Below are 144,179 nucleotides of genomic sequence, written 5' to 3' on the forward strand. Positions count from 1 at the left end.
AGGAGGAGGAACAACGAGGTAAAAGAATACGAACAAACTGCAGAGAGAAAGCAAAGCAGGCATCGGGCATGCCCTGGCAAGCAGACATCGATTCGGAAGGAAACACGCCCACTGCAAGAACACGAAGCTCTGGACTGACTCAGTCCCGCTGCTGAAATACTTCCGTCCAACTGCTGAAATACTTCGTCCAAAAGAAACCACCATGGGTGAAAGGAACGCCGGAGGGTACACGTAGACTACTGCACAGGATAACGACCCCCCTTTTCCCTCTCGGAGTCTTGAAAAAAGAAAGGGAGGCCAGGACCGCGCTGCAACCGGAGCATGGGGACCTCTTGTCTTTATGGGGCCATGTGTTTCTAATTAGAAACACATGGCCTCATAAAGATAAGAAAGTGCTTTGCGACAGACGCAAAGCAGGCAAGCCAGTCCGGGTGGGCCGGTACAAAAAGTGAAAGGGAGGCAACCCAAACACCTAATTTCCAATGGCAGGCCACCGTTTAACATAAACGGTGATGCCAGCCGATGGAAATAAGGAGCGGGGTTTCAAGCCCTTTTCTCAAACTCCTCATTTACAATAAATCTCGCCAAGCCAGCTTCCATGTGCGCAGCAACGCTAGGCGAGACGTAAAAAAAGCACACTGTAAGTGTATTTAAAAACTGTAAGTTCAATAATGCAGGTCTAACTTGGGTAAAATTCATGGGCTTTAAAAGTGGTTGTAAAAACTTGTGTTGTAAGTTATTAAATTTTGCACAAATCATGACAATCTGTAATGTGTCATTAACCGAAACATTGTCGCAGTCACACAGGAGCAATTTCGAGTCCTTAAAACATGGTGACCAAAAGGAACTAGCCGTGTAAATAGGTTTAACCTAAAATAGATCAATAAACATCTCTGGTGGCGGGACAAGTTCCAGGTCAGGTAGGGTTCCAGATTGCTCACGGTTTTCACTAATATTGCATGTTGCACCGAATGTTTCAACAGCAGCAAACTAATATAACGAGGAGTCAGGTTTTGCTAAAATAGAAGCGCCTGTTTTCATAATGTTAAAAACAATAAACCTTTTAGAAAAGCAGTGTGAAGGAAGATTAAGGGACCACTTCCTCCCTTGGAATTAAAGAAAGCATCCTACTTTGACCTTACAGTTCACCATCAATGATTGTAAATGGTATATTTTAATTATGATGAATGATATTCAGCAACCTCCAGCTCCATGCAGCTGTAAAATCCAAGCTGTCAGCATCCCAGGAAATATAGTAGGGCTCTCCTCTGATGCCGTGCTCTAAAGTTGCAGCCCATGTATTACAGCCATTATAACCAGGGGCACTGGACTTATGCAGTTGTGCGGTGATGTTCGTATAATTATAGATTTGCCTCATCTGCCGCATAATCTGCTGATTTTAACAAAAAAAATGTTTAGAGCTCAAACAGTTCAAAAGTTACTAAAAAGCAGCAACACGTGTTGCCACGCAGTAGAAGGCCCCTTGCAGAGCTAGACTGGTCACCTTTTTGTTGCTTATTGCTATATTTGGGTTTTAAACTGGTACAAATGTGATGCAGCCACAGATCGAACGTCTCTCTGGAGAAAAACAGGCACACTCATCACATTAGTTCAGAAAGGCGTTATCATCAAAATATGTTTTGTCAAATTGTGATTTGTTTGTGGAAAAAAAAGTGCCATTGTGCATTTTTGTGTAATTCTTTTGGAGACGTTTTGTTTGAATTGTGTGGTATTCCTCAGACACCATACCACAGTCACCCACACGCCTTTGGTTTCCTAAGCACTGTTCAATATTACTTCCCCACCATAAAAATGATTTGCTTTGGAAACTTGGGCGTTTATAATTGCCGATGATTAGGAGTACCAGGTTCTAGACATTTTTGTCAGGAGGGGGTCCTTACGCAAAATTTGTTTGACAGGTTGATCTATATAGGCATTGTACTCGTCCTGTGATATATATTCTCAACAATTCTCTGCATTCTTCAGTGTAATCAACTACAAAGTGCAAATGACGCAGTGCTCAAGTGAATGTGATAATACATAAAATCTAAACATAAGACACTGTACAGCCCGGCTCATCGGTTCGTTTTTGAGAGAAAAGTTGGCAATTATTGGCCATTTCTAATCATCATTATCGAGTGTGAGCCTTTTCCTTGGCTCACACTTGATAAAGATCATTAGAAATGTGTAGGTTTTATGTATTGTCACATTCACTTGAGCACTGCGTCGTTTGCACTGATTACTCCGAAGACTGCAGAGAATTGTTGAGAATATATATCAACAAAGTAAACCCTTGTTCAGACCTCTTATTTATTACTATTATAGTTTTGTTATAATTGAGAGATCCTCTCTATAATGTATGAATAACTGCATCAAGTGCGGGGATCACCTACTGAGAGTGTGATTCCCACTCTATAAATGATGCCCACGGTACTTCATACTTCTATATAACACTTACCCCTGTCCCGTTGGGCACATAGGGTGGTCCTTGTTTTTGAGTAAGACATCCAATGGCTGGCATCCCTCAGGTGTCTGGAATTCCAGTCTTCTGTCGGCTACAACTCTACGTTGTCCTGGAATGTATTCCACCATCACCGAAATTTGATGTTGGAGGCAAAAATGCCAGGAGTTCTTGGCTAACTCTGCCAACATTTTTGCCTTCTTACCCCCTAGCTTGTTAATGTAACAAACTGCAGATATGCTGTTCATCTACAGAAGTATGCAACAATTCGCCATTTGTGGCAATAAGGTCTTGATAGCAAACAGGCCCAATAGAAGTTCCAAGCAATTTATGTAGTGTCAGATCCACCTCTGACCATCTGCCACCCGTGGAGACCGAGTCACATCTTGAATTGACGAGTCGCCTACTGGAGTCTGATTCGATAATGATCTCTGGCTGGGATCCGAATATGGTTCAGCTGTTCCAGCCTTCCATATGCTCCAGCCACCGGGACAGTTCTGTGTGGCTTTTATCATCAACTGTACTTGATACACATATGATCGACTCTTGCGAAGACGCTGAATCTTCAACCTCAGGCACAAAACTCAGTGCACTGGGCTGGGATCAACACTGATTTTATTCTGTTGATTACAAACCTCAACTCCTGCAATAGATGGATCGCCCAAGACAGATGAAGAGTCACTTGGGTTGACTCCTGAGCCACAATAAATAAATCATCCAGAGAGACTATTAACCGAACTCCCATGGCGCTTACATTCTCAACTAGCAGTTTCATCATCCTGGTGAAAGACCAAGGAGCTAATGAAAGGCTGATCAGGAAACTTGTGGGCTTGGACCATTGGAACGGAAAAACATCTATATGGTGCACAAATCTAAATTGGTTAAATAAGTGTCCTTACAATCTAACTCGAACATTGAGTCTTTCTCCTTGAGCAGGTCTCTTAACAGATGGATGCCCGTCATCTTGAAATGCTTGTACACAATCCATCTATTGAGTTCTTGTAGGTTTACTACTAGGCTGTAATCTTTGCCTTTCTTCATTATCTGTGTTTTTAGTTACATTTGATCCTTTTGAGATAGAAACAAAATCTTCTTTCGATACATTCTGCAGATTCTGCAGCAGGTGATGGATTATTTATGTGGCAAGTGCGCCAACCCCATAATTCTGTAGATTTTTTTTCCAAAAATTCATACATTCTTTCCTTTCAAGTATTGGGCACCGGCTTCTTTAATAATCCTTTCACGTGCACAGCTCTGGGGCTGCACTTGTGCAACGCCTTTCACATGCATGTCGCTGGGCCAGCATGTTTCTTAATAATGCTTTCAAATGCATGGCTCTGACGGAGCTGTTTCCTAATTGTTTCCAGTGGCTCGGGAACTACACTTTTACGAATTATTTTACATGCATTGCCCTGGAGTGGCATGTATGGGAATCCGTGCCCCTGCATAAACCTGAAGCTACATTTGTATAATCGGTTCACGTGTATTGCTGTGAATTGCATGTGTGTGATTCAGACCACAGACGCATGGCTTTTGACTCGCATGTATACAATTCATTCTTACGCGCATGGCTTTGAATGTGCACTTGTGCAAATGCTTTCAGGGTCACAGCTTTCAGCTACTCCGGTGAATCCATGCAACACATGGCTCGAGCGCTACACCCGATTCCCGACACACATGGGCACTGGTGTTGCACTTGTACGAATCCTGCGCACGCATGAATCTGGTGCGGCTCCGATATAATCCGCATGTATGAATTGAACGTGTGTTCATGATTTCGTGCACTTTGAGCCTGGAGAGGCACATTTATGATGCAATGATTCCACAAGTGTGCGTTAACCACTCCATTATGACTAGGTTGATGCACACGTATGGCTCCGGCACGCAGCAAGCATTAATGCCCCAGTTCACATGCAATAATACCCCGGAGCTGTACGTGCACCGATGCATTGGTGCACGCGGGACAGCAGAGTTGCATTGTCTGAATAAACACATCTACCAAATGTCCCCGCAGAGGATTAGAGATAAAGCTATCTGCAAATACCAACTTCTGGGGCACTATTTGTACGTTTACACGTATGTTTGCACACGCACGCATGTTAACAGGAATGCACGTACAACGTTTTTACATGTACGTACGTGTAAGATACCTGCTTACATACATGCATGAGTATTTTTGTATTAAAGGGTATGCTTTTGTAGGTGTTGTAGTGATCGTCCGATCAGCATTCTAGTGTTCAGCATGTTGTAACACCCACTGAACACCCACCCACCACAGGCGTCACCAGTCAGGTGACCCTGGCAATAAAAGAGGCCGAGCGCACGTGCTCTAGGTCAGTTATCTACCCCATACTACCTGTGTCTGCGTCCCTCATTTAGCAGCATGTGGGCCTAAGGCCCAAAAACTACAGGTGTGACTTCATTTGCCTCTGTGGGCCTGGCTTTCTTTCCCGAGTTACTGTCTGAACTTTAACCGTGAAGTTGAAAACATCTCCGTATCAGCTCCAAGGCGGGGTTTATGGGTGAATTTTATTGTGTGAATCATAGCGTTTTTCGTGAGACTCAAAGCTCGGTTCTGGTGCTCATGATGAACGCTCTTTTGGAATGATAATACGCACTGCTGACCCTTAGGCTCTACCTCCCCGAAGGAACTGAAGCCTGCAGCCCACCTTTACCCCGCCCCCCTCAGCGCATTAATCATCATAAACTCCCAGCACCCCCCACCGTCCCATAATGCACTGCATGTTGCTCACCACAGCCTTTCACCTGCCCCTGTCCAGCTAGACGTGGGCTCGGGTGTCGAGTGACACGTGGGCCTGCCTGAGTCACCGTGTCAAGAGTAGCACTGATTCTTGGCACTCATCAGAGAAAAGTATTTATTTCATTTGGTGGTGCTCATGCTCCAGCGGAAAAGGGCAAATTTACATATCCTCACTGCGTCACAGACCCGTCATCACACTAACTCATTCATACACGCAATCATTGGTGGGGCCCATAACACCAACACTCATACGTCTCACTCCGAATCGGCACACAGGAGGAAAGAAGCGCTGGACATGTGGGGCTACCTTATTACCTATAGGGGAACAATTCCTTTACATTATATACATTATATACATCTGCACCTATAGAATCCTAACTTTAGCATCAAGGCACTCCACCACTCGGTCGATGAACCAATTAGTTGGACTGGCTGATGGTGATTTAGAACCAGCTAAAACACATTAAAGCTTCGGAACTTTTAATCAATACCTTATTAAAAGAATCACAAACTCATTTTCTGTTAATAAATGTTTAGTTTATCTAATTAATTCACTTTCATTGGCATAGTCACCATTTAATCAAATCAGAGTTTCGATGAATATCTTGGCACAAATTTGCATAACAATTATATTTACCTAAATTTTGATACCGGTGACCATTTCCCGAAACCTGTCAGCCCTGCATAAATCAAAATCCCTTCGGGTGCAATCGTCCAATCAAGTGCAGGCTAAGACCCAAATAAGTCCCGGAAAAGTTATTTCGCACGGCACGACACAGTTCCAAAGGTATCCAAAGGACCAGGCAATCGTGCAAGCAAATCAACCCTCCTCACCAGCAGTCACCAACGGAAATTCGGAACGCACTTCTACCCACCCTCTTCTAAAGTTCCCCTTATATAGTAAATTTTAGGATAATATGCAACATTTTCTAGGGGTAGAAGAGTCCTGATTGGCTAAACTCCTAAATTTTGAAATATTGAACTCTGTTCCCAGGTATTCTGGGTTCTCAGGGAATTGAACATGTCATCCTTTTGTTTGTATAGTTCTCAGGCGAAAAGTTCCAAAGTAACAACATGTAGACCTCTGGATACAGGTCGCGATTGTATTTTTCAGTCATTCACACTAGCTGGGTCCTGGCAATCCTCCACGTTCCTATCCTTGACAAGGAACACGTAGTCTTGTAGTTAGAGGTCGCCTGGAGATCTTCAGAGCCATCCGAGTCTGCGCAGTAGACATCGCGCTCACACGACGGTGGCCACTTCTGAACTCCATTTTGAATACCGCGGCCAAGTAGGCCCGAATGTCAACTTAAGCAAAACAAACATAAAAATAATTAATATACGGAAATGAAGATTCTAATGTTTAAACCCACACTAATCCCAATATATATTAGTATTGGCCTAGCTTATAGCAACATTTAAAGCAATAATACTCACCATTCCGCAATACCAGGAGCACAAACCATTTCAAAAGCAACATTAATATTGCAATTTTCTATAACAACACATCCTACGGTTAATATGCGTACCACAGTTAATCATTAGAATTATTTGCCATGCAATTAGCATTTTAGTCCCACGTGTAATTCGTGTTTATTAAGGTGGATATATGGATTAATAATAGCACTCCAAACAGTTAATACATGTTAATATTCAGAATAGTTACGTAATTAGTATTTTATCATTCAAATAGAGAAGGTATACACATGTTTGCTTTACCTGCTCCACCACTTACCTGCCACTTCAAGCAATTGCAGTGAAATCCGAAACAAGAGTGGGAGAGGTGTGGTGCCGGCCGGGGCAGCTGACACTGGAGCGTGGGGCTCACGGTTCGATCCCCAGCGCTGGAGGCAGCTCAGCTCAGCATCATGTGATTCTAGGCAATAGCTCACTTTACCTTCCCGACGACCCTCAGCGCCTTGAGACCCTTACAGGTGATTAGTTCGCACTTTACAAATACCAGGTTATATATGTGGTCTACTGGCTCAGGAAACCAACTAACCTAACTCCTGCTCCAATTAACAGACCTCCCTCCTGCTCCAGACAACTAACTGACCTACCTCCTTCTCCAGACAATAAGCAGTCCTCCCTACTGCTCCAAACAACCAAGGGGCCTACCTCCTGCTCCAATCAATTAACATGCTGCCTACCCTCATGCTCCAGGAACCAACCGACTCCCCTTACTTTGCCAGACAAAGAGACCTACCTCTTTCTCTAGACAATCAACATGCTACTTCTTGCTCCAAACAACCAACCGTCTTCCCTCCTGGGCCAGAAAATCAAGAGACCTTCCACTTGCTCTGGACATCCAACTGACTTACCTGTTGCTCCAGACAACTGACTTACCTCCTGTTCCAGACAACTTACTGACCTACATCTTCACCAGGAAAATCAACAAACTTCCCTAGTGCTCCAGACAACCAACTGACCTACCTCCTGATCCAGACAATCAACATGCTACCCTCTTACGCCAGACAACCAACTGACCTCCCTCCTGCTCCCCACAACCAACTGACCTTCCTGCTGCTCCAGACAACCAACTGACCTACCTCCTGATCCAGACAATCAACATGCTACCCTCTTACTCCAGACAACCAACTGACCTCCCTCCTGCTCCCCACAACCAACTGACCTTCCTGCTGCACCAGATAACTCAACTACCTCCTTCTCCAGACAATCAACATACCTCCCTACTACTCCAGATAACCAATAGAAGTACTTCCTGCTCCAGACAATCAACATGCTACTCTCTTACTCCAGGCAACCAACTGACTTCCCTTCTGTGCCTGACAATCAACAGACCTCTCTGCTGCTCCCGACAACCAACTGACTTCCCTGCTGCTACAGACAACCAACTGGCCTTCCTTTTGCTCCGAACAGTCAACAGAATGCCCTCTTGCTTCATAGAACCTCCTTCTCCATACAAGCAACAAACCTCCCTCCTGCTCCAGACAACCAACTGACCTCCCTCCTGCTCCAGACAAACAACTGACCTTCCTGCTGCTCCAGACAACCAACAGACTGTCCTCCTGTTCCAGACAACTGAACTACCTCCTTCTCCAGACAACCAACAGAAGTACTTCCTGCTCCAGACAATCAACATGCTGCCCTCTTACTCCAGGCAACCAACTGACTTCCCTTCTGTGTTTGACAATCAACAGACTTCTCTGCTGCTCCCGACAATCAACTGACCTCCCTGCTGCTACAGACAACCAACTGGCCTTCCTTTTGCTCCGAACAGTCAACAGAATGCCCTCTTGCTTCATAGAACCTCCTTCTCCATACAAGCAACAAACCTCCCTCCTGCTCCAGAAAAGCTGACCTACCTCCTTCTCCATACAAGCAACAAACCTCCTTCCTGCTCTAGACAAACAACTGACCTACCTCCTTCTCCATACAACCAAAAAATCTCCCTCCTGCCCCAGACAAACAACTGACCTACCTCCTTCTCCATACAAGCAACAAACCTCCCTCCTGCTCCAGACAAACTGACCTACCTCCTTCACCATACAAGCAACACACCTCCCTCCTGCCCCAGACAAACAACTGACCTACCTCCTTCACCATACAATCAACAAAAGTAACTCCTGCTCCAGACAAACAACTGACCTACCTCCTTCGCCATACAAGCAACAAACCTCCCTCCTGCTCCAGACAAGCTGACCTACCTCCTTCGCCATACAAGCAACAAACCTTTGTCCTGCTCCAGACAAACAACTGACCTACCTCCTTCGCCATACAAGCAACAAACCTCACTCCTGCTCCAGACAAATAACTGACCTACCTCCTTCGCCATACAAGCAACAAACCTCCCTCCTGCTCCAGATAAACAACTGACCTACCTCCTTCTCCATACAAGCAACAAACCTCCCTCCTGCCCCAGACAAACAACTGACCTACCTCCTTCTCCATACAAGCAACAAACCTCCCTCCTGCTCCAGAAAAACAACTGACCTACCTCCTTCTCCATACAACCAACAAACCTCCCTCCTGCTCCAGACAAGCTGACCTACCTCCTTCGCCGTACAAGCAACAAACCTTTGTCCTGCTCCAGACAAACAACTGACCTACCTCCTTCGCCATACAAGCAACAAACCTCACTCCTGCTCCAGACAAATAACTGACCTACCTCCTTCGCCATACAAGGAAAAAACCTCCCTCCTGCTCCAGACAAACAACTGACCTACCTCCTTCTCCATACAAGCAACAAACCTCCCTCCTGCTCCAGAAAATCAACATGCTACCTTCTTGCTCCAGACATTCAACAGAACTCCCTCCTCCCTCAGACAACCAACTGACCTACCTCCTCTGCCAATTAACAGACTTCCACCTGCTGCAGACAATTAACAGACTTCCGTGCTGCTCCACACAACCGACTGAGTTACCTCATACTACAGACAAGCAACGAACCTCAGTAACAAGCAGGCTCTGCTTTCAAATGAGGAAACGCATTAGAGGACGTGTCAGCAGAAGGCTCGGCCATTCTCGGTCGGACCTAAATCTCCTTGAAATTAGACAGATTCAACCAGGGCTCCTCAAGTGGGCACTGGGTGCATTAATTACCATTTTAATTATACAAAAAAAATCGGTCTCTTGGGGCGTGCATATTGTAATTAAAGAAAAAAAAAGCATATATTTACTCGATGGGAGATGACATTACCTTGGAGGAAGTGTGTTGTACAAAGCTGTGACGCCCCAGTCAGTCGCCCCACACCGCTATAGGTTTGCAAGACCTGGGGCCCCTTCATAAATGACGCTGATTGTCATTCGGTCATTTCCTTTTGATATTCATGTGTTTATCCTAGGGATTTGTCTTGAACGCATACATCGCTTTGTTTCTTTATTCTTTTGTCTGAATACACATTTTTATCTTTTGTTGATCTATTCACTTTTTGCCGATGTTTGAAGCTGTGATCATCACATCGGATCTTCATGTTGTGATTCGTGTCTTTTTTACTCTTCTTTCTTTTCTCCATCTTTTATTTCATTCTCTTCCTTTTCTTCGAATTCCTATTCTTTCTGTCTGACAACACGCCTCTCTGTTTTTGGACTGACGTATGGTAGTTATTCACTGTTTTTGCACTTTGGAGAACACATTTTTAAGAAAGAAATGTGAGCAACAAGCATTTGCAATGCAATAGGTCTCGCATTTGCGAGACTTTGAGCTACTGGCATTGTAAATGAAAAACCTGTTATCTATGTGTTGGTTTTGAAAACATCTAAATAAAAGGCATTGTCATTTACAGTGCCAATAGCTTAAAGTTTCGCAAATGCGAGACCTATTGCATTGCCAATGCTTGTTGTTGTTTTCTTCTGCATGAGCCATGGCTTACTTTTGACCTCTCTACCTTTTCTGCTTGCTTTCTGCTCTTTAAATGGTTATGTTCTCGAGGGCTTTTGGGTTGGCACAAGGGTTCTAACCCTCAAACTAATCCCATTATCGAATGCTGTGTCATTATGTTGAGATGAGAGGTCCGGTTCTAGCGCCACGATGTCTGCCCTAAGGGAGTCATCTACGTCCTCTAAGGCTTTGCTGGGGATTCTAGGAGGGAAACGTATTAGAGGCTTGCCGTCCCTGGGATTAAGGAAAATTAACAAGAGTATTGATTGCATTCCGGTAAGGCTGAGTAAAGCAATTCTAGGATGAGGTACCTGAGCCCAACATCCCAGGGTGTTTGGCGTCTGGAGATGCTGCAGTACCTTCTCGTGGGAATGTTTCTGCCGGGATATTGCATATGTTTTATTTTTGGTAAGTGTAAGAGCGTTTGAGGGAGCCTTGTCTCTGGGGCTACCACATCTCTTGACCGTGTTTGATTTCTAGAATGTGGAGAGTGAGGGGTTGGGCAGTTGTACCTGGGGCTTTGAGGGTGGAGAGTGTATTCCATATTTGTTGCGGGCGGAAATAAACGAGAATGCTTATCGATAAATGAAAACAACAAGGGAGGGAGGGTTAAGTCACACTCTTATTCCCCCTGAGCTAATACATTAAACAACAAAAGAGTGCGCATTAAATACCAGTGGTAGAACTAAGTATGTCTGTACAGGTAAGCTTACAATGATATACACAAAAGTATATGCATATGAAAATGAAAGAGTGCTGCTGAAAGAATCAATCAGATATTTGTACAGAACCCTCACTCACCGACCTAGTCAGTGACATGCTTCATCATAGGGTTCCACCAGGGGTGCCTACTGCACCTCTGGTGTGCTTCAACGCTTGGGTTATAGCGGAGCTCAAATATCAGACAATCGGAATACTCGAGTGTGATAGAAAAAGTGAGGTTTAAAAATGCCCAAGGAAATCGCCCTAAAATTTTTTAATAATGACGAGTCAGGCACTAAGTTTAAAAACAGATGTAGGATGACTGGTACTGATAATTATTGGTCAGATACATCCTAATAGGTTATCTAAACAACTGGTCGACATGTTTCAGCTTGTTATTGTTAGTCACAAAGCTTTCTTCAGGACCTAGTAGATAATACCAAAAAATCACCTTGGCGGTATAAGCACTCTAAGGCTTACCCTGACCTAAGGTTCAAAAGGACCGGATACACTCACGGTTTTGTAAATGGCCTCGAAAAATCCACGAGGGCCTCAGGATATCTGGAAGAAAACAGAGTACAAACTGGAGTACTTCTTATTATGTGTACCATTTAAGCGCAACATCTTCTAAACGCTGTAGTACATTTCTAATTGGAAAAGACAACAACACATAGACACATAGTGTGCTAACATTGGGGAGTCACTGTTGTACAATGTCAGTATCTCTCATTAGTCAGTTTAAACAGGATCGTAAAAGTATTCCAAATCTTATTTTAAGAGAAGACATTTCGATCCATTTCTGCATAAAACGAGTGATTTCCTCAATTATGCTCGTTAATAGACACATAAACAATAATTATCAGTACCAGTCATCCTACATCTGTTTTTAAACTTAGTGCCTGACTCGTCATTATTAAAAAATTTTAGGGCGATTTCCTTGGGCATTTTTAAACCTCACTTTTTCTATCACACTCGAATATTCCGATTGTCTGATATTTGAGCTCCGCTATAACCCAAGCGTTGAAGCACACCAGAGGTGCAGTAGGCACCCCTGGTGGAACCCTATGATGAAGCATGTCACTGACTAGGTCGGTGAGTGAGCGTTCTGTACAAATATCTGATTGATTCTTTCAGCAGCACTCTTTCATTTTCATATGCATATACTGTTGTATATATCATTGTAAGCTTACCTGTACAGACATACTTAGTTCTACCACTGGTATTTAATGCTTATCGATAGACAGAGACGAAGATCATTGTGTTTTAAGTGTGGAGATTTTGAATAACGAGGGCTCAAAAAGGAAGAAACCTGTCTGTGGTTGAAATATATGTGGCGTTAAGGTCATTATTGTAGCTGCTTTAGGGACACCAACCAATTTTGTCAATAATGATGTATGGGAAAAAGAATTTGTTCAAGTTTTAGGTGAAAATTTGGAATAGTCAGACATCAAGCCAGAAGTTTTTTTTATTTTTTTTTAAATAAATCGTTTTATTCACATTTTAATAAAGAACAAATACAAGACACTGTGCACTGACATTCTCATGAACTTCATTACTATCTCAACACCGACTTCTCCTTCCTCCCTTTCTCCCCTCCCCCGACACTGTTGACATTAATGTTGGATACAGAGTGTCCAGTTGACGTCCCCTTGAGATCGGTGGGGGCGAGGTAATTACAATATTGCCCTGATAGCCTTTCCATTGTCCCCAAATGTTCACCCACTTTTGGGGGCAGCCACGGCCTTCATATACCACTCTCTCAGCCAACGTACACCAGTCCATGTCTCGCTTCCAGTTCCCTAGCTGCGGCGCCTGTTCCGTCCCCCATAATCTTGCAACGTTTTGTTTTGGCCTATCCTAAGGTTATCCATGTACGCTCCATGCGGCTCAGCTCTGTCTCGCCCCAGATATTTATTAGGCACAATTTGGTCGAGGCGGTCATAGTGCCTCCGCACACTTCGCTCATGCATGCCACGACTGCCTCCCAAAACCTTTGTACCCACGGGCATTCCCACACAATATGATAGAATGTGCCACTTTGTCCACACCCTCGCTGACAACACTCCTTCGTCACCCTACCCATTTTGACCATTGTAGTCTGAGCTTAATAAGATTGGTGAAGTATTTTTACCTGAGCTAAAATGAAACCCGTCCATATGGCCACCTCTCTCAGGGACACCAGGGCATCTGTCCACTCATTGTCCTCTAGGCTTTCTAAATCCCAAACTCACTGCTCCTTCAGATGCAGCAGGGCATCATGTATGTTATTGAGCAGTGTTTTTTATAGATCAGAGATGTGGCTTTGCGGGACATATATTCGTCCAGCAGTCTGTCCTCTAGGGGCAAAGGGCCCGATTCACAGAACTAACTTAAGACAAAATCCTAAACTTACTACCATTTTGGTATTCACAGAAGGCTCTTACTCATTTTGGTATTCACAGAAGGCACTTACTCATTTCGGTATTCACAGAAGGGGGGAGTCACATTCAGGGGTCGCCCCCCGATTTCACCCAAATCGAATAAGGCCCTATGTGTTATGTGATTGGCTGCTGGCAGGTTTATAGGGACCCTGGGTAAAGTTGCACATGCTCTGCCATCAGCGGCATCCCTGCTGGCGTTGCTGGGTTTCTCAGCAATATCCTTTTAACAAAATAAAAAGCAGAAGGGCTTCAGTCCACTCGTCAACCTTAAGCTGGTGCTTTTTTCTGGGTGGTGTACCAACATTTAAAGGTGGAGTTTACGTATCTCCTTTGTGAGATGTTGGTTCAGGACAATTTTTCCGTGTTTACCTGGAATCTTCCTTACCGGGCCAGAGATATATCTTTCAAAAAGAAGAAAACAAACCTGTGACGTTCTGCCATTATTCTTAGAAATACCCCTGGCATGAGCCAGAGTCCAGATGTGGGCACATTTTTATTTTAGTGAGCCCTTTGGGGAGGCGGTATACATGGGGCCCTTTCCATGTTCTGATTTCTTCTCCCTGGGCCCCATCTTCCGAGGTGCTGGCATATCAGTAATGGGTCTGGAACCCCATGTCCGGGACCACAATGGACCAACTTAGGCTGGGTGCTTTTTTTGCCTGTGTCGGTAGGGGAGTGTGCCACTCTTCTGCTTCTATGCCAGCCAGGCTGGAAAAATGGTGCAGTTCCTGCTGTAGGTGAGGGCGGCCAGAGAGAACAGCTGCTCCTGCCCGGCAGGAGCACCAAGAAATGTTGCCAGCTCCTGCGTGGCCCCACAGGGTAGGACATGCATGTGTAGAGCCGGCTGGGTCATATGGGCTCTGGGGCTTAACCCGCTGCTCCCAATGACTATTGGAGTCTGTAGGACTCAGGCACCCCAAACAACAAGCATTGGCATAGCCAATAGGTCTCGCTTTTGGGACCTTATGAGTGTTTAGCCATGCAACAGTTTCTGTTTATTACTGCTCTGTAGTAATGGCGGCGAACGGGTGCCACCATTACTACATAGAAGTAATAAACAGGAGAAAAAAAAACTGGCTCACGGAGAACATCAAAGCAGCCGTGCGGCCGCGAAAGTGAGGCGCGCGCGCCCGTGCACATGCACTGTAGCTCTAGGCTACAGTGGTAGCACTTTTTTGAGCCCTCACAAAAAGTCTCGCCAGACCAGCGCGTGCGCTGGGTCAGGCGAGACCTAAAAATAAATACCGGGCGCGAGGCCTAAATGAGCCACCCGCTCATTCCCTCTTCATGACTGGGTCAGGCGCACCCCATAATGCCCCGCGTGGGCTTATGTACATCCTCTTTTGTGCTTGTGTTACTTCCAGAATGGCAGGGGCACCACCAAGATTTGTTGAAGCGTTTTGGGCGACTGTAGGAGGCATTATGTAACAAAGCTAAGCCTGTCATCTCCAGAGAGAGGACGCATGGTCCAAGATGCCTCTCCCTAGGATAGGTGCACGTGACCTTAGGAGAGCACCATCACTGTTTAAAGCACTCCCAGAGCGGGAGCTTCTGCTCTCGGACTCTGAAGTGCGCGGAGCCTTTGTGGTTGGTTCTACGGCTGCATTTTGTGGCCTGTGGATTGTGAAGAAAGACTCGGACACACATGTTGTTTTTAATTCAAATCCTTTATTTACAAACTGCAGATTAAACAATGCATGTTTACCATTGTAATGATTGGCTATGACTTTTATAGTGCCTCCATTGATCTAAATGGTGATGCAAGGTTGAGTCATGACATGGCCGATTCTTTTAATGTGCTGACCCTCTGACAAAGCTAGTAGGCTTGCCTTACATGTACTGACACACCCTTACATTGTGATGTTGCATGTGGTATAGGTGGGGGCTATTGGGATTATGGGGTTGAGAACAAACTAGCTGTTTAATGTAAAGGTATTTCATCTAGCTTAGTACCATATTTGTAAATGAATGTCTAGTATTTAGTAGTGTGTGTAATAAAAGTACTAACTAGAAAAATAATTAAGTTGTGTTGTTGTGTGCCAGTGAATTGAGACTGCCGGCCTCCACCCCCTCCACTGAGGGGTCTTTGAACGCTCTGTTTCACTCCTCTGAGAGCGACAAGTGCTACAATGGGGAACTTGGCTCCCAGTATGGAGACAGCTGTGGATCTATCACTTATGAAGACTTCACAACCTTCGCAACTAATAACACAATTTATTGCAATGATCCTCTAGTCTTGACATAAAATGACAATTCCCCTCGCGTTCGTGACCACAAAATCTAGATTTTGTTAAAGACGGAGGCTCATATTACTCGTTAACTTGAAAGCAAATGAATGTGTTTAGCCCTTAGCTTGGCTTCCTCTAAACACCTTTCGTTTCAACTCTGTTTATTGGTGTCGGGGTTTATGACGCTGTATCAATGACGTCACTTCTGGTGTCTGTCCTACCACTAGGTCCCCATGGTTAGTTTAATATTACTAGTTATACCTTTACATCTTTACCTAACCCCATTACCTGTTGTGTTTGTCCTCTATCCACCCCTTGTGTGCCTTGTGATGCAGGGCCGCGGCTGCAGCATAGTTGTCTTGTGGTACAGTGTATGCAACAGAGTGAGGGTGCAACAAGGCACGGCGCGAATGATACAAACAGACCGATGTTTGTTTATTGTGCAACAAATGCCCAGACATTTGTACTAGAAATGACCCCCACGGGGTCACCGGCTGTGATTGCTAAGTCGGAAGGATGGAGTGCATACACCAGAATGCCAGTCTTTGGATGTAAAGCCCCCAAAATAGCCCCGATAATCGGATTATACGGACTATAGTGACGCGGGACACCTGTTCAGTGTCACTAAGAGCTCTTTTGTTTCAGTGCACGATAGGACCTTTCACGATAGTTCTGAACTTGCTGAGGGACTGGGGGGCGGGGGAGGGGGGGGGTTCACTCATGACAAGATATACTCACCCAAGTATTTGTATGCGAGTAAATCTACTCCCGGGGGTGGGGAGAGGGCATGGCAGAGATGGGATGTCCCCGGAGTAGGTGCACTGCACACCCACAGACGGACACGTTTCTGCGCATCCACACATCTCTATCTGACCCATTTGCACCCTGGTAAAGGACATACATTCATTTATTCCTCATAAAAAGAGAAGTAAATGCCTTTCCTGTGTGGAAGGCAGATGGACACACACCAAGCATTGGTGAGGCACAGAGGTGTAGGTCTCTGCATGCAAATAAGCATTTTCCGTGTGGATGAAAGAGGAAACAGAAAATTAGGAAGTGGCTCACACTTGCTGAGCACATTTTCGCAGACAGAGATGTCACGACCATATCTGCCTAGCCATAAATATGATTTACAATCGTTTTGCGTGAGTCACCGTGGAAGCCTCTGACTGTGGCCTCTGAGTGGAAACAGTTTATCTCACAATTCTGTGGGTGCCCAATGACGGCCATCTTGTAATAAAACGAATGTGTCAAGAAGTGCCCTGTCCTCCCTAGGGAGGAGTCCTGGATTGCAGACCGGGAAGAGAGTGACTGTCAAGTTCTCGATGCTGGACTCTGCAAACTGTAGGAAATGTCCTATTGCCAAACAAAAGGTTTCTTCTGCCCAGAAAACGGCGCTTTTCCTGCAGTGTAAATCAATGTAATACCAGGGATCTACCGCTAGTCAGGACCTGGCTGGGTGCTGTAGAACACTTCCTGAAACTCTGCTCCCATTCCTGTGGTTTTCCTTCCCTAGGGTGGGTGGAATGCTATCCTTGGGTGGGAAGACCATGGGGTTCTACAGGCGGACCTCAGGCTTGCCGGGAGTGAGACCCTGCGGAACACTGCCGTGGCCAGAAGAGTCTACTGAACACAGGCTGGATGGATTCAAGACTCCATAAAACACTGAGTCTGGATGGATTTAAGACTCCATGAAACACTGAGTCTGGATGGATTTAAGGCTCCATGAAACACTGAGTCTGGATGGATTTAAGACTCCATGAAACACTGAGTCTGGATGGATTTAAGACTCCATGAAACACTGAGTCTGGATGGATTCAAGGCTCCATGAAACACTGAGTCTGGATGGATTCAAGGCTCCATGAAACACTGAGTCTGGATGGATTCAAGGCTCCATGAAACACTGAGTCTGGATGGATTTAAGACTCCATGAAACACTGAGTCTGGATGGATTTAAGGCTCCATGAAACACTGAGTCTGGATGGATTTAAGGCTCCATGAAACACTGAGTCTGGATGGATTTAAGACTCCATGAAACACTGAGCCTGGATGGATTTAAGGCTCCATGAAACACTGAGTCTGGATGGATTTAAGACTCCATGAAACACTGAGTCTGGATGGATTTAAGACTCCATGAAACACTGAGTCTGGATGGATTTAAGGCTCCTTGAAACACTGATGAAACACTGAGTCTGGATGGATTTAAGGCTCCATGAAACACTGAGTCTGGATGGATTTAAGACTCCATGAAACACTGAGTCTGGATGGATTTAAGGCTCCATGAAACACTGAGTCTGGACGGATTTAAGGCTCCATGAAACACTGAGTCTGGATGGATTTAAGACTCCATGAAACACTGAGCCTGGATGGATTTAAGGCTCCATGAAACACTGAGTCTGGATGGATTTAAGACTCCATGAAACACTGAGTCTGGATGGATTTAAGACTCCATGAAACACTGAGTCTGGATGGATTTAAGACTCCATGAAACACTGAGTCTGGATGGATTTAAGGCTCCATGAAACACTGATGAAACACTGAGTCTGGATGGATTTAAGGCTCCATGAAACACTGAGTCTGGATGGATTTAAGGCTCCATGAAACACTGAGTCTGGATGGATTTTAGGCTCCATGAAACACTGAGTCTGGATGGATTTAAGACTCCATGAAACAACGAGCCTGGCCAGAAGCGACATCCTTCCAGGGTGATACACGTACCAGTGGGTGAGATGACGCGTCTGATGCTGTGCCCTCGCAGAGTCATGCCAAGGAACCTCATTCTACTGGCACCAGCCAGTTCAGGAACTTCAAGGAGACTTCAAACCCACAGAAGCAGGCCTGGAAGAAAGAAAAGGATGTCACAGAAGGAAACAGCTGAGAGCCTCGCTCCTGCCCCACCTACAAGCAGAGCTACGCCCTACTGACCAGCGAAGAGGTCTTGGCATGAGTGTGGTTTAATGAGTCGAGTGGATCAGACATTCAAGCACAGTATGAGGGGCCTATCTGTCCTGGAACAAAAACACTATATAGTCTTGTCTCTAATTCCCTCTCCACATCCTATTCCTAACCCCTTCATCTCAGAGTGCTGCTGATGTCCAGGCGCTACCCCTATAAACACTCCTGACCCTCTCTGCCCCTTCAGTCTGGGGGAGCAGTGCTGCACGGCCGCTCTATAAACCGCTGCCTTTAATGCTCCAATCCTGACCCTTTCTTCGCTCTCCTTCGCGGGGTGCATCAGCATTCATATACCATCTCCCTAAACACCCTTGACTTTTTCTCCCCTTACCCCATATTTTTCTTTGTCTGGGTCTGACAGCTGCACTGTGGTACCGCCTTACACTCTCCTGTCTTTAATGTTCTCCTCTCCCCTGCCTCTTTCTCACACACTCTCTCTCTCTCTCTCTCTGAGTGTGGCAGATGCCCTGTGCTATCTCCTTACACTCTCCTGCCTTTGATGCTCTCCCCTGCCTCTTTCTCACACACTCTCTCTCTCTCTCTCTGAGTGTGGCAGATGCCCTGTGCTATCTCCTTACACTCTCCTGCCTTTAATGCTCTCCTCTGCCTCTTCCTCACTCTCTCTCTCTCTGGGTGTGACAGCTGCCCTGTGCTGTCTCCCTACACACTGTCCTATCTACAATGCTTTCCCTTGTGTCTCCTTTCTCGCGTGCTCTCGGATTGTGACAGCTGCTCTGTGCTACCGCCTTACACTCTACTGTCTTTAATGCTCTCCCCTGCCTCTTTCTCAAGCTCTCTCTCTGGATGTGACAGCTGCCTGTGCTATCTCCTTACACTCTCCTGCCTTTGATGCTCTCCCCTGCCTCTTTCTCACACTCTCTCTCTCTCTCTCTCTCTGAGTGTGGCAGGTGCCCTGTGCTATCTCCTTACACTCTCCTGCCTTTAATGCTCTCCTCTGCCTCTTCCTCACTCTCTCTCTCTCTGGGTGTGACAGCTGCCCTGTGCTGTCTCCTTACACTGTCCTATCTAAAATGCTTTCCCTTGTGTCTCCTTTCTCGCGTGCTCTCGGATTGTGACAGCTGCTCTGTGCTACCGCCTTACACTCTACTGTCTATAATGCTCTCCCTTGTCTCTTCTTTCTCGCTTACTCTCGGATTGTGACAGCTGCCCTGTGCTACTGCCTTACACTCTCCTGTCTTTAATGCTCTCCCCTGTCTCTTTCTCAAGCTCTCTCTCTGGATGTGACAGCTGCCCTGTGCTATCTCCTTACACTCTCCTGCCTTTAATGCTCTCCCCTGCCTCTTTCTCACTCTCTCTCTCTCTCTCTCTCTCTCTCTCTCTCTCTCTCTCTGAGTGTGGCAGGTACCCTGTGCTATCTCCTTACACTCTCCTGCCTTTAATGCTCTCACCTGCCTCTTTCTCAAGATCTCTCTCTGGACATGACAGCTGCCCTGTGCTATCTCCTTACACTCTCATGCCTTTGCTGCTCTCCCCTGCCTCTTCCTCACTCTCTCTCTCTCTGGGTGTGACCGCTGCCCTGTGCTATCTCCTTACACTGTCCTATCTAAAATGTCTTTAATGCTCTCCCTTGCCTCTTTCTCAAGCTCTCTCTGAGTGTGACAGCTGCCCTGTGCTATCTCCTTACACTGTCCTATCTAAAATGTCTTTAATGCTATCCCCTGTCTCTTTCTCAAGCTCTCTCTCTGGATGTGACAGCTGCCCTGTGCTATCTCCTTACACTCTCCTGCCTTTAATGCTCTCCCCTGCCTCTTTCTCACTTTCTCTCTCTCTCTCTCTCTCTCTCTCTCTGAGTGTGGCAGGTGCCCTGTGCTATCTCCTTACACTCTCCTGCCTTTAATGCTCTCACCTGCCTCTTTCTCAAGATCTCTCTCTGGATGTGACAGCTGCCCTTTGCTATCTCCTTACACTCTCCTGCCTTTGATGCTCTCCCCTGCCGCTTCCCCACTCTCTCTCTCTCTGGGTGTGACAGCTGCCCTGTGCTACCTCCTTACACTGTCCTGTCTAAAATGTCTTTAATGCTCTCTCTTGTCTCTTCTTTCACGTGCTCTCTCCGAGTGTGACAGCTGCCCTGTGCTGTCTCCTTACACTCTCCTATCTTTAATGCTCTCCCTTGCCTCTTTCTTGTGCTCTCGCCGAGTGTGACAGCTGCCTTGTGCTACCTCCTTACGTTCTCCTGCCTTTTCCTCTCTGTCTTGCCTCTTGTTCCCCCTCTCTCTTTCTGAGTGTGTTTTATTTTTTTGTATCTGTGTAGTCTAGGGTGTGACCTTCTTTTCTTCTGATACAGTTCTCAGGTATCTTTGAAATGTGTTGTACTTGGCTGACATTTTAGAATAAATAAAACCGACAGGGGAAAGCTAAAAAACAGTTTTCCTGTTAATCTCTCTGACACCTGTGAGATGCTCTCTGCAGTCCCTTTCCTAGGTGCCACCAACCATTCCAGGGTTTGTGGTAAAGAATTTCATCACACCACTTGAGTTCCTGCAGCATTCCATTTCAATTAGCCATAACACAAAGAGAGTGTGGTAATATATTTTACCACACCCTGCTGCTGGGTCACCACTAATGGCATTTTGAAATAAATGTAAATATTGGGTCAGGAGTCTTACCGCATTAGCGGGGAATGCTCGCAGCATGGCCGCCGTGAAGCCCTTGTACAGTCCGCGTGGGCCTTCTTCGCGTAGAACCTCTCGCAGCACATCCGCGAATCCCTTGTACCTCCCCTCAGGGGCTGTGGAAGAGGAGAAGGGGGGGTTTATCAAACTACATGTCCCAGTAGATACTCAATATCAGGATAATAACTTATGATGGTCCTTCTGTTACCACTGGTTAGGTGTGTGGACATAGGGGAGGGCAGCTCAACTGTGTAATTGTACTCATCAGACAATGGTGGTTCACAGCACTAGATGAAACAGCTTACGTATGCAATAGTGCAGAAGGGAGAGTAGAGTTACACATTTAGTTTGAATTATTCCTTTGGAATCACACGGTGATATTAGGGGCGGTAAACTCACGTGGGGGACACGCCCTCCTTTAAAAGTTATATGTAGTACAAATCCAAACCACAGATGTTGGTGCCCTCCCTCAGTGTCCCCACCAGACTCACAGGTGGGACACGCGCCCTCCTTTTAAAGTTATATGTAGTACAAATCTAAACCACAGATTTTGGGGCCATTCATTAGTGTCCTCACCAGATGCTCGCACAACACCTTCCAGGATTCCAGGATAGGGTTGCTGTGGTGAATATACAGTTGTAGGTTTCTTTTGCATCAACCTAGCTCCCAAATCATGTTTATGCAGCACTCACACTAGTTACTGTTTGGGTGTATTTTGCTCCTTTTTAGGGCTTGCGCCTGCGTTGTAGTGCATAGCACTGCTCGCGCAGCGAGAGCCCTTTTGTATGGGGTTTTGAAAGCTGCCCACACGCTTGTGCGTGTTATCAGCTGTCGCTGATAACACGCTTTCAGGCATTGGCTTTCAGGTGTTTTTTTTTTACAAAAAAAAGCACGCAATTGGGCAAAGGCAGACGCATGTCCCGTCTTTGCTATGCCCATTCCCGACAGTGGCTAGCATGCGCAGCAGCACGCGTTCGCCTTGCTGTCGCTGCCGCGCTCCCTCCCCCCGCACCTCTGTGGTGCACGCGCACCACTAGTTGTTGACAATAGTGATCGCAATGCGATCGCTTTCAGTGCCGCTTGTTTTCTTTACTTTTGGTATAATCGCGGCACCCGCGCTTTACTTTTGATGTTTTAAGTAAAGCACGGGTGTTGCGATTATACCAAAAGTAAAGAAATAGAAACAAAAATCTATTTCTTTACTTTTGGTATAATCGCGGCACCCGCGCTTTACTTTTCACATTAAAAGTAAAGCGTCGGTGACGCGAGCCTGGTTTTGGCTTCTTGTTAGCAGACTTCTTGGTCTATTTCTTGCCCTCCAGTTGCTTCTTGTTCAGCTTGTAGGATCCAGGGACCTCAGTGCCCTTCAGTTGGACTGGGGTGCCTTTGCTGGCCAGGCTTTCGATGGCCGCCTTAACTTGGCTGTTGTTCTGTCCACATTGTAGCTGCCATCCCTCAGAGCCTTCTTGAGAGCTGCCGGAGACACTCATTTTCTCTTGGCTGAAGCTGTCACAGCTTTGACGATAGCGTGGGCATTCTGGATCACAAGGGCTTCTTGGCTTTGGAAGCTTTGGTCACCTTTTTCTGCTTCCTCTTGATGGCTGCTTCAGCAGGGAGAGTTGCGGCAGCCTGTGCGCTTTCATCCGGTGTACAGCAAGAAATTGACATTTAACATTACAGAAAGTACTGGCGTTTCTGTCAGGTTACTCCAAAGGCCTGCGGCCAACAGGACCCGTTCCAGTAAACATCTGTCACTACCTTCACGTAACAGTGTGTTTCAGTGATGCACCCATTAACACAAGGCAGTAGGACCGATTCACTAAAGCATTTGCGATTACGTTATGTAGTACTACACAAGTACTCTTTTACATACTCTTACATGCCTTTGTGAAAACGTAAAAAAAACTGCACACTCCCTGTAAGTAAAAGAGCAAAGAGGGCACAGTACTCACTACTTGAACTATAAGGATTCGACAGCGCCAGTAAGTCTTATTTGTAATCGTATGCTCATAAAAATGGTTAACACAACTAATTTTATATTAATATTCCTCAAAGATTCCCATTTTTAGATATTATGGGGCCAATTCATAAAGCCATGTGACAGTCTACAGAAGAGCACTAAACGAGGAACAACTTTCCCTACTCCAAAATGCCTTTCTGACTAGGCCACAATGAATTTGAACATAATGTTCTAAGTTGGCCACAAGGCTGTAACGGATTTGGTGCTTTAGAAAAGACGAACAAATCAATAAATGAAATTATATTTAAATGCAATGTACATTACACTTCACTCACAGCTTCAGCAGTAAATAAAACTGCTTACTTCAGTTCACAATTTCCACGTCATTGAATCGAAAGAAGAAAAAGAAAGGGTAAAAGAGAGTCCATGGAGGCATTTTCCACTTTTGAAAGATTTATCTGTTATGGTTTCTAGATGAATTCATCACTAGAAGTTCACTATTTCAAACTGTAGACCAGTGGCTAATTCCTTGCTTTACAATCATTTCACACTTGATTTTCAGCGCTGAGGCTCCTCGCGGGAGTGCTGAGTAGACTAGAATCTTCTTCTTTTTGAAGATTTTTTCTGTTCATTCTCGCTCTCATATCTACCATTTACTCTTAGCTTGTTTCTCGTGGTGTTCGGAAATGCTACTCCCTGTTTCTATTTTTCTTAGTTGTGGCTCACATCACTGTTCGCCGGTACTCTTTCACATCTTGGACTTTGGACCAGATGTACATAGCTTTGTGTTCATGACTACCTAATAGCAAATTTTTGCGATTTGCTATTAGGTAATCTCAAACAGCGATGTACAAAGTGTGCTTCACACTGTTTGCCACTCCCAGTGGGCCGCAAATAGACCTACCTCATTACTGCTCACGAGGTAGGTCACAATTTGCGACCCATTGGGAAGCACTAAAATTATAGGGACGTTGGCCTGCTGGAGTCAGCGGACCACTATGTCTGTGATTGTTTTTAAATAAAGCATTTTTTTTTAATGCAGCCCATTTTCCTTAAAGTAAAACGGAATGCATTTCAAAAACAACAAGCATTTGCAATGCAACAGGTCTCGCATTTACATTAGTTTGAGCTATTGACATTGTAAATGAAAATGCATTCTCATTTACAATGCCAATAGCTTAAACTTGTTGTTTCTTACCCATTGTACCAGCTCTGCATTTTATTTCAGTTAGTTAGTTGGGAGGTATCAAAGACTAGCCTGACGCAGTGTGGAATCTTTCTTTACCAAACATCAATACTTGCAGGGGATCTGTAGTGGCCACCTCTGCCCTCCAGGCCCCTCTCTGAGGCTGTGGTGTGGGATTGATGTGTGTTTGCTGGGCTGTGTGATGGCTCCAGTGCTGCTGCTGCAGGTCAGGAGTGACCACCTCTGTCACCCAGGCCCCTATCTGAGGCTGTGGTGGGGTATTGATGTGTGTTTGCTGGGCTGTGTGATGGCTCCAGTGCTGCTGCTGCAGGTCAGGAGTGGACACCTCTGTCACCTGGTCCCTCTCCGAGGCTGTCGTGAGGGATTGATGTGTGTTTGCTGAGCTGTGTGATGGCTCCAGTGCTCCTGCTGTAGGTCAGTAGTGGCCACCTCTGTTATTCAGGCCCCTCTATGAGGCTGTGGTGGGGGATTGATGTGTGTTTGCTGGGCTGTGTGATGGCTCCAGTGCTGCTGCTGCAGGTCAGTAGTGACCACCTCTGTCCTCCAGGCCCCTCTCTGAGGCTGTGGTGGGGTATTGATGTGTGTTTGCTGGGTTGTGTGATGGCTCCGGTGATGCTGCTGCAGGTCAGGAGTGGACACCTCTGTCCTCCAGGCCCCTCTCTGAGGCTGTGCTGTGGGATTGATGTGTGTTTGCTGGGCTGTGTGATGGCTCCAGTGCTGCTGCTGCAGGTCAGTAGTGACCACCTCTATCACCCAGGCCCCTCTCCGAGGCTGTGGTGGGGTATTGATGTGTGTTTGCTGGGCTGTGTGATGGCTCCAGTGCTGCTGCTGCAGGTCAGGAGTGACCACCTCTGTCACCAGGCCCCTCTCTGAGGCTGTGGAGTGGGATTGATGTGTGTTTGCTGGGCTGTGTGATGGCTCCAGTGCTGCTGCTGCAGGTCAGGAGTGACCACCTCTATCACCCAGGCCCCTCTCCGAGGCTGTGGTGGGGTATTGATGTGTGTTTGCTGGGCTGTGTGATGGCTCCAATGCTGCTGTAGGTCAGTAGTGACCACCTCTGTCCTCCAGGCCCCTCTCTGAGGCTGTGGTGGGGGATTGATATGTGTTTGCTGGGCTGTGTGATGGCTCCAGTTCTGCTGGTGCCAGTCAGGAGTGGACACATCTGTCCTCCAGGCCCCTCTCTGAGGCTGTGGTGGGGGATTGATGTGTGTTTGCTGGGCTGTGTGATGGCTCCAGTGCCGCTGCTGCAGGTCAGGAGTGGCCACCTCTGTCCTCCAGGCCCCTCTCTGAGGCTGTGGTGGGGGATTGATGTGTGTTTGCTGGGCTGTGTGATGGCTCCAGTGCTGCTGCTGCAGGTCAGGAGTGGACACCTCTGTCACCAGGCCCCTCTCTGAGGCTGTCGTGAGGGATTGATGTGTGTTTGCTGAGCTGTGTGATGGCTCCAGTGCTCCTGCTGTAGGTCAGTAGTGGCCACCTCTGTTCTTCAGGCCCCTCTATGAGGCTGTGGTGGGGGATTGATGTGTGTTTGCTGGGCTGTGTGATGGCTCCGGTGATGCTGCTGCAGGTCAGGAGTGGACACCTCTGTCCTCCAGGCCCCTCTCTGAGGCTGTGGTGTGGGATTGATGTGTGTTTGCTGAGCTGTGTGATGGCTCCTTTGCTGCTGCTGCAGGTCAGGAGTGACCACCTCTGTCACCAGGCCCCTCTCTGAGGCTGTGGTGGGTGATTGATGTGTGTTTGGTGGGCTGTGTGATGGCTCCAATGCTGCTGCTGCAGGTCAGTAGTGACCACCTCTGTCACCAGGCTCCTCTCTGAGGCTGTGGTGGGGGATTGATGTGTGTTTGGTGGGCTGCGTGATGGCTCCAGTGCTGCTGATGCAGGTCAGGAGTGACCACCTCTGTCACCAGGCCCCTCTCTGAGGCTGTGGTGTGGGACTGATGTGTGTTTGCTGAGCTGTGTGATGGCTCCTGTGCTGCTGCTGCAGGTCAGGAGTGACCACCTCTGTCACCAGGCCCCTCTCCGAGGCTGTGGTGGGTGATTGATGTGTGTTTGGTGGGCTGTGTGATGGCACCAATGCTGCAGATCAGTAGTGACCACCTCTGTCACCAGGCTCCTCTCTGAGGCTGTGGTGGGGTATTGCTGTGTGTTTGCTGGGCTGTGTGATGGCTCCAGTGCTGCTGTAGGTCAGTAGTGACCACCTCTGCCCTCCAGGCCCCTCTCTGAGGCTGTGGTGGGGTATTGATGTGTGTTTGCTGGGTTGTGTGATGGCTCCGGTGATGCTGCTGCAGGTCAGGAGTGGACACCTCTGTCCTCCAGGCCCCTCTCTGAGGCTGTGCTGTGGGATTGATGTGTGTTTGCTGGGCTGTGTGATGGCTCCAGTGCTGCTGCTGCAGGTCAGGAGTGACCACTTCTGTCTCCCAGGCCCCTCTCTGAGGCTGTAGTGGGGTATTGATGTGTGTTTGCTGGGCTGTGTGATGGCTCCAGTGCTGCTGTAGGTCAGTAGTGACCACTTCTGTCCTCCAGGCCCCTCTCCGAGGCTGTGGTGGGGGATTGATGTGTGTTTGGTGGGCTGTGTGATGGCTCCAATGCTGCTGCTGCAGGTCAGGAGTGGCCACCTCTGTCCTCCAGGCCCCTCTCTGAGGCTGTGGTGTGGGGTTGATGAGCATTTGCTGAGCTGTGTGATGGCCCCAGTTCTGGAATATGAAGATGCTGCTGCAGGTCAGAGTTTAGGGGCAGTGGTAGGGGCTCTGAAAGTCAGGGTCACTTAGCACTGGCACTGCTGTATGAGGGACTCAGTGCTGGAATAGTAGTGCATGGTGAAAGTCAGGCTTGAGGTGCACTTCCAGAGGCGTGGTCTCAGTACTTACAAAGCAGGGTGTGCTACAAGTCAGTTTGGCTTGTACTGGCACAGCTGTTTATGCATCTCAATATTGGAATGGCATAAGATGTAGCTGGTCAGGGTTGAGCTGTGGTTTGGCTGCAGACTTTAAAGGGGTGCCCTCAGGTCAGACTGCAGCGCTCTGGCAAAGTTATGTGAGGGTCTCAGTAATGAAATGGCAGGAGGTGTCTCACGGTTGAGGTGCACTGTCCAAGCAGTGGATCGCGTGCGGTGCTTAAAGCATTTAGCGCAGGTCAGGCTAGAATTGCACAAGCAAAGGTATGGTTAGGTCTCAGTACAGCATTGGGGGGCACTGCAGATCTGGATTGAGGGGCATTGGCAGTGTTATTGACAGGTCTCAATATTGTGATATCCGGGGGTGTCACCCAATGGAGGGGCACAACCACTCCTCACCCACCTATCTGAAAGCGAGACTTCAGCACGTCCATGGGTATGGCTACCACCCAGTTACAGACCCCAGCGAAGCCTCCTGCCAGCAGGATCCGAAAGGTGCTGAGCTGACTCACACTGCGAAGATGAGAGAGAGAAGGTGCTGTTAGCGGATGCTTCTCTAGGGGTTTCTTACAGAGAAAAGGAGGACTCAGAACTCTGGGGAAGGGGTCAGTGTGCTGTACAGCCTGATCAATGTACAAAAACAGGCACATAATCATCGTTTTACAGCCACGTCATTGCACCTTTACATCATCGTCTTCACATGATAACACCATTGTCTTTGCACATTTACATCATCAACTTCATACGACCACATCATTGTATTGTCAATATACATCACCATCTTTGTATAACCAACATAGTCTTTGTACATTTACACCATTGCCTTTGTACAGCTATATCACTGTATGTGAACAGGCACTTCATCCTCTGTCTACAGCCACATCATTGTCTATGTACATTTTCAGCATCTTCTTCTTACAACCACATCATTCTCTTTCTACAGTTACATCATCTGTGTACAAACACATCATTCTCTTTGTACATTTGTACATTTATATCGTCATCTTCGGACAGCTATATCATTGTATGTTAAGAGCCACAACATCCTCTTTCCACAACCACATCATTGTACATTGACATCATCTTCTTCGTACAACCACATCATTGTCTCTGTACATTGACATCATCTTCTTCGTACGACCACATCATTGCCTTTGTACATTTACATCATCGTCATTGTACAGCTACATCATCATCTTTGTAAAAACATATCATAGTATTTGTACATTTACATAATCGTTTTTCTACATCATAGTCTTTGTACTTTTGCATTATTGTCTTTGAAAACCCACATCATTTTCTTTCTACATTTACATCATTTTTGTACAGCCACGTCATTTTTTTCTACAGACATATGATCTTTCTATAGCTGCATCATTGTCTTTATACATTTACATCATCTTTTTTGAGCGACCTCTGACCCTGCTCGCAGGCAGGTCTCTCTCCACGCTGCTGCACGGCTCTGTCTGCCTTGGCGGTCTCGCCGCCTGGACCCGCATTGGTCCGTGACACTGGTACTCCTGTGCTATTATTGCTCTCTGTGCCTTAACTGCCTCTGACTTTGCACCATCTTGTTTTTCCGTTTTTGCTTCCACTCTGTGCCCCATTGCTTCTGTGCATAACTTGTTTTCTTGTTTTCTTCCTCTGTGCCCATACTGTTGATTTTTGTGCCTCTTGCCGCTCCCCGCCCAATTTCCCGCCGCTGCGTCCCTGCGGCCCCGCCCCCCACACTCCCATTTGCCACCCCGCTCCCACCTCCCAGCTGCTCCTCCCTCCCACAGCTCCTCATACGGAGGCCGCACAGCGGCCGCGCCGTAGGTGCGCCTAAGGCAAGCCCGTCTGCGCCCGTCCGCTCCTGGACCGCACCCAGCACCAGGACCCCTGGCCCATGCAAGCACCACGACACCCGCCTCCGCTACAACTCCAGCACCCTCCACGCACTCAACACCGGACGATCACACACCTGCTGCCTGGCCGCCACGAAGCACACCCAAGGACCCTTCTCCTGCCGAAACTGCAGATTCACCAGCATCCGGCCCTCCAACTCACCAACCGAAGAACCCAACTTCCTCAGATGCTCAACACCCGCTCCGCCCGCAAACACGCCGTCGAACTCTGGCACCTAGTCGACACCAACGCCCTTGACGTCGCCTTCCTGATGGAGACCTGGCTGAACCCCTCTTCGGCACCTGACATCGCCATAGCCATCTCGGAAGGCTACAAGATCACCTGCAAGGACCGCACCAACGGAGTAGAAGGAGGAATCGCCACCGTCCACAGAAACACTCTCAAAATCTTGACAGACACCAACGACACCCTCAGCACCGCCGAACACCTGCACTTCCAGATCCACACCGACCGCAACATCACCCTCAGAGGTACCCTCGTCTACAGACCCCCCGGACCAGGATCACAGTTCAGCGACTCCATCGCCAACTTCATCAGCACACACGCCCTTGCCTCGACGGACTACATCCTCCTCGGGGACCTGAACTTCCACCTCGAGAACAACAATGACTCCAACTCTACCACCCTGATCGACAACCTCGCCAACCTCGGACTCAGACAACTCGTCGCAACACCCACCTACTCTGCCGGCCACATGCTTGACCCCATCTTCTCAGCAAGCTCCCACGTCTTCTTCAACCACACCACCGAACTCCACTGGACCGACCACCGCTGCATCCACTTCACCTTCTGGAAACCCACCACACACCACCGCACCCAGCAGATGCCTTGCCGCCGCTGGAGCAAGGTCACCGAGGACCAGCTAACCACCGCCCTCGCCCAGAGCCCACCCGCAGACCCAACCGACCCCGACGCCGCAGCCCGCGGCCTCAGACAATGGATCGATGACTGCACCAACACCCTCGCCCCGCTCAAGAAGCCCTCCAACACCCACACCAGCAAGAGAGCCAGCTGATTCACCAAAGACCTCCAGGCTTCCAAGCGAACCTGCCGAAAACTCCTCAAAAACTGGATCCGCGAACGAACACCGGAAAGCTACAGAGCCAACAAGAATGCCACCCGCAGACACCACCACCTCATCAGACCAGCCAAAAGGACCTCCTTCAAAGACCGCCCAGACAACAACGCACACAACAGCAAAGAGCTCTTCAGCATCGTGAAGGAACTCTCCAACCCCCGCTCCAACACCAACAACATCCCACCGTCACAAGACCTGTGCGACTCGCTGGCCACCTTCTTCCACTGCAAGATCGCTTCGACGCCGTCACCACTCTGGCAACCGCTGAGACCCCCGCTCCCACCACCACCACCCGCACCAACCGCCTGCTCACCTGGACCAACATCAATGAAGACGACACCATCAAGATCATGAACAACATCCACTCAGGATCCCCGGAAGACCCCTGCTCACACTACATCTTCAACAAAGCCAGCAGCACCATCGCACCCCATCTCCGGAAAACCATCAACATCTCCTTCAAGACAGCGACCTTCCCGGAGAGCTGGAAGCAAGCAGAGATCAACGCCTTACTCAAGAAACCCAAGGCGGACCCCAAGGACCTCAAGAACTTTCGACACATGTCCCTGCTCCCGTTCCCGGCGAAGGTCATCGAAAAGGCCGTCAACAAACAACTGACCAGCTTCCTCGAGAAGAACAGCATCCTGGACCCGTCTCAGTCCGGGTTCCGCAGCAACCACAGCACCGAAACTGCCCTCATCGCCGCCACCGACGACATCAGGACCCTGCTTAAAAACAGAGAAACTGTGGCCCTCATCCTCCTGGACCTGTCAGCCACCTTCTGCCACCGCACACTATGAACACACCTCCATGACGCCGGAATCCAAGAGAAGGCCCTGGACTGGACCACCTCCTTCCTCTCCGGCAGAACTCAGAGCGTCCGTCTCCCCCCCCTTCCACTCCGGAGCCACTGAGATCATCTGCGGCGTACCCCAAGGCTCATTCCTCAGCCCTACGTTGTTCAACGTCTACATGACACCACTCGCCCATGTTGCATGACGGCATGACCTCAACATCATCTCCTACGCCGACAACACCCAGCTGATCCTCTCCCTCACCAAAGACCCCCACACCACCAAAACCAACCTCCACGAAGGAATGAAGGCCGTTGCCGACTGGATGAGAAACAGCCGACTGAAGCTGAACTCAGACAAGACGGAGGTCCTCATCCTCGGATCCTTCCCCTCGGCCTGGGACGACTCCTGGTGACCGACTGCACTAGGAACAGCTCCTACACCCACCGACCACGCACGCAACCTAGGGGTCATCCTCGACTCCACCCTCTCCATGACGAAGCAGGTCAACGCCGTCTCCTCCTCCTGCTTCAACACCCTCCGCATGCTTCGCAGGATCTTCAAGTGGATCCCCACCGAAACTAGAAGGACGGTCGCCCAGGCCCTCGTCAGCAGTAGACTGGACTACGGCAACGCACTCTACGCAGGAGCCCCGGCCAAACTCCTGAAACGGCTCCCACGCATCGAGAACGCCTCTGCACGCCTGATCCTCAACATCCCTCGCTACAGCCACATCACACCCCACCTGACAGACCTGCACTGGCTCCCCATCAACAAGAGGATAACCTTCAAGCTCCTCACCCACGCACATAAGGCACTCCACGACACCGGACCAGCGTACCTCAACAGACGACTCAGCCTCTACACCCCCACCCGCCAGCTCCGCTCCGCAGACCGCACCCTCGCCACCGTCCCCCGCATCCGAAGAGTGACCGTCGGCGGCAGATCATTCTCCCACCTCGCCACCAAGACATGGAACACCCTCCCCATCCGCCTACGGCAGACCCAAGACCTTCTGACCTTCAGAAGACTCCTCGAAATCTGGTTCTACGAACAGTAGCAGCGTCCCCCCTCCCCTAGTGCCTTGAGACCCTCATGGGTGTGTAGTGCGATTTATAAATGCTATGATTGATTGATTGATTTATGGTTACATCATTGTCTTTGTACGGCTAAATATCGTCTTTGTACAGCCTCATCAGTGTCTTTCTGAAGCCATATCATAATCATTGTACAGCTACATCATCGTCTTTGTAATGCCGCATCCTCTTTGGAATACTACATTATTGTGTTTCTACAGTTACATCATCGTCTCTCCATGGCCGCCTCATCGTCTTTGTACAGCCACCTCATCATCTTTGAACAACCACATCCTAGTTTTGATACAGCCTCATCGTCTTTCTACAGCCACTTCGTCATTGTACAGCAACATCCTCGTCTTTGTAAAGTCACATTGTCTTCGGACTGCTACATCATTGTCTTTCTACAGGTACAACATCTTCTTTGTACAGGCATGTCAGCATCTCTGTACAGCTATATCATTATCTTTGTACAACCACTTCATCTCATTTGAACAACCACGTCTTAGTCTTGTAAAGCCACATCATCGTCTTTGTGAAGTTACATCATTCTTTATTCAGACACATCATCATTGTCTCATTGCAGCTCCACACCAATGTTATTGCTCCCAGTAATCTCTCACACAGTTCACTGCACTATTGTGGAAGTACTTTAACATCAGACACTGACCTTTTCCCTTCCGGGGTTAGGAACTCCTTTAGACACTCGTACGTCATGAAATACATCCCAGTGGCTGGAACATCTAGAATGGTAAAGATGCAATTAGTGGTTGAATTAAACGGCTGTACGTCTGTCATCACTGCATGGCTGATACTTGATAAGTACTATTTAACCACCAAGCAAGTGGCCATCCGCATACTTGAGTGATGTGGCCATTACTGCGCCGTATCACATACTAACCCATATTGCTCTATGGGGCGGAGTGATATCTTATTCTGCACTTTCTTTTTGGGCACCAGGCTACTACTAGCAACTAGGACACCATAAAATGTTCTGTTCTTTCCATGTTCTTTCCACAATATAATATTGTTGTTATATGTGCACTGACAGCACAGCTAACACTAGATCTTAAATGATCGACAATGAAAGATTTTTAAGTTAGTTGATTTGGGAGGCCGACAAGACGTAGAAGGGGAACTGCGGAATATCTGTATCAAATATAGTGTTGATGCGAGAGAGCCCTTCTTGCCAATAACTATGCAGTTTTAGCCAATGCCACAATAAGTTTGTTAGTGTGCCTACTTCCCCACATTTCCTCCAGGGTTCTGGTGATCTTGCAGAATGCCATTTATGGACTCGCGCCGGCCTGTAATGCCCGTATGTTACTGGTTTTAGCGGTGCTTGTTTACCTGTGCTACTTCTTGCAGACATGCGTAACCCGGTGTTAATATCCTCCCACTCTTTATCAGAAAGGGGGCGTTCTAATTGTACTTCCCCTCTCTTCTGAGCTGACGACTTCGATGAGGGGTCTGACTTCTGTCGGACTCTGTAGATATCTGAAATTAAATTCTTATTGTCCTGTTTCATAATGATCCACTTTTTCAATTGCTTTAGCGATCTTTTGGCATAATTGTGGGGCGTGTGGACCCAATGACGAATTTGGAGCTATTGCATATGTTCTTTCTCCGTTGGGCCATAGTCGTGTTTCAAGTTGTTTGAAGGATTGGATGGCTTTCTTATTGTAGAAGTCACCCACCCGTTTACAATTAGCGGTCTGCCAAGCTATACAAGTGGTCCCTTCCATGGCTGGTCACAATGGAGCTGCATAATATAGGGGTAATCGGGAAGGAGCTCGTCATCAGGCCCTTGGATATAAATACTCTGTCTCATGCCTCCGGAGTAGCTCTTAGTACAGGGATAAGTATAAACCCCATGGTTTGTACTTCTTAGCCAGCCAGGGGTCCTTCTAAATATGAATACCTGCAACCGTATGGTCCTCAAAGCACCAATACCTCTCTGAGGACAGATGATGCTGTTGCGTAAACGGAGTCTCTGGCTCAGCTCTACTAAGTTTGTTTTCACACCCACGGGTGACACGAGTGAACTTAGTCCAATGCACCCGCACTGAATGTGATAGACAGGTTATTGTAGCCCCGCAGAACCCCACCCAATGTACAAAAGAGCTGGCGTCAATGCTTTTGGGTTACTAACAGGGAGCAGTGGTAATCCAAACTATTGTTCATTAGTCTATATCTAGTGCATATACCACTGCTTACATCACAGAAGATAATAAAAAGCAGCTAAGCTTTTAAATAACAGTGAAAATAGGAAAAATCGTAATATCTCAATGTATAGCCCTTACACCCTCATTGTGCTATCTCAAAGCGCTATGCTAGTTCTCGGAGATGACTAAGTAATACACCTGAATATCAGAGATGGTGCTTATACCTTCACAACAAAGTGTGTTTGCAATAGCTTGTAAGTGATTTGAAACACAAGGCCAAGAGCTAGGAGATATGTCTCCGAGAGAACACAATCCTGGCACCAGTTCGTGAAGTCAGAATGGAATGCTTTACAAGGGAATCTTGCTTGAGGCTTCTTCAGTCGAGATGGAATCTGGTGCCGTGCTCCTCTGGGATCTGCGTCTGTGACGTAGGTGAAGTTGTACTCCTCACTAAGTGGTCAACTGACAGTCCTTATGTACTAAATGTTATCAGAGATTGGAATTTCTTACATGAGTTGAGGAATGTCTGACATAGATTATGTGTGTCAAGGTGTGTGCCCCGGACTTTTTATTATGGACATATAAAGTGAGAGGACAACAATTCAGACCACACTATTTTGGGTGTGGATGATATGACCTTGAAAAAGGCACCTGTCCCAGACTAATGTCATACTGTGGGCTTTGTTGACGTCTATATCTGAATGACTTGACATTTTTACAGTTCATGGAAAGACAGGCACCAATGACATCTGTGTCAAAGGCAAACATGTTGATGATTCTGCATAATTTGAGGAAAAATGGCAGCCTCCATTGTCAAAGATGGCAGCCTCCATTGTCTAAGATGGTGACCTCCATGGTCTAAGATGGCAGCCTCCATGGTCTAAGATGGTGACCTTTATTACTTAGGATGGATTTGGGGCTAAAGGTAAACAAACTGGACAGGCTAACTAAAATGGAGCCTATACGTAAAATTGAACCTGTACAGTATGTGTTTAAAAACATAAAACTAAAAGAAGGAAGCCTAAAAGCAAGCGATTAAAATAGATACAATAATAGAATTATGGAGGGAAACATTCATAAGATTTCTAACATTCCTGGAATAATTTCTAAGATAAAGTGTCATTAAATTATCACTGAATGTCCTTTTGATTGATCGTGCTTATCAGACATATTCTTCATACATTTACAGAATTAAAGCACATGCCAGAAACGTGCATTTGATGAGATTGCAATTCATCACTGGTCACATGTTCAATAACACGTCTTCAAACTAAGGTGAAAAGGGTGTCTCTATGCTAGCAGACATGATCCTTTTAACAATGACATTCTACCATATAGCTGATCTGTGTGTCTCTGTATTTTATCTATTATGCCTGTCTGGGCTGAGGCTGGAGGGTCCCCGTTCTCATCATATTCAGGACTTTTGGTGGCGCGGTCATCTTGACCGTTTCATTACGGCGCAACCATAAAAGTCCCCCCTCATTTGCCAGCTCTCTAATTCTCTATGTGTGTTTCTCGGCAGCCAATTTATAGTAGTATTAGCCATAGTGAATTATTATATTACTGTTATAAGATGGCTGCTTCATTTAGAAGCATTGTAGCAGCCTATCCTGATGTTTATTGAGTGTCCATCTTGTAATGGTATTGCACATAGTTTATCATTATTTTGCAGATCCAAGATGGCTAACATGTTGCTTCTAAACAAGATGGCAATATTAGAACTTTAAAGCAATGATACACTGTGTACACATGAAAAACTGCTGTCCATCCTATGATTAATTTTTAATTTTTATTTCAAGCATATCGCCGCCACATTTAGACATCAGAATATTTTCTTTTTTCTGTTCTTGTCTTTTAATTTATCTTGCATATGTTTGTTGAGTTTGGGTGTGTTTTATTGTGGATGGGTAAGCAGGTGAATCAATGGATACATGAGTGCAAGGGTAAGTGACAGAGTGCATTAATGTTTACTTAGTAAATGACTAAATTCACAACTACCTAAAAGGGCACTTCAATGTATAAGGCAGGCCTACTGGCATTGCCATTGCTTGTTTTGCAGAGGATGTGGGTTAATGTCCAATGTGTGTCAGAGCTGCTGTGTTTTAGTTTGATTTGTGCAACAAACACCTACCTCGCATCAGTGTGAGTAGCGTGCCCTTGTACAGCCCACGCACACCACGCTCCATGTACAACTGGAGGGCGCAGTCTACAGATCCAGCGTACTTCACCACAGAATTGTGCACCTGTACCTGGGAGACAAGGAGGAAAAACAGAAATGGCGGCTGCAGCAAGGAGATGATACATCATTTGAAATGCTGCAAGGTGTTGTGGAGCAAGAAGCTTTGGCCAACTTTAGTGTATGACAGAATTACATTTTAATAAGTGTTTTTTTAATGAGTCACTGAGTATATAGGAATGAAGGGAAAGATAAAGGCGTATCGCCGCTTACTCAAGCTTGCAGAAGCTTCAGACTCCGCTATTTGGAATCAATGGACTGCCAAAGAATCCCTTAGGTATAAATACCTCTTATTACATAAGACCGCTCATAGGGTGTCTAAACAGAAGTTCAGAAAGACTCCTCTCTATTTAACACTTTCTTGTACCTGGGCATGTGTTTCTTAACCATCTGAAGTGGAATCAACATCTTATTACCTCCACAGGAGAAGGAGAACTCTCCACATAGAATCTGTAGGTCTTCAGATATCCTTGATGTGGGTGCATACACATACATCCATTCTCACCTTTGGACCAAAGTCGAGCCAATGTGCTTCATAGGGCAGAAATCTGGGCATCTGCCCCCTTCCTCCAGCCCCCCAAAGCATGTAGGCGTCCTCCAGATTTATAAAAGAAAATGAGAGGGACCCCTTAAAACCAAAGGAATAGGATTCAATACAACTGTATCACAGGACGGATTTCCTTTGGATTAGACTTCAGGAATTGTTTCTCCCTTCCATCAACATATTCTCATGCTCACCCTCATTTCACAAAGCTCTATCATTCTTCTTCCTCCATGCACAGGAGGGAAATATAACCGTATACCCAAGGTCAACAGTACAAGACAGTATTAAAAAATATAGATCTATTTATTGATATCAATATCATACAATGCATGAATCATTTCATAAGTTAAAATTCATTTATGACGTAACTAACACAAAATCTAAAAATATATTCTAAACATTTATGTACATTATGAGAAGAATATCACTAAAAAGAGAGTACCCAAAAAAGACAGCAAAATTTGTTATAGAAACACACAAATCCGTGATATCACAATAATCACAACTGGAACACTGAACTGTATATGAAAAGGAATTTTAATTTCCAATCACTGGATTCTCTCGGTCACCTTTATTGTGCCAAATCTCAGGAGTGGGACCTTCCGAATGAATCTCGACACTGCCCTTCACAAATTGGGTCAGTCGGCTCTCACTGACGTCTCGTCACTTCTGCGGTTCCTCTAGTTAGCAAACTATAGGAACCAATTTGTGCACGAGAGAATCCGGAGATTGGAAATTAAAATTCCTTTTAATATACTGCATCGCACTATATAACGTTGAGTACCAGAGACGCCCTGCGATCGAAGTCAGGACGTACCAAGAAAGAACGGAGGTATTAACCCCGTACTTACACGCAATTCAACTGAAATAGAACATCCTTTTCCAACATCCTCCCACAATCATCATGAGGTCTTTTTAGACGTTGCAGTCAAAAGCAGTTATTTCTAGAGAGTCATATACATAGTCTTGAGAAACATGGTGTTATAAGTTTCTCCATCGAAACGTGTCAACGCTTCTTTAACATAATCCGTGAACAGGCTGGAACCATAGATAACTTATCAACGTTGCAGTATCGGGTTCCAGTTGTGATTATTGTGATATCACGGATTTGTGTGTTTGTATAACAAATTTTGCTGTCTTTTTTGGGTACTCTCTTTTTAGTGATATTCTTCTCATAATGTACATAAATGTTTAGAATATATTTTTAGATTTTGTGTTAGTTATGTCATAAATGAATTTTAACTTATGAAATGATTCATGCATTGTATGATATTGATATCAATAAATAGATCTGTATTTTTTAATACTGTCTTGTACTGTTGACCTTGGGTATACGGTTATATTTCCCTCCTGTGCATGGAGGAAGAAGAATGATAGAGCTTTGTGAAATGAGGGTGAGCATGAGAATATGTTGATGGAAGGGAGAAACAATTCCTGAAGTCTAATCCAAAGGAAATCTGTCCTGTGATACAGGCGTCCTCCAGAGACAAATTTGAAAGAAGGTGCTCTATTTGCCACAGACATTCTCTTCAACCCTGTTGGACACAGTAAATGCCTACCAAAGCCTTAAAGATGGACGGGGCCTGCCAGCCAGTACTGAAATCAGCTGCAAAGAGAAGCACACAGGAACAGATGTCACAGAAGATGGAACCTAAAAGGAAATTGTTTTTTTAATTGAATGAATACTAATTATAAAATATTAATCTGGACAGAAGCTGTGGAGAGGAATCTCTTTAAGTCATCAATCATGGGGCACAAGAATGGCTTCTTAATCCATAGTATCAAAACCACGACAATAAAGGCTAGGGTGTGCCAGCCGGCTGGTCACAAAAAGGGGGAATATCAAGCGGAAATGCGTCCAAAGGTGCGAAAACGTCGACCTCCAGCACTCTGCGCAGCTGCTCCGAACACCTGGGCTTAGGGCGCTCATTCGCTCTAACAGGGACCAATCTCCTACTAGCCAACTCTACAGAGAGTGAAAGAGCCAATCCAATACAGACCAACACTGATGCCCAAGGGGTTAGATGGAAGATCTCCTGGCATTGAAGGTACCACTCCGAAGGTAAGAATCCGCTGACCGGAGCTGTGCGAGCGCCTCATGTCAGCAGACTGGGCCAGCTGGCAAGATTCTTTTTAGGACTGAACGAGGACACCACATGGAAAGTGGGAACTCCCCAATGAAAATCTGGAAATAAAATGTGCAACGTATCTCCTTTCGGACACTACCTAGAGAGAGGCAGACCCTAGTCTACAAGTGCATGGATCTGGACTTTTGGGTGACTAGGCTTTCAGCGTACATCCTGTTGGTCACTTTACATGGAGATGTCGAACAGGAATTCAGAAAGAGCATCTTCTTGGAGACAGATGTCTGTAATAAATTGCTGATGTCTAAATGTTAGATTCAAAGCCACAAGCAGTTGTCAAGACCCGCTCGTTGAGTATTTGTACTTTAACCAATATCTTAGACTCGTCCCCCAGCATTCTCACAGAAGGTCTCTCATGACAACTCTGCCATTCCTACTGGGCCATCCGCAATCTAGAAACTAAGATTAGGTAATTACCCCCAGAGGGCATCTCTCTGCACCTTTCTTCTCATGCCACAGTTCTAGCTGGAGTGAACATCTCCTGAGTCTCTGGTAAATACGAGGTCTATCTCCATGGGAGGTGACGGGATCTCCTCTATTCCCTTTGCTCTTTCCATCACTTATAGGCTTTTCTGGAAACCAGGCTTGGAGAACCCATGTGGCATCTTTCTAAACATGTTTGAGTCTGGTGGCAGAATGTAATGGGCATTAGAAGGCCTGAGGTTGGGAGTGTAACGGATGAGGAGTCACCAAGGAGTAGCCAGAACACCGACCTGTTGTATTTTGTGCTGGTGGAAAAAGTAAAACTTCAGGAGTGAGCAGGTTCCTCAAGTATAGATTTGTAAATAAAGATATCTCATCTGACCCAAAAACACGCGGTCCACTATGGGCTCCCCTATACGTTATGTAGAGCAGGAATAAGAGCACAAGTTGGTCTCCTCTGCCATGTCCTTGCATCTACGAGTAGCTTTCCCTAATGGTGACATTCAGTGATGCTGGAGCTCCTTTGATGGCACAAACTGGGATGGAGAACAGCCCTCAAACCACAGCTTTACATTGCTAAATCTACTGGGTAGTTATAGTTAGGATCGTGTTTCCAGCAGAAATGCATTTTTGTGCTGCTAATAATTTTGGCACCATTTGATGAATCTCAACAAAACTTTTTTTAAAAAGTGCTTTTTCTCCCCCTACTTTGCACGTGCAAAGTTTCAGCGTGATCAGTCAAGTAGGGGGGGGGGTGAGGAAATAAAAGGGGGGGGGTCCCAAAAAGCGTTTTCCCATTTATTTTTCTATAGGAGCCTTAGGCCCAGCTACAGTTTAAACCGCTGAACGGATTTACACAAAATTTGGCAGAAAGTTAGATCTATGTCAAGAAAGAGAGCTGTTTGCGTTTGTTGTAAATCCATTCAGTAGTTTTTGAGCAATTAATGATCAAAAACTTTGTATATCTAGAGACGCGCTGCTAGGCTTGTGAGCATTCCTCCGCCTGCCATCCACATCACCCATGTTTGTTCTACTCCCTATCTTGGAAGCCAGCCACTCCGCTGTGTCACAATCTGTATGATGTTGGGCTCTAGCTGCAAAGTGACTCTGGATCTAACAGGATCGAAGGACGGTGGATCTAACAGCTCTCAAAATGAGATCTGATTGGCTGACACCACCTCAACCAGGAAGTGCTGGCCGTCATCTTAGGACTTAGGGACTAGATCCCAAGTACGAACAATAAACAAAAAAAAAGACACAAGGGGACAGGAGATAGGAACGCTCTGACCCCTAGGTCTGGTGGTGGGGTCCAAGAGAGACTTCACCTGGGGCAAAAACGTTTTTCTTTTCCTGCGAATTCATGCAAAATCTGCGACAAAATAAAAAACAAAGCAAAAAAACACGCGTGGTCTACAGCGCTTGTGTTTTTTTTAAGCCCCCCCAGGGTGGACTAGATCTCAGGGGGAAGAGATTTTATCTTTGGGGGGGCATGAAGCCCCCCTCCACTGGCTGCTATCAGCCTTGCAGACCCCATTCCTCAGGCTCAGTCAAAGTTCTAAAGGGGGAGAGGGGCAGCCAGGCCGATTTTGGCCTTGAAGTCTGCCGCATTTCTAAAGGGGGATGGGGGCCCGAGGCCCCCTTACCCGGGCTGATTTCAGGCCCCAGGGACCCCGATCGCCTGGTCCCTGGCACTTAATTTAAGGAGAGTGAGGCCACACAGCCCCCCTTCCCTAACCTCTAGAGAACCCAGGGACCCCATCCCCTGGGGTCGCAAACTGAAAAAAAGGGAGAGGGGCCACGCAACCCCCCTTCCTCAGCCATTAATGGACCTGGGGACCCCATCCCCTAGGGTTGGCTCAGAAGCTATGTTTCAGAGAGGCCACCCCCGGGGCATAGCTGTTTCCCTGCCCGCACCGGCATGGGCAGGACAATCTGCATTTGCTCTCACTTGGCGGGAGCACACACCAAGGCTGCTCCCGTTAGGGGGGGCTTCAAAAATGCTCCCGCCTGCTGTTGGTGGACTTTAGATCTGCTCACTGCGGGCACGGAAACTGATCTAAATATTGCTCCCATCCGCAGGAAGCAGCATTATTACCTGCTCCTTGTGAACGGGTGCAATGCCAGCTCCCGCTAGATGCAGGGAACCAGCAGGTGCCTTGGGGCTCCCCCCGCGGCCCCCAACGAGGAAAAGGTGGGTGCCCTGGGTGGGCACCAAGGCACCCACCTTTTACTCTTCATGGCCCAGAGGGAAGGAGTCCCCTGTGGCCGAAATCGGCTCATGGAGGCGGGACCGCATGCCCCCTCCCCCTAAAATGAATGCCGAACCCCGGGGGATGGGGTTCCCATGGGCAAGATTGGCCGAGGACGAGGGCTGCTAGCCCCTCTCCCCATAATATTAACATCGGGCCTCTGGGGATGGGGTCCTCGGGCTTGAAATCGGCCCAGGGAGCGGGGCTGTATGCCCCCACTCCCTAATAATAATGCTGGGCTCCAGGGATGGGGTTCCCTGATCCAATGTCGTCCCACGGAGGTTGACTGCAGGCCCCCCTCCCTCTAATGATAACGCTGAGGCGGTACAGGGAGGAGGGCCACGTGCCCCCCTCAACCCTCACAATAATGCTGGCCCCGGGTGATGGGGTTCCCGTGGCCAAAATCGGCCTGAGGAAGGGTGCCGCGTGCCCCATTCCCTCAACAATAACGCCAGGCCCTGGGGGATGGGGTCCTGAGGGCCGAAATCAACCAGGGGAGTAGGTCAGTGTGCCTCCCTTCCCCCTGAAAATATCACTGGGCCCCAGGGGCCGAAATTGGCCTGGAGAGGAGTGCCACATGCCTCCATCTCCCTAAATATCACACCGGGGGATGGGGCCCCAAAAACAAGGCCCTGTGGCCTACCGCCCACAGTGCACGGACGAAGGGCATGTGCAGTGTGGGGTTGGCTGCCTTTGGGGAGGTTGGCCACAGGACCTGGCCACAAGCCAGAGGCTGTGGCCAAACCCCCATTGCTCACGGCCAAAGGTCGTGTGTAGCATGGGGTTGGCTGCAGGGCCTGGCATGGCGGGGGTTGGGTTTACATATTGCAATTAAATATTACTTTATGTTAAAGAAAAACAAACTAGAAATTCACTGAAAAAAACAAAGTTAAAGTAACGTTATAGTTAGGTGATATGTTTAGTAACAACGTAACATTTTAAACCACAGAAATTCTGCAGTTATAGTTATCTCAAGTAACTATGACTCGTGCCCTAAGGTAACTATGACTCGTGCCCTAAGGTAATTATGACTTGTGCCTTAACGTGCCCTAAGGTAACTATGACTCGTGCTCTAAGGTAACTATGACTCGTGCTCTAAGGTAACTATGACTCGTGCCCTAAGGTAACTATGACTCGTGCCCTAAGGTAACTATGACTCGTGCCCTAAGGTACTATGACTCGTGCCCTAAGGTAACTATAACTTGCACCCTTTGTTTTTTTCAGTGATATATACCCACATACATATATATTTAGAAGTAGATATGTACACACAAACATTTAAATTCAGATTTAATACGTGTGGCAAGCTGCAGTGTGTTTGCTTTTTTTGCCTCATGCAGCATTCAAGAGTTGTGGTATTAGGGCACGGGTGGGGGCGTGTAGGAGAAATACAGATTGTGTAAAGGCCCCATCTGGCCTACTCTAGAGGTGCCACTTTCCCTATGTGTGTAGTCTTTGTAAAAACTGGAATGTGTGTGTTGACTCGTGTGAATGTATGTCTCACATGAGTAGATGTGGGTTTATATATGTGTCTTCACATGTGTTTGTATGTGTGTGGTATGTGTTCATGTTTGCATGTGTTCATACTTGTGTTTGAGCTCTCGCATGTGTTTGTATGTGCGCCTTATGTGTGTGATGTGTGTGTGCATGTGTTCACATGCTTGCTTTTAATTGTGTGTTCCTGTGCGTGAATGCGAGATCCTAGCAGATAGACTCCTCTCACAAGCGCCGATTCTCACCTGTAACAGGCACTTGACTCTCTCCACAGGAGCCATGATGGCGGTACTGCAGACTCCAGCCAGCATCCCAGCAGCAAACACCTGTGAGGGCCTGACACACAGCACAAGAACATCACCTGGTTGCACATGCATTTGAAGCACCAACACAACCCCAGGACAACATACAAGATGCTATTGCAAATGCTGCTTTCAGGTACCACACATCAGTGGTGTGTGGAAATACACATCCCTGGGCACCACCTGGCTACAGAGAGGTTTTAGGGGACCGGGACATACGGAGCCAGAGCAGCCCACAGGTGGGACATAGCCATAGAGTGGACAACGAGGGAGGCCGAGACGTTCTCAGCTCCATATTGTGAGGTGAATTAGCAGGTGGGCTACTCTTCACCTTATAAGCTGCCACCACTATGGTCTAAAGCGCGTGGTGACCAAGGAGAGAAGCTCTTAACTTCCTGCGATGATCTGCTCTGCTTCAGGTGCGGTGTCGGTGCTTTCTCATCTCAACTCCTAAGGAACAGGTTTATGTGTATGCGTTGTATGCTTAGGCATTTCCCAGAAAGAGTTAAGTGCTGCTGCTAAGGTAGGATGTAGCAGCCTGTATCAAGTTTAAATCCCAGCATCACCGACTTGGCGTTTCATCCTACAAAGGTCACTAAACTCTGAATCATTAAATTTGGCATGTGTTCTATTAGTGTTTGTAGAGCGCTCTCCATACCCCTTGCAAGGTCTAACGCACCTTTCATGGGTGGTCCAGTTGCATTATTTATACAGAACTTCATACACAGGTGAAGGCGTGAAGCGTTGTAATTTGTAATAACATCTATATATAGTGTGTTTACACAGAGTAATTGACAAAATATAAAGTGCAAGAACATATAAATAGAGAGTCTTCTTTCTTCTTTCTTGTTCTTTTTATTTTTTGAAATCTTCCAGTAGTTCACTACAGCCAACACGTGTTTCGTCGCAAAATGGGGGAGTAGTCCCGTGACTTTTTCAAGGCTATATTCCGTGTATCTGTTGATTTTGTTGATGCGGTGATAATTCCATGAGGGACCATATTTAGGCTTGCAAGCATGGTATTTATTCAATGCGCGTAAACAATTGACATAAAGGCACATTTTTGTCGTGAACGGTTCGTACTTATTAAACGCTTTTGTAGCGACAACATTGGAGGGCCACAATTACAATGAGGTTTGTAACCAAGTACGGTGGTTTCAGAAGTTATGCAAGCTTGTAACAATGAGAAGAATTGGAATATGGTCTTAAAATATCTAGGGATACAATTTTATATTCTGACAAAATGTAATGAACCTTATACAAAGTATTATCTTATTACAGGCACAGTAGCCAATCAATAGGAGAGAGTCGCAAAACCCAAGGGACAACATAAGCCTTGGTTCTTAATAGGTAAGGCAAAAGAGCTTTGACCTTCAAACTATAATTATGAACTGGGGCTGGAATCGTGATACAAGTAAGTCTATTGTACTAGTAATAATGTTTCTCTGGCAGGCGGAACAGATGCAAATGACCATTGGAGTTTCTTGTACATATGAGGAAACACCAGGAAAGCTTGAAATGTAATCACTTGGTAACAAGTATTCATCTATTAACAAACAATTGCCACTAGAAATATCGGTAGGTACATTGTATCTTTAAGTAGAAATTTATGATAACATGGCGAGAATGTAATCGACTATAACCGGCACTCAGAATGTTTTGGGGGCTTAATTGTTTGATATTGTCTTAGATTCCTTGGGTTTGTTATGAACCTCTTGGTTGTCTCTAAATTGTGGGATAAACTAAGGGATGGTCAGCTTAATAGCATCTTAAAAGTTTGAGATAATATAAACAGACTAAGAGATAAGCTCGATGAATAGTATGGGTTTATACCATAATTTGTTCAGCCAAAGTGCATCATGTTACTTCCATTTTTTCTTTTTCTTTATTTTGTTTCTCCTTCATGCTGTTTCCTGAGAGTAAGGGATACAGGTTTATGTCTCTAAACAGCAGTATACACCTCTGGGCCCTCTATCACACACAATTTATTCTATGGGATTAAGGTTTTCTGTGCAATTGGAACTCAATATGTACATTATAGGTTGGATTCAGTTTGACTTGCCTTTCGTGTTTACATTGCAATCATCAAAATAATTATATTACTAATTAAACATCAATAATAAGGGTTAGCTGCCCAGGTGTTTGAACTCTATATGAATTAGAAATGTCCAAAGTAAAATATGAAATTTGGAGGCATTTTTATCATCTTCTGTCTTGTTGGATTATGTGTTTTTATATTATTGTGTGTCAACTTGTTGTAACAATTGTATTATATACATATTTTTTAAATGTTTTTTACAGCCCTGATGAAGTTATTTTTAAAAGAACGAAACGCGTTGGCTGCCCGATGATTTGTCAAAAATGAAAGAAGAATAAAGAAAATCTGAACAATACAAACTATTGGATGGACATTTATAAAATTATTGTTTTTGTTGATTGTGCAAAGTGGTGCAACCCACAGTGGGTATAACCTCTGTTTTTTGCATGAATTTCAGTTTTGTTTTTTTAAGTATGGGCGTATCATATTACCGGTGTGTTCTCTGCAGGGGATAAGGCTGCAGGGGTCTTTGAATTTTAAGTTGAGGTCTATGCGTACTTGCTGGCCTATCCTGGGCTGGCCGCAATCCCCACCTCTCTGCTGTGCCTTTTCACCACCACATAGGGTCACAGCTATCAATAGTGCAGCAGGTGCTGTGACCTCTGAGCCCATAAAATCTCCATCATGGTTCTATTTTATTAACAATTTGGAGGGAGAAGAATAGTTTCTTCCACCACGTCCATGCGAAGGTGAGAAAAAAGGCGCTATTTTTCATACTCACGTGAGGCGCTGCTCATCGTCGGGACCCTTCAACTGCAGCCTCTTGCCCAGGCCGTAGCCAAAGAAAGTGACGGCCATGATGGGGGTTACTCCGGCCAGCGGCGCCCCCAGGCCCTTGTAGAGGCCACGGAGACCCTAGTGGAGACAAAATGGCAGGGTGAGGAAGAGACATTAGGCCTTGAGGAGGCAGAGAGACATGGTGAGGAATAGACGGGAGCCCTTAAGGTAGTAGAGAGACAGGGTGAGGAAGGGACCTGCCGCAGGAAGAGACAAGAGTGTAGTATCCTGCATGTTATATTGTAAGGTGTTTTGCTAGACCTGTGCTGCCAGTGCCTGTGCTCTGACTCATTAGAATGTTGGAGTCTGATGATGCCTCGGAATGTTGGGACTGGGAGAGGCAGAGCGACAGTTGGTCATGGGCTGAGCAGCTGACAGGCAGCTCCTGGTGGGGCTCTGATCTACAACATAACTACATGATGTCCTGTACCTTACTACATGCTATCTTCTTGGAATAAAGTATCTTCAAATACTACCTTCCTGAGTGGACCTTCATCACTACATTTTATGGCGACGAGGTGACGAAGAACCTACAGCTTCAAGCAAACCACAGGTACCTGACTTACAAGCTAACTTGGATATGGCGCAAATAAAAGAAACTACAGTGGCAACAACCACAATTTTCAGAAGAGGAGGCATCCACAAGATGGTAATTTCTACTTACAAGAAACAGACGTGTTGTACACAAAACTACAAAGATGACTACAAGGAAGATACAACTACTACAAAGAAAAGTAGAAAAGACATCAAGAAACAAGGAAAGATGAAGCACTTCGCCTTTCAGCCCCACCAGTGGCCTCACCATCGGCCAGCCCTAGCCCAGGCATGCTGTGCTTATCATCTCAAGTCATCTTGGACTTTGGCTTTACCATCTCAGTCTGCTACACTACCACGCGCCTTACTTCATTTTGTAGACACCTGTATGTTTCATTTTGATTTTCAACTGTGGTAAGATGCTAATAAGCTTTATGCCTTTTTAATCCATTACGTTGTGGGATCCTCTGCACCTGATTCCAGCATTGTGTTATCTTGTGCACATCGGAGCGTAAAGGTGGCAGAATCTACAATTCAAATATTGTTTTCACCTCATGCATTGCGCTGCCCTCTACCCTCACCTATAATGTTCTTGTACCTGGAAATGCATTTCTGCTGAAAACTCTGAGGGAAAACATTTGGTGATTTCTTCTCTTTGGACACTGTTCATGTCGTTCGCTGTAATGGATAGGCAACAACTTCATGTGAGGACTAAAAGAAAAAGAGGTATGTGAGGTGCTAATTTTCGCTACAATCTCACTAAAGAAAATGTTGATGGTGTCTTCACTTCCATATCATTAAGGAGTTCCATCATTCACCTTTCTGGTGAGACAGACTTTTCCTTATTTGTTTTCTTTTTCACCTCTGTCACGGAGTCTCTATTAGTTTTAAGCATAGCACTGTGCTAGTCTACTCACGCGCTTAATTTACCTCAAATAGAAGCGCGAAGTCGAACGCCACGTTAACCGCCTTCCAGCGCATCTCGAGCTCCAACTGTGACGCATTTCTCTCAGTGAATATTTGGCGAATTTGTGTGCCAGTAGCCATCCGGCATGACGTGCCGTGCGTGCCGCCATTTCCAGGAGATCTTCAGGACTTCAAACAACTCTGCTAATGGAAATGTAAACAGTCGGCGCTATACTGCGAAATTCTTTCATCTACAAGTATTGCCACCATCGGGTCTTGTCTGCTTTATGGCAGAAAAGGAGAGTTTATTACTCAGCGGTGCTTGGGAAGCGTACGACGCTACCGACCTAAGTGGTAGGCGAAATGCCATTGGCATATTTTTTCTACATGTATCGAACTATTGTGGGTGTCACAGTACTACGGTGACACGCACACCTGGAACTTTAATTCTGTCACAGGTCAATGAAGACCTTTGCACATTTATTTGGGACATTTTGAAAAAGTTATTGAATGTTTTTTCACATATGTTCTTCCTACAATTTGCGACTTTTGCTCTTTGTACCTCATTGCTTCAGTTTGCATTCAGGTACTGTGGGTACGTACATGACTTATGGCATTCGTGGTCCCAGCTACATGTTTTACGTGAGTCAATAGATATTTCCCTACATAGGGGTGGGAATGGGTTTCGCCTCATTTGCCCACATACATTTGGGATGGTTCGATTTGCATGTTCACATTATTTTTACCCTACATAGGGATGGGAATGGGTACTAGCCCCATTTGCCCATATACTCTTACCTGGGAATGGGTACAAGCCCCATTTCTCTACATAATTTTGCCTTCATAGGTAAATTACGGTTTTCACCCTTACACAGGGCACGTGTTATGGGTTACAGTCCCATCTTACATTTACATAGTACCCTTATACAGGGCACAATTTTATGGGTCTTTTACCCATTTACATTTACTTAGTCTCCCTACATAGGGCGTCTTATGGGTCACAGTCCCATCTTACATTTACGTAGTACCCTTACACAGGGCACAATTTTATGGGTCTTTTACCCATTTACATTTACACAGTCTCCCTTCATAGGGCGTCATATGGGTTACAGTCCCATTTACAGTGCTCCTCACATTCCTGCACAGGAGTAGAGGGCGGTCATGGGTTTTAGTCCCAGTGACTGAAATTGTCTTTTTACAGAATGATGTTTTGTATAACGCAAAATTTACATTCACATTGTATTGTTATGGTTTATTGGAAATGGGGGGGAAGTAATAGTTATACTGTATGTATCTACTTTGCCTCCTCTCCGCTTTCATATTCGTCCAGTTTTCCTCGTGGTGTCATTCTTATTGCCATCCTTGGTTTCTGGATCTATACTCATTGTTGTCGTCTTTTGTCTCCAGTCTTCCCTTGTTCGCACTTTCATTCTTTTCCTTCCCTGTTTAGGAGGAAATCTGTAACTCCCTCTTTCCTGTGTCTGTGTGGAGGCTGGTGTCCGTTTTCTGTCGTGCCTTGTTCTTTCTTCCCTTCTTGCCTGCCTGGCCAGTGGGTGCGTTCGGGGGTTAGCCTTTGGTGCGTCTGTGTCCTTCTTCCCCTTGTGGTTTCCATCTTCTGGTTAATTGTGTTTTCTACCACCTGTTTATTCGCGCTGCTTTGCTTACTACTTTCCTTGATGTTGTTTCTGTTCCTCCGCTGTTCTTCCTTGTTATCTCTTCCTTGGTTCTCTCTCGCTATTTGTTATTCACTTATTGGTTTAATGCTTCTGTTAGAACGAAAGGGGATATGTAGTATCCTGCATGTTATATTGTAAGGTGTTTTGCTAGACCTGTGCTGCCAGTGCCTGTGCTCTGACTCATTAGAATGTTGGAGTCTGATGATGCCTCGGAATGTTGGGACTGGGAGAGGCAGAGCGACAGTTGGTCATGGGCTGAGCAGCTGACAGGCAGCTCCTGGTGGGGCTCTGATCTACAACATAACTACATGATGTCCTGTACCTTACTACATGCTATCTTCTTGGAATAAAGTATCTTCAAATACTACCTTCCTGAGTGGACCTTCATCACTACAAAGAGGCCTTGAGGATGCAGAGCGATGAGGTGAGAAAGAGACATGAAGCCTTGAGGAGGCAGAGAGAGACAGTGAGTAATAGACGGGAGCCCTTAAGGTAGAGGAGAGACAGGGTGAGGAAGGGACCTGCCGCAGGAAGAGACAAGAGGCCTTGAGGATGCAGAGCGACGAGGTGAGAAAGAGACATGAAGCCTTGAGGAGTCAGGGTGGGTGAGAAGAAATGCAAGATCTTGAGGCGGCAGAGAGACCGGCTGAGGGAGAGGCATGAGGCTTAGAGAAGGGGGAGGCAGGGTGACGAAGAGACTTGCTGCTGGGATTGACATAAGGCTTCGAGGAGAAAGAGTGAGGAAGAGACAGGAGGCCTCCAAGAGGCAAAGAGGTAAGGTGAGGAAGAGACACGAGGCCTCCAAGAGGCAAAGAGGCAAGGTGAGGAAGAGACACGAGGCCTCCAAGAGGCAAAGAGGCAAGGTGAGGGAGAGACAGGAGGCCTCCAAGAGGCAAACAGGTAAGGTGAGGAAGAGACACGAGGCCTCCAAGAGGCAAAGAGGCAAGGTGAGGAAGAGACAGGAGGCCTCCAAGAGGCAAAGAGGCAAGGTGAGGAAGAGACAGGGGGCCTCCAAGAGGAAAAGAGGCAAGGTGAGGAAGAGACAGGAGGCCTCCAAGCGGCAAAGAGGCAAGGTGAGGAAGAGACATGAGGCCTCCAAGAGGCAAAGAGGCAAGATGAGGAAGAGACAGGAGTCCTCCAAGAGGTAAAGAGGCAAGGTGAGGAAAAGACATGAGGCCTCCAAGAGGCAAAGAGGCAAGGTGAGGAAGAGACACGAGGCCTCCAAGAGGCAAAGAGGCAAGGTGAAGAAGAGACACGAGGCCTCCAAGAGGCTAAGAGGCAAGGTGAGGAAGAGACACGAGGCCTCCAAGAGGCAAAGAGGCAAGGTGAGGAACAGACACGAGGCCTCCAAGAGGCAAAGAGGCAAGGTGAGGAAGAGACACGAGGCCTCCAAGAGGCAAAGAGGCAAGGTGAGGAAGAGAGACGAGGCCTCCAAGAGGCAAAGAGGCAAGGTGAGGAAGAGAGACGAGGCCTCCAAGAGGCAAAGAGGCAAGGTGAGGAAGAGACATGAGGCCTTCAAGAGGCAAAGAGGCAAGGTGAGGAAGAGACACGAGGCCTCCAAGAGGCAAAGAGGCAAGGTGAGGAAGAGACATGAGGCCTCCAAGAGGCAAGGTGAGGAAGAGACATGAGGCCTCCAAGAGGCAAAGAGGCAAGGTGAGGAAGAGACATGATGCCTCCAAGAGGCAAACAGACATGGTGAGGAAGAGACATGAGGTCTCCAAGAGGCAAAGAGGCAAGGTGAGGAAGAGACATAAGGCCTCCAAGAGGCAAAGAGGCAAGGTGAGGAAGAGACACGAGGCCTCCAAGAGGCAAGGTGAGGAAGAGACATGAGGCCTCCAAGAGGCAAAGAGGCAAGGTGAGGAAGAGCCACGAGGCCTCCAAGAGGCAAAGAGGCAAGGTGAGGAAGAGACAGGAGGTCTCCAAGAGGCAAAGAGGCAAGGTGAGGAAGAGACATGAGGCCTCCAAGAGGCAAAGAGGCAAGGTGAGGAAGAGACAGGAGGCCTCCAAGAGGCAAAGAGGCAAGGTGAGGAAGAGACATGAGGCCTCCAAGAGGCAAAGAGGCAAGGTGAGGAAGAGACAGGAGGCCTCCAAGAGGCAAAGAGGCAAGGTGAGGAAGAGACATGAGGCCTCCAAGAGGCAAAGAGGCAAGGTGAGGAAGAGACATGAGGCCTCCAAGAGGCAAAGAGGCAAGGTGAGGAAGAGACATGAGGCCTCCAAGAGGCAAAGAGGCAAGGTGAGGAAGAGACATGAGGCCTCCAAGAGGCAAAGAGGCAAGGTGAGGAAGAGACATGAGACCTCCAAGAGGCAAAGAGGCAAGGTGAGGAAGAGACATGAGGCCTCCAAGAGGCAAAGAGGCAAGGTGAGGAAGAGACAGGAGGACTACAAGAGGCAAAGAGGCAAGGTGAGGAAGAGACATGAGGTCTCCAAGAGGCAAAGAGGCAAGGTGAGGAAGAGACATGAGGCCTCCAAGAGGCAAAGAGGCAAGGTGAGGAAGAGACAGGAGGCCTCCAAGAGGCAAAGAGGCAAGGTGAGGAAGAGACATGAGGTCTCCAAGAGGCAAAGAGGCAAGGTGAGGAAGAGACCTGAGGCCTCCAAGAGGCAAAGAGGCAAGGTGAGGAAGAGACCTGAGGCCTCCAAGAGGCAAAGAGGCAAGGTGAGGAAGAGACATGAGGCCTCCAAGAGGCAAAGAGGCAAGGTGAGGAAGAGACATGAGGCCTCCAGGAGCCAAAGAGGCAAGGTGAGGAAGAGACATGAGGCCTCCAAGAGGCAAAGAGGCAAGGTGAGGAAGAGACACGAGGCCTCCAAGCGGTAAAGAGGCAAGGTGAGGAAGAGACATGAGGTCTCCAAGAGGCAAAGAGGCAAGGTGAGGAAGAGACAGGATGCCTCCAAGAGGCAAAGAGGCAAGGTGAGGAAGAGACATGAGGCCTCCAAGAGGCAAAGAGGCATGGTGAGGAAGAGACACGAGGCCTCCAAGAGGCAAAGAGGCAAGGTGAGGAAGAGACACGAGGCCTCCAAGAGGCAAAGAGGCAAGGTGAGGAAGAGACATGAGGCCTCTAAGAGGCAAAGAGGCAAGGTGAGGAAGGGACACGAGGCCTCCAAGAGGCAAAGAGGCAAGGTGAGGAAGAGACATGAGGCCTCCAAGAGGCAAAGAGGCAAGGTGAGGAAGAGAGACGAGGCCTCCAAGAGGCAAAGAGGCAAGGTGAGGAAGAGAGACAGGGCCTCCAAGAGGCAAAGAGGCAAGGTGAGGAAGAGACATGAGGCCTTCAAGAGGCAAAGAGGCAAGGTGAGGAAGAGACACGAGGCCTCCAAGAGGCAAAGAGGCAAGGTGAGGAAGAGACATGAGGCCTCCAAGAGGCAAGGTGAGGAAGAGACATGAGGCCTCCAAGAGGCAAAGAGGCAAGGTGAGGAAGAGACATGATGCCTCCAAGAGGCAAACAGACATGGTGAGGAAGAGACATGAGGTCTGCAAGAGGCAAAGAGGCAAGGTGAGGAAGAGACATGAGGCCTCCAAGAGGCAAAGAGGCAAGGTGAGGAAGAGACACGAGGCCTCCAAGAGGCAAGGTGAGGAAGAGACATGAGGCCTCCAAGAGGCAAAGAGGCAAGGTGAGGAAGAGCCACGAGGCCTCCAAGAGGCAAAGAGGCAAGGTGAGGAAGAGACACGAGGCCTCCAAGAGGCAAAGAGGCAAGGTGAGGAAGAGACATGAGGTCTCCAAGAGGCAAAGAGGCAAGGTGAGGAAGAGACATGAGGCCTCCAAGAGGCAAAGAGGCAAGGTGAGGAAGAGACAGGAGGCCTCCAAGAGGCAAAGAGGCAAGGTGAGGAAGAGACATGAGGCCTCCAAGAGGCAAAGAGGCAAGGTGAGGAAGAGACCTGAAGCCACAAAGAGACAGGGTGGTGAAGAGACATGCCTTATTGCTGGAGGATGAAAGCACAGCCCTTGCTCAAATGAAGGTTTGTCGATTCTTAGGTCTCACCATAGTTTCGCTTCATCAAATAGACAACCAGAGCAAACCTCGAGTTGTTTATGATGTTACTCAGAACCCCGAGTTGAACAACGTCCCCTTAATTCAATTTTTACCCATTTATAATGTTATGTTATGTATTCACCCCCAAAATCACCCGCCTCTACATTCGACTGCTGCACAGGGGAGAGGAGTGATGTGGAAGCCATACATAACGGCCTCTTTCCTGATCCAAATGTAAAAAACAAAACGAATATGCCATCCTTGACCAACCCCCACCACCTTCCCTGCTTTCTCCCCCTCCCCCCCACACACATTTGTGCTTTCTGCTTTCACAAGCAGCGTTGCACTGCCAGGGTCTCAGAGCCCTGTCAGCCTGGAAGGACTTTATGACACGACAGTGGGTAACGAGTTTTGTCATCAATTATTGCTACGTGGTGGCAGCGAGTCACCAGATTTAGAATCATGCATAACACATAGAATTACAGATGATAGCAGTGAATCACAGGGGTGTTTTTCACCAAGGGGTTCTCACTGACATGAAAAAGACAGTGAAAGCAAAGCTGGAGTTTTCTAGCTTGTCACTCAGAACCCTGAGGTGAAAAACATCCTGTAATTCACTTTTCACCCATCTATAATTTTACGTCCTGTATACCACTCCCTCCCACAAATCATCTATCGCAGCTTTCATCTGCTTAATGGAGACAGAGGGGTAATGGGACAACCATACATAGCACAGCCTCTCCTCCCTGTCCGAAAGATTAAAAACACCTGGCCGCCTGTCGCCCCCTGCCCAGTCTCTGTGCCTTCCCTTCTGTGTCCCTGCATTGCACCGATGCTCAGAGAGGCTCTCACGGAGCCCACCAGAGCAGCCTGGGATTCCCTGATGATGTAGCAACAGTGAGTTACGAGGTCTGTAACCCACTGCGGCTACGTCACAGCAGTGATACAGTACATTTAGAATGTGACATTCACACTAATGGCTCTCAGTGAGAGCCGCTGATGATATTAGGGAAATAAACAGTCAATACAACCAGCCCAACAGACCATGAAACAGGCCACAAACAGCCAATAACAGCCCGCACACTGACCTGCAGATCAGCTCTTCAGGCGCAGCCTGATTGCCCAGTATGTCAGTCTGACTGATTGCCCAGTATGTCAGTCTGACCCAGCTGATGAGCCCAAGCTGTAGTGAACAGTGTAAATCTGCCTACTTCAGCCCGACCATGGGAGAGTAGTGTACCCCTGCACTTACTCCGTCCTGCCCAGAGGAGAGTGGTGTAAAACCTCTCAGCTTTACCTTTCCCAGGAAAGAGTAGTATAATCCTGCCTGTTCTACCACGCTCTGGAGATAGTAGTGTACGCCAGTGTTACTTCACCCTGCCCAGAAGAGAGTTGTGCAGATCCCGCCTGTTCCATGTAGCCCAGGAGAGAATAGTGTAACCCTGCATACTCTACCCTGGCCAGATGAGGGCGCTGTCACCCTGTCTAGTCCGCTTGTCCAGAAGAAAATAGTGTAACCCTGCCTACTCTACACCACCCGGGAGAGAGGAGTGTAACCCTGCCTACTCCATCCTGTCCAGAATATAGGGCCGGATGAAGGAAGCGAAATACCGATCGAAAACGCAGAAATTCGCAGAATTTCAGTGTTTGCGACCGCAAAAGAGCACTGTGAAATGTAGAGATGGGAAAAGCCAAGTGCAAATTAAGGAAGGGCTAAAGAAAATGGAACTCAGTTAGCGATTCCTTAATTTGCAAATTAGACCTACCGACTCCCAAAAGGCGACTCGCAATTTGCGATATTGCAAAAACAATTTAAGAAAAATCGCAAATAGCAATTTCCCGCAAAATCGCTATTTGCGAGTCGCAAATTACCACCAACTCAAAGCAGGTGGTAACCAGGTGCACTGAATATAAACAGCCCCAGAATGCTCAGTTTCAACACAATGGCGGCCTTCTATGTCATTGCAAGGCTGATGCGGATGCAAGCAGCAGCACAGAGGATGAGCAGGCGACAGGAACGCATATACAGAGCGCGCATCACCCTTTTCCAACTCACAGAAGAAGAAATACATGAGAGGAACAGGCTTGACTCCACTACCATCCTATACCTGATACGTGACCTGCATCCAATCCTGGAGCAACAGACACGCAGGGCGCACGCAATCCCACCACATGTGCAGGTCCTGTGTTCCCTGCACCTACTTGCATCAGGTAGCTACCAGGGGGTGATGGCTGTGGCTGGAGGTGTCTCACAAAGTTGCCTGTCACGCTTCTTCAACAACTTCCTGGATGCCATGCTTCAGAGAATGCACCATTACATCTGGTTTCCCACCATGCAAATGGATTTGCATAAGACCAAGATGGATTTGTATCAGATGGCCCAGTTCCCACATGTCATTGGGTTCACTGATGGGACACATATTGCAATCTGCCCCCCCTCTGCTACTGAGGACATATATCGGAACCAGAAATCATATAATTCAATCAACGTTCAGGTCATTTGTGATGCGACTCACATCATAACTGATATGATGTTCGAAATTCCCAGGGAGCACGCATGACTCCTACATCTTCAAGCATAGTGGAATCTATACACGTCTGGCTGGGGGTGAATTTGGAGAAGGATACCTGCTAGGTAAATGCATGTGACACACCCCGATGTACACCTTGGATGTATCTGTTGTTGCCTGTGATTAATGTTTCATCCTTTCCCACTTAGGTGACAGCGCATATGCAGTGCGTGCATTCATACTCACCCCATTCCTCAACCAATCTACCCCAAGTGAGAGGAGATACAATGCTGCCCATAAGTCTACACGGAATGTGGTGGAATGTGGTGGAGCGGACATTTGGACTCCTGAAGAGCAGGTTCCGCTGCCTCCACAAAAGTGGAGGTGCACGGCAGTACCGCCCCGAAATATGCTGCAAAATCATTGCTACCTATGCCATGCGACACAACCTGGCCACAAAGAAGGCAACCGCAGTTGAAATCACCGATTCAGACTCAGAGGATGAGGAATGCAACGGCCACTGCGCAGCGCAGCAGGTGTTGTAGGAGCCGCAGATGAGAGACACAGACGTGCTGAGATCACACGCAACTATTTCTAAGTAAGTAATGACACAAAGCGGTGAATGACAATTGTTTAACAGTGTTTTATTGTCCTTACATCAGGCAATATGTATGCACACCGCCTCACCATATTGGCCTCTGTGTGCCTTGAGTTGCCCAGCGTGGCATGACCACACTGCATGCACATTGTCCTCCTCTCCCACTGGGTCACATGGGTTGCCTCACCCATCAGCGAATGTCAGCAGCAGCATGGAGTTATTTCTTGCGGCCACGCACAGCAGTGCCTCGCTCAGTGTGCACGCTTCCTTTGAGGACTGTTCTGCGGTCCTCATGTAAAGTAACTGGTGCTATGTAAAGTGCTCTGATGCCCGATTCGGGTCAAGTTGGCTCTATAAAAAACTCTGCACAACAAAAAAAGGTGACCTTGGGCCTACTCCACCGGTCTCAGAAATCAGCAGTGTGACCTGCCTACTCCTCCCTGCCCAGAGGAGAGGAGTTACAGAGGCCTCAGTGTCAGTACTTGTGCAGCTGTGAAGACCTCATGTTGAGTATTGTGTTCAAGATCATCAGCCATAAAAAACATCATAATGAACTTTACAGCCTGTAGGAAACTGGGATATTTACTGACAGGCTCCTACTATAAGCCTAATGTCCTTTCAGAGACTGCCAGCTGCAAGCCTGCCATGTGAGTGACTTCCTTAGCCCTGTCCCAAGGCGATGCTACATTAAGATCATTGCTGGCAGCTTATTTATATCGCCACAAGCGATCACCCAGTTGCATCAAGTGACCTAACAAAGTAGCGTTGTTGACAGGAGAAAGTGACATGTGTGCCTAAATGGCAAAATATCATTTTGCCAGAAGTTCCAAAAATCCTCCCTCCTGAGCTGCCCTTATCTGCCCCTCCTCATTCAGTATGAAATGTGAATGACTCACCCTCGTCTCTGCTAGCCTGGGATTGACATGAAGGAGACTCTTCCCCTGCTGTAGCAGCCTGCGCCCTACATGTGATTGACTCTGCTCCTGCCCTTCCGACGCAGAGGTTTTGTTGCAGCACAAAGCCTCGTTCCCCATTGGAGTTTACCTCCACAGCCTCAGTGACTCCCCCTGCATCAGATTATCTCGGTGGCATGCGCCCTTACCTTCTGAGCTGAGATCTTGCGGAAGCAGTCCAGGGTGTTCTTGTACAGTGGGGCCTGCCCCAGAAGTGGTCTCGCCTGTGTCTGCATATTCACCTGGTGGAACACAGACAACAAAAAGCATGAATAAATCAGACACATGTGTAAATGAGTTTGAAAGTCAGGAGCAAGTCAAAGCAATGACCTTACTCGCCACTCGGAGACGCTGTTGCCACCAAAAGCCTGCGCCTGATAACCCATATGCGATGTTTTCGACAGGCAGGGGAATGCTAAGGGGGTCTTGGTGATGTGGAATGTGGGGAGGTTGGGATGTTGGAGATGACAGTCGGGGGGGCAGCCGAGTTGACATGACTTGTCTGGTGGCTCCTGTTAATTAACTTACCTCTTCATCTATTCGAATTGCTGTTCGCAGTCTCTGATTCTTCTCCTTCTGTTGGCGACCAGGATGGGATTGATTTGGTAGCCCCGTTCAACGGGTTACCAGCCATCTGAATTACGCATTGATAGCAGTGGATCTCTATTCTAAGTGGCCCGAAGTAGAAATTCATATCTGAACCTAGTACTAAAGCAGTTATTGAATTTTTAAATGAAATCTTCATCAGAGAAGGTTACCCCAGGTTCTTGATACCAGACAAGTGGTGAGTGGGGAGATGGAAAAGTTACTTAAAGCAGGTGAATCCACGTTCCATCACACAGGTGTCCCCTTTGGAACTATTGAGGAGAAGGAAGTCAGCCACAAAGATTTGTCCCAGTTGGTTGAGCAGATGTCTAAAATTTGGTGTATATTTGAATGAGTCTAATGCTAGAGTTAAACAAGCATTTGCAATGCAATAGGTCTCGCATTTACGCAAGTTTGAGCTATTGGCACTGTAAATGGCAACGCCTTTTATTTATGTTTTGGTTTTCAAAACATAAATAAAAGGCATTGTCATTTACAATGTCAGTAGCTTAAACTTCGTAAATGCGAGACCTATTGCATTGCAAATGCTTATTAATGTATGTTGTACTTTTTTGGTGCCTTTGAATGACAGACTAAAGATTTTATGAGGACTGTAAATTTTGCCAAAACATGGGCTGGTAAGACCTCTCCTGCTGTGTGCTACAGCACGGCGTGGTACAGTGCGTTCTCTGATGTTTGGTAAACAGATAATTCTATGTACAGAGGCCTCGGTTTCTTCTAACCTCCCACTCTGTAAAAAACAAACAGCAAGTACAGGTAGTATCCGATTACTCCTGGTAAGTGTATGGCCACTGCATGCCCATGCTTTCATACTCTGAGAGAAACTGCAAGGCTCAGTGTCTTTTGCGATCAGTTAAAGTTTTTGTGAAGCTAATATGTCCCACAGGATGCTACTGGGATATGGCACATAGATGGGTCAGTCACTGTGCACAGCCATTAGCTTGGGTTCTATACTGGCAGGGAAGGAGTAGAACGTATTCAATTTGTAAGCTAAGCCAATGAGCAATGTGCTGTAGAGCCAAAAGGGATCAAACACGATAGTGATAGATCAGTCAGACCTCCAAACCTTACCAACTAGAGGTACTGATAAAGAAATCTGAGACAGGAAACTGGAAACAGTGTGCCAGCTGGGCTTGTAACTTCATATCATCAATCTAGAAACAGCCTATCTATTTAACAGGAAATAGAAGTGTCAAGTAAATTACTGGATTATTAGCTGGATTTATTTGCATGCAGCAGACAAGAAGTCAGCACCGAACAACACAGTAAACAAGCTTTTCAAATTTCCGATCATCAGTAATTTGTACTATTATGCAAATATAGGATTCTGGCGACGTGAAGCACGGGTCAGAAAAACTTTACAAACTGAACAGAGCTCCATACATTCAACAGAGACAAAAATGTTTGTCATTGAGCAATGTGTTTTTAAATACCTCTGTGGTGCAGGGTAGCAAACATTCCCATTCGTAATTTATTTTAAATACAATTTTCTAGTGTCCATTGCTCGTGTGTTTACGAGGTATGGGGTCCTTCCCTCGTGTATTTCCATATGTGAATCAGAACTCATCCTTGTAGTCACCGAGACAGGACCCAAGCAAACAAACAACTAAATAATGCAGCAAATGCTTTTTGAAAGGTAAGGCGTAGAATGTTAGAAAAGAGGAACAGAGTGGGTGATCGAATTTGCTCGAGACCATCAAGTGACCGAATTATGTAAGAGAGTCTTCCATTCTCATAACCATCTTTCACTTTCAAAAAACCCTTTCCCAGGCAGATTGGGGTGCCGCTATAAATGCAGAGCCCCAGCATACAAGATGAAGCTCCTGTGCATTCGTTCACTGGATACAGCTGGCAGCAAACGAGTCAATGAAGGGTGAGAGGACAATTCACCAGTCTTCCCCTCAGTCCGATCTATAACCGGGCACACCTGACCTCTCCGTAACTAAACTAACTGTATCGAGCACCTATGTGTGCCTTCATTGTAGGATGAACAGAATACCTCCCAACACGAAAAAAAAACAAAAAATGTTTTTTTAAAGTCTTCATCATCACTAAGCCCCAGCTGGATGCCTTCCTTTGACGCTGATTCCCCGACCCAGCCTCCTCCTGGGGGTTACCCAGATATTAGTTTTAACTCCTTCAATCCCCGCTCCTTTAGACAACCGCTTTGTATTTTTCAGTAGTCGTCTGAGCTGCCAAAGTGCATGGTTTCTGCCTTGAAAGTATTGACAGTGCCAAAATTAACCTCTCAAGAGTTAGGGCAGATTCGAATTGAGGTATTTAACTGAGATACGAGGCCATTCGCGACCATTAGGAGTTGACTCTCAATTGTAAATAAGCCCCCAGAGACAATAACGTGCAAACTCGCCCGTTGAAGTTTGACAGATCCTGTAACAAAGTTGAGTTGCTAAATGTAAAACGCGTTATTTGCAACAGCCATGCCATATTTTGGGGAGTCTGGCAGTCAGGATGCATGGAATAAGACAAAGATCAAGAAGAACCCGCATCCTGAAAACGTGAGTTATTTGAAAACTCACTGCAAGCCACTGACACCATGCGCGCAGCTGTGATAAAAAGCATGCAGCGGTTACCTAAGCATACTGGAGAAAGTGGGAACACTGTGCGCTTTGCGCCACAGACACTCACCCACTTCTCAGACAAGGAGGGGAAAAAACGAACTTGATGGACCTTAAACATTTTACGTAAACCCTATTTACCCCACGAGCAGAGCTCCAAAATATTACATTTAAAAATACGGCGGGCCCCTTCGCCTGTGGGCACGGCACATGGGTGACTGCCCTGTGAAAAAGTCCGGGGATGGGGCACGGTCAGACGCGTGGCTGAGACACCCGATTCTACCTCAGTTCTCCCCTCCTTCTCACAGCCAAACGCCTCTCCGGCTATCTCTCCTAGTTCCCGTCCACGCCAGGCCAGCTTCCCGCTGGCGATCTGCACATATACCTGGCTGAGTGGCTGGCAGCCGTACAGTGCTAGATTTTTTCGGAATAGCATTTAAAACGGCTTCCATACAGCGCTACACACAACACATAATTGCGCGAATCCCATTGACATCTGCTTCATTACAGTTCGGCTCAGCAGCTTATTTGTATTAACAAACACCACAAGACGCGCGTTGCACTGCCACCCTCGAGCGCGGAGAGATCACCTGTTGCACGGGTCCTGTCGCTGGCGCGAGCTTGGCCGGAGCCTGCAAAAAAGCACTTCCTATCCTTCCCTTTAACGTTCGCCCATGCGTGCGTAAACAGATAAAACGTGGCAGTCGCCGGGGCCTCTTCACTGCCAAAAAAAACAAGCAAAACAGAAAGCAGCTCCGGGCTGGGGAGGAGACCTGGGAGGCGAGGGCTGCCCGCGCATGCGCAGTACCTGTTACTTTCGCGTGCAGCCGGTGTGGGAGCTGAAGTCCCGGGTCCCAGGAGGGGGCCGGGTGAAGAGCGGCAGATAGCAGTGCGGGGCTCCCATGCATAAGGAGAGAGCCCCGCGTCGTGCTGGCAGTAGTGGAGCTGGAGTGCTCCGGAAGCCGCCGTTCAGAAGGATTCCCCCCGCAGACCGGGTGAGTGGGATTCTCCATATGTAGAAAGTGAAACTAAATGCTGGCTTGCGAGGGAAGAGGGACAGGAGATGTGCACGCCGCGTGGCTGTAGGCGCGTACACCAACTCAAATCCGCCAAAAGCCTGCGCGTGCACATCTCCTGTCCCCCTTCCGAGGCAAGTCAGCAACAATAGATCTCGCCGAAAGCAGCGCTCCGCGCTGCATTCGCAGGCGAGACCTAAAAATAATGTAGCTTATGCCAAATTAAAACAAAAAGAAACATTTGATAGGAATAATCGAGTACATGAAAAGAAAATTGAGTTTGGAGATAAAGTCTGTATCAGGAATGGGGACTATGTTACAAAAGAAGATAAGAAATTCAGTGAACCTTGTGTGATGGACAAAGTATGTCAAAGGGCCACTTGGGTTAATGGTACTGATAGGTGGGATGTGGGGAGAGTCTTTAAAAGTGTGAAAGTGTGACAGCAATGATGATGGCGACAAGGATGTTAGGTGACTGATACTGGGAGAGAGAGAGGTGAGGCGAGAAAAAATGGATGGATGAAAGAGAGATAGGGAGGGGAGGGAAGTGAGCTGGTTTGGACGTTCTGCTAGGGCAGCCTTTTGTTTCCGGTCCTGCATCTTCAGTTGGATTTGAGTGATTCCAGCTGTGTTGTCATCCAGCCTGGTTTCCGATGTTGATGGGAGGTCGCGGTGACGCTTGCAGGATGCCATTGCCGAGGACTGATGGCAGCCGATGGTGGACCTTCTCAACTGAGGGGTATTTAGCTGGACGCACTGCTATTTGAAAGTTCAAATGTTTATATAGTTGTCGGGTCCTCGGGGAATCGCTCTCTGACCGAAGAGCGTAATGTGATACAATAAGTCGGTTGCGCCACTCGACTGAGTGGAGTCCTCCGGGCTCCAATGCCCCTCAATTGGGTTTCAATAAAGTAATCAAAAGTTCTACATAGGTTGATGTTTCATGGTGTTTTATTCACACACAAGTTTCTTTAAAGTTTTCTTTGAGCATTATTCCAATGCGGAGTCCCAATGCATTTCGGCATTAACATAACATGCCTTCATCAGGGGAAACGTTTCGAGTTAAGCGTAATGATTCTCGCGTAGTGTGCTCCGGAAGTAAAAACTCTCAACTGAGCTCACTGGGTTGTTTCACACTGACGTCCGTTTATGTTGAGACTGGAAAGTGGCACGGCCAGAAATGTCCCTCCTCCAGCAGATGTTTTGGCACTTGTGGCTGGAGGTTCAGATGGAGGGCAGAGGTTGACCTGAATTATATGATCAGTTCAGGTCACATTTTATTACTGATAACGCTCAGGAGTTTCTAGGGCATGGACTGTGTCCATGTATATCCAGCTCAGCCGGTCAAGATTCCCAGGTCCCTATGTGATGAGCTATTCCAGTACAGGTTTTTTCTTTGAATTCTGGGACATGTATTCTTGTTGATTCCATTATAAAATAGGATTAAAAACCCCAGAATTCAAAGACAAAAACCTGGACGGGACTAGCACATCATGCATGGACCTGGGAAACTTGCCAGCTATCTGTTTAGTTAGTACCAACGACTATTTAGACTAGATTCAGCAGTTTCATGTTGGGTAGCAGGTGTTTGGTTACGGGTAGGTCATGTTTGTCTGCCTCTGGATTGAGGTCTCCCAGCATCCAGATTGGTGTGATCCTAGCGATGAGGTCTTGTGGGATGGACATGAGACGTGGATTGTAAGAGGGAGACCTGTGTAGAAGGAGAAATGAGGACATGAAGGCGGGTGAGAAAGAGCATCGGGCGAGCAGTGAGTCGCACTCTGGAGTTCTGAGGCTTAAATTAATTTTGGAAGTAGTGATAGTTTGTTGACGGCTTATGTCTACTCTTCCACTGTTTTTTGGGGGTTTTTTTGTGCATATTTTCAGGAGAACCTTGCAGCTGGTATCTAAGAAATTGGGTTATTAGTTGAGGAGGTAAATACTCACCTCAAACAACAATCACAATCCTTGTCAAGGTGAACCTCTAAAATCACTAATTAAACTTCAGTTCAACTCCCTGGTGTCTATGGCACAGAGCAGACAGGCTTAACTTAAAGGCAATGTGTAAGGTATTTATGCAATACTAAAACAGTAAAAAGGTCAAAATGCAAAACAATAAATATACCCATAAAGTTTTTTTTTATGGAATAACATTCAATAAAGTAAATGACACAAAAACGACAAATTCAATAAGAGGAACCAGGAATATGAATTTCAAAAGTTTTAAGTAGAAATAGCACCAAGAAGCCCAACTTGCTAACGATAGTCCGTGGTCAAGATAGAATAGGACCAGGCTCAATCTGACACTGACCCCAATGGAGCACGTGTTAGATACACTAATCAGGTTCGACCTAGCAAAAGATGTTGCCATCTGCCTTTAGTCCTTAAGTTCCAATCCAACAAAGTACAACTTTAAAGTCTCCAGGACCTCAGAAGAGGCACTTAGAGACTCAGAGTGGCAGGCAGAGGCCCACAGAAGGGTCCAGTCCAGGTCCTGTTGCCACTATTCGGCGTGGCAGTTGCAGGAAGGGCCTGTTGTAGCTTGTTGTATCCCTGCAGCTTTAACAGGAAGTCAACCTTATGACACTTGGAGTCCACTTCTTTGTCACTGGTACAAGAGGGTAAACGTTCTCTGGGCTAACTCTACCCGCTATAGGCATTTTCAAAATGGCTGAAGTCTTCGGCCAGACTAAACCTGGGATCTGAGGGCTGCGGGTGTGTGGGGGGGGGGTGTACTATGGTGATCCTAGTGTCCTCCCACATGCAACAATAAAATCCAGTTTCTGTGCCTCCCACAAACTCAGACAGAAGTCTGGTAGAACAAAGCTGAGCTTTCAGCAACTAGACAGTGAATGTACACAAAATATTTTGGCATTCTGTTTCTCTCCTTTGAAGTGTGCCCCAAATGTTATATGTAAACCCAGCAGACCTGTCAAATGGGCTACGACACTGTAATGTCAAAAGAGGCCCCCGGTGATAGGGGTCTGACTGATTTGTTCAACAATCTTATATAATGTGGACTCTGGAGGGTTAGTGAGTCGTCTTTGATAGGATAAAGGTGACAGTAGAAGGTGGGGTGGTTAGTTGTTACTCGAGAGGGTGGGCATAGTTGTTCTCTGAGTCAAACAGACTAAGGGGAGACATTGTAGTATTTGAAGGAGGCATGGAAGCAGGCGAGGGAGAAGAGGCAATGGATGGGTTGCATGGGTGGGTGTTTGAGGGAGAGAGAAGATACAGGAAGTGGGTGTGGTAAAACGATAGGTTGTAGAAGGATGGAGGGGTGATGAGAAAGAGAGCATAGGAGTAGGATGGAGATGGGAGTGAGCGGAGAAGATACCATTCATACGCGGTCTGAAGGATGCAAGAATAAGAGTAAGAGTGGTGGCGAAAGGGGTGAGTTGGAAAGCTGAAGAGGGGATTTGCAGGTGAGCATAGAGCGAACACCAGAAGGGTGGGTGGAAGGAGATGAATTAATGGGCGAGGTAGAGGGATGTGCAAGCAAGTGGAGTCATGATTGTGTGGAAGGCTGTCAGCAGATGGAGATAATTATGTTATAGCAGTTCTAAGGGGAAGATAAAGGAATGTAGTAGGCACAGAAGAGGATGAGGTAGAGGAGGAGAAGTGTGAGAGGAGGTATAGATGGGTGGGAAGGGGCCAGATGAATGGGATGCAGAGATTGGAGGTGGAGGTAAGCGGGTGGTGTAATAGGGAATAGTTGTCAATAGTAGGTGGGAGCTCTGGCATTTTTGACTATGCTTGTTTTGATGTTGATTTGCGCAGCAGTGTACACTGAAGAGCGGTGTCAGACTTTAAGTCCGTAGTATGTACGTATGTAGCCCGTAGTATGTAGATACTTATGAATGGGCCACGATGACCCTTTGATGATTTTTATGTCTCGCCTAGCGAATGCAGCGCAGCTGCTTCACTTGGTGAGACTCTATTGTTGCCGCTTTCTGTGCCGAAGGGAAACAGGGGATGGCATGCGCGGACAGGTGATGTGCACGCCTACAGACTGGAGATGTGCACACTGTACGCGTGCACATCTCCTGTCCCAGGAGGCTGGCGTTACACATCGCGCGTGTGTGTTATACATCTGCCAAAGAGGAAATAAGATAAATGTCTTAAAAAAAGAAATAAATTAAACGCAGAAGAAACCAGAGAGGCTGTATCTGCAGATGAGGCTACAGAAGACCTCTACACTGTTAACAAGCTGCCGGTGATCCCCGACCTCGTTGTCTTTCTTGTCGATGTATTTCTGCCTCTAAAATACTTCAGCTTAAGTTAGGCTCAGTCAATGAAATCCCGGTGCTCACGCTTATTCTGAAGCCGATGTGTTTTAAGTGAGTGCAGTTTTCTGGATTGCTTGATTTGTTCATTCTCCAGACACCCCCTTTGTGGCTGCACCGTGACTGGTTCGAGGGACTCCTTGGACAGTGTTGTGGTTCGTCATGCTAAGCGTGTGCGTCGCATTATCAACGTGTTACAATCATGTCTGTCATAGAAAACAACAAAAGAGGCAGTAATGTCTGGAGGGATAGAGAGCAAGATAGCGTGTCTGTGTGTCAGAGAGAGCGCAAAACCACGCTCCACATTAACACACCACTGTGCTAGTCTGTAGTGCTGTCCACCTAATGGCCTGCGGTGGAAGAGGTCGGATGTGGCTGAATGCACAGACATGCTTCAGCGGGTACCCCGTGAGGTGTAATCATGAAATTAAACTTCTGCTTAGTGAAAAATCAGACAGAGGTCCCCGGTTTATTGCTTCTGCATTCACGGGAAACATGTAACAAACATTTGCAGTGCATTAAGTCTCGCATTACTGTAAGTTTGAGCTATTGGAATTGCAAATAATAATGCAATGCCAATAACTCAAACTTTCAGTAATGCGAGACCTATTGCATTGCAAATGCTTGTTTATGTTGCTGTGTAGGGTAGATGATCTCAGGTGGGGGCTCTGTGTCGGCATCTATGGTGTGGCTCCATTGACTTGTAGAGTGGAGCAGACGCTCAGCTGCAAGATGAAGGAAGTCCTCTGAGGTTCGATTGGGGGGGCTGGCGGAGAACATGGCGGTCATTGCTTCCTGTCCACGTGCCCCATAGACCAGCCTTGGAAATGGAACAGTCAAATTGTAGTAACCACAGGAGCCTCAGGTGGGAGCACGACCACTTTATTAACGAACGATAAGACGCCTCCATGGATAATCCTCAACAGTTACCTCACCACCCAGACCCCCCGTGTTGCCAATTCAACCGTACGCAAGGATGCACGCGGACAGGGGCGTCATGAAAGGGAGGGCATGGGAAGAGGAAAGGAAGACAAGGGCATGAAGGCACACACACATCCATTTCAAACCCAAGACAAACAGCATTAAATTGAAAGCCCAGATATCTCTCTCAGGCTCTGTGTGCTTGAGAGTACAGGGACCTCCCTGAGGCCTGGGCAGAAGGCCTTTAAATGCCTGGTCCACCTCTGACTGCGGGTTGATGAAAGAGATGCCTCGGAGGGCCATGGGCACCCTCACAAGACCAGAGAGCAAATGCTGAGGTGTGTTTTGGGAACTCGAGCCTTTTTGGGTTGCATGAGTGGTACCTTTGGTGAGCCCTGGTGGTGTAAGGCGAGGCCTGGGGTGGTCCGTCAGGTGGGTTAAGGAGCACTCATTGTAAATAATCAGGCTATTGTGGTCTGACGACTCCTGCCAGAAGGAGCTGCAGTTCTCAAACCCTCTGTTTCGCCCTCCTGCTGCCCTCTCAGCATTATGCATGCCTGTCCTTTGAACACAACAGACAGCCGCTTTCTTCAAACTCGCACAAACATCCACCCGTCTTATTAACTCATATAATAACGTGTATTTGTAAAGCGCAAGTTCACCCAGAAGGGTATCTTGGCACTGAATAACAGATGTTTATTCTAACCCAACTCAATGGCACTAATTTTAGCAACCTCAGAAGGATAAAAGGCTGAGTTTACCCACCGGGATGTGAACCTGTGACCAGGAGGTCAAACATAAGCCCCTACATTGGACACCACCAGACCCGGCTTACTGACAGTGGTGCTTCTTGAAGTGAGCTTTAGGGGCGCGCATTGGGCAACAGATAAACTGGTGTGGCCACAGTTCGAAAGGCGTTGCAATGAGGCAGTGGCGTCTCCCTGAGGGAGTGCTGCGAGGCGGTGAGGCGGGGGAGGGGCAGGGTGGGGGGGTAGTGGACTCCGACATACGGCGGAATGGAGTAAGGTAAGTAAATAAATAAATAAAACAATTGACCTTGCGCGCCCTGCATCGCCGACGCCCCGCAGCACTCCCTCATCAAGCCGCCACTGCAAGCAGGTGTTGGAATGTGACACATGGCAAAGTCTGGCCACATTAGTTTGGAGGAGGGCCATTGTGCAGCCCACTTCCCAGCCCCACTTCCCAGCCCCACTTCCCAGCCTCTCTTGTATGTTAGATGCAGAGTCATGCGTGACATCAGGTCTTGCAGAAAACCTCCGCTGCCTATGTCTGTCTGTTGATAGTGGGGTGACCAAAGGCTAAACCCTGGGTCAAACATGCCCTATCTATGGCAGAAGATCATGGCAGGTGGCAGTGTGATAATTGCGGAGAGTGGCGTGCAGAGGGTGGGCTGCAGAGCCGTGCAGAGCCGTGCGGAGGTTAGGGTGAAGAGCAGTGCGGAAGTTGGGGTGCAGAGCCGTGCAGAGGGTGGGGTGCAGAGTCGTGTGAAGGGTGGGGTGCAGAGCTGTGTGGAGGGTGGGGTGCAGACCCGTGCAGAGGAAGGGGTGTAGAGCCGTGTGGATGGTGGGGTGCAGAGCCGTGAGGAGGGTGGGGAGTAGAGCCGTGCAGAGTGTGAGATGCAGAGCTGTGTGGAGGGCAGGGTGCAGAGCTGTGCGGAAGTTGGGGTGCAGAGCCGTACAGAGCGTGGGATGCAGAGCCATGTGAAGGGTGGGGTGCAGAGCTGTGTGGATGGTGGGGTGCAGATCCGTGCAGAGGGTGGGTGCAGAGCTGTGTGAAGGGTGGGTGCAGAGCCGTGTGGAGGGTGGGGTGCAGAGATGTGCAGAGGGTGGGGTGCAGTGCCATGGACGGCGGGCTGCAGAACTGTGCGGAGGGCGAGGTGCAGAGCCATGAGGAGGGTGGGGTGCAGAGCTGTGTTGAGGGAGGGGGGCAGAGCCGTGCAGAGGGTGGGGTGCAGAGCCGTGTGGAAGGTGGGGTGTAGAGCCCTACAGAATGTGTGGTGCAGAGCCGTGCCGAGGGTGGAGTGCAGAGCCCTGCAGAGCCGTGCAGAGGGTGGGGTGCAGAGCCATGCATAGGGTGGGGTGTAGAGCCGTGTGGAGGGTGGGGTGCAGAGCCGTGCGTAGGGTGGGGTGCAGAGCCGTGCGGAGGGTGGGGTACAGAGGATGGCGGGGTGCAGAGCCGTGCGGAGGACGGGGTGCAGAGCCATGCGGAGTGTGGGGGGGTAGAGCCATGTGGAGTGTGGGGGGTCGATCCACGCATAGGGTGTGGTACAGAGGAGGGTGAGGTGTAGATTCGTGCAGAGGGCGGGGTGTAGAGCCCTGCAGGAGCCTAGGCTGATGCAGATTGGATGCAGGGTCTGGCAGGAGGCTTTGACTGCGATCCTTAGTGATGTCATTAATGTCATTTAATGTCATGAGTGATGCAATATGTGAGGTCACACGCAGTGCATGATAGGGGCACAACTTCAAATTATTTTACTAAACTATAACTGGCATATTTCAGTGGTGTTTTCGTTTCTTAATGTTGGCTTGTGTCTCATTCCTACACCTGTGTGTAACTATTGTTCTATGTACGTATGTGTGTGTATATGTATATATATATATATATAAATAACAATAGTTAAAGTGGTATCATAGACAGGTGTGGGAATGAGTAACACATGAAAGGGTGAGAAGGAGGGTCGGCCACCGTACGTCCCTCCAGAGAATCCATTAAACCACAGAATTAGGCTCAGTGGTGCAAGAGAAATGTAGAGAAAAAAAAGGAAAATGTATTGTTTCCTAACATTCTAGGAACAATCAGGAGTCCAGAGTTTGGATGTCACATGACTTATGCCGCACGTATGAGGAAAGCCATCCTTTATGGAAGAGAAAACCTCACACACATAATAGTGGCATGCTCCATCGTCGGCATCCTCTCCCCACCCTGGTAGGTCAGCGCCACCAGGGCGGACTGAAACTCCTCGAAGACTTTGAAGGGAGGAGGGAGTTCTTAGACAAAAACGACTGCACAGAAGGCGGGATCTGGAATAGTTAAATATACCTCGTTGTTCCAAGGTTGTTACCTTATTTCAAGAGGACACAGGGTATATCTAAAAACAATCGCGAGCGCGTATATTGAGGGCAGTGGGTCAAACCCGTCTCTCATCTGCCAACGTGTTTCTGCCCAATGATGGTAGCCTAGAGGGTCTGGGGCCTTCTTCAGGGCTTGTGGAGCCCTTCAAGTGGATTCTTTCACAGTTACCAGCGATCCGGAGCTGTGCAGACGTAGCCCCCCCATGCCCATAGGTGCACCGTTTGACAAATGTGTGACTATAAAGTACATCAACCCCTCCAAGCCGCTATCCCCTAAAGTCTGGGAGTGTGTCGGACACTATATCCAGTTCTAGGTATGATTCACCTGGGTTAAAAGGTAGCTTACACCTTTATTAGTATTCTATTAGAGTCACAGAACTCCCCACGCCCCCCAATCTAGGAGTTGGCATTGCTTATTTAGAAAAATCGAAGTTCCAGCCCGAGTGAAGACCCTCACATTACTTGATTTTTGTAAGCTTTAGAACGCGCCCTTTAGTTGCTACCACTCCTCTCTTTAATCCAATATAACTTTATATAACATGGCACTAACCGTGGCAAAAACATATCGGAACAAGATAATATGCAACAACATGACATCCCCTATAACAATCTGAGAAAATAAGATGACATAATGCATACCGATATACAACACACGCTACGTAAATCTACTATACAGTAAATTTCATAAAACACAGTACAATGACCCCTTATGATTAGGGCTCCCGGTTTTATGGTATTTTTATTTTTTTACTTTTCCGTCAGTATTTATCCATATTTATTTTTTGCTAATTTTATCTGTTTTTATCTATATTTTTGGGGGGTTTTGTGAAAAAATGAGGCTGAAACTAGTATATTTCTATATGTATTTAATGGATAAATGTTCACCCATGCTTAAATGCCTGAGAGATTTCAATATAAAAACCCAGAGATGATAAATCAGTGCACTTATATGAAAACATAGACATATCAGGATCAAAGTTGTGCACATCTACTGCTGTTTAAGCAACTTTACTAAAATCCCTTTCTTTTTTCAACACTCTTGCCTGTCAATCCGCACAGCTATGTGCTTGGCAGCCATGACTGGCAGCCTTTAGAATCACTCTGTAGTGTTGCGCTCTAGTCCTCGCACGCTACGTGGCTACGTAGCACGCGAGGACAGCGCTAATGAGCAAGTGCGCATGCGCGAGTCGGGAATAGACCGCGAGGTTGCGTCTTGCCCAGCGCTCTCCCGATGTACTGAATAAAGTGAACAATTGATATCCACACCTTCAGGCTTCGATGGTATTCATTTAGGCAACAGCTTGCAACATTACAGTGGCGACGAGTGATGGGATTTTGAGGAGAAATAGGTGGTGAGGAAGATTGAGAGAACATAGTGACCACCCCTGTAAGCACAGGCCAGCCTGTAAGTCACCACCGGGGACCACTGGAAGGAAGACCACCACCAAGGTGCACAACACGGCGGGAGAGCGCGGCAGAGGCAGCAAGAAGGGACAGAAGCCAACCACAGGGTGAGGAACGAGTAGTGGGGTAGATGGCAAGATAAGGACGGGGAATACTCCAACCCAAAGAGACCCTGGCGGAAGCAGCAGCACGCAGAGACAGGGGAGCAGGAGAAACCCGACAGGATCAGGCACAAAGTGAAAGCGCGGACGCGCCAGGCTGTCCGAGAGGCCCAGGGGTGGAACCGGAGGGACGCGCCGTGATGAGCATGCAGGCATCTTCACTAACGACGCCTATCCCGTTTCTGCCGAGACCGGGAGAACCTCAAATGAAGTGGGAGGATTGGAGAGAGTACGTCAAGAACTACATTGCAGCTCTAGAAGACGAAAATGGAGAGGCCTTCCCCAGCGAGGAAGAAAAGGATTCTCCTGCACAACTTAGGCCCGGAAGGCATAAGAGTCTTTCAGAACGTGGTCCTCACACCCAGACAGAACGCCGCCGACGACGTATTCAGTCACGCCATTGAAGATCTCGACAACCACTACCGCCCCGCGGTGTGTGTTTCCATTGACCGGTACAATTTCCAACAAAGGAAACAAGAAACCGGTGAATCCATAGACGATTATGTGGCAGCGTTGAGAAAGTTGGCGGTGCCATGCAAGTATGGAGTGCTGCATGACGAATTCATAAAAGATCAAATAGTCATGCACACCACCAACAAAACAGTGCAAGACAAGTTGTGGGCAAACAGTGAGGCGTCGCTTAAAGAAGTAATTGCCATGGTAAAAAAGGCGGAATTGTCAAAAAGGTGTGCTGATGCAGCGAAAAGGGAGACCCTCCAGAAGACCATGGTGAACAAAGTGGACGACGCTGAACCACAGGGAAGGAGCAAAACCATGCCGCCTGAAGGGAAAGGACCAAATAAATGGAAAGGGAAACAGGGACAAACTTGGAAGCAGAATAGAGACAACAACGTGACGTGCTACAGGTGCGGAAGTCAAGCACATGCAGCCCAGGACAAACGTTGCCCAGCGTTTCGAGCGAAATGTATGTTCTGCGGCATAATGGGGCACTACGAAAGGGTTTGTCGCCGGAAAACGAAGAGACCAATGGTGAAGTACGTTATGCAAGATCAACAGGAGGAAGAAGAAGAACAAGAGGAGGACGATGGTGTACTATGCATGGAGGAACAAGTGCTTGGAATTGAAGGCAAGCGCTCTCGCAAACCGCAATGTGACATGGTGATAGGAGGAGTGAGAGTCAAGATAGTAGTAGACTCGGGATCCCCATACACCATCGTCCAAAGAGCAGTGTGGAAGGAAGAATTCGAGCCCAGTTTGGGATCAAGGCTAGAACCACCGGATATACGACCAGTATCGTACACAGGCGAACCCATTCCCATGGTGGGATACAGGAAGTTGATCTTCGAATTTAGAGGAAGAAGCGCGGAGTGCAAATTATATGTAGCAGAGAAGGGCCCATCCGTCCTAGGGTGGATGGATCAAGGTGACCTAGGGATCAAGCTAGACCCAGGAGGGGACACGCAAGTGCTTATGACAGCGCCCGGGAGCTGGCCAGAACTGGAAGAGATGAAAAGCAAATTCCCGAAGGTATTTGGCGGGAAGGTTGGAAAACTGGAGAAATTCACACACAAGATTGTACTCAAAGAGAACTCCAGGCCGGTATCCCACAAAGTCCGCAATGTGCCGCTAGCCATAAAAGAAGCCGTACAACTGGAACTTCTCAGACTGGAAAAAAATGGAATAATAGAGCCTATAGACAGCTCAGAATGGCTCCCCCCCTTGGTGGTGGCAATGAAACCCAATGGCAAAGTCCGCCTGTGTGTAGACCTTCAAGAACTGAACAAATGCCTTATAGTGGAAAAATTCCCATTGCCGCGCATTGAAGAAATGTTGTCCAAGACTAAGGGGGTAAAGTGGTTCTCCACTATTGATCTTACTTCTGCCTATCACCAGATAGATTTACATCCGACAAGCCGGAAACTGACATCCTTTATAACACCCTTCGGATGCTACCAATTCCACAGAATGCCGTTTGGCCTCGCCTCAGCAGCGGCGGTGTTCCAGAAATGTATGCATCGGCTATTCCAGGATATCGAGGGTATTCAGTACTTCCAAGATGACATACTGGTGATGGGGACAGACAGGAAAGACCATGATAAGAAGTTAGATAAGGTACTCCGTGTGCTAGAAAACAACGGTCTGACCGCGGAATGGGAAAAGTGCCGACTGGGAATGACGTCCGTCACCTACTTGGGACATGAAATAGGAGGACAGGGCATCACGCCTAAACGCGCAAATGTGAAAGCGATTTGCAATGCTATGGCTCCATCCAACAAAGAAGAAGTGAGATCCTTCCTAGGGATGGCAGAATATTATAGCAAGTTTGTGCAACACTTTGCCACCAAGACACACCACCTACGATAATTGACAAGGGACAAAACAGCATTCAAGTGGACAGAAGAAACACAAAGAGAATTTGAAGCCTTGAAGAGGGACATTAGCCGAGCCGTGCCACTGCAGGGATATGACCCGCTCGGACAGTCGGTATTGACGACGGATGCCAGTGAGAAAGGACTGGGAGCAGTCCTCATGCAGGAGAGGAGAGAAGGAACGACGGAGACCCTCAGTTTCACATCAAGAGCGTTATCACCCACAGAACAGAAATACAGCGTAATCGAGAAGGAGATGCTAGCGGTGGTGTGGGCCATGGGGAAGTTCCGCCAATTCCTATGGGGCACGAGGTTCAAACTCAAAACTGATCACAAGCCATTAGTCAAAGTGCTCACCTCGAGTGGGCATGCCAGTGCCATGCCACGCATCGCCTAGATGACACTAAAATTACTAGAGTACAGGTATGATGTGGAGTACATACCTGGGACACGAAACAAAGTAGCAGATTACCTCAGTAGAGCGGCAGCCATGGAAGAAGCCCCGAACCCAGCAACAGAAGAGGAAGAAATGGTAGCGGTGATGGAAGATCCAGAAAGAGTGATAAGTAATCAAGAGTGGACCCAAGCATACGAAGAAGATAGGGAGATTAGTGAGGTCAAAGAGAACATAATACATGGATGGCCCGAGAAAAGACGGTTGCGGGAGACGCTCAGGAAATTTTATGAAGTCAGAGAGGAACTGTCAGTGGGGGACAAAGGCATATTCCTGTACAGAGTTGATAAAGTGATTCCCCCGGCCGCCTTAGTTCCTCGACTGGTCGCGCTATTGCACGAAGGACATCTAGGAATAGTGAAAACCAAGATGAGAGCGAAGCATATGTACTGGTGGCCAGGAATGGACGTCCAGGTGGAGAGGCACGTAAGAGAATGTGATCAATGCCAAAGAGCGGACAAAACACTGAATACCTTATGACCGGCATTGGGGAAGTTCACACTACCGAGTGGCCCGTGGGAAGAAGTGGTAGTGGACATTCTGGGACCCGTGCTGGACACCCAAGGAACGCCCAAATATCTATGCGTGCTGGTCGACAAGTACTCGAAATGGCCGGAGATACACATCCAAGAAGTAATGGATGCGGAGACAGTGATTAAGTTTCTAACTTCAGTTTTTCTTAGAGAAGGTATCCCGAGAACCATCCTGAGCGACAATGGACCTCAATTCACATCTGAAAAGTGGTACAAGTATGCAGAGAGGAATGGAATCAAAATACAACACACCTCCGTGTATCATCCGTCGAGTAATGGACAGGTGGAACGATTCAATAGAGTCATAATGGGGTCCATTCAAGCAGCCATCATGATGGGCAAGGATTGGGAGAAAGAGATACAGAACATGATATGGGCATACCGCATCACCCCCACCGGCACGGGGTCTAGCCCTTTCCAAATCTTAAGAGGAAGACACCCCTTCACCAAGGACAACGTAACATGGAGAGAGAAGATGATCACTAGCAAATGGTCTCCTGCGGTGGTACAGCACAATCTAGAGAAGGCCCAGAGAATATATACGGAGTACTACAATCAGAGGAGAAAAGTGAAAGGAACAACCCTGGAGAGAGGAGAATGGGTGAGAGTCAGATTAGCTATACGGAAAAGGAAAGGAGACAGCAAGTACAGTCCACCTCTACAAGTGAAAGAAGTGTACGATAGGGCAGCATTACTCAGTGATGGGAACGTGTGGTCCCAAAACCACATGTCCAAATGCAACAAGATCCTAAGATGGCCCATAGAAGAGAATGAAAAGACACAACAAGAACCAAAGCCAAGAGAAAATGAAGGAAGTAACCCAGCCGAAGGAAGGGACACGAAGGCAGAAGGGAGCTGTGAGGAGCAGGGAGATCAAGTGACAACCGAGATGGAGGAACAGCCGGGAGAGGAGAGCGGGACCCCGAGGAGAGAAGAACGGGGTACTCCAAGAGACAAGGTGGGGAGTCCCGCAGAGGATGGTACCCCAGACGCTTCCTCCACTCCGGGAAGGCGTACTAGAGCAGGCAGAGTGGTGGTAAGACCTAACCACTTCCGAGACTTTGAACTAGAGGGAAGCTAAGCAATCTGTAGGACTGTATGGACTACATAATCTTTGTGTAACAAAAAGAAGGGAGATATGTAGTGTTGCGCTCTAGTCCTCGCACGCTACGTGGCTACGTAGTGCGCGAGGACAGCGCTAATGAGCAAGTGCGCATGCGCGAGTCGGGAATAGACCGCGAGGTCGCGTCTTGCCCGGCGCTCTCCCGATGTACTTAATACAATGAACAATTGATATCCACACCTTCAGGCTTCGGTGGTATTCATTTAGGCAACAGCTTGCAACATTACACACTCAAAAAACAATTTTCGTTTTTATCCACATTTAAAAATAAATACAGACCGGAAAATGAATGGGTTTCTGTCTGTATGTATCTGTAAAAATCATTAAAAACGGAAAAAAGGGAGCCTTACTTATGATATAACATAATAACTTCACGCCACTAAACGCGCCTCAAGAACATACCTTGATGGTGTCCAGGGGCTGCCCCGCCAGGATCAGGCAGACCCCCCCTGCGCCCCCCGCAAAGAAATTCTTCACGGGTGACACCGCCTCCGCCTTCCTCTTCTGTGCCATCTCCGGTACCCCTGGAACGGTGGGCGGGGTAGGTGCCAGGGGGCACGGGGAGGAGAGACCTGTTGGCACTGCTGCTGGGCTCAGTTCGAGACCCCTGGTCTGCAGTCAGCGACCACCCTCTGCACACCCGCCACTGCGGTACCCCGGCTGGCAAAGCGTGCCCCAAGAGCTCGGCCTTGAAGGAGGCCCCCTGGCACAGGCGGCAGAGTCCTGGAAGGAAAAGAGGGTGAAACCCTCGGCCAGGCTCAGGCGCTGCTGGCCCGCTTCTGACCCCCTAGGGCCTGGGGGCACCCTCTGAGGGAGAGACCGTGGCAGAGCAGCCTACGAGTGAGTACAGATGCCCCAGTGGTCAGATAGAGGCTGACATCCCGCTGTGATGGCCCTCGCCGCCACTACCACCAGCTCCCGGGCGCTGGCCTCCCTGAAGGGGAGACCCTGGCACAGGGTGCCGAGCCCCTGCGGGAGCGACAGGCGGGCCTCTGAGCGCTAGGAGATGTCCCCTCTGCCGGGCACTCCAGGGAAAAGCCACCCGGAGCCACTTCTGGCCTCTGGCCTCCGGCCCCCGTGGACAGCCCTCTCAAGGAGAAGCGCTGGCAGGGTGGGCAGTGCCTGGTTAGGCCACCATGGGACTGCGTCTGGAGCCCCCCTGCAGGTGAGAGGCCTCGGCTTTGGTTGGAGTCTGTCCCGCCGCTGTCAGGAGAGGCCTCCCCGCGCCCTTTAATAATTACAGTCGCGCGGACTCTGTCCTCCTTGGCACGTGGGTAACTTTAATGAATGACTTCTTGGTAGCTTTACCCCTGCGTCTCTCCTGCAGGGAGGGCGGGCGCAGGGCGGGTGTGTTCCCGCCACAGGCAGGCTGGGAGTGCTGTTCATGATAAGCACATGTGTCCCCTCAGGGGTCTCTGACAGAGCGCACCCCCGCCCCTGCCAGAGCTTGGCAGCAGCGTCGCCTCACTGCCAGGGCTGGGCCTCAGTTCTTTATCACTGGCAGAGACCGGCTGCCAGGGGCCCGGGGAAGTTCACCATGCTTCTGGCACTGGGTGTCAGTCGATTATTACTGCCAGGCACGGGGACTCGTGCTAGACACCGGGTACATGAGGAGTACATGGTATATCTGTCAGGAACTGGGTGTCTGGTTTATAACAGTGTCAGGTACGCGTGCTAGACACCGGGTGTGAGCCTTACATGGTATATCTGTCGGGAACTGGTTGTCTGGTTTATAACAGTGTCAGGTATGCGTGCTAGACACCGGGTACATGAGGAGTACATGGTATATCTGTCAGGCACTGGGTGTCTGGTTTATAACAGTGTCAGGTACGCGTGCTAGACACCGGGTGTGAGCCTTACATGGTATATCTGTCGGGAACTGGTTGTCTGGTTTATAACAGTGTCAGGTATGCGTGCTAGACACTGGGTGTGAGCCTTACATGGTATATATGTGTCAGGCACTGGGAGTCAGGTTTGTAACAGCATCAGGGACTCGTGCTAGACACCGGGTGTGAGGAGTACATGGTATATCTGCCAGGCACTGGGTGTCAGGTTTATAACAGTGTCAGATACTCGTGTTAGACACCGGGTGTGAGGAGTACATGGTATATATGTGTCAGGCACTGGGAGTCAGGTTTGTAACAGCATCAGGGACTCGTGCTAGACACCGGGTGTGAGGAGTACATGGTATATCTGTCAGGAACTGGGTGTCTGGTTTATAACAGTGTCAGGTACGCGTGCTAGACACCGGGTGTGAGCCTTACATGGTATATATGTGTCAGGCACTGGGAGTCAGGTTTGTAACAGCATCAGGGACTCGTGCTAGACACCGGGTGTGAGGAGTACATGGTATATCTGTCAGGAACTGGGTGTCTGGTTTATAACAGTGTCAGGTACGCGTGCTAGACACCGGGTGTGAGCCTTACATGGTATATATGTGTCAGGCACTGGGAGTCAGGTTTGTAACAGCATCAGGGACTCGTGCTAGACACCGGGTGTGAGGAGTACATGGTATATCTGTCAGGAACTGGGTGTCTGGTTTATAACAGTGTCAGGTACGCGTGCTAGACACCGGGTGTGAGCCTTACATGGTATATCTGTCGGGAACTGGTTGTCTGGTTTATAACAGTGTCAGGTATGCGTGCTAGACACCGGGTACATGAGGAGTACATGGTATATCTGTCAGGCACTGGGTGTCTGGTTTATAACAGTGTCAGGTACGCGTGCTAGACACCGGGTGTGAGCCTTACATGGTATATCTGTCGGGAACTGGTTGTCTGGTTTATAACAGTGTCAGGTATGCGTGCTAGACACTGGGTGTGAGCCTTACATGGTATATATGTGTCAGGCACTGGGAGTCAGGTTTGTAACAGCATCAGGGACTCGTGCTAGACACCGGGTGTGAGGAGTACATGGTATATCTGCCAGGCACTGGGTGTCAGGTTTATAACAGTGTCAGATACTCGTGTTAGACACCGGGTGTGAGGAGTACATGGTATATATGTGTCAGGCACTGGGAGTCAGGTTTGTAACAGCATCAGGGACTCGTGCTAGACACCGGGTGTGAGGAGTACATGGTATATCTGTCAGGAACTGGGTGTCTGGTTTATAACAGTGTCAGGTACGCGTGCTAGACACCGGGTGTGAGCCTTACATGGTATATATGTGTCAGGCACTGGGAGTCAGGTTTGTAACAGCATCAGGGACTCGTGCTAGACACCGGGTGTGAGGAGTACATGGTATATCTGTCAGGAACTGGGTGTCTGGTTTATAACAGTGTCAGGTACGCGTGCTAGACACCGGGTGTGAGCCTTACATGGTATATATGTGTCAGGCACTGGGAGTCAGGTTTGTAACAGCATCAGGGACTCGTGCTAGACACCGGGTGTGAGGAGTACATGGTATATCTGTCAGGAACTGGGTGTCTGGTTTATAACAGTGTCAGGTACGCGTGCTAGACACCGGGTGTGAGCCTTACATGGTATATATGTGTCAGGCACTGGGAGTCAGGTTTGTAACAGCATCAGGGACTCGTGCTAGACACCGGGTGTGAGGAGTACATGGTATATCTGCCAGGCACTGGGTGTCAGGTTTATAACAGTGTCAGATACTCGTGTTAGACACCGGGTGTGAGGAGTACATGGTATATCTGTCAGGCACTGGGAGTCTGGTTTATAACAGTGTCAGGTACGCGTGCTAGACACCGGGTGTGAGGAGTACATGGTATATCTGCCAGGCACTGGGTGTCAGGTTTATAACAGTGTCAGGTACGCGTGCTAGACACCGGGTGTGAGCCTCACAGAGTATATATGTGTCAGGCACTGGGAGTCAGGTTTATAGCACTGTCAGATACTCGTGTCAGACACCAGCTGTGAGCGTCAGACACCAGCTGTGAACTGTCTGGTTTAGGGGTGTGGAATTCCTATAGCCCGACTCCCAGGACATAATGTTTGGGGTCAAGGGCAATAAGTTTTCATGCTTATTTTGTCTTTGGGACAAGTAGGCCCCACCCCCTTGAGCACAAACCCCTTCAGCTGCCAGCTCACAGTATAACATTATGGATCAGGGAAGGGCATTGTCTGCAATTTAGGTAATCATGTTGTCCATACGTTAATGCTGTTGGAACTTGTTTTTATTGTTCATCATCACAAAGCCTTTCTTATTAGTGTGAGCGCGCTAAGGACGTGTTGTAAGCCCGGACTGCACCACTGACAATGGTGCAACACGAAAAGATGATGGACGGAATGTTGGACATTGTCAAACATTCACCCCCAGTCACAGATCTGGGTTTAATCCATTGTTATTTTGCATGCCACACCATTCCAGTTTGGACCCACCCATATGCAAATCAGCCTTGACCCTGTTCCCTATGGAAACAGTTCAGCCGAGCTGCCAGGCCAGGTCCTCCCTGGACCGGAAAACAAGCATCCTGGGACCGTCCATCATTTCCTTGTGTTTGCTTTGTTCGCCCTAAGTTGGCAGGGTACACCTAGGCGTGGGTCCCTTGCTCACTTTGCCACTGGATTCAAGCTAGCCTGGCTAATGAGGGGTGTTACCCCAAAACTGGTCCCAGGATGTTTGTTTCCGGTCCAGGGAAGACATGGCTTGGCAGTTCGGGTTTGACTGTTCCCATGAGGCACAGGGGGAAGACTGATTAGCATATGGGTGGGTCTGAACTGGAGTGGCCAAATGAGCTAAAGAACGATGATGGATCAGATCTGTGACTGGGGTGAGTGTCTGAAAAGTATCAGTGCTCCATCCATCATCTCCTTGTGTTTGCTTTGTTCGCCCTAAGTTGGCAGGGTATGGCCAGATGTGGGTACCTTGATCACTTTGCCACTGGATTCAAGCTAGCCTGGCTGATGAGGGCTGTTAGCCTGAAACTGGTCCCAGTATGCTTGTTTCTGGTCCAGGGAAGACCTGGCTTGACAGTTAGGGCTGGACTGCTCCCATGAGGCCCAGGGTCAAGACTGATTTGCATATGGCTGGGTCTGAACTGGGGCGGTGAAGTGAGTTAAAGAAGTAAGATGGATTCAACCCAGATCTGTGACTGGGGGTAGGTCAGAAAAGGTTCAGCGCTCCATCCATCATCTCCTTGTGTTTGCTTTGTTTGCCCTAAGTTGGCAGGGTATACCCAGACGTGGATCTCTTGCTCACTTTGCCACTGGATTCAAGCTAGCCTGGATAATGTGGGGTGTTACCACAAAACTGGTCCCAGGTTCCTTGTTTCTGGTCCAGGTAAGATGTAGCCTGGCATTTCAGGCTGGAGTGTTCCCATGAGAACAGGGTAAAGACTGATTTGCATATAGCTGGGTCTGAACTGTGGTGGCAAAGTGAGCTAAAGAATGATGATGGATTCAACCCAAATCTGTGACTGGGGGTGAGTGTCTGAAAAGTTTCAGCGCTCCATCCATCATCTCCTTGTGTTTGTTTTGTTCGCCCTAAGTTGGCAGGGTATGCCCAGACGTGGGTCCCTTGCTCACTTTGCCACTGGATTAAAGCTAGCCTGGCTAATTAGGGGTCTTACCGTGAAACCGGTCCCAAGATGCTTGTTTCCGCTCCAGGGAAGACCTGTCCTGGCAGTTCGGACTGGACTGTTCCCATGAGGCACAGGGTCAAGACTGATTTGCATAAGGCTGTGTCTGAACTGGGGTGGTGAAGTGAGCTAAAGAACGATGATGGATTCAACTCAGATCTATTAGTCCCTGGGCGTGAGTGCCTGAAGTTTCAGCGCTCCGTCCATCATCTCCTTGTGTCCACTGACAGTGGTTCCAGTGTAAAAATGTGTGCACAAGTATTCAAAGTTTAACAATATGAGGCTTCATACAATGCTCCCAGAATGCTTTCTGATTGGATGCACATATCTGCAGAAGCTTGAAACCTAGCTTGATGATTCTTTGCTTTCAAAATAAAATGTTCACAAACAAAAAAGCACTTAGAAAAGTAAACACATTTTACTAAACTACTGTAAAATTGTAGGTAACATTTCTTTGAGCATCATTTATTAAAATGTGTTGATGTAAACTGTAGGAACCTGGGGTCACCAGGCCCTATGGGCGGTAACGTGGCGCGGGCCGGTCGGGCAACCAGAGGGCTATGTGTTAAGCAACCATACACCACACACTCTTCATGGACTAGGGACACACACAATAAGTGACGCCACACCGTTTAAATTATGCAAATACTTCAAGTTTATCCAAGTATAGCTGGTCAGTTGCAGTTCAGGAAATAACAAGGCGATACATGCATCATAATACCATCCATCAGTAAATACAGCAATCTTGGCGATATATATGCAGTGCCTAACCTCATTCATGTACCCACGGCAGATGGCTAAGTGCGGGTGATTATAGCGCAGTGCGCGTTTACGAAAGGTCTTTCCCTGAACAGGCCGTCTAACACAGCGCAATACTCGGAGGGGGTGACATTGGGTACATCAACATGGAGCCTGTAGAACTAAGCGCTCCTCGTAATCGATGGCCCCTAATACTGTGAAGCAAGGCATATAAACCAAAGCGCTACGCGCAATCATTTGCATGTAAATACGTTTGAGCAGAGCATATAGCACAACGCGTTACTCTTAATCAGTTGCCTGTAACTACTTCTGAGCAGAGCATATAACACAATGCGCTGCTCGTAACCCTGGGCATGTAAATACTTTCGAGCCGGGCATATGACACGACGCGCTACTCGCGATCCTTAGCATGTAAGTACTTTCGAGCAGAGCATATAACATAACGCGCTACTCGCGATCATCGGCATGTAAATACTTTCGAGCAGAGCATATACCACAACAAGCTACTCGTGATCATCGGCATGTAAATACTTTCGAGCAGAGCATATACCACAACACGCTACTCGTGATCATCGGCATGTAAATACTTTCGAGCAGAGCATATACCACAACACGCTACTCGTGATCATCGGCATGTAAATACTTTCGAGCAGAGCATATAACATAACACGCTACTCGTGATCGTTGGCATATAAATACTTTCGAGCAGAGCATATCACACAACGCGCTACTCGCATGCCTTGGCAGGTAATTACGTTCGAGCAGAGCAGATAACACAATGCGCTACTCGCAGTCCCGGTCTCTCCGGCTGGGGAAGCGGAGTCGGTGGTGTGAAGCACCACACGAGGGTAATGTCAGTCCGTACTTGGGACGGCTTCCAGCGGGGAGGGTTACCGGACTTGAGGAGCGGGTCCTTATGCTCCGGTGCAGTTCACAGAGCACCGCGCTCAGTATCGCGGAAGGGGGGCACGGACAGGATCCCTCGGCGGGGTCTCTCCGTCGCGCAGGCAGGGTAGGGGACTCCCACGGAGGGGACAACCCGGGCCAAGTGCGGTGTGGTTCCCAGACCAGCAGGGGGCGCACCAGGGGGGATCTCGGCCTCCGGGCTTACCTCCGTCTCGGCGTCAGCAGGCGTCCGTCCTCACGACGATGGGGGAACTCGGCCCCGACCTTGCGCACCTCCTCACACGGCTGCGACGGCAGCGACGGGGCCCCGGGCTTCTCCTGGGCCTCGCGACACAGCAGGGCACTTCTCCAGGGCCTCGCGACACAGCAGGGCACTTCTCCAGACCTCCAGGCCGCGGCGGTGAGTGCGCTGGCTTCGTCGTCGCAGGGGGGGGCTCAAGTTAAGGATGGGGATATGGTGCTCAGCGGAGCACGCTGCCGGGGGTCCCAGACCAGGGCAGGGAGCGCGGGGGTCACAGCGCTAGTACCTGGTCGATCCCCGGTGGCTTGGCAATCGGCTTAGCATTTAGTTTGATAGGTCAGCTTGGACACGCAGTCTCAGCTCTGGCATTCAAGGCTTACAGCTCGCTCTTGTCATGCAGTCTCAGTTCTTACAGTTAGGTTTCAGTTCTCAGTTGACAGATGGAGTCTTGTGGCGCAGATGTATCTGGCGCCCTTAATGGGTTCTGTTACAGGGGGTAGGAATGGAGAGGGCGACTAGATCCTTCCTAGTCAGGCTGGCAGAGAGTCTCTGGGTCCTCCTACTACTGGGCAAGATCAGTGGGATTCACAGGGCACCTCACTCACTTAAGAGGCAGTACCTAAATCCTGTCACTCTCAGAGGCATAAGTCCCTGGCTAGGCCCTACCGCCTACACTCCTGGTGGATTCTTCCAGCTCCGCTTCACCCCAATGGCCAACTCACCACAAAAGTTTCCCTCCCACTCTTAAGTAGCCCTAGGTCAGGTGACCTCTAGCCAAGGCGGCAAAAGTAAAACCACACCTCCCTTCTAGAAGGTTCCAGCACATTCCAGGAGCTTCCCCACTCTACCTATGGGACAAAAAGGCGGGCTGGTGTCGCAACATTGTTGTGGGTCCCAGCCAGCTCCTGGCAGCTAGGGTGCTACTATGAAAAACGACCACCCTGCAGTAGCAGGGGTCTGTGGCAGCCATCTTGGGCGAAGTAAGCACCTGCACCTTAACACTACAAAAACGAAAAAAATCAGGGAAAAAGAGGGCCAAGTCCAACATAACCCCCTTCCAGCCAAAAGCCAGGGTAGACCGATCAATGCCTTGATGGTCTTCCCTGCTTGGGGCGAGAAAAGGTGGACGTAGGCCCGCAACGGCAGGAGCACCCGCAGGTTCTCCTCCGCTCTGGAACCCGATGGTTCCCTAACAAACCTTCCTGGACCAACGAAACCACCCCACTGGGGCTCCCTAGCTAGTTGTGGCCAGGACCGGCCCCTGGGCCGTCCAGATGTCTCTGGCCCGGGTGATCTCGCGGAGTGGGGGGCAGTAGCCCCAGGCCGGTAGTGCCCGTTGACCACTCCGGTCCTCCTCCTTGCAGTCCTAAACTGCCTCTGGTCCTTCTTCCTGGGGTTCACACCCTTAGGCTGACCAGCCTTCAGGGGCGAGGCTCTCCTCCCCCTAACTCTCCTTCTGGGGTTCCTCACCCTACCCTGCGAGAAACCCTCAGACCACCACTGTCTCCTCAGTACAGGGCCTTGACCCTTCAACTGAGTCCTCAACCTAGGGTCTAAACCCTTAGGCTGAGCCGGTGCCCGAGGCGAGACCTTCCTCCCTCTGCACCCCCTTCCAGATTTCAGCCCCCTCCTAACGGGAAAGGTACCCCTGGAAGTCAATTTCGGGGGGACCCTGTTAGCAGAGGCCCCACCCACCAGGTCAGGCAACCCCTGAGCCTGGCACCCCAGCACAGGATCTAAACCCTGCGACTGGGCCAACCCCAGAACCTCAGGAGCGCTGGTTACAGTCGCCCTGGGTCCTCCTGACACTAGGGGCTCCCCTGCACTGGATGGCACATCGGGACAGCCTAGGCTCCCAACCTGGGGCTCCCTTGCGGAACTCTCCAGGCCCTGAGACTGCGGTTGGGGCACCTCGGGACACCTCCCCGTCTCACGCCTTCCTATAGATAGGTCGTGAGGCCCTACAACCCTCTCTTCCTGGGACCTAGCTGGGTTATCTGCCACTTCTCCCACCTCGCTGGGTTGGGAGCTCCCTGCACCACCCCCTTCAGGGTCACCCACCAATGCCTCCTCAGACACCCTGGTGATGTCATCCTGGGGTAAATAAACTTCTAGCTCCTGTGGAGCTTTCGGTATGCTGCCACCAGTGTCCCCACTGGACACATTCATCTGGAGGGCACGCAGCTCCAACTCCTTCATCCGAAGCTCGTGCGCCATCCTCCTCTCCTCCATTGCCCATTTCTTATTCTCTCTTTCTTGTTCCAATCTGGCCCTTTCCCTTTCTTTTTCCCTTTCTCTTTCATGCTCCAACTTGGCTAGTTCCCATCTTAATTGCCTCTCTTTCCTCCTGTCCTCGTACTCCTTTGGAGACGCGCTCCTCCTAGATCCCGTCCTACTACTGGCCCCAGTACGACTCCCTGGGGGTACATTTTCGGACACGTCTACATTCACGATGTCTAGGACTTCCTGGGCGCTCTCCTCCTGAGGTGCATCTGGCGCCTCCTGTCCCTCCTCCCCTCTCCCTTCTGGGTGGGCTTCTACCCATGCCCTAATGGCGGTGCGGAGTTCCGGTCCTTTGGCCCTCCGCATCCCAGGCACCCCCATCTCCTGCGCGAACTCCCTTAGTTGCTTCACAGTGTACCCCTCGAGGTCAGCTAACCGGGATTCCATTCTGGCAGGTGGGGACCTAGACACTAAGGAGAAAATTCCTAGGGTGTAGGCAACAGTTAAAAGCTAACCAGGCTTCTTGCACTCTCTACCTGGACAGTGGAACCAATAATCCAGCAAACAATGGTTGTCGAGCCCTGGAACAAAAATGTAGGATAGGCGTTTAATTGTGGCGCCCTTCGTCTCACGGAAGGGTGCTGTATGGTCACAGGTCCTAAGGATCCCACCGCTGCCACCAATGTAGGAACCTGGGGTCACCAGGCCCTATGGGCGGTAACGTGGCGCGGGCCGGTCGGGCAACCAGAGGGCTATGTGTTAAGCAACCATACACCACACACTCTTCATGGACTAGGGACACACACAATAAGTGACGCCACACCGTTTAAATTATGCAAATACTTCAAGTTTATCCAAGTATAGCTGGTCAGTTGCAGTTCAGGAAATAACAAGGCGATACATGCATCATAATACCATCAATCAGTAAATACAGCAATCTTGGCGATATATATGCAGTGCCTAACCTCATTCATATACCCACTGCAGATGGCTAAGTGCGGGTGATTATAGCGCAGTGCGCGTTTACGAAAGGTCTTTCCCTGAACAGGCTGTCTAACACAGCGCAATACTCGGAGGGGGTGACATTGGGTACATCAACATGGAGCCTGTAGAACTAAGCGCTCCTCGTAATCAATGGTCCCTAATACTGTGAAGCAAGGCATATAAACCAAAGCGCTACGCGCAATCATTTGCATGTAAATACGTTTGAGCAGAGCATATAGCACAACGCGTTACTCTTAATCAGTTGCCTGTAACTACTTCTGAGCAGAGCATATAACACAATGCGCTGCTCGTAACCCTGGGCATGTAAATACTTTCGAGCCGGGCATATGACACAACGCGCTACTCGCGATCCTTAGCATGTAAGTACTTTCGAGCAGAGCATATAACATAACGCGCTACTCGCGATCATCGGCATGTAAATACTTTCGAGCAGAGCATATACCACAACACGCTACTCGTGATCATCGGCATGTAAATACTTTCGAGCAGAGCATATACCACAACACGCTACTCGTGATCATCGGCATGTAAATACTTTCGAGCAGAGCATATACCACAACACGCTACTCGTGATCATCGGCATGTAAATACTTTCGAGCAGAGCATATAACATAACACGCTACTCGTGATCGTTGGCATATAAATACTTTCGAGCAGAGCATATCACTCAACGCGCTACTCGCGTGCCTTGGCAGGTAATTACGTTCGAGCAGAGCAGATAACACTATGCGCTACTCGCAGTCCCGGTCTCTCCGGCTGGGGAAGCGGAGTCGGTGGTGTGAAGCGCCACACGAGGGTAATGTCAGTCCGTACTTGGGACGGCTTCCAGCGGGGAGGGTTACCGGACTTGAGGAGCGGGTCCTTATGCTCCGGTGCAGTTCACAGAGCACCGCGCTGAGTATCGCGGAAGGGGGGCACGGACAGGATCCCTCGGCGGGGTCTCTCCGTCGCGCAGGCAGGGTAGGGGACTCCCACGGAGGGGACAACCCGGGCCAAGTGCGGTGTGGTTCCCAGACCAGCAGGGGGCGCACCAGGGGGGATCTCGGCCTCCGGGCTTACCTCCGTCTCGGCGTCAGCAGGCGTCCGTCCTCACGACGATGGGGGAACTCGGCCCCGACCTTGCGCACCTCCTCACACGGCTGCGACGGCAGCGACGGGGCCCCGGGCTTCTCCTGGGCCTCGCGACACAGCAGGGCACTTCTCCAGGGCCTCGCGACACAGCAGGGCACTTCTCCAGGCCTCCAGGCCGCGGCGGTGAGTGCGCTGGCTTCGTCGTCGCAGGGGGGGGCTCAAGTTAAGGATGGGGATATGGTGCTCAGCGGAGCACGCTGCCGGGGGTCCCAGACCGGGGCAGGGAGCGCGGGGGTCACAGCGCTAGTACCTGGTCGATCCCCGGTGGCTTGGCAATCGGCTTAGCATTTAGTTTGATAGGTCAGCTTGGACACGCAGTCTCAGCTCTGGCATTCAAGGCTTACAGCTCGCTCTTGTCATGCAGTCTCAGTTCTTACAGTTAGGTTTCAGTTCTCAGTTGACAGATGGAGTCTTGTGGCGCAGATGTATCTGGCGCCCTTAATGGGTTCTGTTACAGGGGGTAGGAATGGAGAGGGCGACTAGATCCTTCCTAGTCAGGCTGGCAGAGAGTCTCTGGGTCCTCCTACTACTGGGCAAGATCAGTGGGATTCACAGGGCACCTCACTCACTTAAGAGGCAGTACCTAAATCCTGTCACTCTCAGAGGCATAAGTCCCTGGCTAGGCCCTACCGCCTACACTCCTGGTGGATTCTTCCAGCTCTGCTTCACCCCAATGGCCAACTCACCACAAAAGTTTCCCTCCCACTCTTAAGTAGCCCTAGGTCAGGTGACCTCTAGCCAAGGCGGCAAAAGTAAAACCCCACCTCCCTTCTAGAAGGTTCCAGCACATTCCAGGAGCTTCCCCACTCTACCTATGGGACAAAAAGGCGGGCTGGTGTCGCAACAATTTTGTGGGTCCCAGCCAGCTCCTGGCAGCTAGGGTGCTACTATGAAAAACGACCACCCTGCAGTAGCAGGGGTCTGTGGCAGCCATCTTGGGCGAAGTAAGCACCTGCACCTTAACACTACAAAAACGAAAAAAATCAGGGAAAAGAGGGCCAAGTCCAACATAAACAATATTTCAAAACATTTCATCATGCAAGCAATTTCAACAAGATAATGGAAAACATGAAAATAAACAAGAACTGGCAAAGCCAATAGGTCCGACATTGGTGGTCAGCCTTTTGGTTTTGTCAATGCATGTCTTGTTTTGATATGGTTCTGGTAAAACTTTGTGGGAGCTGCCAGGCCCTCGCCATTCTAACAAACGTTGGAAAAAAGCAAAATCTTTGAACTCAAAAAGCCCACATTGCCACAGTAGTCCCTAGCGCTGAACAAAACTACCTTGTGTGCGGATATGCTCCTTGTCAAACAGCAGAAGGCAGGCGATGGATGGATGGATGGATAGATAGATAGCGAGAGAGTTGGAATTTTAATAAAATCAAAAGGTCTTGGTTTACTCCAGGCCTAATTAGGGGCACAGTTCTTAAAGAACATCAGTAAACTGCTCCCATGGTGTATGCCCTTGCATTAGTGTAGATTTCCAGCTTTTATGAATTCACAAGAATTCACAGACGTAGGCCAGGAAATCGTGCCCCTAGAAAATATTTGTGAACTGTATTTTAGCACGAGCAAAACTTGCAGGTGTAGATCTGCTCATGTGAAAATCTGTTGAGCGTTTACGAGTTCACTTTCCCTCCAGCCATGTTTTTTCCCAACCCTGGAAGAAGTTTTACTTCTGCCATTGTCAGGAGTAAATTTCCAACCTTTCTCAGTAATGCAAAAGATAAAAGAAGATCTGGCGAAAACCCCTAAAACATACAATTCAGTAGGTTTGCAAAGACTCACAAGGGCAGTCCAACCCTGGAACTATTGCTAAACACGACCTCCAATCCCAGGATGCAGAGCTGCGGAAAGGTGGCAAGATAAGGAAATTGCTAGAATTCAAGTATGAGCCCTGGCATAATCGGAGAGGCTGTATCAGAGCTCTTATGTAATGAGATTGCTGCCATCATTTGTTGCTGCACTTCGTTGCACCCAAGGGACACTTGGATTTTTTTACAGCATAAGTCGATTTATAAAGCATCCTGCCCCATGGGCAAGCAGATATTTTATTAAATCCCACACCCCGTAACAGCATCAGATCCTTCTGTTAGGCACTGGGCGTGAGCCGTAAATAGTATCCCTGTCAGGCGCATCTTACTGACAGGCACTGGGTTTGGGGTTTATAACATTGTCACACTGGGAGTTTCCTCCAGTGTTTCGGGGTTATTTCGGAGGTTTCCTGCTCGGGCCGCAAGGCTTTCCCTGCTGGTTGCTAAGAGGGAAAAGTATGTCAGAACGTGTGAGGTGCTGAGACCGATGATCCAATGACTGTGGGGTTGGTCCAACGTTTCCACCCGCAGAGCCAAACATGATGGTCCGCGTAAATAGAGCGGGAAAACCGGAAATTTGGTGGAAATGACAGTCCGACACCGTTGTGGCAGAGTAGCCTATCAGATGCATTGGCATTCATAATGGACATAAAGTATCGCAATGGAAACGTTGTGAATGGTAAAGAGGACCAGCCCCGTGTGACTCACAATGGTATTCACGATGTGTTGCAACCTTTTCCGCGGTCGCAAAGCATGAAATGGTTAATGACTGCCAAGGGTGTTAGCCATTCACACACTACTAACAGTCTATGCTTGACAGCTTACGTCATTCGTGAGCAGGCTGGGACATCAGGAGAAGCCCATAGTGGTCCATTGGACCCAGGCAGGCTGTCTCAGTGTGAAACTCACGGTGTGCTACTTTTCTGGGGTTGTGACCAGGCCAGAGGTACAGATCGCAAATGCCTGGGTGGACAGCTGCTGTCTCAGCATTTCTTAATTTTCGTAAAGAGTCCAAACAGGTTCTAACCCTAGTTATATTTATTTTGAGCCCCTCAATAACCTGGAAGATATCGACTGACCAACTCATAATAACCTACAGTCAGAACCGGGTGGTGAGCTAGTTTTGGATCGAGAAGAGGGTTCTTCAGAACAAGGAGTCAGCTCAGATTGCAGCATTCAAGCGAAAAGAGTACCATATATGCAGTCGAAACATGACCCAATACTAAGGGATGGCGACCCAGTATTTCTGGATCAGCGACCAAACCCATGTGTTCATTGCACTAGCCCACGAGAGACAGGAGGTTTGGATCAGATCCTTGCCTCGGGTTGTTGCCAATTAGTCTTTTGTCTAACCCCACGGACCCCACTTGGAGGATCACCTCATGGAATGTTGCCGGGCTGCGCTCAAAAACCCAAGATCCTGCCTGGCGTGAGGCCATAGCAAATGTAGATATATTGGGACGGCAGGAAACATGGTCCCTGGACCCAATCCGCATCAATGGTTTTAAGACGTTTAACACTCAAGCATTAAAAGGTTTATGAGGCAGACCTAAGTGCGGACTCTGTACTTATATTTCGAATAGTTTGGTAACTGAAAATATAGCATTTGGTGCGGGGAACCCCTATTATCATACTTTAGAATTTTCTTTGGGCACCAACGAATGCATAGTTTTGGCTAACTTCTATACCAATGTGCCACCTGGGGAAACTAGCACTGTGGTTGGGAAGTTATCTGGGGCTTTGCTAGATATCTGCAATGCGGACACTTCAGATTGTATGATCATTTTGATGGGGGATTTTAACTGCGCAATATGTAATTCTGTTGATACCAGAACATGTGGATTTGAGAATGATGGCAGGGTGCGTAATACTCACTTCTGTCATGTGCCGCTGGGAGATTTGTTTAATGAGATTGTGCATACTAACGGCTTGGGTTTTGTGAATGACCTTCTAATCCCCCCTGTCCCCATGCCATGTACTTTTAATGGAAGAGGACTAGCGTCCACAATCGATTTTATGTTAGTTTCATGCTCATTTGCACCCAGGGCTTCTGCTTTCAAGGTTGGTGACAATCCAGTGAGTGACCACTTTCCGCTTTGTTTGGAGGTTAAATTTCCTCCACGCAAACTTAAGAAGGTCAAACAAAATCATCCAATAACAGGAGACCTTGAATTGAGCAGAACAAATGGATATTCTGTACGATGGTCCAAAGTGGACCCAGTGGCGGTAATTACTAAACTACTTAAGAATAGTAAATCGTCTTTTGATATCTGTTTGAATGAGACGTCCCCCTGTGATAGCATTGCACATTCTTTTTTATTTATATGTAATGAGATCAGGAGTTAATTATCTGCGAAACACCGTAATAACCATAAAGAACAAGGGTGGTTTGATAAGCAATGCACACAAGCACACACTAAGCTGAAACAGGAGTTGCACAGACAGCCTGGATCCCTTAACCGGGTGAGACAGGCTAGATTAGAGTACAAGCGGGCCATCACGGATCGAAAATGCATTTTGAGACAGGAGGCATGGGAAACTCTTCACACAGCGGCTTTACAGAAAGATAGCGTGGCATTTTGGAGGGTAGTAAGGGCCCCCTTTCTATCACATGGTAACGGTCCCACAATTGAGATCACAATTTCGGAGGAGGCATGGATTAACCATTATACTAAGGTTTATAATGGGCAGGGAACTTCTGATCCACAACAGCTCCCTACCCTCACAGCTCAGCCAGATAGTGTAGAGCTGCAAGTTACACTGGATGAGGTAAATAGAGCGCTCTACAAAAGTCTGGGGGGCAGGGTCCGGGACCAGACGGAGTGCCGGTTGATTTATTCAAATCTAATATCTCCCTCCGGGGTCCCATTTTAACTCAAGTCATAAATGCCAGCTTTAGAACATCAATACCAAGGACGTGGGTGGAATCAATAATTGTCCCAATATTTAAAAAAGGTGATCGCCACGACCCGGGGTGCTATAGACCAATTTCCCTTCTCGACTCAATGGTAAAAGTGGTGGGCTGCATTGTTTTGGAGCGCTTGCAAGACTGGGGAGAAGACAATCAGCTATTGTTTGACCTACAGTATGGCTTTCGAGAAGGGCTAGGTACCACAGAACAAAGCCTAAATTTGTCTATTCTGATTGGCAAATATACCAAAGCAAAAAAGGGCTGACTGATTTTGGTGTTCATGGACCTTACAGCGGCCTTCGACTCCGTAAGGCATGGGAGGCTATGGGAGGTTCTCGCAGCAGTGGGGGTTGACCCAAACATAATAGCGTTACTGCAACAATTGTATAATGGAGCTTCAGCCAATGTTCGCTATGGCATAGGAGGGGAGTGTACTGATTCATTCCCCATCAGGAGCGGGGTCAGGCAGGGTTGTGTCCTGGCCCCCTTCCTTTTTAATTTGTACATAAATGGCCTTGGCGAAGCGCTGATGAGCCAGGGACAAGATTTACCTCAAGCTGGAGGGCGACCTATTCCAGCCATTCTATACGCAGAGAACGCGGTTTTAATGGCGCGGACACAAAATGGCCTGCAGAGGGTCTTAAACAGCTTCAATGACTTCATGAAAAATCTGGGACTTAGTATTAACGTTTCTAAAACTTTTGTCATGAGATGCGGCAAAAGGATTCAGAGAGTAAGGGAAATGTTTCTGGATGGCAATAAGCTAGCCACAACAAGGAACTTTTCGTATCTCAGCATTCTATTCAACCAGAATGACACCTGGTTTCAAACGATAACTACTAAAAAGCTCGCCTTTACCAGATCATCCACAGCCCCAGCATACTTTGGTAAGAAATTGGGGAAGAAGCCGCCAGGGGAGCTTTTGCAAATATTTAAAGCAAAGTGCATCACAGCCGCTATGTATGGGGCAGGAGTGTGGGGCTATGTTAATACCCTTCCACTGCAGCAGGTGGAAAATTCCTATTTGCAGAATATTATGTCTGCTCCTCCGAGCACGTCCTCCTTTGTTTGCCACGAGGAGCTGGGTCTTTCTTTTATTTCTGATCCCATCAGATTGGAACCGGTACTCCTGTGGCATAGGATCTGGACCAAGGAGCAGACAACGTTAAATAGAGATATTATGCAGGATAGTTTGGGTCTGGACAGGGCCTTAAGGATTCCTTGGATTAACTTAATACGTAATATCATGAAGGACCTAGGTCACTTGGAATATTTTACGAATCCTACCACTATGTTAGCCGTGTCGAGAAAGGCACGGAGAATGGAGGATCTACAAATATTGGGCTCCCTGAGAATGGAAGGGGAAATGGTGAAACCTAGCGTCATGCATCACCAGCTAATGCTCTCCTGTATACGAATGGCGCCTTACCTATTATTTGTACCAGGAACCTTCGATAGGATGTTTCTGACCAGATTTAGATTGGGTAATGTCCACAGAATAACGACAACACCATTTATGAATGACTGGTCACGTAACTTGACACTTTGCCTCTGTGACAAACATTCAGAGCAGTCCACGATTCATTTAAAAGAGTTGTTTGTAAATTTTATGAAGAGTTGAGGAAAGTGTGGATACTTCCACTTTTAAGACGTCAAGGTGTAAGGCAATGCCGTCCAGCTTTTATCTGGTTGCAGCTCTTGGAAGTTGAACACATTGCGTGGAGAGTAGCTAAGTTTTCAAAGAAGGCTATCGTGCAGCGGAAACATATGATATTTGATGCCCTGTAATTCCTGGGCACTTCCTGTGCAGTGAATAGCTGGTTTTTAAATGAAGTATTTGTATCTGTATGGTTTTAGGGATACCTTAAACACACTGTTGTATATTTTTAGTTTTTATCTTGTATAATACATAATGAAATTGTATATGAATTTTTCTGATGTGTATGTGCTTTTCTGATTGGTATAATAACAATCAAATAAAGCTTTCCTTGACTAACCCTAGTATTATTAATGAATGGGCAGTTTCTGCCTCTTTGTTAAAGTCAGATTGTGCTTCGAGGCCCTGGAGAACACTTCGCAGCGCTAGAGTTTAGACTGGCTTCCCTCAGTGCGAGGCAGAGATTTGCACTGCGACCAGACGTTTGGTATCAGAGCTGAGGGATTCGTACCACTGCTCCAGCACTTTAGCAAAACCATTTGTTGTTTTATGTCTTACAAACATTGTGCAGTTTGTACCACAAAGGGTAAAGAAACTGTCCATGAATACAGGCTGGAAGGCGGGGGCGGATAATGCACCCGGTGTGCCACCCTTGTCTAGGGCAGCACCAGCCTTCTATATTCATAGCAAGGAATATTACATTTAAATCGTGGCGCAATCAGGTCGCCATCGCACAGTAATATAACACACGCATGCTGCACCCATGACGGCAACATACAAAGCAAGTGATAGAACACAGGAGCGCTGCAGTCATGACGCCAATGTACAAAGCAAGCGCTATAGAACAGCCGTGCTGCACCCATGATGCCAATGTACAAAGCAAGCGCTATAGAACAGGCGTGCTGCACCCATGACGCCAATGTACAAAGCAAGCGCTATAGAACAGGCGTGCTGCACCCATGACGCCAATGTATAAAGCAAGCGCTATAGAACAGGCGTGCTGCACCCATGACGCCAACATACAAAGCAAGTGATAGAACACAGGAGCGCTGCAGTCATGACGCCAATGTACAAAGCAAGCGATATAGAACAGGCGTGCTGCACCCATGATGCCAATGTACAAAGCAAGCGCTATAGAACAGCCGTGCTGCACCCATGACGCCAATGTACAAAGCAAGCGCTATAGAACAGCCGTGCTGCACCCATGATGCCAATGTACAAAGCAAGCGCTATAGAACAGCCGTGCTGCACCCATGACGCCAATGTACAAAGCAAGCGCTATAGAACAGGCGTGCTGCATCCATGACGCCAATGTACAAAGCAAGCGCTATAGAACAGCCGTGCTGCACCCATGATGCCAATGTACAAAGCAAGCGCTATAGAACAGCCGTGCTGCACCCATGATGCCAATGTACAAAGCAAGCGATATAGAACAGGCGTGCTGCACCCATGATGCCAATGTACAAAGCAAGCGCTATAGAACAGCCGTGCTGCACCCATGACGCCAATGTACAAAGCAAGCGCTATAGAACAGCCGTGCTGCACCCATGATGCCAATGTACAAAGCAAGCGCTATAGAACAGCCGTGCTGCACCCATGACGCCAATGTACAAAGCAAGCGCTATAGAACAGGCGTGCTGCACCCATGACGCCAATGTACAAAGCAAGCGCTATAGAACAGCCGTGCTGCACCCATGATGCCAATGTACAAAGCAAGCGCTATAGAACAGCCGTGCTGCACCCATGATGCCAATGTACAAAGCAAGCGCTATAGAACAGGCGTGCTGCACCCATGACGCCAATGTACAAAGCAAGCGCTATAGAACAGCCGTGCTGCACCCATGACGCCAATGTACAAAGCAAGCGCTATAGAACAGGCGTGCTGCACCCATGATGCCAATGTACAAAGCAAGCGCTATAGAACAGGCGTGCTGCACCCATGACGCCAATGTACAAAGCAAGCGCTATAGAACAGGCATGCTGCACCCATGACGCCAATGTACAAAGCAAGCGCTATAGAACAGGCGTGCTGCACCCATGACGCCAATGTACAAAGCAAGCGCTATAGAACAGGCGTGCTGCACCCATGACGCCAATGTACAAAGCAAGCGCTATAGAACAGGCGTGCTGCACCCATGACGCCAATGTACAAAGCAAGCGCTATAGAACAGGCGTGCTGCACCCATGACGCCAATGTATAAAGCAAGTAATAGAACACAGGAGTGCTGCTCTTATGACGCCAACATACAATGCAAGTAATAGAACACAGGCGTGCTGCAATAATCACCTTTATCGCATACCAGCGGACAAATTTGGAGCAGGCCAGGAGACTGTTTATGTCCCGGCAGTTGGTCGCACTATTGGAGAGCAGGAAATTATTCGCCATAGCTCAGAGGCAGTGTATGACAAAAGACTTTGACAAGGGAACGATTGAAGATTGTTTAATCTTGGGCTCCATTTTTCCAACACAACAACAAAAGGAAGAAATATTAAGGGTGGACGTATATGCCGTACCCTTACAGGTTGTGTGGTGTGGTTTGGAGGTGTTGAACTGCCACATTAGAGGAAGAAACAGTTTTCCCCCCTTGCTTATTGGTAATTTTGACAACAGATATATGGGGACACACTGATTTGTTACATTAAGCCTGAAGAAGGTGGTGAATCAAATTGTGCCACCGAAACGCATCGCTTTGTGTTGATCTAGCACCCAAGCATCTCCAGGCATCATTAAGAAAAAGGAAACTATGAGAAAGTGTTGACCTCTGTTTACTTTATTGCAAGACTTGGTGTGCTGATTGTACAAGATTGGTGTTTATGTCTCCTACTAAATGTCACAGTTCTTCAGATTGTGTTGTTTTTAAACAATTTTTAATGTATTTGTGATCATTTGATGTACATTAATGATGTGAATTTTATGAATTTGCACTTCGGTGTATATTTTTTGAAAGTATTAGAGAATCATATACTAAAATAAAGAATTTTTATATCATTCCATTTTGGTTTCGTACGAATGCTGATGATTTGAAAGGTGTGTGCTTAGTGACTTAGAGTGCTTGTATGCTTAAAAAAGGAGCCCAAAGGGATCTTGCTTTTGACAGAAGTGTCTAATTTTGGTGTCCTGTCCTTTTGGAGTGTGGAAGCCCGCTCTCCTACTTTTGAGATAATCACCAGGAGGGACAGAGGGCCGTTAAAGGTCCAGCACACGCGCCCCCAGGAATGTAAGTATACAAAGAGCTGTGCAGTTCCTATACAAGGGAAGGTCGGGGGAACCTGAAGGATCAAATCATGGGGTCTTCGGGAGAAAGAGCCCTCACACACCAAGGGGTGTCATGTTTTATCATAGGGCAGCTCCTCGTTCGGCCGGCGCTGCAATGTCCAACGGACCCCGCAGGGGGGGCTCTTTGTCGGAGTTCTTTTGAGCTGCCGTAGTGAAGTGTGGTGTATTATGTGAGGGTGTTGTAAGTGCGCAGGGTGGTGGGTTAGAAATAACTCGAGGTGTTGATAAGGCAAATGTTTAATGTGTGGAACCCTCGGTCAGGCTAAAAACAAATGAGGGCCAGAGTGGAAATAATGGCCCACATTGGCTCTAAATATAAGTGTTGGTCAACATGTTTCTTGCCAAAAAATTGTCACAAAGGGTCAAGGCAATTCGTCAGGACTGTGAAAAACTAAGAACTAAACTACTCACGGGGAGGAGGACGGTCAGAAGTACATGTGTTATCTAAAGCCGTACCTGTCCCAGTGCATTGGAGTATATAGTATACCTGGTGTAATCGATAGGTAAACCGACCTAGACAAGAAAAAGGAGGAAAGCAGCAATATTATTCAATAACAGTACTGATGCTGAAGAGGGATGGATACGAAAAGCAATGGCATGCTTGAGGTCAGTGCCCAGTGGGTAGAACAGTACGAAGAAAGAACGCTGACCAGAAAATACGAGATAGAATGGAGGAAGCGCCATTTCACCTGAGTTTGACTAAGCTCCACAAAGCCAGAAAACTTTACAAAGACTGGATCCTCAGAGCCAAATCCTCCCATATAAGCACCCTTGTGAATTCAGCAAAGAATAGACCGAAGCCCCTGTTCGAGGTCATTGCACAGACTACTAACCCTCCTACCACCTTTGCTCCTAAGTCATCCATGGCCCTTCATGGATTTTTTTGATTAAAAAAACATAGACACATCCATATTTTGCTGCTCATCATTGACCCCCTTGAAATGATTGAGGCTCTACCACCCAAGGCACTACAATCGTGGTCATCCTTCTCTTCAATTTCTGAACAGGACCTTCAACAAACAATCTCCAAAGTAAAACCCTCAAACCACCATCAGGACGCCATCCCAGGTTCTGTCAGCAAATCTCTTGCCACACACCTTCTCCCCATATGGACCACCTTGATGAACTCCTTTCTTAAACAGAGCCTTATCTCAGAACGACTAAAAATGGGTCAAATCACTCCTCTCTTGAAAAAACAACCTCTCGATCCAGAGAACCTGAACACCTACCACCCAGTCGCCAAACTCACATTTTAGGCAAAGTCATTGAAAGTCGCTGAGTGTCCCAACTAGCCTTGCACATTCAAACAACCAACCTCCTAGACTTTCTCCAATCAGGTTTCTGCCAGAGCCACAGTGCAAAAAACTGCAATCCTCCAAATAGTCGATGACTCTTTCAGAACTCTGGGCTCCGGCAACTCCTGCCTCCTGGTCCTTCTTGATTTATCCGCTGCATTTGACAAGGTCGACCATCTGGACCTCCTTCGTACTCTTGAACAGCGCATGGGATGTGGAGGCACTGTCCACAACTGGTTCTCCAACCATTCCCAAATTGTGAAAATGGGCGACTCACTCTCGAGACCAGTCAACGTTCACCAAGGGGATCCCCAAGGTTCGATCCCTTCCCCACTCCTCTTTAACCTCTACCTAGAGCCTCTATGTGTATGCGTGATTCTCAGAAACTCTGGGACTCTCTTCTACGTCTATGCCGACGACATCCAAATATACTTGAAAATCTCTTCTCCAGAAGACGTTGCCTTGCTTTCAAAAACTCTCTTAAAGATTCAAAACTGGATGTCCAACCACCATTTAAAACTCATCCCGACTAAAACAGAATTTCTTTTGATCTCAGCTCCGAAAGCAAAAATGCCAGTACAAGATCGGATGGCCAACCTTCCTGCCCTGGAGGGCTGCCCCACCATTGTCCAGAGTGCTAGATCCCTTGGTATCTCCCTTGATTACCATCTCAGTCTTCACAGCCACATCTCATCCATGGTCAACAACGAACGACTCCAACTTAGGCATCTTTGGAGCATCAGACAATTGATTCCGGAACCAGACCTCAAAATAGTGGCGCTGTCACTCGTTCTCTCCAGAGTAGACCATGGAATTGCCCTTCTCTCAGGCATCCCCAAAGTTCACCTAGGCCCAATGAGTGCAGCTCTGCATGCTGCAGAATGCTTCATTTTATGTCTCATTAGATTGGACTGCATTTTCCAGGCCCCGCTACCTCTCCACTGGCTCCTTGTTGAAGCGTGGGCCCAATTCAAAGTTGCATGCGTTACCCACAGAGCGCTGCACTCCTCCTCACCCTCTTATCTAAACAAGAAACTGTAAAAATCCGAAGCAAATGGGGGTCCCAGAAATGCCTAATCCCTGTTACTGGAACCCCCCCCCTTCCATCGAGAATGATACATGAACCAGTTTTTCTCTGGAAGTGCCACTTGAACCCGGAACTCTGGGCCTCCCTCCGTCTGTCTAACCTCCTGCCTGGCAACCTTCAAGAAGGACCTCGCGCTCCTCGTTTTTGACAGGGGGGGTGTACTCGCTGCATGGCGCTCTGACCTGCCTTCGTTGCTTGACCCCACCATCCAAATTGATGCTGTAAATGTTTATTTCCTTTGCCCAATTGCTGTAGCTGTTTCTTGTGGTTACTCCTGAACGCATCCACTGAAGTAATCGTTTGAGTTTAATTACTGGTAATGTGACCAGCTGTATCCTTTACATCTGGCATAAAGCGCTCTGATGCCGTCAGGCCATGTCCGTGCTGTATAAAATTGCAAACAAAAATAAAGAACATCCCGGCAACTGAGAAGAAACTCTTCTACTCATGAAGGATCAAGTGGGAAGACTTCCTGGCATTGAAGTTTGCTGCCTGTTTAGCCAGAGACCTAGGAACCAAGCGTTCAGAGACTGGGAGCTGTGAACTGCTACGCAGCCCAGATGTGTGTCCTCTTGTATACAGCCGGGAAGCCTGCGCGGCTCATCCTGGTATATGCCTGGTGATGGTAAGTGGCACACATACGTGAACACTACACCATTGCATCCTGTTTTGCACCCACTGGTTTTGAGATACCTGTGCACCTGAACACTACAACAACAATCGCGTGTTCAGTGACTGACAACCACGTGTCACCCATGAGCCCAACCTTCACGGACTGAATCATGTCTTCAAGTGACTTCAGGGCGCACAAGGCTGGTCTCCCCATGAGTCACCGGCTGCCCCATGTTCCACAAGTGGGCTGCTCATGCACCCTGCACTGCCTGTCAACCTTCTATGTCAGGAACATGCATCCCATGGCCTCATAGGCCTGTGTGATTACTGTCCGCCACCCACAAAAAGGACAAACAGTGCCAAGGATTGGACAGCGCTTAACTCGAATGGTTAGCAGTCGGAGCTCCATCGTGCATTATTCCACGGACTGTGAACCCTCCTCTGTGCAGACTAACTCAGTTTAGCTGGAGAGTAATTTAAAATGCAGTCACATAATATTGTTGAAACCTTAAAATGAATACGGTTAGCATGCATATTTCCTTAAAAACAGTACATTTCTTACATCTTTTCTAAAATATTAGCTGTGCTGGACCATTTAATTGTCTTGAGTAACATATGTGCAGCCGGAGCTAGACATTCTACCCTCTCCATCCTCAGAAATAAACCTTGACTGTTAATCCCTCCTCCTCCCTCAAAGAGGAAGCCTTGGGACATATAGCAGTCAGCTTGCAGCGGTCTCTGGTTCCTACCTTTGCAGCAACAGCTGCGATACTGGTTACAAGGAGTGTCTGGCTGCCCTGGATGTGCAGGCTCCGGGGATCTGGCCGGGCACTCTGGGCACGCTGTGATGGATCTGGGTCTGCCACCCAATGAAGCACTAAAGCCAGCAACAAGTTCATAATTGTCTAGTGCCTAGTAAGGATGGCAGAGACAGCACATGCTCGGGTCTTCATTGCTAAAAGGAAAGGCTCAGTGAACACCCTTGCCTGATAAAGGAACAGCAGGACCCATCCAGTACAAAAGCCATGCTTGGAGCTCTGTAGAGGATCAATATTATACGAAGACATTACCCATCCCAAACCATTCGAGGGCCTTATTTAAGACGGCCCAGCGTACCTTATCAAATGCCTTTTCAGCATCCAGGGTCATTGTTGCAGCTGGTCCTGAGATTATTTGTAGTCAGGGACTTATAAGCCTCTCAGCATTGCATCTGAAAGGTGGCTTCTAGGCACCTTATACCATTAAACTGAAATGCTCACACACGTGTGCCACAAACAGAAGTATCTCAGGAGAGTGCTGAGGAAGATGTGGTAACCCTAACCCTCAGGAGAGGAGCCTTTACAGGTCCAGAACATCCCCATCCTTTTTATTTTGACCTGTGCCCTCTCATAGTCTTTTCTTCTTCTCACCTTTCATACCTTATTTTTCATTCTATACTGTCCTTTCTTTTCTAATACCACAGTTTCCTTTTATTGCTGCTTCTCCTCATGCATCTTCATTATCATTCTCTTCCTTCTCCGACACCGCCTCCTTCCCTTATGTTCCTTCCTCTCACTCCTCACAAGCCTTCTTTCCAGTAGCGACTGCTACCGATCAGGAGTAGTGAGGCGGGGTGGGGGGGTGGGACAGAACGAAATAAAAAAAAACTAAAGAAACACTTACCTGGGCCAGCCCGCTGCCCCCTCTTCTCTATCCTCTTCTTCTTGTCTCTGCCTGCTGCAGGAAGCACCCAGGCTTCCCATAGCCAATCACAACGTTGCAATGCAGCGTTGTGATTGGTCTGAGCGCCGAGCCATGGTGCTCAGATGGGGAGTGGGAGGCTTTGCATGTTCCTCACCAGGCTGCGTAAGCACTGTTTGGTCAGCCCGAGACCACTCTGCTCCCTGCTCTGGCCAGCCCCGCCTCGCCCTCAGATCCACTGACTTCAATAGGAAAAAGTAAAATGCTAATACCGATACGTTATTATAAATTTTTTTTCCTATTGAAGTCAGTGGGGCTACGCTCCTCCGCCTTAGCTGAGGAGCCGCCACTGCTTCTTTCCTTCTGTACATTCACCTCTTCTCTCACATCATTCATTCTTTAATTCGTTGTTCTCTCATACCTATTGAGCCAGTTTCTTTCATTTTTTCTGTTCTGTCAGGTAGTATATTTCATTTTTATGGTCATAAACATTAACATATTTTGTAAAGTGCATATTCTACCCTCTCTCAGTTCAGAGTGCTGTGTACTTGAGTAAGTACAGTGTGAGCACTATCGGATGTTCAATACTGCAGGAACATTTTCAAAGTCAAATATGCTGTTTCCATGGAAACAAAGTGGAAGCAATACAGAGAGTGCAATGCTGTGTAATCAGATACGCAGTGAACAACTACAGGTATTACGTACAATAGGAGTAAACACGGAACGCAAAGTGAGAATGGAGATTACACATTATCAGGATAGTAGGTTTTCAGACAGTGTGGAGGTAGTTGAGATGAAGGTGGAAGGAAACAGTTTTGAATCAGGATATGCAGACAAAAGAGGGGTAAGTTCTCATACACACCCTCTACCTAAAAGGTCCAGCGGTCATTTCTGCGCCTCGTACTTCTATTCTGTCACAGCAGCCCCCTCCAAGGTACAAAATATTTGGTGGACAGGTGACGTCAGGTTTAATGGCCATTCACCAAACTTTTTACTTTTTATGTTTTTCAGAAATAAACTCCTAAAGCAGGAGTTTGTTTCTGAGAAGCAAAGAACTAACAACTCCCACATCATATTAATTTTCTCTTCGTGAGTGGGGGTGGGGGGGGGGGTGTCAAAATTAGTTTCTTTCTCTTCCTCACTGCCAAGTTCTTCCTGGCAGTGACAGAAAAAAAACATCACTCTGTCTGCCCCAAATAAAGAGGGCGGTGTGTTGGCTTCAACCCATCAGCCTTTACTTCCTCAGACCGTCTGAGGAAACTTCCTGTTGACAGAGCTGGGGGGGGGGGGCTCTGCCGATGGAAAGCTTATGGTTCGCCCATCTCTAAACGAGGCTAGTGGACCGACAGTTTGGCGACTTTACATTTGTGACAGAGTACCCTGCCCACCAAACTTGAAATCTAGCCCTGTTTCTATGGGTACGCAAGCTCTAGGATCTATGACAAAATGTGCTCTCTGGGCCATAGTCACAAATCATTTTGCATGTGTGAGTTTCGCACATCTAGACTTTTTAAGCTCAAGAGCAAAACTACTTTTAATTTTCTCAAAGAGCTATTTTACACTTGGGAAAGTATTTCCCCACCCAAAGATTATTTTTTTGCGAGTAGATCTACTCACTGGGTGGGGGTGGGGTAATTCCCTATGAGTTTGTGCACACATTTCTATTTAATCCATTCCCAACCTCGAAACAGCCATAAGTTTATTCCTGACAAAGGAGAGCAGTAAATCCCTTTCCAAGGTAGGAAATAGATTGGAACTTCCCAAACATTGGTGGGGTTTTTGGGAATGAGTTACTCCATGGGGAAAAGTATTTTTGGCTTAGAGAAAAGAGAAAACAAAAAATGAGCAAGTGGATTTGCACTTGTTTGGTAGGTTTTGGCATGCAAGAATTTAACAACTATATTTGTCTATGCGTAAAGGAGATTTACAATAGATTTCCGGGAGCACGCTTGAAAATCTGACTGTGGAGACAAACAGCATAGGCTGTATCTCCAGAAGGGAAGGGTGGACGGAGAGGTATCCCTGGGTGGAAAGGGTGGACAGAGAGGTATCTGCAGCTGCGAAGGATGAACGGAGAGGTATCCCTGGGCGTGAAGGGTGGGCGGAGAGGTATCCTCGGGTGGGAAGGTTGGACTGAGAGGTATCTCTGGGTGGGAAGGGTGGGCGGAGAGATATCCCTGGGTGGGAAGGGTGGGCGGAGAGGTATACGTGAGTGGGAAGGGTGGGCGGAGAGGTATCCCCGGGTGGGAAGGTTGGACGGAGACGTATCTCCAGGCATGAAGGGTGGATGGAGAGGTATCCCTGGGTGGAAAGGGTGGACAGAGAGGTATCTGCAGCTGCGAACGGAGAGGTATCCCTGGGCGTGAAGGGTGGGCGGAGCGGTATCCTCGGGTGGGAAGGTTGGACTGAGAGGTATCTCTGGGTGGGAAGGGTGGGCGGAGAGATATCCCCGGGTGGGAAGGGTGGGCGGAGAGATATCCCCGGGTGGGAAGGGTGGGCGGAGAGGTATACGCGAGTGGGAAGGGTGGGCAGAGAGGTATCCCCGGGTGGGAAGGTTGGACGGAGACATATCTCCAAGCGTGAAGGGTGGACGGAGAGGTATCCCTGGATGGGAAGGGTGGATGGAGAGGTATCTCTGGGTGGGAAGGGTAGGCGAAGAGGTATACATGGGTGGGAAGGGTCGGCGGAGAGGTATGCACGGGTGAGAAGAATGGACGGAAAGGTGTGCACGGGTGGGAAGTAGGGGTATTTCCAGGTGGGAAAGGTAGGCGGAGGTATCCCCGGGTGGAAAGGGTGGGCGGAGAGGTATGCACGGGTGGGAAGAGGGGACAGTAGGGTATCCCTGCTGGGTGGAAAGGGTGGACAGAGAGGTATCACTGGGTGGGAAGGGTGGGCAGAGAGGTATGCACGTGTGAGCAGGATGGACAGAGAGGTATCCCGGATGGGAAGGTTGGATGAAGAGGTATCTCTGGGTGGGAAGGGGCGGAGAGGTATTCCTGGGTGGTAGGGTTGGGCAGAGAGGTATCCTTGGGTGGGAAAGGTGGGCAGAGAGGAATGCAGTTGGGCAGGGTGGGCGGAGAGGTATGCATGGGTGGGAAGTGTAGATGGAGAGGTATCTCTGGGTGGGAAGGGTGGGTGGAGAGGTATTTCGGGTGGGAAGGGTGGACAAGGGGTTATCCACGGGTGGAAAGGGTGGACAGAGAGGTATCCCGGGTGGGAAGGTTGGGCAGAGAGGTATACATGGGTGGGAAGGGTGGGCGAAGAGGTATGCACGGTGGGAAGGAGAGGTATTTCCAGGTGGGAAAGGTAGGCGGAGAGGTATCCCCAGGTGGAAAGGGTGGGCGGAGAGGTATGCACGGGTGGGAAGAGAGGTATTTTTATGTGAGCAGGATGGATGGAGAGGTATCTCTGGATGGGAAGGGTGGGTGGAGAGGTATTCCTGGATGGGAGGGGTGGATGGAGAGGTATCTCTGGGTGGGAAGGGGGTGGAGAGGTATCCTTGGGTGGGAAGGGTGGATGGAGAGGTATTCCCGGATGGGAAGGGTGGATGGAGAGGTATCTATGGGTGGGAAGGGGGGTGGAGAGGTATCCTTGGGTGAGAAGGGTGGGCGGAGAGGTATGCATGGGTGGGAAGGGGGATGGAGAGGTATCTCTGGGTGGGAAGGGTGGGCGGAGAGGTATCCTGGGTGGGAAGGGTGGGCGGAGAGGTGTTTCCGGGTGGGAAGGGTGGACAGAGGGTTATCCAGGAGTGGAAAGGGTGGACAGGGAGGTATCCAGGGGTGGGAAGGGCGAGCGGAGAGGTTTCCCAGGTGGGAAGGGTGGGCGGAGAGGTATCCCCAGGTTTGAAGTCCATTGGGTTGTACATGCTGACCAGGAGTGAGGCTGCATTAAAGTCTAATGGGACAATTGAGGCTGATGAGGAGTGAGACTCTCTTGGGTCAGTCCAGCCATTAAGGCTGACCGAGGGTAAGACCATTCATGTCCATAGGGATGTGGGGTATTTGCAGGTATGAGATCACATTAAGCCCCTAGGAACCCCAGAGGCTGAAGGAGTGAGACTGTTGCACTCTGTAGAGCCAATGAGGCGAGCCAGGAGTGAAACTCTAGCCCATAGAACATGGCGCCGGGCTAGGAGTAATACTCAATGGGACGGTGACAATGACCAGGCCACTGAGGCTTGGCAGATGTGAGGCTCCATGAAACACTGAGTCTGCTCAGGAGTGAGACACTGTGGAACACAGAGGCTGGCCAGGAGCGATATCCTATGGAACAATGAGGGTAGGCAAGTGAGAGACTCTGTGATATACTCAGGGTGGCCAGGAGTGGGACTTCTAGGAACACAGAAGCTGGCCAGGAGTGAGACCCTTCGGAACATAGGGGCAGGCCGGGAGTGCGATCCTATGGAACACTGAGGGTAGGCAATTAAGAGACTCTGTGATATACTGAGGGTGGCCTGAGGTGAGACCCCTTGGAACACAGAGGCTGGCCTGGAGTGAGACCCTTTGGAACACAGAGTCTGACCTGGAGTGAGATCCTATGGAACACTGAGGGTGGGCACTGAGAGACTCTGTAATATACCGAGGGTGGTCTGGAGACCCAATGGAACCCTGAGTCTGGCCACGAGCGAGACCCCTTGGAAAACACAGCGGCTGGCCTGGAGTGAGACCCTTTGGAACATAGGGGCTGGCTGGGAGTGCGATCCTATATGGAACACTGAGGGTAAGCAAATTAGAGAGTGCGTTAAATATTGAGGGTGGCCAGAAGAAAGACATAATGGAACAATGTGGCTCCCTAGGATGAGACCCCGTGGAACACTGGGACTGGCTAGGAGTGAGGCCCTATCAATCAGTGAGACTGGTCTGGAGTGAGAGCATGCGGAACACTGAGGCTGGCCAGGAGTGATAGCATGCGGAACACTGAGGCTGGCCAGGAGTGAGAGCCTGATGGACACTGAGGCTGGCCAGGAGTGAGAGCCTGAGGAACACTGAGGCTGGCCAGGAGTGAGAGCCTGAGGGACACTGAGGCTGGCCAGGAGTGAGAGCCTAAGGAACACTGAGGCTGGCCAGGAGTGAGAGCCTGAGGGACACTGAGGCTGGCCAGGAGTGAGAGCCCAAGGAACACTGAGGCTGGCCAGGAGTGAGAGCCTAAGGAACACTGAGGCTGGCGACGAGTGAGAGCCTGAGGAACACTGAGGCTGGCCAGGAGTGAGAGCCCGAGGAACACTGAGGCTGGCCAGGAGTGAGAGCCTGAGGAACACTGGGGCTAGCCAGGTGTAAGCACCTGAGGAATACAGAGGCTGGCCAGGTAAGACGCTATGGAACAGTGACAATAGCCAGGAGTGAGACCCTATGAAACAGCAGGGCTAGGTAGATGTGAGAATCTGTGGAACTCTGAGGCTTGCCAGGAGTGAGAGCCTGAGGAACATCGATGCTGGCCAGGAGTGAGGGCCTGGGGAACACTGAGGCTGGCCAGGAGTGAGGTGTCTATCAAACAGTGAGAGCAAATGAAATCCTAGGGCTAGGTAGATGTGAGAATCTGTCAAACACTGAGGCTGGCCAGGAGTGAGAGCCTGAGGGACACTGAGGCTGGCCAGGAGTGAGAGCCTGAGGGACACTGAGGCTGGCCAGGAGTGAGAGCCTGAGGAACACTGAGGCTGGCCAGGTAAGACGCTATGGAACAGTGACAATGGCCATGAGTGAAACCCTATGAAGCCCTAGGGCTAGGAGGTAGATGTGAGAATCTGTGAAACACTGAGGCTGGCCAGGAGTGGGATTGTAAAGCAGTGCGACTGACAAAGAGAGAGACATTTTGGAACTCTGAGGCAGGGCAGCTGTGAGAATCCGTAAAGCCCAGGCGGGCCAGGAGTGATACTGTGGAAGAACTGAGGCTGGCCGGGCGTGAGACCGTTTGGGACACTGAATCAAGACAGTTTTGAGACTTCATGAAACACTGAGGCTGGCCAGTAGCAATGTCCTTCCAGAGTGTGAGACACGTGTCGGTGGGTGAGACGTTGAGTTTGATCGTGACCTCGCAGAGAAATATCAAGGCATCTCATTCAGCTGACACCTGCCAGTTCAGGAACTTCAATGCAACTTCAAACCCAAGAAGCAGGCCTGGAAGAAAGAAAGGGGTCTCACACAAGGAAACTGTAGTGTAGCGTTCTAGTCTTCGTGTGTGCGCGATGACGTAGGACGCAGCGGCCATCTTGGAAGATCACGATTAGCGCGGTGCCGCGGAGCTGATCGGACGTCTCCCGGCGCTCTCCTATAAGTATAGCAACTTTATAATAAATACCTTATTATAAGCATCAAACCTGTGCCAGTGTCATTACCACCTGGTGGGGCCATAACAACATTACAACTGGCGACGAGACTGGGACCAGGGAACAGACGAATACCCAGGCAGAGCCCAGAACCCATGTGGGCAACTCACCCATGAACCGAGGAAACAGTGACCCACCCAAGCAGGAACAAACAGTAAGGAGAGCGCGGCAGAGGGGAAGTGCTAGGACTAAACGCAGGAAGCACAGTGCATACTTTATAAAGACCAATTGCAGCCGGTGCACTGGCACGTGCGAAGGGACAGTGATCCACGCAGCCACACCTCAAGGCAAGGGATAAGCTGGTAGAACACCCGTATAGGAAGGACGCTGCCCACCAGAAGGGGAACCCAGGGGCCAAGACAGCGACCGGGCAAGCGCAAAGGCCAGCTCTCCTGTTCACGGAAGACAAACGGACTGCCAAAGGCCCTGGCGGAGCAAGCAGGACACAGACCAGGGGGTGGAGCAGAGGTGCAACAGAGTCCTACACGCATACCATGGCAAAGCGCGCCAGGAAGCCCCAGGGGTGAAGAAGAGCCACCGGGAAGAAGAGCAGACATGTGCGCCCAACCGTCCTCGCTCACGACTCCCATTCCATTCCTACCGAAACCAGGAGACCCGTCGATGAAGTGGGAAGACTGGAGAGAATACTTTATGAACTATCTGGAAGCCCTAGAAGATGAAAACGGAGAAGCATTTCCAAGTAAGAGAAGGAAGAGAATACTACTTCACAACCTAGGCCCAGAAGGCATCAGAGTGTTCCAGAACATAGTCCCGACGCCACGACAAGCGGCAGATGATGACGTATTCCAACATGCTATTGACGACCTGAACAAGCATTATAGACCAGTATTGTGCACGTCCATAGACCGATACAACTTCCAACAAAGGAAACAGGCAGCGGGGGAGTCGGTAGAGGAATACGTGGCCGCGCTGAGGAAGTTAGAGGCCACGTGTAAATTTGGCGCGTTACACGACGAATTCATAAAGGATCAGATCGTAATGCACACGACGAACGCGACAATCCAGGACAAGCTGTGGGTAAATGGAGAGGCGACCCTGAAGGAAGTCAAAGCCATGGTGAAGAAGGCGGAGCTGTCAAAGAGATGCGCGGAGGCGGTGAAGAGAGAGACAACAGTTAGGCCCATGGTGAACAAAGTCACCGAAGCGGAACCACCGGAAAGAGGCAAGGGGACAACGGGGGACGTGAGAGGGCAAAAAAATGGACGCCCAAGTCAGCACCGGCGATGAAGCCGAGTAATGAAGGCAAGAACACGTGCTACCGGTGCGGCGGTCTGTCCCATCCAGCCTACGACAAAGGATGTCCTGCGTTCCGAGCGAAATGCAGGTTTTGCGGAATAGTAGGACACTACGAGAAAGTATGTCGCCGGAAGCAAAAGAGAACAGCAGTAAAGTACGTTGCACAGGAAACTGAGGTGGAAGGTGAAGAGGAAGAGGAAGACGATGGTGTGTTGTGCATAGAAGAACACGTACTGGGGATTGACTGCAACCGTCCCAAGAAACCCCAGTGTGACCTGGTGATAGGAGGTATACCGATAAAGATGGTGGCGGATTCGGGATCTCCGTACACCATAATACAAAAGACGGTATGGGAGGAACACTTCAAAGAGCACCTGGGGAAGCACCTGGAGCCCCTAGACATTCACCCAGTCACATTCACGGGAGACCCTATCCCCATGGTGGGGTACAGAAGATTGAAATTCAAATTCAAAGAACGGAGCGCGAGATGCAAACTGTACGTGGCGGAGAAAGGCCCGTCGGTGCTGGGGTGGATCGACCAAGGAGACCTGGGAATACAATTGAACCCTGGAGGCACCACGCAAGTCTTGATGACCTGTGAAGAACAACAACCGGTTACAGGGAAACTGAAAGAAGAATTCCCCACAGTGTTCGGAGGCAAGGTTGGCAAATTAACCAAATTCACACACAAGATCGAGCTCAGAGCGGACGCGAAACCGGTGTGTCACAAAGTAAGGACTATTCCGATGGCAATCAGAGAGAAAGTACAACTAGAATTACGCAGACTAGAGGACAATGGCATCATAGAACCGATTACCAGCGCAGAATGGTTGGCTCCATTGGTAGTAGCAATGAAACCGAATGGCAAGGTGCGTCTATGTGTGGACTTGAGAGAATTAAACAAAAACATAATAGTAGAGAAATTCCCACTACCGAGGATAGACGAAATGCTGGCTATGACCAAAGGGGTGAAATGGTTCTGCACCATCGACCTCACATCAGCCTACCATCAGATAGCCCTACACCACGCATGCAGAAGACTGACGTCGTTCATAACCCCATTCGTATGCTACCTGTTTCGCAGGATGCCATTCGGACTAGCCTCGGCAGCGGCAGTATTCCAGAAACTCATGCACAAACTATTTAAAGACGTAGAAGGAGAGCAGTATTTCCAAGATGACATCTTGGTAATGGGCAAGAGCAAAGCGGACCATGACGCTAAGTTGTCCAAGGTCCTACATGTCTTGGAACGCAATGGACTCACAGCAGAGTGGGACAAATGCCGGTTCGGGATGACAGCTGTTACATACTTAGGGCACGAGATCAGTGACCAAGGCATCCCACCTAAACAATCCAATGTCAAGGCTATATGTGACGCGCCATCCCCAAGTACCAAGGAAGAAGTCAGATCATTCCTAGGCTTGGCTGAATTCTACAGCAAATGTGTACCTCACTTCGCTACCAAGACACAACACTTACGTCAACTCCTACGGGATAAAACAACCTTCAAGTGGACTGAGGAGACTCAGGAAGAGTTCCAGAAGATCAAGACAGACATCAGCACAGCAGTCCCCTTGAGCGGTTATGATCAGCAAGCTAGATCAGTATTGACGACAGATGCGAGTGAAAGGGGCCTGGGGGTGGTCCTAATGCAAGAAACGAAGGAAGGGGAGCTAGCCACCCTCAGCTTCGCGTCCAGATCCTTATCGCCCACGGAACAAAAGTACAGCGTGATAGAAAAGGAAATGTTGGCAGCAGTATGGGCTATGGAGAAGTTCTGCCAGTTCTTATGGGGCACAAGATTCAGGATTAGAACCGACCACAAACCCCTGGTCAAAGTCCTCACATCATCGGGACATGCCAATGCGACCCCCCGCATTGCTAAAATGACTTTGAAACTGCTGGATTACAGGTATGATGTAGAACACATTCCAGGAACCAGAAACAAAGTAGCAGACTACCTCAGTCGTGCCGCAGCCATGGAGGAAGCTCCGAGAGACTCCGAGGAAGAAGACCTTAGAGTGGCATTCACGGAAGATCACGAACGTGTGATAGGCGAACAGGAGTGGAAGGAAGCGTACAAGGCTGACTTGGACATCGTGGAGGTCAAAAAGTACACCCTTGAGGGATGGCCAGAAAAGAGACACATGGGGACATCGCTCAGAAAATTCTTCGAAGTGAGAGAGGAGTTATCAGTATGTGACCTAGGGATCTTCCTACGGAGAGGCGAAAAAGTAGTTCCGCCCCACGCGTTGGTGCCACGGCTACTACCCATCATACATGAAGGACACCTAGGCATTGTGAAAAACTAAGCTCAGGGCGAAACAGATGTATTGGTGGCCAGCGATGGACAACCAGATAGAGAGGCATGTGCAGGAGTGTGAACAATGCCAAAGAGCGGACAAGTCTCAAAGCATGATGCGTCCTCCCTTAGGGAAAATTGACAACCCCACTAACCCTTGGGAAGATTTGTCGATAGACATCTTAGGGCTGATATTGGACAACCAAGGAGTCCAGAAATACGTAGCAGTAATGGTGGACCGGTACTCAAAGTGGCCTGAAGTGGACATACAGGAAGACATGGACACAGAGAAAATATTAAAATTTCTAACATCAGTTTTCCTCAGAGAGGGGATTCCACGCTCTCTTCTAAGTGACAATGGGCCTCAGTTCACTTCAGAAAAATGGAATGCGTACATGGGAAGGAATGGGATAAAAGTTAAACATACTTCCATATACCATCCAGCGGGGAACGGACTAGCCGAGAGGTTTAACAGAGTCATCATGGGCTCGATACAATCAGCGATAGGATCAGGGAAGGATTGGGAGAAAGAACTCAAGAGCATGTTGTGGGCGTACAGGATTAGCCCGACAAGCACAGGATACAGTCCCTTCCAAATTCTCAGAGGCCGAGACCCGTTCACGAGAGACAATGTCGTCTGGAAGGAGTGCACGATCACAAGCAAGTGGTCTCCAGCCGTAGTACAACATAATCTGGAAAAGGCCCAGAGAATATATACCGAACATTAAAACAGGAGGAGAAACGTCAAGGAGGCCGAGTTGGAGAGAGGAGAATGGGTGCGAGTCAAAGTAGCCCAGTTAAGAAGAAAGGGCGACAGCAAGTTCAGTGCACCCATGCAAGTAGAGGAGGTCTACAACCGAGCAGCTTTATTGAGCGACAGGAAGGTTTGGTCCCAGGATAGGATGTCCAAATGCAACAAGATCTTGGGATGGAGTGAGAAAGAAAGTGGACAAACAGGAACCCCCCGGATACAAGGAATGGAGAACAATCCGGAGAGAGCAGGATCGGGGGTAACCCGAGAAAGAGAAAGAGAAGAAGAAGTAGAGGAAAGGAGTGATCCGAGAGTGGAGGAACAGTCGGGAAGCACTCTCAGCTTGCCGTGCGGAGGAGTTCCCTGGAGTGGGGAAGGAAGGGGAACCTGGAATACCCAAGAAATAGCTGAGCACACTTCCATGACTCCGGTGAGGCGAACCCGCATGGACAGAGCTGTGGTAAGGCCGTTGAAGTACAAAGACTTCGAGATGGGAGAAGGGAACACGGCGAACAGCAAGTAGCATAGAGACATTATTTTATTTGTAAAATGTGTAACTGTAAAGGGGGGAGATATGTAGTGTAGCGTTCTAATCTTCGCGTGTGCGCGATGACGTAGGACGCAGCGGCCATCTTGGAAGATCGCGATTAGCGCGGTGCCGCGGACCTGATCGGACGTCTCCCGGCGCTCTCCTATAAGTATAGCAACTTTATAATAAATACCTTATTATAAGCAACAAACCTGTGCCAGTGTCATTACCACCTGGTGGGGCCATAACAACATTACAGAAACAGCCGAGAGCCTCGCTCTTCTCCACCTACAAGCAGAGTTTGTAGCAGGAAAGATGTCCTGGTATGAATGTGGTCTCCTTTTGCATGAAACACGTATAAAGAATATGTGTGAATGTCTGCGTTTGCATGTATGTGTTGGCATAATAAAAGCCAGACCGATTGGCTTTGGCAGTGCTTGTTGTATAATGCAGTTAATACCCTAAGGATTGTTAGAGCGCTTTACAGAGTTTGAAAAGGTACAGTGTTATGGGTTGCGTGAACACGTACAAATTTGCAGATTTAGAGTTTTACAAAGACTTCCCATTGCATTTTGTAAATGTATTAACTTGTTATATGTACTAGGTGGGAGCGGGAGGAGCTATTTTAGGTCTCTCCAGGGTCCTCCTTTAGTGGGTCTCCCTCACTTAGGGTGACCAACCGTCCGTAAATTTCACGGACAGTCCGTAAATTGGACCTCACGTCCGTTGTCCGTGAGGATCCTTTTTACGGACGCCTTTTGTCCGTAATTTTAGGCATGTTAGGGAACAGATCTGTTCCCCTGCGAGAGGCCTCAGCTCCGTGATGGGACCGCCTCGCACTCCTCTGAGTGCAAGAGCAGCCCCACCCCGCCCATTGTCATTCTGTGTGGGGCTGATTGCCACATACAGAATGACAATGGGGCAGTCTGGGCTGGCACAGCATGTGGTGGCCTCCTCCTGCCTCGGTCCAGGCAGAGCATTCCGGCACCTGGAAGCGCAAAACGCCCAGGCTGCTGCTGCTACCTGAGAATCCAGTTAATCGAAGGAAGGCAGTGAAAGAAGTTCAAAGGAAAGGATTGTAGTTATAGTATAGCAGCCATGGTTGCTGCTTTTTAGTTTTATGCAACTAACAGCCATTGACAAAGCCAATAGTTCTGGCTTGTTGTAGGTGTAATGTTACTTGTTCCAAGTGTAACGTTACTTGTTGTATTATATATCTGGATGCAATGACACAAGCAACAAAAATACCATTCGGGCGGCACATTATATTAAGCACGGATTTTTAGCTTATGTGTTTTAAGCCACACATTTTATTGCATTAAACACCCTTTTGGAGAGACCCCCCTAGTTTTTACATCCCACTTAAATCTCTGGAAACACCATGTCACAGTCGCCCCATGTCCAGGCACTGTGCATGACTCATGCCTTCCACTTTTTCAGATTGCCTAAGTGCAGGGGCATAGTGAACCCTGCCCCACCCCACCCCTTGCTTTAGGAACTACAGCAAGGGTGGAGTTATTGATGGGTCTCATAATTAATGTGAAAAGGTGAGTGAGTAAGTAAGTGAAGGGATGGGTGGATGGATGGCTGGATAGATGAGTGAAATGATGGATTGATGGATGAGTGAAAGGGTGGATGACGGGCGAGAGAATGGGTGGATGGAAGAGTGAAATGATGGATGGATTGATGAATTGATAAGTGAAAGGGTGGATTGCTGAATTGATAAGTGAAAGGGTGAATGGCTGTACGGATGAGTGAAAGGGTGAATGTAAGGCTGGATGAGAGTGAAAGGACGGGTAGATGGACAAAAGGATGGATAGAGGAGTGAAGGAGTGAAAGGGTGGATGGATGAGTGAAAGGATGAATGGATGAGTGAAAGGATGGATGAATGATAGGTTCAATGGATGGATTCATGAGTGGATGAGTAGATGGATGGGTGGGTGGGTGGATGGATGGAAGGATGGATGGCTAAGTGAAAGGGGAATTGAAATTGAAAGTGAAAGGGGGATGGGTAAATGGATGGCTGAACGGGTGAATGGGTAGAAGGATGAGTGACTGGATGGATGAATGAGTAAGTGAAAGGATGGCTGGTTAGGTAAATGGCTGGATGGATGAGTGAATGGATGGATGGGTGGAAGACTGGATGGATGAGTGTACGGATGGATAGGGTGAAAGGGTGGATGGATGGATGAGTAAAAGGGTGGATTGAGGGATGGATGAGTGAAATGATGGATGGAAGGATACATGATGGATAGGTTTGTAAATGGTTGAACATGGACGGGCACAGATGGAAGGGCAGAATGAATGGTGAAAGACTGAATGAAGGATAAGTATGATTACACATTGTAAGCCCCATTACCTTAAGCAACATTTCCTATACATTGACTTTCACATTTATATAAGTGATTGTCTCTTTATAATATGTGTGTGTTACAACGCACTCCTACACTCTGCCCCACATACTTGGGATGAGTAGGACTATAGAAGAAATTAAATACACATGAGAGAGGGTCTATGTGAAGATGAGGGGCGCCATTGGAGGGTGGTAGCAAGGCCAGACTGGCCGAACCGGGCATCAGGCGTTTTCTCTGGGAGCTGGAAAGGTGGGGGCGGTTTTGTTACCACAAAAAGACCTGCACATTTGCTTAAAGCTGCGCGCACACTGACAAACCATGAAGTGCACAATTGTCTCAACCTAATATAAACTTATTTTCACTTGTACTTTAGTAGTTGTCTATTTACTTACTTGTATACTATTGCGCAACCTTCTCTGATATGTCTGTAAAACGTACCTTTTGTCCTGCATTTTGACCTCCTGTCCTGAATTTTTGTCCTGAATTTTGACCCCTTGTCCTGAATTTTTACACTCACTGTCCTGAATTTGCACCCATGTCAGTTGGTCACCCTACCCTCACTCACTCACTTCCCCTCCAGAGCAAGAAGGCAAGTCTCAGACTCTGCAGGGTGGGCGGGCAGAGGCTCTGATTGGACAGCCCATCGCCCTCACCCACCTGATTGGTTACTCAGACATCCAGCAGGCAGGCGCGCGTCAGCTGCCAAAACATACATAATTCATATAAATATAATAAAGTGTGGCCTGCGGGGAGGGCGGGGCCAATGGTCGCGCATGCGCCTGAGGCGGCCCCGCCCTCCAGCCGGGACAAGTTCGGGAGCCCGTGACCTGCCCCGGGACAGGGAGACGCTGCACCGGCCGCGGGAGGTAAGACGGGACTGGATACGAGGGGCTCCCAGGACGGAAGGACGGTAGTGCTGGGGAAGAGTCCACCGCTCACCCGTTCGAACGGCAGCGTTTATAAGAGGCCAGTGGGGCTGGATAGGAGTCAGTCACATACCAGGCAGAGGACGGTGCCTGAGAGGATAGCAGGACTGGTGAGGTCACGCATGTCAGGCCTGCAGGAGGGACTCTAGTCTAAAGGGCAGTAAGGCTGGTGCAGAGTCACTCATGTCACACGCTTGCAGGAGTGACTCTAAAGGGCAATAAGGCTGGTGCGGAGTCACTCGTGCCTTACGTGCACAGGAGTGACTCTTAAGGACAGTAAGGCTGGTGCAGAGTCACTCGTGTCAGGCCTGCAGAGTGACTCTAAAGGACAGTAACGCTGGTGCGGAGTCACTCGTGCCTTACGTGCAGGAGTGACTCTAAAGGGCAGTAAGGCTGGTGCGGAGTCACTCGTGCCTTACGTGCAGGAGTGACTCTAAAGGTCAGTAAGGCTGGTGCAGTCATTCATATGCTGCAGGAGTGACTATAAAGTGCAGAAAGGCATTGCAGAGTCACTCGTGTCAGGCCTGCAGGAGTGACTCTAAAGGGTGGTAAGGCGGGTGCCGTCAGTAACATGCCAGGCCTGCAGGAGTGACTCCTAAGGGTGGTAAGGCTGGTACAGGGTCACTCGTTTCATGCTTTCGGCAGTGGTTCTAAGGGTAGTAAGGCTGGTGCAAAGTGGCTCGTTTCATGCTTCCAGGAGTGACTCTTAAGGCCAGTACGGCTGGTGCAGAGTCACTCACATGTTACACTTGCGGGATTAACTCTGAAGGACAGTAAGGCTGATGTAGTCAGTCACATGTCACGCTACCAGGAGTGACTTAAGGGGCGGTATGGCTAGTGCAGGGTCACTTGGATGTAACTCTAACGGGTAGGTCGGCTGGTGCAGAGTGGCTTATGTTTGCTTGCAGGAGTGACTCTAAAGGACGGTAAGTCCGATGCAGAGTCACTCATGTCACGCTTGCAGGAGTGATTCTGAAGGACAGCGAGGCTGGTGCAGACTAGAGTCACTCGTGCCTTACGTGCAAGTGTGACTGTAAAAGACACTCTAGAGACACAACTCCTCTGGGCAGAGGCGCAACTAGAGCCAAATTTCGGGGGGGGGGGGGGGGGGGGGCGGGGGCTAAGAAAACATTTCGGGGGGGCTGAACTTTAAGCAATAGGCAGAGTGGAGCTGCGGGGGCTCTTAGAAGGGGTGAAACACCAGCGAGGCCTCATTTACATGCAAATGGTCTTTTAAAGACCTCTGAAGTGCTCGGGTGCGGCTGTGTGCGCGCCGGGAAGCTGTCTCATCCCGGGCTGCCACACACGACGGGGGGGGGGGCTGAAGCGCTGCGAGTCCAATGGGTGTTGCGCGCCTGCCTCTGGGTGTCTGGCAGAGCTGGGGCCAGTCAGCCACATGTCAAGCAGGTGTCTTGGCGTTATTAAAGGGTCCCATTGGCATCGGCTCCTTTCCATCTCCGGTGTCACCCGTTGGCTCGCGTACCTTGGCATCACTCACTGACATCTTTTTTTAGCGGGAATCTCCGCACACTACAGTTCTTAATGTCGAGAATGGCTGTACTATGGTCTTGCAATGACGTGTGTACACTGCTCGATTTGTGATTCGGTTTTGGGCTGTGAGTTAATGGACTCTGGACCCCTGCCTTTGAATCCTAGCCAGCCTGCTAGACAGCATTGTGTTATCCTGGGCAAAAAGCTAGGGCTGAGTTCACTCTACCCACTCAGATTAGGAGCGCTTCGAAGCCAGAAGTATTACGGGCGATGAGAACCGGTCGACATTCACATTTACTGCTTAAAACGTCCAGGCAACAGTTAAACTCGTTAAAAGAGGCGGCGGCCGTGCGCTTTCCATTCATGGAAACTCGCTGCGGGTTTGAATTTTGCCTCCTTCCTTCCTTTGGCGCTGAAACGGGGCCCGCTCTTTACCACCGGCTCCGCGGGACCCTGGAAACTCGGGGCCCGGAGGGTCGGGCAACGAAGGCGACGCCGGCGCCGGTTTCAAATTCCTTTGTGTGACGCGGGGGGGGGGTACAGAGGGAGTGGGATACGGCGGAACGAAGAGAGGTGGGGTGTTCAAGGATTTATAACCCATTTCAGACTATATGAGATAATCTAAAGTAAGCATGCTGTGTCTTCGTTATAGCTCCCAACAGGCTAGCTTCGAGGCGCTTTTGCCTGAGAGGTGTAGTGCGATCACTTTCACGAAGCGTTACAACAAACAAATGATGGACGGAATGCTGACAATGCAGACATTCTCCCCCAGTCAAGAGATCTGGGTTAAATCCATCGTTCTTTTGCCCACTACGCCACCCCAGTTTAGACATGGCCATATGCAAATCAGTCTTGACCCTGTGCCTCATGGGAACAGTCCAGCCCGAACTGCCACCCCGAGTGGGAAGGGTATGCTCAGACGTGAGTCCCTTGCTCTCCATGCCACTGGAGTCAGCATTCCGTCCATCATTTGTTTGTTGTAACGCTTTTCGCCCTAAGTGGGATGGGTATTCCCAGACGTGGGAGCCGTGCTCACTACGCCACTGGAGTCAAGCTATCCTGGCTGATGACGGCTGATAGCCAGAAACCGGTCCTAGGATGCTTGTTTCCTGTCCAGGGAAGACATCGCTTGGCAGTTCGGGCTGGACTGTTCCCATGAGGCACAGGGTCAAGACTGATTTGCATATGGCCATGTCTGAACTGGGGTGGCGTAGTGGGCAGTGGCGTAGTGGGCAAAAGAACGATGGATTTAACCCAGATCTCTTGACTGGGGGAGAATGTCTGCATTGTCAGCATTCCGTCCATCATTTGTTTGTTGGATCACTTTCACGGTTAATTACAGGTAGCGCCACATTATGCTGCGCTGTATTCGTAGATGTTCACTATGCTGTGTTATATAATGCTTGCATATGCTGTAAATGGAATCCCTTTTCGTTCTATTGTCTTGTAACACGGAACTGTCCCATGACATAGACAGTTTAAACACGCATTTGCAATGCAATAGGTCTCGCATTTGCGAGAGTTTAAGCTATTGGCATTGTAAATGACAATGACTTATATTTATGTTTTAAAAGTCAACACATAAATACAAAGAATTGTCATTTACAATACCAATAGCTCAAAGTCTCGTCAATGCGAGACCTATTGCATTGCAAATGCTTGTTTAAAACTATAACCAGGGAGTCTGCACCATGTTAATAGTTCCTTATAGCACTTGACATGTGCAGTTAATTGCATTTGCTGTTTGGAGTGACCTTGATTATGGACCAATTTAATCATCGCTTCTTGGGTTGTGGGGAGGGTTTTATGTTCTTTTTATTATTTATGTATCAGGTATTTTTATTTCCTACGAGTTTCTATCGTGATTAATTGCTCTTAAGAATGTAGTGCTTCTGTGGACTCACTGCTTTTTGATGTTAAAATAAATAAATGTGATTGTTGGTAAGATAGCACAGTGGGTTAATGCACCTCCTGCAAAGTTGTGTGAAACCGGAAGGCACGGCCATCACGTCAAGCAGGGGCACTCATCTTTTTTAAAGAGAGTACCGCTAAACTGGGATAAGAGAAGCGGAGATTTACAAATCTTTCAAGTTGTAAACCTGTGGAAGGCAGGATGCTGGACTCGGTGGGCAGAGTAAAGTAGGAAGGTGGCACTAGGGACCAGGGAGCGGTTCTTGTACCGGTGACCAGTCTGGCTTTCACTATTGGGTGGCGAGAAGCTGGCATCATGACGTATGTGAAACTGGCAAGGCTGGCGCCGATGAAGAGGGAAGCTTTGGTACCATATACGATGCGTAAGGAGAGGCGCCAATGGCACGTCTGGGCTGGGTGAGTAGCCGGGGGTATGCACTCTTACTGACATTGAGACCCTCCTGATATGTCTCCCCATCTGCAACACACAGCGGGATTACATTTTACTGTGAAGCAAGTGCAGATTGGAAAAGGAAATTAACATTACAGAGAAGAGATATAGAGGCCAAAGGAATAAACTTGGTCAAACCAAATGAGAGAAAAATAAAGGAGTTTTGCCACAAATTCAATCCATTCAGCCGTCCCTTCAAGCCGCTGTTCCTGGTAACAGCAACAAATGCTCAGGGAAGGGTGGCACTCAAAAACATGGTACGGGGTGAGGGAGGGGTGAGCTCAGGTGTAAAGTAAGAAGCAATAAGTAGCAAATTCACTGGGGGAAATATACTGGCGTGTTGCATGCATCAGTGGACGTCATGCAGTAAAAGTCCTAGGACACTTGAAGGGTAGTGCAAGGCAGGGCCGGGCTGGCCCTTTACCCCATTTCCCACTGAGCTGGAGTCTTTTTAAAGTACCAAGACCACTTACTGTAGTGGGCACAGCGGGGACATAATCAAAGTGATACGGAGGCAAGAAAGAGAGTGTACGGGGTGAGATCATGGAGAGGGAGAAGAGAGAGAGACACAAAAAAAATGGAAACATAGTGGGGAAGAAGTGAAGGTGCTGGTTTGAATTTTTTTTGCCAGGTTTGCTTTTGGCTCCTAGCCCTGCCCAGGTGACTTCACTAGTGACTGGCTAAGTGATCGTTTCCACTCCCTCACACTGCACTGAGGCCATACCAACTAGTTCCAGGGGCAGTAGGGTGGCTCTTTAAAGGACCAGACCTGCCCTGTCAACTCTCTTCAGTAAATCTATTATGAGTTTCGAGACCGAGAAGTTGCCTTCCGGTTCTCTGTGGCGTCTTTTCCTCCCTAGACAATGCCAGTGTCTAAAGTCCCAGTCCTAACGGAGTCAGACCGCACAGACCTATGGAAATGAAATGTGTGACCTAATAGTAATGATCGTGTCCTGAGAGCTACCTAGGAGATCTGGAGTCGGTAGTCTCTGACACACAAGTTCTGCCACAAGATGGCGCTGTCTGGCTAATTTAGAGATGACCACAACAACAGTTATTTATTAATTCAATATTCATTAAAAATGACTATTGTTGCCGCCCTATCCATTATTATAGAATGGGGGCATGAAATAGTCCAAATTGTCATACTTTGAGGAGTGTGATAGTACTTGTGTTGTCATTGGCAGTATAGCAGGGTCAATGTGTGGAGCAAGCTGCAGTGGCCTCCTATCGAGAACTCTGGCTCTCACAAATTAAGCACCGCTTATGATAATTAAGATATTTAGCATCAGAGCAAGAGGCTATCATTGTTGTCAATCGGCGCCCTCCTCCTCCCCATTCATTCACCTCCAAGTCTCCCATACTGAGGCCTGGCAGAGAAGGCACAAAGCTGGCACTGACTGCACAGACGGACACTCAGAATTATGGATTCCATTACTGCTGGGACGTGTCACTTGTAATTAAAGCAGATGTTTTTGTCTGGCTGGAACGCCTCTCACTGCTACCAAGTAGCACGAAAACAGTTTCTGGTAGTGACACTTTTTCCGAGTAATGGGTGCGTACCTCCAATCTGTGTCTTCGTTAGAAAGACTGGCAGCAGGAACATTCAGGCGAGGATATACCTGTTTTGGTGTTTGAATGAATTACCTAACGTTATCCAAAAACAGCTGCCTCACGCTGAAGCGAACGTGCCTCAAACTGCATCAAGGCGAGCAAATTAATTTATAGTGTACATAGGTTGTTAAGCTATTAAGAAACTGGCCGTTCTGGGCTGTGTCTCAGTCTCAGACTAGCAACTAGCGTGCCAAACCCTGAATGACTAAACAGCGCCGTAGAAATCCCCCACGGATGATGTTAAAGTAACTGGCGATTTTAGTGTGGAGTATAGCTCTGCAAAAAAACCAAGACGAGCGCGGCACCCCGGCCGCAAAAGTTAAAGAGTACTCGTGCATGCAGAGCGTTTGCCTTGTGGGAGCGAGCAGCGGCAGGCGCGATAATTGCAAACAGATGGTGCCGCTGCTCGCTCCCGCAAGGCAAATGCTCTGCATGCACGAGTATTCATTGGAAACAGTGCAAAACATGCACGAGTTTCCAAGAAAGTACAGAGCGATTCCAAGAGGTCATCCCCTAAGCAGCGCTTGCGCACTGCGTATGCGAGACCTAAAAACCACGCGATCACCACAAATAAAACTCCGTAGCATTCAATATTCTATACTCGTGCTCTTTCACACTATTACCGTAGAATAAAGTATAGAATAGTATGGCCTGATGTCGCACACCATACATGTACTGGACGCTGTGAAAGGCACATGGACAGAGGACGTGGCGACACCCATTGGCGATGGAGACTGGGTAAAGGTGGCCTCCAGAAGGTCTCCATGAATGCACGGGTTAAATTGATCCACTCCTGTTTAATTCCTAGGGCATATTTTACCCGTGGCAAGATTATCACATTTTTCCCCCCGCAAGACCATGCTACGTCCCCTACAAATCGTACATACTCCCCTGTTTCTTGTGCGCATGTTTGTTCTTCACCCATGCCAGTGCTTAATTTGTGATGGTGGTTTCCGGTGCTGGCACCAGCACTTAATTGTCAACACCAGCACTTATGACAGTCTGCCACATGGAGGCGCTGTTTGACTTCGAGATTAGCAAAACAGTTGTTTATGAATTCACTATGCATTAAAAATGAATGATACCCGCCACTCAAGCCATTCTTATAGCTTTGGGGGCATAGAATAAAAAGATTTTTCACGCTTGTAGAAGTTTGATGGTAAGTAGTTGTTTTGGCACTGTCATTGGCAGTAGTGGCAGGGGCAAAGGGTGGTGCAAGCTGCAGAGGCCTCCTGATGAGACCCCTGGCACTTGTATTTATTTTTCCAAATTAAGTACTGCCCGTGGCTGACCAAGGATGGCTTGATCGGTAGCCTGCAGGGTTCTGAGATCATGGCTTGTATTTCCCACAAAAGGAGTACTTAGGGACGGAACCTTAGAACAAGGGAATAAGAGGATCAGGACTTTAATTGGGCCAGGTCCTGCCAGTGTTGAGCACAGGCAGTTCTAAAAAGCAATTGCTAAGACGGGTCCCTATCCGGCTCTCCATTTTTGCCCTCAATTTAGGATGAAAAAAATACATCTTAACTCTGCAGCAGCGCCCCCTTTCGCTGCCTTTGATGTGACTTCAAAGAGACTCGTTATAGTTCTTTCACAGTCTCATCATTTCAGAACTGAAGCATTTCCAATATGCTATACTATGAAGATGTAGTTGTTGCTTATTTATTATATGCAACTAACAACCACTGACAAAGCCAGTAGCTCTGGCTAGTTGTAGGTGTAATGTTACTTGCTGTATTATTTATCTGAATGCATTGACAGAAGCGCCAAAATACCAGATGAAAGGCACACTATGCTAAGCACAGATTTTTAGCTTAAATATTTTTAAGCCACGCCCTTAATTATATTGGCCACGCTCCTTCGAGGGACCCCCCCCCCCACCACCCGAGTTTTTTCAATCCCACTTACAGCCCTGAAGAGTGAGTGTGGATACCCTAGTACTAGTGAACGTGCTGGCACCCCCGGTGGATGGGATAGCCCCCTCTTGCAATCTAGGAATACATTGGTTCATTGGGGGGGGGGGGTGACTGCTGGCATTGGCTGCTGGTGCCCACTCCCCATAGATGTATCTTTGTGCTAAAACTGCCCTATTCCTGTGGGGCTGGCATCCACCAATAGCCTTCTTTCTTTTATTGGATTAAAGTGGGCCAGGGTGGTCTCTTCAGACAGTGCATCGTTGGTGTTCTGCAAAAATGCAGCATTTTCTTCCTCCCACATGCAAGTGATCAATTCTTGTGTAAGTTCCAGAAAAGGAGCGGTGAGGGCTGTCAGGTTTTTGATGAAACACCCTCAATAGTTCACCATGCCCATGATGTTTCTTACTTCGAGCACAGAGGACGTGGCAGGTGCTGATGTTATGTCCTTCACCTTGGCAGGGTTGTGGGCACCTCCCTCTCCTGAAAAGTGGAATCCCCAGAGGCTGGGGCTCGGTCTCAGAAGCACACACTTCTCTCCGTGGAGGGGAGGACCACAGGTTGCGTCTCTGGAGTACCTCCCAAAGGTGGGTGGGCTGCTCCTTCTTGGTTGGGCAGAGACCAAAATGTTGTTGCTCACATTGATAACCTGTTAGCCCTGACAGGACTTCCCGTTTGATTCTCTGGAAGACCTCTGCCGTGCTGAACATTCACAAATTCAGTCTTTTGTACCTGCTGAGTTGTAGGTTAGTAGAGAAGGTGGTAATGTACCGGGACTCCCAGGTCAACCAGATTTGGCGATATCAGAGGTCCATCTTGGAGAACCAGCAGGACCTTGTTATTTCACTCACTGGATAGCCCACAGTGAGGGTGGTGTCTCTCCAGCCAGGTTGGCAGATTTGGGAGAGGTATCTCTACGCAGAGCCTCATCCCCACTGGTTGCTTGTGCTTGTGGGTGGGTCGCAACAATTGGTGAAAGCCGGAGAGTGGGGCAATCCACTTTTTCAATGATGTCTTCCGCTTCAAATTTCCGGAGTTTTACTTTGGGAGAAACCTGGAACGTCACCCAGCGGTGTCACAAAGCCATGGGATGCACAGACAGGTCCATTTGGAGTTTCAGCATTTTCTGCTTCAGGCATCCAATTCCAAGAAAGAGTTCTTTAGAGGGTCTTGGGAGGCGATGTGTTGTGCACACAGGGCTCAATTACAATGTTGGTCGGAGTTGCCTCCGACTGACACCGTCGCGGGACCGACCGATCTCCGGTTGACAGTCCTGACACCGCAATTACAAGGCGACCGCATTCTCCCATAGAGAAGTGGGAGATTTTGTTAATCCCTGCACTGCGTGGCAGGCACCTCAAGGTGCCTGCCTCACGGTGCAGAGATTAACAGGGGGGCATCATAGGTGCCCCCTCGGCCTCCAACTGGAGGCCGCAAGGAGAAGGGGCCCTACTAGGGGCCCCCAAACTCTCTTTCGGACAGGCTTTCCATGTCAGAAAGCCCAGCATGTGAAGCCTGTCAGAAACCGAGCATCTTAATCCCTACGGCGGAAACCCTGTCCATAGCGATTACGGGACAGTCCTCGACTGGCCAATGGGCTCCTTGAGCCGGTCAGAATCCAGCTGGAATGACCGTCCGGTTTCACTTTCGTTCGCCTAGATTGTAATTAGATAGTTGGAAGTTAAACCAACAATGAGGCTCAGAAAGCCTCCGACCTGAGGTCGGAGGCTTATCGACTCTCATCGTAATAAGGCCCCTTTGTGTGAGCTGAATCATTCAGTCTTTCGGCTGTGAGGCCGCTCAGTAGCATGCTTGCTCCTCCCTGCATCACATATGCCATAACTGATGTGGTTACATCATTGTCCGTAATGTCCGTGCCAGACATGGCTGCAGTGGGAGGGGATTTGGATGCCCACGAGCGTACACTCTCACCTTGGTGAGTTTGATGGTCGACTGATAAGCCAAAGTCTCATACATGTCTTGGACCACAGTGTTTGTGGATACCATATGTTGATGATGGCAGTTGCTGGTCGATCTCCTGTCAACACTTGACATTTGGCATAGATCGTGAACAGGTCCGGAATTGGTTGTTGGTATACACCACTTGCACAGTGCCTTCTCTTTCGTCATCGTCCAGATTTTCTTCAGTTGTGTCACCTGCTGAGGGTGCCACAAAATTTGCTGTATTTTCTTGCTGGGGGCAGGACGATCTGCATAGCTTCGTGAAGTGATTCCTTTTCACACTTGCAAACATTTCTTGCCACTGGCTGGTAGTCATGTGGAAACAGTCCCCTGCAGCACCCACATGGTCGATATGGCCTCTACGCCCTTCTTTTGGAGAGTGTTTGCTTTGGTGATTTGGTATGCACTTTCAGATCGCCTTCATGTGTCACACCCTTGCCTTTGACAGTTCGTTTCAGCTTCCTAGGGTGTTAAGATGTCTTGCTTCGACTTGCCTGGTTCTTGTAGTGATTGTTCCCTATATTGTGCTGCATAACTAAATACTTATAAGGCCCCAAAGGCGATACCTATTGGCTATGCCAATTCTTGTTTAAACTATGACCTGGTGCTGCAGTGCTCTCTCGCGAGACAAGGTGCGTGATGGTGCAGCGCTCATGTAGTGCTGTGCTGTCTGTAGTAGGAAATCGTCCGGTTCTTTAAAGAAATGAACATTTCTGTGAAGACCGCTCCGGGATGCAGGTCTGCAGGTCTCAAGAGAGGCGGGTGCAGCATGGCTGGGCCACCATGGCCGTCTCTTAATACAAGCATTTGCAATGCAATAGGTCTCGCATTAACGAGAGTTTAAGCTATTGGCAATGCAATAGCTTAAACTCTCGCAAATGCGAGACCTATTGCATTGCAAATATTTGGTATTTTTTGACTAGTGCCAATGCAGCGCTTTCACATTCATGAAGGGCTGTCCTACATTAAAGTGAAACCACGGCAAGGGGGTTCCCCTCCCTCAAAAAAGCATCTGTTTGTCAAGTTGACAAACAGATTTTTTTTTTTCCGGTAAAAGCACCCATGCCACACTTTCACTTTAATGTCAGCCACGTCATTTTCTTTAGATGTGGTTTGTGTAAAGAAAGGGACGCAGCCTCTATGAATGTGAAAGCGCCGCATGGGCACTAGTAAAAGTTTATATAAATATGTAAGCGTTGCTGCTAAATACGGACCGCGCTGCCAAAATAAAGAAATAAATAAGTACGCACAGCTGCTAAATGCGGACCGCGCTGCTAAAATAAATAAGTTTAAAAAACACAGCTGCTATCGTGAAAGCGAACCGCCATTAGTAAACACTAAAAAAATTAAAGCGGGCGACGTGGGTGGAATAAGGGAAGAGCATTAAAGAAAATAGTGCTCACCAAGATATAAAGCAGACCATGTAACAACACCAGTAAAAGGTCCAGTTGTTATGGGAGGTAACAAATGAAGACAAGGCGGTACCAAGGAGGGGCCAAGAAGCCTAATAATGAATCAGAAGCCAGCGTTTATGAAAGACAATGACACAAGCCAATTACAAATATGGGCGGAGAGTGGGTGGGGCTTCTGTTCAGTACTCCACTACTGAAGGGCTCGCAGCAGCGCATGTGCTACCCAGGCTCGACCTGAAAAATAGGAAATATTCATGAATAAATTAAGCCTGTGCAAGCCTGGCTTGTGCATGTATGTTGATTCACGGACCTACATAGGTGGTGGAAATAAAATCAGGTGTCAATCGACCCTATGGTGATATCACAAAGTTGATCTCTTGTCCCATATTTGGCCCTGTTAATTTCATATTTGCACCTGAGGAGTTGGGGGGAAGGGCTAGGGATGGTAACTGTAGAAAGAAAAGCGGGTTCATGACCCCTGTGATCAGGGGTGGGCAGGGCAGTGCCAGGTTATGAAAGGGCAACCGTGGCTAAATCTGAGAGATGAGACTAACTCTGACTAATAGATGCTGCTGGACTTGTAGATCTTCACTGATGATTTGCACACATCTGCTCATATAGTTGCCTTTGCAAATGCATTTGCGGATGCGCACGACTTCCATGTTTTAATAAGGGCTCGCCATTTGTCCGCTCTCCCCTTTTTGGAGATACATATCTCAGTTCACAAACTGATGACACAAAAAATGTGCACACCCACTTCTCACAGTCATTTACATCAATTCCTATTTGAGGTAAGTGATAAATGCAGAGTCAACATTTGCTTGGTAGAAAGGTCTATTGTCAAGTCGGAGCTCTTGGAGAGCACGGATTCGACTCCATTTGAAAGGCTGTGTAACTGTGCCCAATTCTACATCATCTGTTTTTTGTAACCAATGAACCATTGAATTTGAAGGAGCTGTGTCTGTGCTCAGCTCTTGCACTGTCATGAGGGACCCAGCTGAACAGTCTATGCCCCAGCGTTGTACTTCTCCATATGTAGTGTAGACTAATGCGTGTGTAGAGTGCCTTTCTTTCACACATCAGTCACAGAAGGATGGTCAGATGGGCATCTCCATGAGAAAGGAATTAAAATATGTAACCTGGGCATCATTAGAGGCCCGCCTTACTTATTAACCAGCCCCTTCTAAGAAACCCCAATGCCACCCAGACGTTTTGTCTTTATCAGTACTTGTTTCATGCTTGTAGATTCTAGTACCACTGTGCAGCAAGCCTAAGGCAACACGTCTGCAAAACAAAAACAAGCATTGGCATAGCCAATAGGTCTCGCCTTTGGGACCTTGTAAGTGTTTAGCCATGCAACAGTTGCATAACTAAACACTTATAAGGTCCCAAAAGCGAGACCTATTGGCTATGCAAAGCGGCCGCGAAAGTGAAAGTGATCGCGATCACGATCAAACATCAAAGCGGCCGAAAGTGAAAGTAATCGCGGTAAACCGCGGCGCGCGCCCCCGCGCACATGCACTGTAGCTCTAGGCTGGCCTGGTAACACTTTTTGGAGCCCTCTCAATAAGTCTCGCCAGACCAGCGCATGCGCTGGGTCAGGCGAGACCTAACAAGAAAACTAAAGGGTAAAGGGTTAACCTTTTCAAGATTAAGCTCTTGCTGTTGGCAGCACCCCTCAAAGCTGCCCCTAATGTTACTTCTGCGGATCCTTTCCTCCTTGTGAGTCTCACGGGCGTCTCAATGTCATTACATGTCAGTCTGCATCTCTGAAGCGACCTCCAGACTGTGACTGGGGCGAGCCCCCGCCTCTTTTAGTTGGTAAATGCAGCGGATTGTAAAAAGAAACCGACAGGCGTTTGCTGCGGGGGGCAACCGAGAACATGGTCTCAAAGTAAGTGGGGCCTATGAAATCGCATGCTACCATTGTGCAGCTCTTAGCTAAAACACCTCCCTTTCTTCCTCAACCCAGCCCTAACTCGCTCTCCAAAATCGGGATTTATTTACCATTAGCAAAGCGCTCCTCTTTCATTTGTAACTGTTTTCCTTGAAAACTGGAATATCAAGAGGTAGCCCGGTGCAATATTTAAAATGCAATTTTCTTTTGTTTTTTTATTTTCTCTTTGCAGGCCCTCATTGGTCTTGTGGGGCCTGTTGTATTCGCACTGCTCTCTCCGGGGGGGGCACCCTGCTTACAGGGTGGTGGCTGTCTGTTACCAGATTGTTTAGAAAGTTTTTAAGCTGAAAAGCTAGGCCTGTTCTCTGTCTAAACTCTCTCTCTCTCTACTCTTTATGCAAGGGAAGCTTGCTCCTCCGGGGGGTAGCTTTTGGGCGTTCTCTTTTGTGTGTACATCCTGCTCTGCTGACGGTCTCTTTCTCTAGGTGTAAGTGAAGCTTGGCTTGCTGAAGAGTTAAACATTTTTGAGTGACACGTGGCATGTGTTGTGTTGTGTTGATCTTCCGACAGAATCCATTTGCTTTCTGCGCTTGTGGGATTCAAGTTCTGCTTCTAGTCATCCTATGACTGAAGGACTCATCCTCTGTTGATGGGCTCTTCCTCTGCTGTGTGTGATGAGTCTTGGTTAGGTTGACGGGCTCTTCAAGCTTCCTGAGGGTGATGGAGATTTGCTGGCTGAAGGTTTGTTGTACTTGTTTTCTGCTAGTTGAAACAGTGCCGATTAATATTCTGGTGTATTCAACCCAACATCAGCAGTGTGAAGGAAGCCAGCTCTCCTTATGCGTTCTAATTGCACTCTAAACAAGATTATAAAACATTAATAAACACTTTCTCTATAAATTTGTATAATATTCTGGGGTGAAAATAACGATGCACGGTATTTAGTCTTAGCCTGCATAGGTCTGATAAAACGAGCGTTTCATTTCGATTTAGCCGTCCCATTTACAAGAGCACCGTTATACATAGAGATGTGACGTTGCATTTTACAAGAAGTAATCTCTAAAGGAGCACTAGAAAATGTACCCCTATGTGCCATGGATACAAAAGAAAAACACAAGCATTGGCAGCAAACTACTGTGCGTGACACACGCAAAAAAGTTTAGCGGGAGAGAAATAGTAGACCAGGTGGAGGATATAAAGCTACAACAAGCATCGTGGCACCGGCGCTTTACTTTTAACATTAAAAGTGAAGCGCGGGTGCCGCGATTATAGTAAAAGTAAAGAAATAGATGTTTTTTTCTATTTCTTTACTTTTGCTATAATCGCGGCACCCGCGCTTTACTTTTAATGTTCAAAGTAAATCGCGGGTGCCCCGGTTATAGCAAAAGTAAAGAAATAGATGTTTTTTCCTATTTCTTTACTTTTGCAAAAGTGAAAGACAGAAGGCGGCCGGCTGCGCGCGTGCACCCTCGCGTGAACGCAAGCGCTAGGCCAGCCAGTAGCACTTTGAAAACTCACCTGCTAAATGTCTCTCAGGGCAGCGCATGTGCGCTGACTCAGCGAGACCTAAAAACGGGGGTCCTATTTCCAGCAGCTTACGTAATAATTTGTAAATGTCCTGCCCTGCCAGGTGAAGAAGCATCAGGCATTTTGTTGTCCTGCACCCCTGTGGCTGCAAAGTACGGTTTAAGCCTTTCAACCCTCTGTGTTTACTTTGGTGCTCGTGCCGATGGCGCCCTGATGACAACGAATGACTTAATGGCCAAGATGGACTTCTGGTGCTCGTGTCGTTGGCTTTCTGTGCTTTACCAGTCGTGTGGTTGGTCATGCATGCTTCAGGTCCCACCACAACCACTGCAGCCAAGATGTTCAGAGTTCTTTTCGCCTCCCCTGAACCGTAGTGGAGTCTCGTCGGTTGTCTGCAAAATATCGTCTACAGAAATATTGTGACACCATAATATATTGAAATTATCGTCAACAAAAACACTGAGTTGCCATACTTTGTATGTAAACGACAAAAGTATCCTAAAAAATTATTGTGGACCAGAATATATTTAAATATATGTATATATTTAAATATATTCTGGTCCACAATAATTTATATGTTGTCATACTTTGTATCTAAACTACAAAAGTATCTTAACACTTTATTGTAGACCAGAATATATATATATATATATTTAAATATATTCTGGTCCACAATAATTTTTATGATACTTTTGTAGTGTAGTATGTATATACATATATATTCTGGTACTGACTCCTTCAAAGTCGAAAACTTTTGCTAATATTAAGTTTGGATAATTATTTTACTGTTTTTTTAATTAAATTTTTGTTTTGAATTCATTTTATTTGTTTAATAAAATGTCATACATGTTTTTTATGTGTGTGTACGTTAATTTTATTAATGTTTTGTTTTACATATTGTTATTTTTTAAGTTGTATAATATATATATTACATTAATAGTTACAATTATTTTTATGGTTTTTTTTGTAAACAATTTTTATTAGGAAAAGAAAAATAAGGTACATGGCAATGATAAAGCAATAGTCGGGTCTACAATAAAACGACACATATTGCAATACAAAAATAAATCGATAAGCACCATACCCTTCCCAAAGATGAGCCAGAGTAACAGTGTCAAGCCTGAGCAGTGAACATCTGGTATGAAGGGACAGGAGAATACAAGCAACGTACATATCAAGTGGCATCTCACTATCAAATCGTTAGTTACATGGTTTAGGGCAATATCATTGCGTCACTTCCAGGTTCATCCAGCAGTAGGCGTCTTTCAGGTTGCAGTTCAATTGAAGGAGACAAACATATATCGCCTCTGTATTTGTTCCACCTCTCCCACTTATGGTCTCATTTCTTGGGGCACCCTCTATGCTTGAACACATCCTTTTCGTCAGTCATTGCCCTATCCATGTCGATAGCCCAATCTCGCAAGTACGGGGTCGTTCCAACCCCCCACTGCTGCGTAATGTTGCGTTTTGCGATGGCCCACCCCAATGAGGCCCATGTCTGCTCGATCTGCGTGAGGTCCGTGGCCTCCCACACGTTAAGGAGGCACAGCTGGGGGAGGCCTTCAAAGTCTTTCCGCCCGCCCTCCATCTGTTTTGTGACCCTATTCCAGTATTGTCCCACTATTGGACATTCCCATAGGGTATGGAGGAAAGTACCCGTCTGGTTACAATTACTAATGCATAGAGAATCAGGCAGCCTACCCAACTTAAACAGAAGCTTGGCATCAAAGCACAGACGGTGGAGGATTTTCAGTTGGACCAGGCGCAGTCTCATTGGAATAGCCACTTCTCTAGAGGAAGCCAGTACATCACGCCAGTCTTCATCTTCAATGCTCTCCAGGTCCGACTCCCACCCATGCTGTAGACGTAGCATAGGATCCGGTCGATTATTTTGTAATTTTTTATAGGTAAGTGTTGGAAAACGAGGCAGCATCTGTGAGGCCTGCACAAATAACATGACTACATTTGTCCTTCACTGGGAACCAAACACCCAATTGTAGCCCCTGACTCTCAGAGGGTAGCGTTGCAGAGCAGTCTGAGGCTTACTCAAGGGAGGTGGTGTGGGCTAGTAATCGCCATTTGCAGGTGCACAAAAATAACACTCCATAATCGATTGTCCAGTCTGTACTTTGCTTTATAAAAGTAAGAGTACATTTGTTAAACACACACACTACTCAATACTATGCACCAATGTACAAATATACATAAGCTGTTGGAATTACTTTGTGACATTGCATAACATCTACACCCCTCCCGCAAAAGGGGGGGGGGGTGGGATCTAGTACCACCACTCCCATGTATGCACATCAACTTGCCCCCAATGCAGATAGTTGAACATAACCTGGAGCGAGGGCCCTGCGCACTGGCACCATCCCAGTGGCGACCCACCCCATTACCTCAACAAGCATTAAAAAGGGGTAAACCTGCCTTGGTGACACATGACCCTGACTGAGCCTCTCCTGCTGACCATAAAGTATGCACCTCTATATCTTAAGGGCTAGCAGTCTGGGGTCTTCACCTAAGCGCAGCAGCAAGAATCCATGTTTACGCACACTTTAGAATGACAGTACTCATCACCTTGGTTGATCATTTGAATGCATTGCAGTTACAGCCCCTTAGGGCATCACAGATGAAATCACAGGATTGCGCATATACAGCCAGACACCCTAGCAGGACTGTCTGGCAACATAGCCCCACTTGGCTTATGACATCTCCTTACACATGTGACTTACAGTCCCTTCAAAAGAAGTACTCCTGGCAACTACACTTCTCCTGCAGTGTGCCTCTTCACTTTAAAAGGAATCACAGGTAAAAGCATGGGATTACATAAATACAGCCAGACCCCTAGCAGGAAGATCCAGCAACATAACTCCATTTATCTTAACATCACCTGACACATATACTTCACTATACACATGTGACTTTCAGTCCACCTAAAAAGAAATAACCAATAGTAAATGCGTTTCGGTGCAATAACACCACTTCACCTCCAGGGAATGCCCTTCGCCAGACATCCCCAACTCAGCCCTTCACTCCATGATGCACTTCATAGTACACCCTCAGCTGTAGAACATAAGTTCCAGCCTAGAAGGTGTTAAAGGCTGGCGCTGAGCCCTTGAGGGATTATTCTTTCAGATGCCCCGTGAAACTTATGGGTGGACTGTTCTTCTTTATGCTGGGGGAGGCTGCAGTGCTCCTGCAGCCCCCCTGCACCCCTTTTCACACATGAGGGTGACCCCCCCCTCCTCTGGGGGCCACCAGGCACCAAAATGGCAGATTTCTTCGTGCTGGGGGGGGGGGGGGGAAGACTGGGCCTCTCCAGCAGCTCCCCCAGCACCTTTTCACAAGTGATGGTGACCCCCTCTCCTCTGGGGGCCACAAAGCACCAAAACGGCAGATTTGCAAATGCCTGGCGATGCATTATGGGGCGTTTTTTGCTCCTCTTTACCAGCCCCGCCACTGGGAACACTCTCCTCTGCCCTCTGGGTCTCTGAGAGGGCAGATGAGAGGGTAGATTCAGCAGTGTGCTGTCTTCACTGGCTCCCTGCGCCAGCCTTTCGCCAGGCTCTCTTTCTGGGCCCCTCTTGTCCCTGCGCTGAGGCCCCTGTTTCTGTGCACCAGTCCGGGGCTCTTCTTCTGGTGCTGATAGGGTCCTGGGGGCAGTCAGGGGGTCTCCTTCCAACTGCCCATTGCGCCAGGCTCCAGCACCTTCAGCCTCAGCCGAGCACACACCCCAGAGAGCTTCTCTTCCTGTGCAGGCACTTTTTAAAAGTTGAGTAGGGGGCTGGCAGGAAGTCTCTGTTGGTCCTATCAAACAGCGACACATCACGTCCCTGCCCCTGCTCCCTCCTTCTTGTCCAGCCTCTGGGTTTGTTAAAAATGGTGTCATCCAGTGTCTCTGAAGCCCCTTTCGCCCACGCTGCCTTCCCTCCTTGGTGCAGCCTGGTGCCTGGCACCCAGTGAAAGCTGCTGATGGGTGAGCCTGTAGCCCCTCCCATCTTCTCTTCGTGGAGAGGAGGCCCTAGCTTGTGGAAGAAAGGTTATCAATCCATCCAGCTGAGGTCAGCCCTCAGCCTGGGTCTGGTCCTGGCTGGCTCACAGAAATATGACAGTTCTGGATGACCCAAAAGCAGTACAAATATGACTTTGGACTCTGCAGAATACTTCTTTTCACCTCCAATACAATGGACTTTAGTGCATGTCTGGAAACTGTAGGCCTTGTGGAAGTTAATTTAGCCATGGGCCCCACATTCCCTTAGGGAAATAATGAAGTGAAAACACAGTAAAACACACTGACTTTCCCTGGCATGTTTCTTTCCAGCGTATAAAGCCTATTCCATATCACCATCCAATACTGCATAAGTCCTGCCACACCATTCACTTTGTAGCTGCTCCTGGACTGCGCATGCTAGGAATCTCCCCTGCGCAGCCCGTACACGTGTGCACACGCATGTACACGTGTCTGCATGTAACCAGCCCGGTGTCCCTTACTCCAGCTGCTGCGCAGTGGCCTGGTCAAGCCAGGGGAACACCAGTAAAATCCCCATGCAGTCTCTTACATCCTGAGTTCACTGTGGGTGAGTCCCAACTTATGAGGCTCCCCCACAGTAAAAGCTCAACAATTAGGAGCTCAAAAATCAAAACATCCGGGTGGCCCATAGTGTCAGAACCACCTTCTAACACACGCCGCGCCCAGCTGATTCCTACAGGGAAGAAGTAGCCACTCTACATGGGTACACTTCCCGTAGTCAGCGATAACTAGTTATTAGGGGTTCTGACCAGACCCCCCCTTACTGACCAGTTATCCGCTTAGACCACCTACTCCTCCCATCCATGAAATCTCCACCCATGACAGGGATCCCAGACTACCCTAAGAACCCTCCGGGCTCTAGGTTAGATACCTCTAGGTCACTCATGGTCTACATGGACTCAGCCTAACTAGGCTCACCTTTGCCCTTGGGCATGCAACACTATGCCTACCACTTCTCCGGACAAGGGTCCAGTGCCTCAGCACCGATGCGGTCTTCTGGGATAGGTCTACATCCCATCCCCTGGGTCACTAGCTGGTCTCCCTTCCAGAGTTTGTTCCAACCAGTACCCTCTCTCCGTTTGGTCCTTGCACCCCAAAGATGCAATCTCTCTGGACCCTCACCCTCAGCCTGCCGCTGAGGTCATTCTGCTGCCACCACCCTTTCAGGATGACTGTCTTCCCTAAAGAAAGCACAGCCACTTGTGCTTCCCCACACAGAAAAGCACCCTATGGCCACTGGCCTGGCTCCCTGATAGGACCTCAGACCGGCCTCACCACCACACTGGCAGTGCCAGGGAGGAACACTGAGGGTGCCTCATCAGACATCCTACAGCTCATTCCCCCCCGTCAGTAGCTCCACCCGGAAACTACCCCGGGAACCTAGACCCCTTCCTTGTTCTCTGCTGCGAGAACAGGGCCTATGTACCCTTCCCTCCGAGAGGTGCGCTCTCCTCCCGGAGTACCCTTAGAGAGCCTGTGGGTCCCGAGTTAGCTAGACCCAGGCCCACCTCTCAGGGCTCTCCTCGGTCTCCCTGCAGCGCCTTGGGAGACTGCCCAAGGACCTACATGGTCCCTGGATGGCCTGCACCACCCCTTATGAAGAGCAGGGTCCCTTCACTTAAGATAGGTCCCACCTGCCTTCAGGGTAGTACTACCACTCTCAGCCAGGGACCCTAAAGATCCTAGCTAGGCCTGCACCACCCCTTCGAAAAACACAGGGTCCCTTCACTTAAGATAGGTCCCACCTGCCTTCAGGGTAGTACTACCACTCTCAGCCAGGGACCCTAAAGATCACGGCTAGGCCTGCACCACCCCTTCACGAAACACAGGGTCCCTTCACTTAAGATAGGCCCCACCTGTCTTCAGGGCGGTACTACCTCCCTCAGCCAGGGACCCTAAAGATCCTGGCTAGGCCTGCACCACCCCTTCGCGAAACACAGGGTCCCTTCACTTAAGATAGGCCCCACCTGTGTTCAGGGTGGTACTACCTGACAGAAGTCCACCTCCTGCCTCCAGCTGGGGGAACACCCCCATGCTCTTGGTCCTTGGGTCCAAGTCCCACAGGACCTACCTGACTGGTTACCGGCTAGGCCTCGCCCCAGCCACCACTTCAGGTTCCCTCCACCAGCTCCTGGTCCTGGGGTTCAAGTCCCACCGGACCTACCGGACTGGTCACCGGCCACCCGACCCCGACACCTCAGGATCCACCACTAACCTTTCCCCTGGAAACTAGGGAGCACATCGCCCCCACTCAGATCTCCACTGGGTCAGTTACCTAGCCCACCTAGGGTACCTAGGGGCTACCACTACACACCATCACTCAAGAACTCCCCTCCTTGGGGGCCACCCACTACCAGGGGCCACCCCTGGGTTGCTCACCTCCCCACCAGTTAACCTGGGGGACCTGCCTGACACTCAACTCTACCACACCCTCCTCCCACTGTGGGAAAAGTTTCTTGGGGTCCCCCACCATGGGAACCCCTGGGGCGCTACTACCCGGGGTAAAGAAACCTCCTGCCCCACCCTTCCAGTGGTTTTGGCCTGCGCCATTAGCAAGAAGCTTCCAGTGGGGGAAGGATATCTGGGGCCCCTCCTGTGGAAACCCTCCCTGCCCTTAAAAAGCGCGGGAACCTCCCAGGACCCCTACTTCTCCTGTCCCCCTTGAAGGTCAATCCACCCCTACACCCCCACCTGTGATGTAGGTATCAGTTGCTGTCCCTATCTCTTGAGGAGACACCCTCCTCATGCAGGTGTAGTGTATGTAGTGTTAGGGTTCCAAGGTGTACCATATGGCTTAGAACATTTGTATGCAATAATTTCCTGGAAAGCACCATCCCGCTAGCACATTATAATCAACATGGCGCGGTCATATCAATACAGCTTACATTTAAACCATAATAACTTCACATGACACATATGGGCGCTGGGCTTTCCTTTCCCATACATTTAGTTCACATAACCAAAACGTTGAACCTTTCTCAGAGCCTTGCGCTCTTCCATTTGCTCATTGCTGCATAGGTAATGTGTGGCAAAACTGGACTTATCAAATGCTATAAATGCACACCAGAATGGGATACTATGTTTCCCGCCGCTAGACACCAATGTTGGAAAACGAGGCAGCATCTGTGAGGCCTGCACAAATAACATGACTACATTTGTCCTTCACTGGGAACCAAACACCCAATTGTAGCGCCTGACTCTCAGAGGGTAGCGTTGCAGAGCAGTCTGAGGCTTACTCAAGGGAGGTGGTGTGGGCTAGTAATCGCCATTTGCAGGTGAATAAAAATAACACTCAATAATCGATTGTCCAGTCTGTACTTTGCTTTATAAAAGTAAGAGTACATTTATTAAACACACACACTACTCCATACTATGCACCAATTTACAAATATACATAAGCTGTTGGAATTACTATGTGACATTGCATAACATCTACACCCCCCCCCGCAAAGGGGGGGTGGGATCTAGTACCACCACTCCCATGTATGCACATCAACTTGCCCCCAATGCAGATAGTTGAACATAACCTGGAGCGAGGGCCCTGCGCACTGGCACCATCCCAGTGGCGACCCACCCCATTACCTCAACAAGCATTAAAAAGGGGTAAACCTGCCTTGGTGACACATGACCCTGACTGAGCCTCTCCTGCTGACCATAAAGTATGCACCTCTATATCTTAAGGGCTAGCAGTCTGGGGTCTTCACCTAAGCGCAGCAGCAAGAATCCATGTTTACGCACACTTTAGAATGACAGTACTCATCACCTTGGTTGATCATTTGAATGCATTGCAATTACAGCCCCTAAAGGCATCACAGATGAAATCACAGGATTGCGCATATACAGCCAGACACCCTAGCAGGACTGTCTGGCAACATAGCCCCACTTGGCTTATGACATCTCCTTACACATGTGACTTACAGTCCCTTCAAAAGAAGTACTCCCGGCAACTACACTTCTCCTGCAGTGTGCCTCTTCACTTTAAAAGGAATCACAGGTAAAAGCATGGGAATACATAAATACAGCCAGACCCCCTAGCAGGAAGGTCCAGCAACATAACTCCATTTATCTTAACATCACCTGACACATATACTTCACTTTACACATGTGACTTTCAGTCCACCTAAAAAGAAATAACCAATAGTAAATGCATTTCGGTGCAATCACACCACTTCACCTCCAGGGAATGCCCTTCGCCAGACATTCCCAACTCAGCCCTTCACTCCATGATGCACTTCATAGTACACCCTCAGCTGTAGAACATAATAAGTTCCAGCCTAGAAGGTGTTAAAGGCTGGCGCTGAGCCCTTGAGGGGTTATTCTTTCAGATGCCCCGTGAAACTTATGGGTGGACTGTTCTTCTTTATGCTGGGGGAGGCTGCGGTGCTCCTGCAGCCCCCCTGCATCCCTTTTCACACATGAGGGTGACCCCCCTCCTCTGGGGGCCACCAGGCACCAAAATGGCAGATTTCTTCGTGCTGGGAGGGGGGGGGGAAGACTGGGCCTCTCCAGCAGCTCCCCCAGCACCTTTTCACAGGTGAGGGTGACCCCCCCTCCTCTGGGGGCCACAAAGCACCAAAACGGCAGATTTGCAAATGCCTGGCGATGCATTATGGGGCGCTTCTTGCTCCTCTTTACCAGCCCCGCCACTGGGAACACTCTCCTCTGCCCTCTGGGTCTCTGAGAGGGTAGATGAGAGGGTAGATTCAGCAGTGTGCTGTCTTCACTGGCTCCCTGCGCTAGCCTTTCGCCAGGCTCTCTTTCTGGGCCCCTCTTGTCCCTGCGCAGAGGCCCCTGTTTCTGTGCACCAGTCCTGGGCTCTTTTTCTGGTGCTGATAGGGTCCTGGGGGCAGTCAGGGGGTCTCTCCTTCCAACTGCCCATTGCGCCAGGCTCCAGCACCTTCAGCCTCAGCCGAGCACACACCCCAGAGAGCTTCTCTTCCTGTGCAGGCACTTTTTAAAAGTTGAGTAGGGGGCTGGCAGGAAGTCTCTGTTGGTCCTATCAAACAGCGACACATCACGCCCCTGCTCTCTCCTTCTTGTCCAGCCTCTGGTTTTGTTAAAAATGGTGTCATCCAGTGTCTCTGAAGCCCCTTTCGCCCACGCTGCCTTCCCTCCTTGGTGCAGCCTGGTGCCTGGCACCCAGTGACAGCTGCTGATGGATGAGCCTGTAGCCCCTCCCATCTTCTCTTCGTGGAGAGGAGGCCCTCGCTTGTGGAAGAAAGGTTATCAATCCATCCAGCTGAGGTCAGCCCTCAGCCTGGGTCTGGTCCTGGCTGGCTCACAGAAATATGACAGTTCTGGATGACCCAAAAGCAGTACAAATATGACTTTGGACTCTGCAGAATACTTCTTTTCACCTCCAATACAATGGACTTTAGTGCATGTCTGGAAACTGTAGGCCTTGTGGAAGTTAATTTAGCCATGGGCCCCACATTCCCTTAGGGAAATAATGAAGTGAAAACACAGTAAAACACACTGACTTTCCCTGGCATGTTTCTTTCCAGCGTATAAAGCCTATTCCATATCACCATCCAATACTGCATAAGTCCTGCCACACCATTCACTTTGTAGCTGCTCCTGGACTGCGCACGCTAGGAATCTCCCCTGCGCAGCCCGTACACGTGTGCACACGCATGTACACCTGTGTCTGCATGTAACCAGCCCGGTGTCCCTTACTCCAGCTGCTGCGCAGTGGCCTGGTCAAGCCAGGGGAACACCAGTAAAATCCCCATGCAGTCTCTTACATCCTGAGTTCACTGTGGGTGAGTCCCAACTTATGAGGCTCCCCCACAGTAAAAGCTCAACAATTAGGAGCTCAAAAATCAAAACATCCGGGTGGCCCATAGTGTCAGAACCACCTTCTAACACACGCCGCGCCCAGCTGATTCCTACAGGGAAGAAGTAGCCACTCTACATGGGTACACTTCCCGTAGTCAGCGATAACTAGTTATTAGGGGTTCTGACCAGACCCCCCCTTACTGACCAGTTATCCGCTTAGACCACCTACTCCTCCCATCCATGAAATCTTCACCCATGACAGGGATCCCAGACTACCCTAAGAACCCTCCGGGCTCTAGGTTAGATACCTCTAGGTCACTCATGGTCTACATGGACTCAGCCTAACTATGCTCACCTTTGCCCTTGGGCATGCAACACTATGCCTACCACTTCTCCGGACAAGGGTCCAGTGCCTCAGCACCGATGCGGTTTTCTGGGATAGGTCTACATTCCATCCCCTGGGTCACTAGCTGGTCTCCCTTCCAGAGTTTGTTCCAACCAGTACCCTCTCTCCGTTTGGTCCTTGCACCCCAAAGATGCAATCTCTCTGGACCCTCACCCTCAGCCTGCCCCTGAGGTCATTCTGCTGCCACCACCCTTTCGGGATGACTGTCTTCCCTAAAGAAAGCACAGCCACTTGTGCTTCCCCACACAGAAAAGCACCCTATAGCCACTGGCCTGGCTCCCTGATAGGACCTCAGACCGGCCTCACCACCACACTGGCAGTGCCAGGGAGGAACACTGAGGGTGCCTCATCAGACATCCTACAGCTCATTCCCCCCCGTCAGTAGCTCCACCCGGAAACTACCCCGGGAACCTAGACCCCTTCCTTGTTCTCCGCTGCGAGAACAGGGCCTATGTACCCTTCCCTCCGAGAGGTGCGCTCTCCTCCCGGAGTACCCTTAGAGAGCCTGTGTGTCCCGAGTTAGCTAGACCCAGGCCCACCTCTCAGGGCTCTCCTCGGTCTCCCTGCAGCGCCTTGGGAGACCGCCCAAGGACCTACATGGTCCCTGGATGGCCTGCACCACCCCTTATGAAGAGCAGGGTCCCTTCACTTAAGATAGGTCCCACCTGCCTTCAGGGTAGTACTACCACTCTCAGCCAGGGACCCTAAAGATCACAGCTAGGCCTGCACCACCCCTTCACGAAACACAGGGTCCCTTCACTTAAGATAGGCCCCACCTGTCTTCAGGGCGGTACTACCTCCCTCAGCCAGGGACCCTAAAGATCCTGGCTAGGCCTGCACCACCCCTTCGCGAAACACAGGGTCCCTTCACTTAAGATAGGCCCCACCTGTGTTCAGGGTGGTACTACCTGACAGAAGTCCACCTCCTGCCTCCAGCTGGGGGAACACCCCCATGCTCTTGGTCCTTGGGTCCAAGTCCCACAGGACCTACCTGACTGGTTACCGGCTAGGCCTCGCCCCAGCCACCACTTCAGGTTCCCTCCACCAGCTCCTGGTCCTGGGGTTCAAGTCCCACCGGACCTACCGGACTGGTCACCGGCCACCCGACCCCGACACCTCAGGATCCACCACTAACCCTTCCCCTGGAAACTAGGGAGCACATCGCCCCCACTCAGATCTCCACTGGGTCAGTTACCTAGCCCACCTAGGGTACCTAGGGGCTACCACTACACACCATCACTCAAGAACTCCCCTCCTTGGGGGCCACCCACTACCAGGGGCCACCCCTGGGTTGCTCACCTCCCCACCAGTTAACCTGGGGGACCTGCCTGACACTCAACTCTACCACACCCTCCTCCCACTGTGGGAAAAGTTTCTTGGGGTCCCCCACCATGGGAACCCGTGGGGCGCTACTACCCGGGGTAAAGAAACCTCCTGCCCCACCCTTCCAGTGGTTTTGGCCTGCGCCATTAGCAAGAAGCTTCCAGTGGGGGAAGGATATCTGGGGCCCCTCCTTTGGAAACCCTCCCTGCCCTTAAAAAGCGCGGGAACCTCCCAGGACCCCTACTTCTCCTGTCCCCCTTGAAGGTCAATCCACCCCTACACCCCCACCTGTGATGTAGGTATCAGTTGCTGTCCCTATCTCTTGAGGAGACACCCTCCTCATGCAGGTGTAGTGTATGTAGTGTTAGGGTTCAAAGATGTACAATATGGCTTAGAACATTTGTATGCAATAATTTCCTGGAAAGCACCATCCCGCTAGCACATTATAATCAACATAGCACGGTCATATCAATACAGCTTACATTTAAACCATAATAACTTCACATGACACATATGGGCGCTGGGCTTTCCTTTCCCATACCTTTAGTTCACATAACCAAAACTTTGAACCCTTCTCCGAGCCTTGCGCTCTTCCATTTGCTCATTGCTGCATAGGTAATGTGTGGCAAAACTGGACTTATCAAATGCTATAAATGCACACCAGAATGGGATACTATGTTTCCCGCCACTAGACACCAATGTTGGAAAACGAGGCAGCATCTGTGAGGCCTGCACAAATAACATGACTACATTTGTCCTTCACTGGGAACCAAACACCCAATTGTAGCGCCTGACTCTCAGAGGGTAGCGTTGCAGAGCAGTCTGAGGCTTACTCAAGGGAGGTGGTATGGGCTAGTAATCGCCATTTGCAGGTGCATAAAAATAACACTCAATAATCGATTGTCCAGTCTGTACTTTGCTTTATAAAAGTAAGAGTACATTTATTAAACACACACACTACTCCATACTATGCACCAATTTACAAATATACATAAGCTGTTGGAATTACTTTGTGACATTGCATAACATCTACACCCCTCCCGCAAAGGGGGGTGGGATCTAGTACCACCACTCCCATGTATGCACATCAACTTGCCCCCAATGCAGATAGTTGAACATAACCTGGAGCGAGGGCCCTGCGCACTGGCACCATCCCAGTGGCGACCCACCCCATTACCTCAACAAGCATTAAAAAGGGGTAAACCTGCCTTGGTGACACATGACCCTGACTGAGCCTCTCCTGCTGACCATAAAGTATGCACCTCTATATCTTAAGGGCTAGCAGTCTGGGGTCTTCACCTAAGCGCAGCAGCAAGAATCCATGTTTACGCACACTTTAGAATGACAGTACTCATCACCTTGGTTGATCATTTGAATGCATTGCAATTACAGCCCCTAAAG

General features: G+C 48.6%; 2 protein-coding genes and 1 long non-coding RNA gene across 3 annotated transcripts in view; 2 read left to right on the forward strand and 1 right to left on the reverse strand.

The window, feature by feature from the left end:
• Positions 1-15,333: 15,333 nt before the first annotated feature.
• On the reverse strand, positions 15,334-77,744 carry LOC146797088 (mitochondrial carnitine/acylcarnitine carrier protein-like). Its single transcript, XM_085629719.1, has 9 exons — positions 76,891-77,744; positions 58,136-58,228; positions 46,791-46,924; positions 43,915-44,005; positions 36,711-36,828; positions 33,085-33,157; positions 27,962-28,071; positions 21,496-21,617; positions 15,334-18,751 (listed from the first exon to the last, which is right to left on the reverse strand). The coding sequence occupies exons 1-9, from the start codon at positions 76,999-77,001 to the stop codon at positions 18,689-18,691; spliced, it is 915 nt and encodes a 304-aa protein (XP_085485845.1). The 5' UTR covers positions 77,002-77,744; the 3' UTR covers positions 15,334-18,688.
• Positions 43,971-45,549, forward strand: LOC146797089 (uncharacterized). The gene is made up of 3 exons (XR_014969682.1): positions 43,971-44,107; positions 45,253-45,321; positions 45,424-45,549. It is a non-coding gene; the product is annotated as an uncharacterized LOC146797089 (long non-coding RNA).
• A 39,151-nt stretch (positions 77,745-116,895) lies between the features above and the next one.
• Positions 116,896-144,179, forward strand: part of LOC146797090 (deoxyribonuclease-1-like 1) — a 105,542-nt gene continuing 78,258 nt past the window's right edge. Inside the window, exon 1 of the mRNA XM_085629720.1 lies at positions 116,896-117,003. The gene's annotated coding sequence lies outside the window, so the exon portion shown is untranslated. The remainder of the gene's footprint in view (positions 117,004-144,179) is intronic.

This window comes from Triturus cristatus, chromosome 10, assembly GCF_964204655.1.
Source record: "Triturus cristatus chromosome 10, aTriCri1.1, whole genome shotgun sequence".
NCBI lineage: Eukaryota > Metazoa > Chordata > Amphibia > Caudata > Salamandridae > Triturus > Triturus cristatus.

Coding starts and splice junctions, on each gene's coding strand:
- LOC146797088 (XM_085629719.1), bottom strand. CDS start 77,001: ATGGCACAGAAGAGGAAGGCGGAGGCGGTGTCACCCGTGAAGAATTTC. Junction 36,829..43,914: donor GAGTCAAGTGCCTGTTACAG/GTGAGAATCGGC, acceptor CTTGTCTCCCAG/GTACAGGTGCACAATTCTGT. Junction 33,158..36,710: donor GCTACTCACACTGATGCGAG/GTAGGTGTTTGT, acceptor TTACCATTCTAG/ATGTTCCAGCCACTGGGATG.